Source organism: Notolabrus celidotus, chromosome 17 (assembly GCF_009762535.1).
Source record: "Notolabrus celidotus isolate fNotCel1 chromosome 17, fNotCel1.pri, whole genome shotgun sequence".
Classification (NCBI taxonomy): Eukaryota; Metazoa; Chordata; class Actinopteri; order Labriformes; family Labridae; genus Notolabrus; species Notolabrus celidotus.
The window spans coordinates 30883186-31004362 of record NC_048288.1 but is presented as its reverse complement, the minus strand read 5'-3'; the positions used below and the strand labels follow the sequence as shown (position 1 = coordinate 31004362).

Here is a 121177-nt window from a genome sequence, read left to right as displayed (position 1 = left end):
GTTTTCAGGTTCTGTTTAAAAGTCTTAATGTCTCCAGCTCCTCTCAGATTACTCTTTACCTTATGAATGAGGGGCCTACATTTTATTTATTTTTTAGTCATGGTATATTTATTGAATTTTCCATACAGACAAAGATCAAATTCAACAAAGACAATACAGAAATAACAAATAGAAAACCAGACAAAATTAGATACACTGGCTTCCAGTCACAGGGACAGCCAAGGGAAAAATAATATTGGAATACAGAAGCAAAATAATGACAATAACAATTAAGAGGAAATATATAAATTAATAACATAAAAATAAATTTAAAAAGTGCACCAGATCACAGAGTTGGTGTTTTTACAGAGCCATACCCCTTTTCATCCATCGAGCCGGCACAGTCAATCGCTCCACGTAGGAAATAAAGGATGCCATACTGTATCAACGTCCCAGTTGATCCTCGTAGTGTGAATCCTATCTTCTCTTTTTGAGAAAATACAAGACATCATAAATCCACCTGCCGAAAGTAGGAGGACGGTCACGTCTTTCCAATTCAAAAGAATGAGACGCCTCACGAGAAGGGCTGAGTAGGCTAAACGACTCAACTAGTCAGAGGGGAGTTCCCCCGACAGCACCCCAAAAAAGAACCCAGAAGAGGACACGGTGTGATAGTTTGACCTGTAAGCTATGAGTATACATCAAATTTGCAGACCAGAATGTTTTGAGGTTTGGACCAAAAGGTGTGAATAAGACTGGCTGGGGCTTGTTTGCATCTGTCACATGTAGGCTAACACCAGGAAGATTCTGGAAAACTTGACCTTTGACATATGGAGGCGGTGAACAATCTTAAACTGAATAAGGCCGTGCCTCGCACAAATGGATGTTGAGTGAATGAGGGCCTACACTTAATGTGACCTTCAATATCTGCACCACACTACTTCATATTTGCAGGTATATAATATGTGTGATAATTTATTTTCTTACCTATTAATCTGTTGAGATTAAAACTCCTTTTAAGCTGCTGTGAGGAACTTCTGGTTGTATCGATTCTGGCGCCCCCTTGTGGACAAAGTGATACCTCTTATCTCTTCTCCTGCAAATACAAAATTAATGTCTTCAGACAATAACCTCATCCTGTTGTCTTTTACCATTTATCTTCATCACACAATGTGATTATTTGCCATGAAAACAGCCAAAAAAAAGGGTGTCTCTAGAGCGAGATCTCAATCATCTGTTCTGACACCTACCCCTCAGAACAGTTTCAGGCATTAAAAATGACAACAGAGGTGGTATCGGTGTTGTTGTGGATGGTCTTGTTTGCTTTAGAGGGTCCATAAAGATGCATCAGTATCAGTTTCAGTCTGTTTCTCAGCCAGTTTAAAACTCCTCATAGTGCCTTTAAGACAGGCAGCAGCATGGCGTGCACTGAGCAGCCATTCATACAACTTAAAAAGCATCAAACAGACACATGAAATAGAGAATAATACACAGATATTTCTCAAAATTGTAAGTATTAGATCAGACTTGATCAGCAGGATGTCTCCAGATTATTTAACACCACTTTGAAATCATGCAGAGGCAAAACTGAGTTCAGGGCCTCCATGGTGCTCCGGTGTGGCAAACATGCAACATCATCATAGTCTAGCTCAGACAGAAAAGCAATAGATATTAACACACGATTTGGAGGATTAGAAATCCGCATAATTAAGCAACATGTTGAAACAAAACAAACTAGGGCTTTTATTTGAAGGATGTATCGCCTACTTCCGGGTGCACTCCCTTTCTGTCCTCTGCCTTGACTGATCTGATCACAATAGCAGCTTCCTCTGATAAACCACGCCTGGAAACCTCTGGTTCTTCACAGAGGAAGAACATCATTAACCTGCAGTCTGATTCATAGAGATGTGTTTTCATATTTATTAAAGAAATCATTAAAATTAAGAACTTAACATGACAGGAGAGGAGAGTAAACTCTGAACCTGCTCAGAAACTTTAAGCCCCTGCAGGAAAAGTTACATCCTGATAAATGGAATCCACACATGAAGAAGGAGAGCTGCATACATTTTTGTTTCTCTGCAGAGCTGCACCAGCTGCAGCATATAATCAATGTGTCAGGATGTAAGTGTTTATGTGGGAGAGAGAGAGAGAGAGAGAGAGAGAGAGAGAGAGAGAGAGAGAGAGAGAGAGAGGAGAGAGAGGAAGAGGAAGAGGAAGAGTGGGAGGAAGGAGGTGAGTGTGGAGGCAGTGCAGGGTTTCAGACCTGCTCCATCATCCTGAGCCTGATTCTGTTTCAGTTTACTAACCTGAGGACTGTGGGTGTCCATCAGCCTCCAACTCTTCAACCTACAATTGGAGTTTAGATGAGCTGCAGGGAGGAAAGCTACGGAGGCCCGGAGGAGCAAATGAGCAAAAAGAATCTGGTGGTCTGTTTATGACGCTGAATCTGAAGAGTCCTCTTTTCTTTGTGCATCATGTTACTACAAACCAGATACTTTGAAATGTAGAATCTGTGCTCAGGGATCTTGGTATGAAGTGTTCTGGTCTGAGTTGCATCGACTGGTTTCAGGTATCAGCAGGCTTTGGTGTCTACAGTCCCTACGGAGAGCAAAAGCAGGAGGAACACAATCCAGCATAAAGATTTAAGGATTTCTTTCTCTCTATAAACAGATATCTAACAATCTGTTCTACATCAAACATTTACATGAGACACAAACTACTTGATGCTGTGTCACTAAAGACAATCAGCGCTTAGATTTCCTGACTTCCCTGAACGCAGCATCAGAAATGATGGATCCCACCTCCATTCACCAAACAAACATTGTAGACGTAGTTTTTCTTCTCCTCTTGAGGACAGACCTGACAAAGCTTTTACTTTCAGCTACAACTAAAACCCTGTAATTACAGATCCTTGAATCAGAGACATGTTGGATCTGGATCTCAGGGTCTGGGTTTAGTCTGAGAAGGTTCTGGTCTCTGTCTGTAGTCTGAGTAGTATCCACCAATCAGGTGTCAGCAGGAGAAACAGTCTGTATGGAGAGCAACAGCAGGTGTTCTAGAATTCTGACATCAAAGACAGAATTCTGGAATTCTGTCTTTGATGATGTCAGAATTCTGTCTTTGATGATGTCAGAATTCTGTCTTTGATGATGTCAGAATTCTGTCTTTGATGATGTCAGAATTCTGAGAACAAATGGAACATTCCATGAAGAAGGTCAGAGCTAAAGAAACATCAGTGTCTCTAATCCTCTTTCATAGACCTCCATTCAACAAACAAACATTGTAGACGTAGTTTTCTTCTCCTCTTGAGGACAGACCTGACAAAGCTTGACTTTGGACTAATCTGCATCATGATGTTGTTATTTCAGGAAACTGAAGACCCGTTAATTACAAGAACATCAGTTTCTGTTTCAGGTTCATACTGCTGAAGGAAGCCAGAGGGAAGCCTCTGTGGAACTGTTTACAGTGAAACTGAGACTCCATACTTCTTCAACAGACCATGCACGCTTCTTGTTGGACCATATAAGCTTAATTCTAACCAGACTGAAACAGGCTTGATAAACTTCAGTGTGTGCGGGTAATGGTTCTGAAGACAGACAGAAACACACACACACACACACACACACACACACACACACACACACAAGCACGCACACACACTAAGATTATTTTATTTGAGCCACATCAGCAGCTTCCTCCCTGATATACAGCTGCCATTAAACCTCTCTGCTATCTTACATTTAAACACACACTGCTGCGCTCTCTGTCACAAACACACACACACACACACACACACACACACACACACACACACACACTACATCACACAACCACACACACGGAGACGATCAGCGAACCCTGGGAAGGCATATTCTGAGAGAAAGAGAAAAGAGAGAGAGAGAGAAGAGAGAGAGAGAGAGAGATAGAGCTAGAGAGAGAGAGGAGAGAGGCACCAGCCCAACGGAGAAACAACACTGGTATCATAGCGAGTTATGCAAACATTAACGGAGGCAGTACGTCTATTTACTCCTGCTCGAGCCGGTCAGCCTTTGCTTTAAAGAAGATGGGCGTGAAACTTTGAAGTCCTTTGAAAAATGAACATCCTGTGGCTCATTACATTTTCAGTCGTTGCTGTGACTGATAAGAACAGTGAAAATATGCAAACACTGGATTTACTACGACAGATAGGTCGTCTGTTTGCTAAACACTAGAAGAACGATGTATGCAACTTAAGTTCATATACATCAAGATCAGGTGAGAACATGAATACAAATATTGGATTGGCTTTTTATTTGACACCTGTTATCACTTTTATGATGTGTGTACACTTGAACTAGGATGTACATACAGGTGCCTGGTTGTTATATGGTATTCCCGCCAGATGGTGGCTACAGAGCGTCTTAAAGCTGTTCGCTAACCGCATTAATTAACAGAAGAAGAAGAATGATAACTTTATTAACCCTCAAAGAGACCGGCTGCTACTTGTTCTTAAATGTTTGATCACTTTTGAACCGCTTTATCCTATCAACAAGCTTTAAAAACTCAGTTGCAGCGGACATTCTCAGCTGTCCTTTGATACCACATTTGTCTCATTCAGCATATTCAAAATAAATTCATGAGAGTCTGGCACCCCCAAAGATGGTCTAGGTCTTTAAGGGTTAAATAGCAAAAGAAGAAGAAAACATGAACGACAGGAGCTGCAATTTTCTCACAGACTGTCTAAGATATGGACGTAGTATCCGTGACGTCACCCATCTGTTTCTGAAGCGCTGTTTTGAGGCCAATCGGCGGCGGCAGCCATATTGCTGCTGTCGATCGATTGTGCGTAAAGGGGCGGAGTTTGAGCCTCCTCGCCAACAGCTAGTGTTCCCGCCTGTCAATCAAGTCAGCTGTGCCTCTCATTGGAAGACTTGTGATCTCAATATCTTTGAAATTGCTGTGTTAGAAAAAAAAATCACCCTGGATGAGCTATCCAGACTACACTCGTCTTTTGAACCAGGCTGTAAACATGTTTATGTCTGCTGTAAAGATCGGCTTCTTTGAATTGGTGTGTATGTGGTTTCCTGTACTTCCAGAGCCAGCCTCAAGCGGATCCTTGATGAACTGCAGTTTATAACGCTTCCATATGGGCTTCATATTTTCAGACCGGAGGTTGCCGCTTGGATTTTCTCCATTTCTGAATCTCACACTACTACACACGTGTTTCCAGAGACTGAACATGGCTGTAAAATGTAAACACACACGCCATGCCGCTGTCAGTGCTCGCTACTAGCAGCACCTCGTCCTGCTGCTGGTTAACGCCAATAATCGTCGAATAGATGCCAATGATTATCCCTAATTCTCACTTCTCCTTCTTCCCCTGCAGCAGTAACGTTCAATGACATGTGTATTGTGGGATTATTTGACTTCAGTTGTATTCACACATGCACAAAGCTCCCCAAAATGTTCCTAAATTCTCCGGGTTAGCTGATGTGAGAACGCACTGAGAACTCTGTTTGTACCTTGTGACCGTGTAAATCCCAGAGGAGCGACATGCAACAGGAAGGAGACGAGAACAGCAAAGACGCCTGCACATTCAACCATGCAGAAATAAACATAATGACGTGATATAAATGCAAAAACTGTCATTGAAGTGTTCACATTTCAGGAGTGCATGTGTGAAAGAGTCTTCACTCTGAACCTGCACGTGTGTGTGTGAGGGAGAAGCTGAGAGGTCGGTCGTTTGTCTCTATGTGACAGCTCTGAGAGCGACTAGTGACCAGTGACCAGCATGTGCTCCACCTCTCCACCAATGGCAGCAACGCCTGCAACAACAGGCGGTATAGGTGGTGTAAATAATGCATGGAGGAGTGGTTCTTCGTTTGTACTCGAAGATATTGATTTTTCAGGAAATATCTGCAACAGAAATCTGCAATTTTTAAAAAATATAATAATTTGTGGATAAAAACGACGCTGCATTTAGAAAGAAAAAAGTCATTATAGATTGAAACTCTTTTTTAAAAATGATCTTTGTTGTTTTGTAAATTATGAATTGCATGTTATCCTTAAGTCCTTGCATTATGCATGTGGTGGACGTTTTGCAGGACAGATAGGGATTAATCATGTTGTTCCTTCAGCTCACTCTTAACATAAAAATTTCATCACTGTCAAGATGCAAACGGCTGCAGGATGCTGAGTGTTCCTGCTCGCTCTTGTTCCACAGTGATGTTAAGAAAGAAGATTTCCAGACTCTGTGATCTGAAACTGCGATTAATAAAACTAATAGTTATTCAAACTGACCGTAATCCTCCTCCAGGTGATTACAGCTGTTAACATAAGCAAGCATCCAGGCAACTGTGGAGAGAAGCTTGAGCAATACTCAGCTCATTTATCTCTTCATTAAACTCTTACTGCGGAGGATGAGTTTCCTGGGAAATTCTGAGAGGAGCATAAATCAGATTATCTGCATGATGGAAAATAAAAGATATCTGGAATACAGTATGTTTCAGTACCAGACTAAGATCACAACACCAGTGTGTGAAAATGCTCAAGTAATGAGTCCTGCATTTAAGATCTAACATCAGTAACCGATCAAAGAGGACCTAAAGTAAAAAAAAAAAAATGTTACTGTATTTATAATTTGGGTTTATACTATGAATATGCTGAATAACTTGTAACTCGTAAATTAAATATGGTGTACAGAAAATATTGAATTTTGGCTTTCAAAGTGGGATGGATAACAATAAGCATAAATTGTGAAATTATTTGAATATTATACAATAAAAATCCACTTGTATGAAAGATGATAAGGGCCACTGATAAAAAGGAAAAAATGGGACGGCAAGTGACTAAAAAAAAAAAATGCAGATGTTATTTTATTAATTTTTTTATCTCAAATTTAATCTCAAATTTCTGAAGAAAAAAAATCAAGATTAAACAGATATGTAGAGTTATGACAATTGTGTTTTTAGAGCTGTCCCCAACCCTCTTTGTAACAGGCTGATGCTTACATTTTGTTTTGTTTGTTTTGTTTTGTTTTGTTTTGTTTGTTCTCTTTTTGCATGACTGTATGACTTTGTGCTGTAAAATTTACCACTATTATCATTGTCAGCATTACAGCATCTTTCTTTTATTCATATGTACTTATTTATTTGTTTTACGTCCTTCATGTGTGTCTTGTTATTTATATATGTGTCTCTGGCTACAAACCAATGAAAACAAAGTGAAAAAATAACAATAAAAACAAAGTAATTTGCTGGCCTACTCCCAATAAAAATTGTCAGTGACCGTTATCATCCTCCGTACACTTTGCAACAAGACTGGTCATTTTTTAGCTAAGCTTATTCAGATGAACTGAGGAAAATCAGACTAACCATGGTAAAAAACAAACAAACAAACAAAAAATACAAAAACTTATTATTATTAAAAAATAAATAAGTAGCTAAGTGTTAGTTAAAGATTATATCATCAGACTATATTACAGACAAGTTCAATACCCCACTAAGCTGAATGCAGCTCTATAAAAGATAAGTCATACCCATATAAAACTAATACCATTGCTTAAAGTGAAGTTCTGATTTACTAACAATTATTATTATTAACTCTCACTTTTTAAGCAATAAATGGACTGGCCCCTGAGTACCTAAGTGAATGCCTTAAAATGTATGTCCCCAACTGCTGCCTGAGATCCTCCGGCAGGTCCCTCTTGGAACTCCCAAGGGCGAAGTTAAAAACCAGAGGTGACCGGGTCTTTGCGGTCAGGGCCCCGTCACTCTGGAATGACCTGCCGGAGGAGATCAGGCAAGCCACATTCGTGTCCTCTTTTAAATCTCTTTTAAAAAAACATTTTTTTAAACATGCTTTTATTTCTTAACTCATCACTGACTTTTTCATTTCTGCATGGTTTTTATTATTGTTTTTACTTAACTCATTCTAGCTCTCCTTACCTTTGTCATGTGCTTTAGTGTTTTCACTCGCTATGTCTTGCACTTTGTAAACATGTTTTTAAAAGGTGCTATATAAATACAATGTATTATTATTATTATAATTATTATGATTATTATTATGATTATTATTATTATTATTGTTGTTGGGTTGTTTTTCTGTTTACAGCTGCCAATGTGTTGTGGTTTGTTTGTTTGTTTGTTTGTTTGTCTGTAAAATCAGTAATGTTTGGATGTCCTGTATGCTTTTTCACAATAAAATGAGCAATTAAAAAAAAAAAAAAATCATCTGTGTATAAATATGATCAAATCTATGAGTCAAGATAACTATTTACTCTTTGATTTTTTGACTTATTCCAATCTGTAAGAACGCTTTGCCTTACTCTGATCAAAAACCACCTTTAAAATCCACATCAGTAAGCTGTTCATATAATTATGACATGAAAACAGAAAAAATGTTTAATAAATGTAAACAGATATCCATGTGTTGGAGCTCCTGCCCGCAGCCGTCGGTGGTCGTTGATGGGAGGTGCTCATCTTGACTAAGCAGAGGATCTTTGTTGGACATCAACCTCTCGCGAGATTCCCGTGCGTCACGGGATAATGGCTGGAGATCGCGGATATTAGAAGGTACTTTTCTGCTTTTATTTTCTTTCATGAGGATGAAAATATTCCTGTGGTCTCAGAGTGTAATTATGATGAAGGGAGCGTTTCCTCGGTCTCTCCTTCAGATCAGAGTTTCTAACCTTCAGTGTGAACTCACGCTCACGCGCCGGGACGAGACCTTCGAAATAAGAGCTCAGTGTTTACCGCGCCTTTTACCACCACGTAAACAGTTAGCTTCAGCTGCTCACAGTTAGCCCTCCTGAGAGGCTGTAAACCAACACAAAGCTGCTGCAGTGGCTTCAGGCTTTCACTATGGAGCCTTAAGTGGAAGTGCAGCAACAACAAACCCTCAGAGGTCATTTTAACTGATGTACGACACTGCTGTTAGCATTAGCATGACTACAAGGCCTACTGTGAGAGCAGGCGGGAGCTTTTATTTTCCAAAACTGTTTCTGCTTCTCACCTGTCAGGGCTGCTGATTCAGAGAATTTAATATGATGACTAATGTTTATTAATAATATACATGGTTTTATGAATTATATTTGTGTCCTATGTTTGTCTCAAATTCTCATTTTCATTCATATTTATGTTCAACAGACGAATCTAAAGAGTTAAAGAGGAGGTGAAGCAGACTCAGCTCTGAGGGTAAGTTTTTATTTAATTATTACCATCACTATTTTAAAAAATCTCACTTTAATGTTGTGTTTTTAATATAATATGAATTTAATTAAATTATTCTGTTTGTGATTTCCAGCTCTGATATTGGATTATCACCTGGTGAGTAAAACAGACACACATTTATTTATTTATTTATTTATTAATTAATTAGTTTATTTATTAGTTTATTTATTTCTTTATTAGTTTATTTATGCATTAGTTTATTAGTTTATTTGACAGGGGCCATGCAAAACAAAAACTGTCAAATTAGAGTTAACTATAAGCTACTTTTCATCTGTGGTCCCTGGACAGGAAGATGTAAACAAATGTACAATACACAGGGTTCCCACGCATCCTGGAAAAACTGGAAAACAGTTGACCAGTTTTCCAGTACTGGAAAACACCTGGAAAATTGGGAGAAAAAGTAAAATATCCTGGAAAATCACAGATTGTCCTGGAAAATTATTCCAACATGACTGTGTGTGATCTAACAAGGTTAAAAAAACACATCCCCATTCAACATTTGTGGCCATTTTTATCATTCAGATCTATTTAGGTCAATTTATGCTCTGATCCTCTGATTATTATTATTATTATTTATTTCAGTGAGGCAGCTTCCAGAGTCCTTTGCTGGCTCTTTTGTTTTTTACTGAGCTATTTTTATATTTTTTGAGAAAAGAGAAAGCTGAGATGAGAGTTGCCCATCATTGTTACTTGGTTGCACTAATAAAGTGAAGTGCTGTACATCTGCAGTTGCATTATTCTATAATCAATTTGCCATCATTTTTAAGCATGTAAGAGATGATTTAATGGATAGCCATAGACTGCACGTCTTTCAATGTAGACTTCCACTGAGAGGAACATATCAGACTATTTAGGAACTAAATTAGGAACTCAATTTAGACTGTCATACCAGTTTGGTCATCAATGAAAATGTCCTTGAAATGTCCTGGAAAATGATCTCTGGAAAAGAGTTGGGAACCCTGAATACAAATGATAAAAAAAAACATACTAGCATTTAAAACAATACATAGGCTACTCAACACAGTCCATCACTTATAACGACACATTTTAAATTACATTTCATTGACTCTAATTTGATGCATTCAGATGATCACATGATTGTTTTTCCTTGAGCCATAATTTCAGTTTACTTTTAAGAACACTGAGACTTGTACAGTCTATAATGTGGGTAGGAATTGAGTTCCATTTTCCTGCTGCTCTGACTGAAAATGCAGACTGTCCAAATGCAGTCTTCCTACGTTTAGCTGAACAGTCTCCTCTTGCTGATGCCCTGGTATCCCTCAGATTGCAGACATGCATCCTAATCATGCCTGTATGAGCTGTAAAGTGTTTAAATAAAGTCCTTTAGGAGACAGAAGAGAAGATCATTTAAATATATATATAAATAGAAAGATATTATCAAATCCCTGTATGCGTAGGACAGATAAAACACAGCAAGGCTGCCCGATTATATCCAAAATAATAATATTAACCCTCCTGTTATGTTCGTTTCTCAGGAAGAGCATTAATGTTCTTGGGTCAACTTGACCCGGGGCATATTTAATGATTCAAAAGTGTCAGAACTCAAAAAATCCCAATCATTTTGTAAAATCTCATCATTAACTCCATTACTAACCATTTAAATCAATATTTAGTGCAATTGCGTTCTTAATTCTCACAGATCATGGTTCAATGAGGATAACTCACTCGATTTTAATGTGTGTGTTTGTGATTGGGGTGAATTATGTCACACAGTTGCAAAGTAACAATTAGTATTTGACACTTCTGACTCCTTTTAGCCTCCACTTTGACTGCCAGGTCAAGTTGATGTTTAGAGCTTCTTCTTCTGTACTTTAGATTCTGTTGCTTCTTGAAGCAGCTGCCATCATTAAAGCTTGTTAAATTGCCCAAGTCAGACATTTCATCTTTAAGAATCAAACATTGTTGACTTAGGAGAAGAATAAAAAGGACGAAGTCACCCTCTTCACCATAGACTGTAAATAAAAATGGACAGCGTTGCTCCGCCTCTTCCTGTTGTACGGTTCTGAAGCCAAAAAATCCCTCTCCTGGGCGCCGCCATTGTGCAGCCAGAGCCTGTGAAGCCACTGTAATAAGCTCCGCCCTACAGCGTGATGTCACAAGACGCTGTGTGTCCTTTGAAGTTTCCCTCCACAGCGGCTGTGAATCAAAGGAAACAGGAAGTAAAACTCCGTTTTTTAAACTCTAATAATCAACGAAGAAGAAACTTTTCAGGAAAAAGAGGCCTTGGACACAAAACAGTCAAATACTAACTATATATCACCACAGCATACGGAGGAGAGAAACATTCGTACCACGTGTATTTATTTTTTAAAGTTTGATAAATAGATTTTTTGACCTATACTGCAGCCAGCCACCAGGGGGCAGACACACTGCTGAAAGCCTCACCACCAGGGGAGCATCTAGCTCCCTTGCTCTTGACATAGGCCATTGTCCTATAGGGCAGTGGTTCTCAAAGTGGGGTCCTAGGACCCCTGGGGGTCCGCGAACCATAGCTTGGGGGTCCGTGAAAAAATTATAATACATTTCTAATAAATCATTAAATTGTGCTGTGTCATTAAAAACAGCATATATACAGATGAGGACCATTTCGCCAATGAAACCAGCATATTGTGCCCATTACTCCCACCCTAGTTAGCTTTGGGCCAACAGAAACTGATGAATGTGACACTCACATCAATCTGTCACGTATCACTCATTCACACTTCACTCCGGTCACAACTGTTCCTGCTACTACTTAGCTTTGGGGCTAAGAGCATGGGGCCATGTCTAAATCAGCTAAGCCCAAGCTAGCTAAATTAAGACAACATGACGACAGGTATACAGAGTTTGATTTTATTGAGAACAGTGACGGGAGACCAAAATGCGTCGTGTCTTCAGGTGCTAGACCAAAGACTTTTTCCAGTGAAAGAGCGAGGAATACATCCTCCAGAAACACTAATGGTGAAGTGTTTTCTGTTTATCACTGTGGAACAGGTCTGAAGTATTTACACTGATGACTTTTACAATACAAACAGTTCCAAGGGCTTCTAAGAGTGCAAATGGTAGTAAGCATGTGCTTAATCTATGTTACAATTATGAGGGGGTCCATGGACATTTTCTCACCTGTAAGTGGTCCCTGACCCCAAAAGGTTTGAGAACTCCTGCTACAGGGCTTAAAGAGCAGAATCCTTTCAACGAAGGATTTAGGCGATTTCACCAGAGGAGGTCAGAATCATCAAGAGATGGTTTAGGACAAAAACTCATTTGCCATTATTTTAATAGGGTGACGATATGAGAAAGAGAATAAACTTTCAATCCTGTGGGAGTGATAAAACAGCGCCCCCCACAGGACGATTCCACACAGACATAAGTAACCTTGTGCATTCATCTCTTTGATTGAATCTGTCTCTCTCTCCTCGTTCAGCAGCTGCAGAGATGTCTCATGCCACCAGCCATGGGAAGCTGCTCCTGCAGCGTCTCCATCAGCAGCGAGAGATGGACTTCCTGTGCGATATCACCATCATGGTGCGAGACGTGGAGTTCAGAGCCCACCGGAACATCCTGGCTGCGTTCAGTAAATACTTCTCTGCCAGAGCGGAGAAAGGTCAGGAGGTCACGACTCTGGACCCGGAGAAGGTCAGCCGGTATGCTCTGGAGAAGCTTCTGGAGTTCGTCTACACTGGACACATGAACCTCAGCAGGTAAAGTGACCTCTGAAGGTTCCTGGCTTTAAAGACGCTTCTTTATTTCATCTTCACAAACACAATCTGTTTTTATGTTTCAGTACGAGACAGGCAGCTGTGCGTCGAGCCGCTGTGTTCCTGGGGATGTCTGAGGCCATCAAGTATCTGGAGGAAATCACCCACTGGTCTGAGCCCAGCGAGACCTCCCAGTCCGAGGCAGACAAAGAAGCCGGTCTCTCTCCTCCCAGTCCAGCCTCTCCGGGCAGCCCCAGTTCTCCTGTTCCTCTGTCTATCATCTCTGTAGCTGTGGGGGACTGGCACGAGGGGGAGGAGGAGAAAGACAAGGATGATGAAGGAGAGTTTTACGGGGAAGAGGGAGAGAGAAGTGATGAAGAGTTCAGTCCCACCACACTGAGGAGTGCAGGGAGAGGACAAGGAAGGAAGAGAGGCAGGAAGCCCAAGAGTTTCAGCGGAGAGCAGGCGGAGGCGAGCAGCTCAGCTGACGGCACACCCAAAACATCAGGCTACAGGGGGAGGGGGAGAGGAAGGGGCAGGGGCAGGGGGAGAGGGAGAGGAAGAGGAAGAGGAAGAGGGAGGGGAAGTCATAAAACAGAAGATCTGTCTTTAGAGGATTCTGACCCCAGTGTGAAGGATTTTGGGGACACGTCAGCGGACTGGAGCCCCTCACAGGAGGAGGATGAAGACAATCCAGCGAAGAAACCTCGACTGAGCAGCGGAGGGGGGCGGAGAGGCCGAGGGCGGGGCAGAGGGAGAGGCAGGGGGCGAGCCCGGAGGAGGGCGTACGAGGAGGACGAGGACAGCGGCGGGGCGGGGACCGATAACGACGAACTGGAGGAGGGCGAACTCGGGGATCGGTCAGAAATGGACGATCTGACGCTGTCGTGCACCGAGTGCAACAAACTGTTTAAAGACGCCAGCAGCCTGCGGCGACACGAGAAGATCCACAAGGGGCTGAAACCGTTCGTCTGCATCTTCTGCTCCAAAACGTTCAGACAGGCTACGCAGCTGAAGACGCACCTGCGCATACACACAGGTGAGCAGAACGGGAACATAACAGCATCTCTGCATCTTATCTCTCTGTGTGATAAATCTGTACGACCTCTTTCCTTCGCTCTGTGCATCACGCCCGTCTCTCTGTCTCTGGTGTTTGCTGCAGGAGAGAAGCCGTTCACCTGCACCGAGTGTGACAAGTGTTTCGCTCAGAAGTGTCAGCTGGTCGCTCATCGCAGGATGCACCACGGGGAGGAGAAGCCGTACACGTGTGAGCGCTGCGGCTTCAAGTTTGCTACCTCATCAAACTACAAAATACACATCAGGTACCTACTGCTGACACAACCTGAACTGAACTCACATGTACGACTTTAATGTGTGCGAGGAGTTCTCTTTGTTGTTTTTAGATGTTGTTTCATTTTATTTGAGCGTTGATTAAAAAAGTTCCCTCTCTAATAATATTTGAAGTTTGTCTCAGTAAACAGACCTTTAAAGCTTCTTCAGTTCTGTTAAATGTGTGTGTGTGTGTGTGTGTGTGTGTGTGTTTTCAGACTGCACAGCGGGGAGAAGCCGTACGTGTGTGACGTCTGTGGTCAAGCGTTCGCTCAGTCCAGCACGCTCACCTACCACAAGCGACGACACACAGGAGAGAAACCGTACCAGTGCGATCTGTGCGGCATGTCCTTCTCCGTGTCCTCGTCGCTCATCGCCCACGCACGGAAACACACAGGTGAGAGCGTTTCACTGCCTTCATTAAACCTGATCGTATCTCACAACAGAGTCCTCAGAGTTCTCTCACGTGTCGTTGTTGTTCCTGTTGGTTTGAACGTGTTTGTGTTTCAGGTGAGACTCCGTACAAATGTCCACAGTCGTCATGTGATGCCAGTTTTGTGACGTCTTCAGAGCTGAAGAAACACATGAGGAGACTTCATCCGGGTGAGTTTCTCCTCCCAGTCCTCCTAGCATCTGTTGATTCAAAATATTATGCCTCAGTCTTTTTATTTAATGAGGGCTTTGGCGCCCCCGTGTGGACAAAGTATGCAGCATGTAATACTCTTGTGAGAACTGATAATCTGGATTAGGTAATCAATGAAAGGTCTGCAGCTGAAACAGGCTGATTAAGTGATTTAGAATTCTCACATTAATCTCCACATTCTACAATTCTTACTGTAATCTCAACATTCTACAATTCAGACTTTAATCTCAACATTCTGCAATTCTGAGATTAAATCAGGTTGATTTAATTCACATTTAATTGAAAAACCAGAACAAAAGTAAGATGATTTCATGATCCTGGATAATAAATATCTTTGTTTAATCTTGATCTTTTCAGGGAGCCTTTTTAACATCTGGCAAGGGACTACAGATGTAAACTAGCCTTTTGGCTAACTCTGGCATATTTACAGAAGTGTTAATTAATATGCATGGTCCTTTTAGATAATAAATAATAATAATAAAAGTGGATTTCCACATCTGGATTATTCTTATCCAGATTAAACCTTCTAAACAGGCAGACTATGCACTTCATTTCTGTGTTTGCAGACTCTGAGTGCAAGCTCAGAAAAGTCAAGTGGAATAAAAACGAACACAGTATGATTTACATTTAGTGTAAAATGTTGCCTCAATAAGCATTTTTAATTTTTAGAACTATGGTTTTTAAATTATAGGAGTAGATTAAAGAAGAGAATACTATTCTCTATTTTTAAAACGGCTTGTTTTTAAATATTATGATGCTGGTAAAGAAATAAAAAAGATGTGACTTACTCAGAACGATTTGATTACCCCAAAACTAGAGACCTGAATGTTTCACCGCTCAGCTTGTCCTCGCTGATGAAATTAGCATTTAATCATGCTCACACTGTGCTGTCTCTTGTTTCTGTGTGTGTGTATGTGTGTGTGTGTGCAGAGGGGAACAACGGGGTGCAGTGTCTGCTGTGTGGAAACAGGTTCGCCAGCGTGAAGAACATGATCAAACATCAGGAGAAAGCTCACGCTGACGAGGTGCGGCAACACAAGGAGCGAGCCCGAGCAGGTGAGCCGGTCGTGGAGAGTTCAGTGACTCTTGTGTTAGCGTCTGTTACGTTTCCTCTCATCGTTCCTCCTCTACTCTGATAATCCGAAGCTGAAGGAGCCTCATTGGTCAACAGAGCTGTCAATCATGGTGTTGATGATGGAATATGATTCTGCCTGTGACATCAAAGGCAGAGCTCTAGAATTGTGTTGTGACATCAAAGGCAGAGCTCTAGAATTGTGTTGTGACATCAAAGCTAGAGTTCTAGAATTCTGTTGTGACATCAAAGGCAGAGCTCTAGAATTGTGTTGTGACATCAAAGGCAGAGCTCTAGAATTCTGCCGTGACATCAGAGGCAGAGCTCTAGAATTCTGCCGTGACATCAAAGGCAGAGCTCTAGAATTCTGTTGTGACATCAAAGGCAGAGCTCTAGAATTCTGCCGTGACATCAAAGGCAGAGTTCTAGAATTCTGCCTGTGACATCAAAGGCAGAGTGCTTTTGATCTCAGAATTCCAAGAGAAAAGTCAACATTCTGAAGAACTGGTCCTAAAAAATACTTTTAATTGGCCCCTCCCTTCTGTCCTGCTTTATATCTCTTTTTATATCATCAAATAACTCATTCATAGTAAACCAGTCAGAAACTTGTACACTGTGACATAAATCAGCATGATAAGAACTAATAACTATGACAGAAACCATGTTTCAGAAACATTTATGTGACCTGTATTTTGATTTTAAAGTTTGACCCATGTCCCATCTGTTAACATGGAGGAGGCAGGATTAATGACCTGTACTGCAGCCAGTCAGCAGAGGGAGCTCTAAATGTTTTGGCGGCCCTCTTGTGGAGCTCTCTGACATGAAGTGATGCACAGCACTTGTTACCTGGTTAACCTCTGCGTCTCTTCCTGTGTGTGAGCAGTGGTCCTCCTGGCCTCCAGTCATCCTGTGGCCTTCGTCCAGAGCAAACTCTCCCATGAAAACAAAGGTCTGGCGTCCATCCCTGAAGGCGAGCCCCCCAACCCCGACCCAGCAACCCCCAACCCCAAGGCCACGGCTCCATCTGCGGCCACCACCTCCGAAGACCCTGACGCCACCCAAACCATCATCCAGGACTTCAAGGCGGAGCCAGCTCACCCGCCAATCACCACCGCCGAGCAGGTGACCTTCGAACCGGACCAGGAGCAGACCATCAACTCGGACACGCTCCACGCTCTGGTGGAGCAGCTGCGGCCGCCGCCCTCCCCCGCACAGAGCCTGGAGCAGATCGTCATCATCAGGACGGTGGATAACGCTGAACACAACCCACCTCAACAGTGAGACGGACACTCAGTCATTTCTACAAAGAACATCTGGTATGTGACGGTCTGGGTCTTTTAACAGAACTTCAAATCATCAACTCGTTCCCTGATTTAAATCTGACCTGCTGTACTCTCACAGTGTGCCATCGACTGTATGAAATGGTGGATGACCTCTCAGTGTACTAAAGTGAAACCAAAACAACCCCATGATGGTGGTGCTAGCATATTGTTTATTTAGAGTCAGAGACCAAGAGCTTCCTGTAATGACAGAAACCATGTTTGAAAATGTTCCATCTGTTGACTTAAAGGAGGCGGGCTTTATGAGCTGTACTGCAGCCAGCCAGTAGTGGGAGCTGTAAATGTTTTGGCCTCACTTCTAGAGAGCTGTCACGTCGTCCATCGTTATACACAGTCTGGTGTGTGCTCAGTTTTCTAGTTTAACCCCAGATTATCACCAACATTTGAAGTGAACAAGTCTCAGTTTGACATCTGAACGGAGAGGATGAGATCATCAGATGTACAAAGAAAAATCTTACATGACCTTTTTACTGACTTCCTGTCTGCTGTTCTTTTGAGTGGGCGTTCAAATCGAAACAGAGTTCCAGAGACTGAAAGCAGAATGTAGAGAGTCATGTAAACTGGAAATCTGTGAATTTGAAAATAATTTCTAGAGAACTCGCACCATGTTTTTTTTAACTGCTGTAGCTGTAACAAACTGCAGCAATCACATTGAACACAAAATTCAGTGCAGCATCAGTTCAAACAGATCCTAATGGATTCCAGGATCAGTGTCGCCCGGGTCACTTCCCTTCCTGTTCGTCAGCAGGAGTCTTTTTTAGTTATTTATTTTTCTACATAATAAGGACATATTTTAATCAGTTTAGAGCCATGTACAGATTAACGGGGCATTTCTGATGACTCAGTGGAGTTAGTAAGTCAGGAAAGAAGGAGAAGAGCCTGATATGTGCAGTCCGAAAACTTATATTTTATTTTACAAGAGAACAAGAGAAGAAGAAACTCTGGATTTAGTTACAAAACTTTGGCTCCAGTTTCAGTAAAAATAATCATCAGTCCGTATTCAGAGCTATGTGTCTTTTAATTTCTCATTCTGTGCGACTGCAAAGTAAAAATGTGTGTTCCATCTTTTACAGCCATTATTAAACCCCCCCTTTATTCTATTCTATCTAAAGCTCACCAGATCAGACTTTACCCAAACACCTGAGACTAATGATGAGATACGAGTCCACATAGAGAAATGTTAAAGTGTTTAAAGATATTAAATTGACTCTTTCTTTTTTATAGATGATATATAGTTAATACCAGACTTACTAACGCTCTAGTGTTAAAATGTGATGTTGGCTTGATTCATGAAAACCCTGTTAATACAGACCCAGGTTCCTCCTTCAGTGTAAGATAGTTTTGTATTTTTCTTTAACGTGTTGCTGCAACAAGTTAGAAATCTGCGTTGTACACAAGTTGTGTTTGTCAACTTGAAAGTAGCTGTTTTTTTGTTAAGTTGTTGATTTATATTTTTTATTTTGGATAATGTCTCTGCATTACTTGTACAGAAATGTGAATTACACGTACAAGCTCACTACTGTATAAAAAACTGTACACCGAGATAATAAAAATGAAGACAAAAAGGGACGTCGGGTGTGTGGTGGTCTCAGTTTCTAAGTAATAGATTAATATGTCATAAAAGCTGTGTCCAGTTTATCCTGTATTTACATGTATTTACTTTAGTGATTTCTTAATCCTTTTTAGTATTTTAAATTATTATGGTTTAATATAATGTTTTGTTTAAGTTTTTATAAAGGTTAAAAACTGTAAAAATATCAATACATATATTTATTTGCAGCTTTAGTTCTTTTTAAAAAACATTCAAAATCTAAAAATCGAGAAATTACGTTGCTAGCTTGTGTTTCAGGCGGCAACCTCAGGTCTAGAAGTATGAGTCTAATGTGGAAGTGTTAAAAACTGCAGTTCATTGAGGATCTGCTCGAGGCAAGCTGCAGAAACACAGGAAACCACATACACACCCATTCAAAGAAGACGATCTTTACAGTAGAAATAAACATGTTTACAGCCTGCTTCAAAAAACAGCTTCGGTCTACGTAGCTAATTTCTGTATCGGCACACACTGTACGGGGGTGAATTTTTTTCCAATGCGACGGTTCAGAAGATATTAAGATAATGAGTTTTTGCCCAAATAAGGACATGACTGACTTGACTCCCGGTCGGGAACACATAGCTATTGGCTAAGAGGCTCAAACCCCGCCTCTTTACGTCACACTCTTTCAGCATTTCCAATATGGCTGCCGCCGTCGATTGGCTTCAAAACAGCGCTCAGGAACAGATGGGTGATGTCACGGATACTACGTCCATTATTTATACAGTCTGTGGTATTTACTCTCTGTCAAAGTGCTTTCTGAATCCTTTTTAGTATTTTAAATTATTATGGTTTAAATGTAAAAAATATTTTTCTTTATAAAGGTTAAAAAATACAAAATTATCAATACATATATTTATTTGCAGCTTTAGTTCTTTTAAAAAAAAATTAAAAATCTGAAAATCAAGAAATTACGTTGCTAGCTTGTGTTTCCGGGTTTCAGCCAAGAGGCAACATCCGGCCGCGAGGATTGAAGCTAATGCGGAAGTGTTAAAAACTGCAGTTTCTCCAGTTGAATTTATTCAAATAAAATAAGTTTCTTAATATAATTTTTTTAAATTAACACAGAATAATAATTAAATATGAATAAAATTAAAAACAAATGTCTCTTATTGAGTTATATTGTAAACTTACGTGTTCTGTGTCCTTCCTGTGACGTCATCTTTCCTTATCGCCATAGCAACTCAAACTCTCCTGCGCTGCTAAAGATGGCTAGTGACAACATGTCGGATCTTTACTCCTCCGCGTGCTCGGAACAACACGTAGAGATGAATCCTCGTGTTGTTCGGGTCCTGAGGAGGTCAACTGGGACGGGGTAGGTGGTTTGATGTGGACTCTGAGGTTTAAACTGAACCATTTAAGACTTTAAGAGACTCGAGATTAGCATTCAGGCTAACGGTGCCTTCAGGTGCCTCTAAGATTGTCGGTAAAAAAATCACTTCGATTAAACTTTTTTTCTTTAAATCAGCATCCGAAAATAACTGGCAGTAATTTAAGTTACAAAGAACTTTACTTTTACTTTTCTACACTTTATAATTTGTACAATTCAGAGATGATGTCACTTATTTGAAGCTAATCTTAAGAAGCAGTATTTTTTAACTTTTGCTCTGTTTATAATTTCACTTTCCAAATCAGGTTGAAAATAATTAATGATGTTGTATTTGTACAAATTAAGCTGCCTCAAATAAAAAAAGGTAGTGCACCATTTTTTTTTAACTTAGTTTTTATTCATTTTTCTCATCAACAGTACAATGTGAAATATATATATATATATATATTTTTTTTTTTTTTTTTTTTTTTCTTGTTCCAGCTGTATAGTTACATTCGGACATTATGACAGCAGAAATAGATAACAAAAATAAAATAAACCAAAATGTCCACTCCAGAGAATGTACATACAAACAATAATACACATAGACAAACAAGTATAAGAATAAATGTTCATAAAAGTAAAGGAGAAATGAACATCATAATTAAATATTGTAATCATAAAGAAATAAATTATAATCCACTCAGATATATCACGTGTCAAATACAGGTGCAAAGTCGAACCCAGGAAAAAAATAATGCATGATCTTGGTCTGCGCCTAAATTAAACATCACTCTCTGTTGCATTAGTAGAGCCAGTACAGGTCTCCATCTTGGTGTGAAAGTTTCTCTTTGGAGTCTTAATTGGTATGTAATTTGTTCCATTTGATAAATGTCCCAAACCTTCTTGATCCATATATTGTAAGTGGGAGGGTCTGGTTTCAACCAGCGTATGGTGATGCACTTCAAGGCCGCTGTGAATAAGATATTAAACAAGTGCTTTTTGGCCCTCCCGTTCAGGCCAACGAGCATCACTCCAAGTATTGCCACCAAGAGGTTTTGAGGAATGTCCTTTCAATTGCTCTCTTTTGATAAACTCAACAGATATATGTTCATTTTTCACTGTTGTTTCTCTTTGGGTGTGGGTCGGGACCCCCTGGGGGTCACAAGACACCAATGGGGGGGTCGCAATATGTCTTCCAGATTTTTTTTTTTTTTTTAGCTAATCTAAATTTGCTTATTTTACCCATAATTGTAACAAAAATGCTACTTACATTTGAAATAAAACCCTGCTAATAAGTACATTTAATTAGTTTTTTTCCTATCTTTGTTGCCAGATGACTCCTAAAGTTAGGGTCAGGGTTAGCTAACAGTTACTTAGCAAAAGGATCAGGAGCAGCAGGTTAATTCACAGCAGCACAGGAAACACGGACTCATTTTGAAGTATGAAGCAACATTTAATCACTTCGATGGACAGTGGGGGGGTCACATGTCTTTGGCACCTTTATTTTGGGGGTCCCAGGCTGAAAAGTTTGGGAACCCCTGTTCTAAAGTATTGTTTTTTACCAAGATAGATACATTTACTTTAAAAAAAGTACACAGAACATGGTGTTAAAAGTCTGTAGATATAATAAAGTCTACCAATTACCTACAGCAGTGCTCCTGAACGCAGCACGGGTCTTTAATAATGGAATAAACTGTTTTCTGCAGGAATGTCTCCTTAAAACTGTCAGCAAGGAACCGCCTCGAGTGTGTTCAAAGACTTGAGGACAAAGATGTTTCTCCTCTTCTGAAATGCCTGAGGAACAACGCGTGTGTGACGGGTAAGTATTACGCTCATGTGAACACCCCGAAGAAGAGAATTTGAAGAACACTGGTTCATCTTTTTTCAACAGGTGTTGACTTTAAGTACAACAACATAACGGATAAAGGGGTTGGTGACTTGGCAGACTTCTTACAGGTAAGAACAAAGCTTGAGGAAAAGTCTTATTATAATTATTATAAAATCATAATTATATTTAATTGAATATAATTAAAATAATACAAAATAAATACGATTTAACATAATACATATAATATATAAGTATTTGAATAATTGGATAATTGTAATAATAATAATAATAACTTTTTTTATAAATCACCTTTAAAAACAAATGTTTATAAAGTGCTTTGACAAACAAAGCATGGTTCAGATATCAAAGTTAACATTTAGACAGTGAGGAGGAATTTTAACGATGCAGAACAAAATGCAACACAAGAGGTTCAAAAAGAATACACATAAACTAAACAGAACGAAGTGGTGTGACAATAGAGCTGCAAATACTGCAGTAATACTGCCTCTAATTACTCCTATTTAATCCATTTGTAACATTTGTATTTATCTAAATTGTATTTCATCTTGATTTATCTATTTTTATTTTTGCTTATTTTATTTTACTAATTGGAACTTTTTCTTGACTGTAGTTATGTCTGGTTTGCTGCAACAACTGAATTTCCCCGGGGATCAATAAAGTAACATCTTATCTTAAATCATTGTTCAGAAGTTTTCCAAGGGTAAATAGATAAAATAAATAAATAAATAAATAAAAATAAATAAAAATAAGTAAATAAAAATAAATAAATAAGAATAAATAAATAAAAATAAGTAAATAAAAATAAATAAATAAAAATAAGTAAATAAAAATAAATAAATAAATAAAAATATGTAAATACAAATAAATAAATAAAAATAAGTAAATAAAAATAAATAAATAAAAATAAATAAATAAAAATAAGTAAATAAAAATAAATAAATAAAAATAAGTAAATAAAAATAAATAAATAAAAATAAGTAAATAAAAATAAATAAATAAAAATAAGTAAATAAAAATAAATAAATAAAAATAAATAAATAAAAATAAATAAAAATGAATAAATAAATAAAAATAAATAAATAAAAATAAATAAATAAAAATAAGTAAATAAAAGCATTAAAAGGACAATAAAAGAGGTTTTCAGAGTAAAAGGACGACATCACATCGGGAAAATTAGAAAAAGTGAAAAGGATAAATTAGGAACATTAAAATAATAAATGGAAAATAATAATAATAATAAATTAAACAATAAATAATCAAATAAAATTTCAGACAATTAATTAGTTGGATATAAAATAAAAATAAAAATAAAATAGAAGTAAAAGCGGTTAGAAAGATAAAGTCACATAAAAGCAAGTCTGTAAAAATGGGTTTTAAGAAGAATAACTGTTAAAATAATAATACATTTTATTTATATAGTGCTTTTCAGAGAACTCAAAGACACTTCACAAATAACATACAATGAAATACACAATTAAAGACACAATTAAAGACACAATAAAAGACAATTAAAGACACAATTAAAGACACAATTAAAGACACAATTAAAGACAATTAAAGACACAATTAAAGACACAATTAAAGACGCAATTAAAGACACAATAAAAGACACAAAGACACAATTAAAGACACAATTAAAGACACAATAAAAGACAATTAAAGACACAATTAAAGACACAATAAAAGACACAATAAAAGACAATTAAAGACACAATAAAAGACAATTAAAGACACAATTAAAGACACAATTAAAGGCACAATAAAAGACAATTAAAGACGCAATTAAAGACGCAATTAAAGACACAATAAAAGACAATTAAAGACGCAATAACAGACAATTAAAGACACAATTAAAGACACAATAAAAGACACAATTAAAGACACAATTAAAGACACAATTAAAGACACAATAAAAGACACAATAAAAGACAATTAAAGACGCAATAACAGACAATTAAAGACACAATTAAAGACACAATAAAAGACACAATTAAAGACACAATTAAAGACACAATTAAAGACAATTAAAGACGCAATAAAAGACACAATTAAAGACACAATTAAAGACAATTAAAGACGCAATAAAAGACACAATTAAAGACACAATAAAAGAAACCAAATAGAAACACAGTGACTATAAAAGCATTAACAGTTTAAAGCAGTTGTGAAGAGGTGGGTTTGGAGCCGGGATTTGAATGTTTGTAGGTCAGTGGAGTTGCGTATGTGTTTGGGGAGGGAGTTCCAGAGGGCGGGGGCAGTAATGGAGTAAGCCCTGTCGCCCCAGGTTCGGTGCTTGGTCCTGCAGGGTGGGGAGAGGAGGTTTTCATTGGAGGAGCGGAGAGCACGGGAGGGGTTGTGGGGGTGAGGCAGGTCAGTGAGATAGGAGGGGGCCAGGTGATGGAGGGCTTTGTAGGTCAGGAAGAGGAGTTTGAAGTGAATGTGTTGGGGGACAGGAAGCCAGTGGAGGTTTTGTAGGACAGGGGTGATGTGATCACAGGAACGGGAGTGAGTGAGTAGACGGGCATAAGTATAAAATGATTTCTGTTGAGCAGGACAACTCAAGTCTGAAATCTCTGGACCTCACGCTCAATGACGTCGGAACAGACGGAGCTGAAGTTCTCGCCATGAGTCTGAAGGTTTGTGTCTTTCTCTCTCTCTGACTCTAGAATTTACAGTCTTTGTTTTTCATCATACTTTAATGTGAGAGTAAATATATCCCCTCTTTCTCTCTCTCTGCAGAGTAACAGCTCCTTGCTCTCTCTCAGGCTGTCAGGTAATAAGATCGGGAACAGAGGAGCGATGCACCTGGCCGGCATGCTGCAGGTGAACGACACGCTGAAGGAGCTGGAGCTGGCTGACTGTGACCTGGTAAACACTCTGAAGACAGAGTTCAAAAAGTGCCATGAACATGCAGTTCTTAAATGTCCAGCAGGGGGCGACTCTGCTGGTTGCATTGAAGGACCTGTAGCTTAAAAAAACAACCTCTGAATTAAACTCTGGACCTGTTTGTTTAGTGAGGTCTGTAATGTCGGGTCAGGTTGTTTGTTATCAAAGTTAGCCGCTGTATAAAGAAGTTTCTCCGTCTAACCCTCGGTCCCTGAAGGCCACTCAGAGCGTCATAGCATTCGCCATCGTGATGCAAAGCAACAAGACTCTTCGCTCCCTGGATATCAGCCGACCGCTGCTCTTCAGCCTCCAGGTACACACACACACACACACACACACACACACACACACACACACACACACACACACACACACACACACACACACACACACACACAGCATCACACGGCTGTACTTCACTTCTACTTTAAGACTGTAAGTGAAGCTGTGTGCCGGCCTGTCAGGAGGAGTGGACCGTGCACTTCTCTGAGATGCTGGCGGTGAACAGCAGCCTGGTGGAGCTCCACCTGGGGAAGACAGGGATGACGGACACGGGGATGGAGAGGCTGACTGAAGGTCTGAGGCTCAACCACGGCCTGCGCTACCTGGACCTGCGCTGGTACGAACTGTCCCTCCTCATCCCGTCCCGAGGTCCCGTTTCCTCTAACTCTGCGCCTCCTCTGTGTCGTCCTTTCAGTAACCGTGTGACTCGGGACGGCGTGCGTCATCTAGCCGAGGTGCTGAAGCAGAACCCAACCCTCGAGGTCATCGATCTGTCGGCCAATAGGATCGAAGATGAAGGAGCTTCATACCTGAGTGAGGCCATCGCTCGCCCAGGCTGCTCTCTGAGAGAGTGAGTCCGACACACGCACACATACACACACACACACACACAGACACACACACACACACACACACACACACACACACACACACACACACACACGCGCTTCTACAACATTAGGGCACAGGTGGAGAGTTCATCCTCTGGCCGGGGTCAGGTGATCTCAGACTTGCTCCTCCTTTAAAGAGGTTCTGTACTCGAGGCGGACTTGGAGGCGACCAAACTTCAGATCTTCTCAAACTGAAGTCATGTTCACGTTTGTCCTCCAGCGTCTGACGTCGGTCTTGATTACAAACATCTTCCCTCTGATTTTATCTCATTTTAACGTCTTATGAAGGCAGAATTAAACATGTCCACTTAAAGGTATCAACTCAACTCAACTTGATTTATGTATCACCTTTCATACAGACGAGCACGCTGACCAAAGAGCTTCACAAAAGAACAGAGAGACAGGAAACAACAGAAATGGTAAAATAATAAAAAACAGAATCATAAATAAAGTATTAAAAATTGAATAAAATCAATACAGTAAAATTAATAAAATAAGTAAAAGTAGAAAGCAAAATTTAAAGTTAAAAAGATCAGATAGGGGCGCTGGTGGCCTAGCGGTCTAAGCGCCCCAATACAGAGGCTGCAGTCCTCGTCGCAGGGGTCGCCGGTTTGATTCCCGGCCGGTCGTCCATCTCCTGCATGTCTACTCCCACTCTCTACTCCCCACATTCCCTGTCTATCTTCAGCTGTCCTATCCAATAAAGGCAAAAAGGCCAAAAAAATGATCAGATAAATACAATAAATAAAGGAATTAATAAATAAATATATTAATAAATACAATATTAATAAATAAAAAGATGAATAAATGAATAAGAAGATAACTAAATGAATAAATAAAAAGTTAAATACTAAATGAATAAGCATAGGTAAATAAACAAATCAATAAAAAGATAAATAAGTAAATAAAAATGTAAATATTTAAATAGTTTAAAAAACAATAAATAAAAAAGTAGATAAATAATCAAATGAATAACTAAAGAAAGAGATAACTCAATAAATAAGATAAATAGATGTTATTAAAACAATAAATATAATAATGATAATGCCCATACCTTTGAGGACTTTAAAGGTCCTTAAGTACCCACCTCTTTACTTACTATGTTTTAAGATCCAGAGGTTAAAAAAAAGTAAAGTTTGTACTTATTCTAAGGAATTTAAGTTCTGAAGTGCATGAAAGTATATATTTCCTTTCTATGTTTATATTGTTAGGGTTTTAAAGAAAGGATGGAGGGGCGCTGGTCGCCTAGCGGTCTAAGCGCCCCACGTACAGAGGCTACAGTCCTCGTCGCAGGGGTCTCTGGTTCGATTCCCGGCCGGTCGTCCATTTCCTGCATGGTCTCTCTACTCCCCACATTACCTGTCTCTCTTCAGCTGTCCGAACAATAAAGGCAAAAAGGCCAAAAAATATAACTTTAAAAAAATATACATATAAATAGATGTTATTAAAACAATAAATATAACAATGGTAATTATAATGCTCATACTGTTGAGGGCTTTCGATGTCCTTAAGTACCCACCTCTTATGTTTTTATATCCAGAGGTTAAAAGAAGTCAAGTTTGTACTTATTTTAAGGAGTTTTAAGTTCTGAAGTGCCTGAAAGTATATATTTCCTTTCTTTGTTTATATTGTTTGGGTTTTTAAAAAAGGATGGTGTCATTTTTTGTCTCTTTTATTTTTAGAATTTGGGGATTTTAGAAATCTGAGGAGCCGAAAACAACTCAGCTTGTTCTTACAATAATCATTTTATAAATCAGGACCAGAAATAAATATTGATTTATGATTAATTTTATTTATTTTAAGAGATCAGGAGCAGAAGAAGAATCAGGTTTTTAATTCACATTTAAAAACACTCACACTCTGTGTGTGTGTGTGTGTGTGTGTGTGTGTGTGTGTGTGTGTGTGTGTGTGTGTGTGTGTGTGTGTGTCAGGCTGTCAGTTGTCTGTAACAACATCAGGACGGAGGGTCTGCTCTCTCTGGCTCAGGCTATGACAGCAAACTTAACTCTGAGTCACGTCTACATCTGGGGAAACAACCTGGAGGAGCCTGTGTGCCGGGTATCTCTCACACCCACACACACACACACACACACACACACACACACACACACACTCATACACATGTTAAACACACCAGAAACACTGAAGCCCTCGTGTCTCATGTTGATCCCTCCTCAGGCCTTCAGAGAGCTGACCTCCAGCGGCCGCCTGCCCTCGGATCAGACGGATGTGAGTGCGTACGAGGTGGACGGTCGGGTGTTTCTCGCTGAGGTCTGCCTCGGTTTGAGGAGACACTACGACAGGACCAACACAGACACATCCTTCACCTCCAACACTGCAGCAGACCTATTACCAGAACACCCCAATAACCCCGACTTCACCTTGACACCTCCCATCCAGGGTCTGTACTTTGTCACGCTGCAGCCCTGCTGAGCTTTCGTTGAATAAAAACCTCAGAAAGTCTTCAGTGCTGATAAAGTCTGTCTGAAATGAACTGAAAAAAGAGCTCTGAACAAAACATCTGCTTTCTCTGAGACTTTAATATAAAGTGGATACAATCGTCATCAGATCTCATTTACACTTTAAAATGTGGCAGCACGGAAACAACTCTCAGAAGGCCTGGGCAGAATCCACGATAGCCTCTGTACATGGGGCGCACTTAAATAACGGCCAACGGCGCCCCAAGAACTACATTTCTTAATGATATCTCCAACAAGACATGCACATTTAAAGAAACTGTAAACTGTATTGACCTTTTTACACACAGGATTCAAATAAGTCAAACTTTTGGAATGTGGAAGACTTTTTTCCATCACAGCATTTCTCATGTTTTATTATTTATTCTGTCAGTATTTTACTCCTTCATTCCTTCACTGTGAACCGGTGTTAATTTCATCAAAGAAAATGATGATGATAAATGTTTGTCAACGACCCGTATTATCACTGATAATACAAAGTCTGAGGGTTCCTGTGATGTGGAAGACGTGCCGCCTTGTTCCTGTCCCCAAAATACCGTGCCCTTACGACATGAAGGACTACAGACCGGGGTCTGACCAATGACTGAATGTTCCTCCGGGATAAATACAGTATTTCTGATTCTGATCTGAATGCTTCGAAAGCAAACAGCTTTCATTGTAAATGTTTTTCAAATTCTCAAACCTCAGTGTCTGCAAGCCTTCACGTTCAGTCAGCATCAGTCAGCATAAGAAAGGCTCCTGATTCATTCAGCTGCAGAACACTGAGCGCTCAGACTGAGGTCCTTTATGAACCAGAATCCTGCTGCGTTAGAACGGATCACACTCTGTGGTATCCAAGAAACTGTCTGCATTTTCTGGTCTGATCCATCCCAACCTGAGAAAAGAAAGAGATTTATTTTAAACTTTTTCTACATTAATGAAAATGTCCCGAGTTTATCTCAGTCAGTGAACACCTCACTGAAACACTCTGCTGTCTCAACTGGTCCTCTGCTCTGTCCTGACTCTCCTCTCCGGGTGGTCTGCCATTTAATCTCTCTCTTTCCTCTGGGAGATTTTCATCTCTCCCTGATGCTGTTCCTTCTTCACTCCCTCGTTCCTAAAAGGAACATTTTCTTCAGTGAGTATCATTTCATTATTGAACTGAGAGATCGATTCAAGTACAGAAAGTGAAACACGTACCCGGCCAGAACGATCGTCTTTATCTTTGGTTCCTGAAATGAAAGATAAACAATGAATGTGACAGAAACATGAACATCTATTCATAAAACATGACCATGTTTTATTGTCACAATGAAAAATCTTACCACTGTTTAGACTTCTTTTTATCTTCTCTCTGTAACGCAGCGCTACAAGTGCAGACAAAACGACAACGACAACGACAACGACAACGACACCGACAACGACAACGACAACGACAACGACAACAACGTTCCATCCAGTCTTCCCTGGTCCTGGTTCTCCACACTCAGCATCAGCTGATTTATTTCCTGGTTTATTCAGTGATTCACATCTGGAATGATAGAGGGACATTTATTACAGGTAGGATCTGATGAACTCTCTGCTGGAGGAAGAATTCAGGTGTGTGTCCATGTCTGATGTGAAGCTTCACTCACTGTGTGTGTGTCCGACAGGATGGAAATGTCCCGTCAGAAAATGTTCCATTAGTGCAATTAGAGCACACAGCGTCTGTCATAGAGGTTCCTACACACACACACACACACACACACACACACACACACACACACACACACACACACACGCACACGCGCACACAGAGACAGAGACATGTAAATGTTGAGCCTCTCTGAGGTATGAGGAGGAGCTGTGGAGCTCTCCTCTTAAAGAACAGGCTGAGATACTTGGTGCTAGTTCCCGTAGCTTCAAGTGTTCTTTTGCAGAAAAGGTGGGAAAGATGGGTTTTAGGTGTCTGTGGTTTAAAATGAGAATGGACGTATTCGGGTGTCTGCTTCCTTTTGTCTCCCTCTGCTGGGCGTGCTTCATCCAGTAGAACCACATTTCACACTGCATCTGCAGATTCCCACACAGCTACTTCAGCTTCAGCAGCTGCTGCCTCTCTACGGCTAACAAGAGCTTCCAGCTCAGCATCCCTTCTTGCTTTTTCAAACTGAGATTCCAAATCTTTAGCTACCCTCTCTTTCATGTATTCAGCTTCTCTATCTGCTTTTTCTTTCTGGTTCTCTGCCTCCTTTGCTGCTCGATCTATTTTAGCTTTAGCTTCTAGATCGTGCTTTAGCACGTGCTAAATGAGTAACTGATGATTCAGATGACCATTTAAACACTCTTTAAACACATCCAGAGACGTTTATTTGTGTGAAAGTTTTTGTCCTGAGACGTGTCCTGCTCCCCCATAATTCATATATATAATTCATATATATATGTATATGTATGTATACGTATGTATGTATATATGTATATATGTATATGTAACATACATATATACGTGTGTATATATATATATATAAATAAATATATATATATATACAGTGGGTAGCAAAAGTCTACACACCCCTGTTAAAATGCCAGGTTTTGTGATGTAAAATCCTGTCAGAACATTGTTTTATTTTGTATTCTTCCCCCTAAAAGATTTTTTTTTAAATTCAGTTGAATTGCTCATGTTATAAGTCACCTTTAAAGGTGGAAAAAGTTCTGACATGATTTATCTTGGTCTCATTTTTACATCACAAAACCTGACATTTTAACAGGAGTGTGTACACTTTTGATATCCACTGTATATTTATATATATTTATTTATATATATATATATATATATATACACACGTATATATTTATGTTACATATACATATATACATATATACATACATACATATATATAAATAAGCTCATGACACCAACCGTTCTGACTGATGTACTGTCCTGGTTTACAGATCCTGTGTCTCTGTGCAGTCAGACAGCTGTGCTCTGTAGACCGATTGCAGAAAAATCCCTCCAGTGGTTCACAGACGGTGTCTGATGTTCTGGTGCACGACGTATTCGTCCTCACTCCAGAACCTGTGGACACAGAGAGACCAGACACACAGACCTGCTCAGTTTTTATTGTTTAATGGACTAAACTGTGACCTCCTGAACTTCAACCAGACCATGTTTCATGTCTGAGCCGTGGAGCTAGTTTCTCTAATCCATGATTTCATTTACTGAAAGACTGAAGTCAATTTAGAAGGTCAGGGATTCAACATCCCGGCTCCTGATGAAAACAGCTGTCTCATTAAAAACAGAAGGCTGATGATGTTCTCTGCTCACAGGTATAAGACTAATGACTGACTTAAACAATAAAAAATAACTCTACCTTCATCACATTTAAAGCAGGGGTAACAGCTGTTGAGACTGTTCAGTTCATCCATGTAGGTTCCGTCAGCGCAGGGCTTACAGGACGTGTCTATGTCTCCTTTACACTCAGTCTTTAGATGCTCTCCTGTGAAAAAGAAAACAGCTTCATTTTATTCCCTGAGAGATGTGACAGTACAGATTTGTTTCTGGATCATGATATAAAAACACACAGAAGGTAAGTCCACAGACCTAACCCCATCCTAACTCTCTTTCTCCTGAGAGGAATCAGTTTAAACTCCGGATCACACGTTTCAGTGTCAGACTCACTCCGCTCCATGGAGTCTGAACTGATTGAACGTGTGGCTCTTTATTCTCAGAGAGAGGAGCAGAGGAAAACCACAGATCTGCTTTAAGTCTGTGGACTTATATCAGTCTGAGGTCTGTTCATTCAGCGTCCGATCTTACCTTTGCCACAAAGACTACAGCAATCATTTCCAACCTGGTACTTTGTCTCTGAACAGGCGAGGGTTTGACCTCTGGAGATTATTATTATCATAAAAACCTGTGAAGACAAAGAGAGAAACATCAGGATCCCTCTGTGATGAGTCTGAAAGGTGGAGTCTGAAGTCTTTAATGTCAAACTGCTCTGAAATGTGTGCGGGTGAAAGATGGTGAACTCCAACTCTGTTTTTATTCCTAGAACACATCTGACCAATCACTGAAGAGGAACTTCTAAACCAACGGTTGCATTAAAAAATCTACCTCTCTTTTTTCTAATCTCCTCCCCTCGTCTTCACAGAGCTTGTTTGCTTTACATGTGTAAATTACACCCCGCCTGTTAAGGAGCAGTTGGAACTAACAAGTGTAAATCCTAAACCTGGTCTTTGAACAGGAAGTGGTCTTCACTAATATATCGTCGTATGGGGACCATCAGTTTCAGTCCTGTTGTGTAACATGGTATATTCATTTTAATGCCAAAAGACGACGGTTCAGTTGGTCAGTCAGGCGGGTAGAGTATCAATCAGTCAGGGAGGGCAGTTTGTCTCCTTGGGGCCCCGTACTTGAGTCTAAAAAGATCTGGTGAGGTAGGATGTCAGGTATGGTGTGATTGTATTACTTTGACGATGTTGTGTCCCTGTTGATAATGTTAGTCACATTTGTGTGCCATATCAAACTACAAACCCCAATATGCATGAAGAAACAAGTTTCAAACATAAAACCTGAAGAGGTTTTGTACCCGGCCAAATGATCTGTCGGTCTGGATGTTTAACATTTGGTTGATTTGATCAGTGTAGTGTGATCCTGTGACCACAAGGTGGCAGACCAAGTGTAGGTCTGCATTAAGTACTATGCCTGAAGAGGTGCTAGGTCTGAATATGAGGACACAGGGTCTCGGGAGGCCAGAGCAGTGGATCATCAGCTGCTGGAGCCTCATGACCAGAGGACGTCTTTGTGTGGAGGAGGAATAATGAGACCTCTGAATTCATGGTGAGGAAATAAAAACATGCAGAATGAGAAATGACCGTACCACCAGCAGGGAGCAAAGCTTTGTTGGAAACATCCTGGTGTTCGAGGATCAGAGATGTTGTCCTCTCGCTGAGGTTTAGATGAAGACATTAAATCTAAAATGAGGACTCCCTCTGGAAACAGAGAAGAACAGAGATCAGATTCAGAAAAGTCTCCTTCAGTTTGTTCTGTATTTATCTTAATGTTGGTTATTTATGGTTTTTAAAGGCTGAACACATGAAACACACATGATTCTACACACATGGCATACACACAGAGACAGACTCCAGCATGTTAGCCCAGAGACCATAAACACACGAATCACCACATTCAGAAGGAGAAATAAAATACACATCAACACGTCTACAGAGAGAAAACAGGTTTCACTTTTGAGTCATGTTACAGGATCCATCACAGAGCAGACTGAGATCTGTTCAGACTTATCCTCTGTTTGGATTTCATCCTTCACAAACATCCTGAGACACCAGGAGAACTAAGGCTGGTCTGAGGAACTGGATTATAAAGTGTCCACGGAGACCTCTGCAGAGCTGGACTTTAAAGTTCAGGCCTTTGTTATTTTACTGCTTTTATTCAGACTCTAAATCAGGGATCCTTTTATAAAAACTACTGAATTAAAGTTTAGATAAAGTTAGTATGAACTGGATCAGCCTGAACTGAGCGTGACAATGATCAGCAGTCAGAGGAGGAGCAGTGAGAGCAGAGGCTCTCAGAGGACTCTGAAGGAAGAACCAAAATCAAAGATTTAAAGTTATTGGGAGTATTAATAGTGCGCATGCGCCAGCCGTGGTTCCTGTGAGTACCAGGAAACTGTTCTCGGTGAAGGTGTGGTGTGTAAAAGAAAAGCACAATAAGCAGATGTTCTGTGTATTCATTAAGTGCTGTTTAGAGTCACTGTGTTGTTGCATGTTAACGCTGCTAGATGGCGACGCTGAGCCAAGTTGATTTTCTCCTGTGAGAGTGAAAGAAGTGAAGAAGCCATGTGAGAGAACCCTATGGAGAGAACATGCTGCCCTTTTGTTTTTCAGCTGATGACTTAACTCCCACTTGTATCTGTTTCAGACACAACACAAGGCGTATAGCCCATTTGATGTATGCACAGAATGTGTGTGTAAAAAGACAAACCTTTTCTTTTGAAGAAAGCTGTTAATATTTAGTTTCCCTGCCTGCTTTTTCAATCCTCAGGATCAGACTCAGTATGGACTCAGACAGGTAAACACATGATTTAGGCGACCGAAGTAAACACATGTAAAGGTGACATTAAACCGACGACATGTAACAGTGATGAAATGAATCACACCCAGACTGCAAGAGTTCAGTATTAAGGGAGGGGAGGTCTGCGGGGGAACCATCGACAGAAAACGCATCTTTATTAACAGTTGGTCTAAAATCAGAACCGTATCTAGAGATTTACTGTAAATCTCAGAGGGTTTCTGTACCATCCAGAGGGTTTCTGTGACATCCAGAGGGTTTCTGTGTCATCCAGAGGGTTGCTGTGTCATCCAGAGGGTTTATGTGACATCCAGAGGGTTTCTGTGACATCCAGAGGGTTTCTGTGTCATCCAGAGGGTTTCTGTGTCATCCAGAGGGTTTATGTGACATCCAGAGGGTTTCTGTGTCATCCAGAGGGTTGCTGTGTCATCCAGAGGGTTGCTGTGTCATCCAGAGGGTTTCTGTGACATCCAGAGGGTTTCTGTGTCATCCAGAGGGTTTCTGTGTCATCCAGAGGGTTTCTGTGACATCCAGAGGGTTTCTGTGTCATCCAGAGGGTTTCTGTGTCATCCAGAGGGTTTCTATGTCATCCAGAGCGTCTTCAACGCGCCATACGGCGGAGGAGGCTTGTTTATTGTTTTTTGAATAAATAATCTGTAATTCGATTATTTTTTAGAGTGTATGTAGTTTATGTAGTTTTACATCTTATTAAAACATATTTCTCAAAATGTCAGCTTTCGCTTTTATGTGTTCAGTGTTTTTATGGTGTGAAGCCTTTTCAGGTCTTCATCTTACATTATTTGAGGATAGATATTCTGAATCCCAGGTTGTTCTGAATAAAAAGATGTACATAACATGGTGTGCTCTATTCCTATGAGAGTATATGCATGCCTTATAACACAATAAATCCAGACGTTCAAAAGTAGAACAAAATACCTTAGACCTTAATTAACACATCAATAACCGAGTTCAACATTCATTAAGTAACTGTTTTAAAGAAAGTGTGGAGAGAAAAATTATGTATTTTATTTCTCACGCACTTTACATTTGGAGCAAATCTTAAAGTACTAAAAAAAAACCTGCAGCTTACCTTAAAACTTCAGGACACGGTGAGACCGGGTGAGACACTGCGGGTGACTGTACTGCTTCTGTGCTGTAGTGATGTGTCGGTCGCGAACGATACGGCTCTAAGAGCCGGCTCTTTGAAGTGAACGACGGGAGCCGGCTCCTGACTGGGAGCCGTTTTTGTTTTTTTTTCTCGTCTTTTTCTGTGAAAGCCTCACGTGATTGGTCAAGACATGGTGGCGTCTTGACCAATCACGTGTCTACATTGAGCAGAACAGGGAGGGGACAGTCTATGGGAGGGAAGGGGTCAGTGACACAGACAGCACAGTGAGCAGCAACAGGAGGGAGACGAGAGGGAGAACGTGCGCGACAGAGAGAGAACGCGCTGGAAAGGTGAGAAAACGAGTGACTGCAGAAAACACAGAAAACTTTAGACACATTTAAAAGGCATAGACTGTTCAACGGCAGAGGGAAGACTGTGCAAGGTGAAAGTGTCATCAATCAGGGTCCACAAAAAAACTGCAAAGGCACATTAGAAGTGTCTGTGAAGGTTCTCAGTCATCCAGGTCATGGACGTTAGAACTGTTTATCCATCAGAGCAATAAGTGAAGAATAAAGACAGTGAAGGGAACCTGCTGTTAATGAAGGGGTTTAAAAGTTTAGAAATAATATACAGACATCAGAGATTGGACCTTTTTGTCTAACTGAGATGAGTCTTGTTTTTGTACTTTATAATTTAATTTCTGTAACACTCTGCTCCATGTTGAGAATATAAATAAAGCCTTTTAAATGATGCACATTTCATATAATGTATGTTTTTAAAATTAGTAATTCATTTTACATATAATTTTACATTATTTTAGGTAATACAGTCATTCAAACAAGAAAAAATCTGAGGAGCCACTTGGGAGCCGAAAGAGCTGACTCTTTGTAGTGAGCCGAGCCAAAAGAACCGGCTCTCTAAAAAGAGCCGGAATTCCCATCACTACTCGCGCGATAGTTTTGTCACTGTTATAACGCCATACTACACACCCAGCACAGACAGCGAGCACCAACAGAAGGGAGACCAGAGGGAGAACATGCGCGACAGACAGAATGCACTGGAAAGGTGAGAAAACGAGTGACTGCAGGAAACACAGTAAACTGTGGACACAGTTCAACGGCAGAGACAGTTTAAAGGCAGAGTGTAGACATTGCAAGGTGAAAATGTCATCAATCAGGGTCCACAAAAAACCTCAAAAGGCACATTAGATCTGTCTGTGAAGGATCTCAGTCATCCAGGTCATGGACATTAGAGCTGTTCATCCATCAGTGCAATCAGTAAAGAATAAAGACAGTGAAGGGAACCTGCTGTTAATGAAGGTGTTTCAAAGTTAATAAATAATATACATACAATCAGAGATTGGACCTTTTTGTCTAACTGAGATGAGTCTTGTTTTTGTACTTTACAATTATTTTTTTTAGAACACTGCTCCATGTTGAGTATATAAATAAAGCCTTATGAATAATAAACATTTAATATAATGTATGTTTTTTACATTAGTTACTCATTTTACATATCATTTTACATTATGTTAGGTCATACATTAATTTAAACAAGAAAAAATCTGCAGCCAATGGCAGCTCAACGTCTGCCATTGGCTGAATCCAACATTTGAAGGCAGAGCTCAACGTCTGCCATTGGCTGAATCCAACATTTGAAGGCGGAGCTCAACGTCTGCCATTGGCTGAATCCAACATTTGAAGGCAGAGCTCAACGTCTGCCATTGGCTGAATCCAACATTTGAAGGCGGAGCTCAACGTCTGCCATTGGCTGAATCCAACATTTGAAGACGGGGCTCAACGTCTGCCATTGGCTGAATCCAACATTTGAAGGCAGAGCTCAACGTCTGCCATTGGCTGAATCCAACATTTGAAGGCAGAGCTCAACGTCTGCCATTGGCTGAATCCAACATTTGAAGACGGGGCTCAACGTCTGCCATTGGCTGAATCCAACATTTGAAGGCAGAGCTCAACGTCTGCCATTGGCTGAATCCAACATTTGAAGGCGGAGCTCAACGTCTGCCATTGGCTGAATCCAACATTTGAAGACGGGGCTCAACGTCTGCCATTGGCTGAATCCAACATTTGAATGCGGGGCTCAACGTCTGCCATTGGCTGAATCCAACATTTGAATGCGGGGCTCAACGTCTGCCATTGGCTGAATCCAACATTTGACTCCACCCACGCAGAGCTCTTGCTGCCCACGCGGAGCTCTCTGCCTCACTGACATTAGACTGAGAAACAGATTCATAACAGGCTGTGATTTTATCTAGTTGTACTGTGATTCTTATACAAACAGTGAATAATATCAAGCTCAAAATGAAAAAATTCCAAGTATACTTCGTACAACATGAATAACTTTATATAGTCCCTAATTCCAAATGCATACTTATATGCGTACCATATACATATACCAATTATTGTTAAATTTGTCATTAATATTATTGTTGTTGTTGTGGTTTTTGTTGACAACCATTTAAAATAAGCTGTTTGTGTTTTACTGTTATGTACTCTCTGTTATTCCACTCTTATTTTATTGTTAAATTTAGCCTGTTGTATACTAGTTGTACATATTTTACTGCACTTTTCTTTCACTTACACTTGCTGTATTCCATTACTGTGATGCAGAATATACACCTATTTATTTCTTGCATTGTGAAAGTACAACAATGTTTAGAGTATTTTTGTAATTCTTTGAGTACTCCAGTACTTAACTAAATGATATTTGGCAGAGCAGCTTTCATGTGTATTGGGTAAAAATACAAATTCGCTCACACTGCAGAAACTATTATATTATATACTAATTAATTACAAGAGCATCCAGAGGGCACCTTTTTCATGAAGTTTAAGAAAAAAGCATTCACACATTTTAACATTTAATTCACTGGAAGAGCTTCCAGAGGGTTTGTTTTAGTCCAGGGGTTCCCAAATGGTGAGTGAGATGTTTTCCAGAATGTTTTTTTTAAGTTATTTTTTTTTGACTTTATTTTTAGTTTTTTGTAATTTAACAAGACAAGAAAACAGACAGACAAACCATAATAAAAAGGAAAGAAAGAAATAGGTACGCACATCATTGGAATGGAAAGTTATCAAAAGACAAAAAACAAAACAAAGAGAACAAAGAGAATATACATACATACATGCACACTCTGCCATTTAACAATAAGGTGAGATATTAAATCAGTGTCAGACCAAAATAAAGAAAGTAAATAATGGATGACACTCCACTGTCTAAAAGTCCAAGGGTAAATTAAAGATCCAGGTGCAGGGTCCATATGTTCAGTCTAAGGTGTAACAACCCACCATCAGTGCAGTCCAAACAATAACTAAATTAATCAGGTAGCAGGTTTTTTTACTTTTAATATATTCAATAAAGGGACCCCAAAAACCAAGCTTTAAAGCCTGTTGCAGGGCAGATGGAAGAGTGAGAGAGTAATCGGAGCAGCCTAGAATGACGGTGAGGGAAGTCGGGAGGAAGTGATTTGTTGTATATGCTACTGTATGGCTTGAAGATGCTTTCCCAAAAATTCTTGAGTGCTGGGCAGGACCAAAAAAGATGAGCCAAAGTCCCCACATCTGATTTGACAGTGGGGTGTTTTTTTTAAAGTTATATAAAAATACTTATTATGATTTATTTTTGTTTATTACCTTGCTTTCTTATGTTTTATCTTCCTTTATGTTTGTGCTGTTTATTATTATTATTTCTTTATAATTATTATTATTATATTGTATTTTTTCTCTTCTCTTTGTTGGTTTTGATTACTTATATATAATTTAACTTGTGGTGAACAAAGAAATACTGATAAAATGCAATAAAAAAAAGTTGAGTGACAAAAGTTATCTGAAAAAAGTACATTTTACACATTATAGTAAAAATTATCAACAGAAATAGAAGCTAAACTTGAAATAAAACCTTGAAAATACAAAATGTAATGAGTTTTCTGCCTTTCTTTTCTCCAGATGACTCCTAAGTTTAGAGTTAGTGAACAGTTAATTATCAGAAGCATCAGTAGCAGCAGGTTAATTCATAACGGCACAGGAAACACAGACACATGCTCATATAGGTAGGGTCATTTTCTGCAGACCAGCTAAATGAAGACACATTAAATCACTGTGAGGGACAGTGGGGGTCACGAGTCTTTGGAACCTATATTTTAGGGGTCACAGGCTGAAAAGTTTGGGAACCCCTGGTTTAGTCCAATGGAGAGGAACCCAGAAGGTGCTTTTTAACAATGTATTGATAGTAAAGGCATCCAGTGGGCACCTTTTTATAAGATTCATACATTGAAGGGGCTCCAGGGAAGGTCATTTATATTTATCTACTACAGAGGAATCCAAGAGGACACTTCAGCGCGGTTACTTTGGGACATGAGGGCACACGAGGGGGCGATCAGCTCCCCTGAGTGCACCACTGAACATGTGGACGGTGTAGATGTGGGTGTGAGGCATTAAACAATGACAGGACAACATATGACAAAACTGTTTGAATGATTTTAAGTGTCTGGTTAGCTTTTACATCAGTTCATCCGCTCCTGTTGTTTCCTCCTCTCTTCAATAAACAAAGTCAATCCAAAGAGAATCTACCTGAGTGTGAGTGTGAGAATGATTCATGTCATCTGATCAGGAATAAATCAGGTGTGCAGTCCTTTTAAACACTCACAGTCTGGTTCAGGTGTGAGGACTGGGTTTTATAAGTCCCATTAAAAGTTACTAACCATAGACCTTTCTGGAGTCTCTGAGCTCCCTTGTCTCGTAGGTTCCTCTGAGCTGCCGTAGACGTCCTCCTGCTGATACGGACGTGCTGGACTCCATCGGCAACAGCTACTACTACTCGTCTCATCACTATCACCGCTCCCTGTCTCTCTTATTCTCCTCTATCCCTCTTTCCAGAACCAACTCTGTCGAGGCAGATGGCTGTCTCTCATGAGTCTGGTCCTGCTCGAGGTTTCTGCCTGTTTTGTTTCGGCCCGCAATAACAACAACAACATCACTAGAGAGCAACCCAACAACATTTGATTAATTTAAAGGCAATCACAGAAGATAAAGTGCAGGATTATTTATATTAGCGCCACCGTGAGGAGGCAAGAAGTAGTGACGTGATTGATGATTGGATCTCACGAGTCAGGGTGATGATTATATTGCTGTATCAATATTTTGTCCCATCCCTAGATATTCAGGATGTAGCCTTTACTCCTCAGGCTGACTCCCCTCTGGACTCTCCTGATTGGTCCCTTTAAACGATGACATCACATCACCGCTTGCAGGGTCCCACTCCAGCAGGACGCTCCTCTTCCTCAGGCTGTGGCTCAGCTGCTGCCTCTCCTGAGAGCTCATCGTCCACCGCTGCAGCGCCAGGCGGGTCAGCGCAGGGAGGCGAGGCACGGCACAGAGCAGCGTTGGCAGCCAGGCCGAGCACGGAGCAGAGGTCAGAGGTCGCAGGCTGAGGTCCATTTCCTCCAGGGAGCCCAGGCCTCCTGCTGCGAACAGGGCGGACCAGCCTTCATCACCTGCTGAGCCATTATAGGACAGATCCAACACCCGCAGAGAGGACAGACAGCCGCGTCTGCACGCTGCAGCTGTTCAGGACGAAGATGGAGACAGGTCAGTGTGACTGATCCAAAACAGAGAGAGAGACATAATACAAAGGAATATTCCTTTTCCCCCTGAAGGTTTGAAGAGAACCATCTGAAGAGAAATGAGTACACACTCACCGAGGTGACAGAGGTCCTCTGAGGTGAGCTCACAGCTGCTGAGGCGAAGCTCCAGGATGACTGACGGCTGCAGAGCGTCCAGGAGGAGCGCCAAACGACCGCCGACGACTTTACTCCAGGAAACATCCACACTGTGCAGGTACGGCACGGCCACAGCTAACACACACACACACACACACACACACACACACACACACACACACACACACACACACACACACACACACACACACACACACACACACACACACACACACAGATAAACACTTGATAAACAGACTCAAGAGAAAAGTGTAATCCACCATGAGCAGAGCACTTTGCAGCATTTAGCAAGTTACAGTGGCAAGGACAAACTTCCTTTAACAGGCAGAAACCTCCAGCAGGACCAGACTCATGGTTGACAAACATCTGTATCACTAGCAGTAGTTGTAGTAACGTCTAATACTCACGTACCAAAGGCAGTGAAGGACTCCTCATTCAGGCTGCAGCCGTTGAGCGGCAGACGCCTCATCTTCGTAAGCGGGAGGGCGGAGACTAGCGAGTGGACCACGCCCCCTGCCTCCTTATTGGACGAGATATCAAGCTCGGTCAGAGCTGTCAGAGACGGGAGCACCTGAGCTGGAGACAAAAAAAGGGTCACATGACTGTTACAGGTTCCCTCCAAGCGGCAACCTCCAGTCTCAGAATATGAAGCCCATGCGGAAGTGTTATAAACTGCAGTTCACTGAGCGTCCACTAGAGGCTGGCTGCAGAAACACAGGAAACCACATACACACCCATTCAAAGAAGACGATCTTTGCAGCAGAAATAAACATGTTTACAGCCTGGTTCTAAAAACGGCTTCGGTCTACGTCGTTAATTTCTCTATCAGTGATTTTTTTTCTAACATGACGGTTCAGAAGATATTAGGATTACAAGTTTTTGCCCAAATAAGGACATGACTGACTTGACTCCCGGACGGGAACACATAGCTGTTGGCTAAGAGGGTCAAACCCCGCCTGGTTGAGTTCCGCATTTCCAATATGACTGCCACTGTCGATTGGCTTCAAAACAGCGCTTCACAAACGGGTGACGTCATGGATACTACACTTATTATTTATACAGTCTATGGTTCCCTCATAGCTCAGATGTTCTCACAGACTCACTCAGAGCTTCCAGGTCGGTGTGTGTGAGACAGCAGAGGTGCAGGTCGAGGCTCTCCAGGTGTGTGAGGTGAGCCAGGTGGAGGGTGAGGCGGTGCAGCGCTCCAGAAATACTTCTGTTGCAGGACAGGTCCAACTCTCGCAGAGAGGGGAGGCAGTGGAGCGAACCACCTGCAGGACAGAGGAGGGGGAGACTTAAATCTTAAATCTGTGTGGAGAGGGTGTGTGGAAGGAAGGAAAGAAAGAAAGAAAGAAAGAAAGAAAGAAAGATAGAATAACAGACCCCAAAAAAGGAGTCTACGGCAGAGATCCAGAGGAACCTACGAGACAAGGGAGCTCAGGGACTCCAGAAAGGTCTATGGTTAGTAACTTTAATGGGACAGGAAGAGTTAAAGTGAGAGACAGGCAGAGAGAGGAGAGAGAGGGAAAGACAGGATCCCAGTGTGTCAGTCTAAGCCTAGAGCAGCATAACTAAGACCTGGTCCAAGCCTGATCCAGCTCTAACTATAAGCTTTATCAAAAAGGAAAGTTTGAAGCCTACTCTTAAAAGTAGAGAGGGTGTCTGCCTCCCGGACCCTGACTGGTCCAGTAGAAGAAGAAGAAGCTGAAAGTTCCAGAGGGAAACACTGAAATGACTTCAACAATCCTCGTCCAACCACACCAGTGTCCAGACTCCTTCACCAGCCTCCCCCCAGCATCCTTTTAACGTCACGCACACTGACTGAAAACTGAAAGACTCCTACTGAGAGCATCCAGGCCGTCCTCCGTCAGACCACAGGCCTGCAGCCGCAGCGTCGTGAGGGAGTTAGCGTGAGATAATGAAGAAGCCAGCTCCACGAAGCCGCCGCCGCCGTCATCACCGTCCTGTGAGAGCTGAGGGTTACAGGAGACGTCCAACACGCCGAGGGAGGGGAGAGCAGACACCAGTCCTCCTGAGAGAGACACATAGGACACAAACATCAACACAGACTGGAGGACATGATGCAGCGTTCATGAATGCTTCAGTTACACACGCTCAGAAACTCATGGACTCATGAGGTAACTGATACCCAGAGCGGCAGCATCAGCTGCAGTGAGCTGGCAGGCCACCAGGTGAAGCTCCCTCACAGACGGTTGAAGGTTTCCCAACAGGCCTCGCAAAGCGCCGCCTCCGACCCCGCTGTTCCAGGACAAATCCAGGATCTCCAGGAGAGGCGTGGAGCCGAGAGCTTCACCTGCAGCAACACAGGAAGGTTCATACCCGGACGAGTTTCTCTGTGAATCTTTGAATATTTGAAATGTTTAATAAAGTATAACTAAATAAAAAGTGACTTCTTACTGGACACACATCTCAGAATAAAAGATGTTCATGAACGATCACAGAGGAGGAAGAAAAGGAATTTGTCCACACAGTTAAGAAGCTGCAAATTCATCTTGTGGTTTTTTAGATTGGCGTAATAGTTTCAAAAACATTTGCTGACATTTTGCAGAAGAAACTTCAGAAATCGAGCTGAAACACTCGAGATATTGACAGATATAAAAACTTGGCGCTGGTGGCCTAGCGGTCTAAGCGCCCCACATACAGAGGCTACAGTCCTCGTCAGCTGTCCTATCGAATGAAGGCAAAAAGCCCCAAAAATATAATTTGAGAAAAAAACCAACTTCTTTTACTTCAAAACAAAAACGAGAACGGTCATTACCCACCCAGAGCTGTGATGTCATCAGCTGTCAGCCTGCAGCTGCAGAGCCGCAGTGCTCTGACTCCGCCCACATGCTGGAGGTGAGAGGTCAGCGCTCTCAGACATCCACCCATCAGCTCGTTCCAGGAGACGTCCAGCTCCTCCAGCTGAGGGAGGAACTGCAGCAACGTCCCTGAGGAGAGGAAGAGGGAGAAGAGGAGGAGGAGGATGGATGGATGGATGGATGGCATGCTGCTTTGAAATCAACAGCTTGCCTTGCTTTTAATCTAAGCCTCATTTTCACACAAATATCAGCAAAACAATCTCAGATCAGCGTCAGAGTCAGAGTCAGAGTCAGAGTCAGATCAGAGTCAGAGTCAGAGTCAGATCAGAGTCAGAGTCAGCACCTAGCTCCAGCAGGTCTGTAGCGGTGAGGTCGCAGTGAGCCAGGCTGAGATTCCTGCTGTCCGCCTTCTTCCCCAACCTCTGCAGGAAGACACACACTCGCCCCCAGCCGACGTCCCGCCCGCTGTCCGTCCCCTCAGAGACACCTGAAACACACACACACACACACGCACACACACACACACATCATCTCTGCTCTACTTTTCCTTGGAGGTCTAACTTTGAAAATTCATATCCTAAAGAGCTCATAGTGACCTATTACCCCTCTAACATGCAGGCCTGCTCATGGTTCCTGAAGTCTCTGAAAGTAGTACGGGAGGTAGAACCTTCAGTTATCAGGCCCCTCTCCTTTGGAATCACCTACCAGTCAGGGTCCGGGAGGCAGACACCCTCTCTACTTTTAAGAGTAGGCTTCAAACTTTCCTTTTTGATAAAGCTTATAGTTAGAGCTGGATCAGGCTTGGACCAGCTCTTAGTTATGCTGCTATAGGCTTAGACTGACACACTGGGATCCTGTCTCTCTCCTCTCTCTTCTTGTCCCATTAAAGTTACTAACCATAGATCTTTCTTGAGTCCCTGAGCTCCCTTGTCTCGTAGGTTCCTCTGGATCTCTGCTGCTGTGGACGTGGTCCAGACTCCAGCTGCTACAACTACTACTATCCGTCCCCCCACTATCATCTCTCTCTCTCTCTTCATCTCCCTCTATCCCTCTCTCCAACACGGTCTCAGCAGATGTGTGTCTAACATGAGTCTGGTCCTGCTGGAGGTTTCTGCCTGTTAAAGGAAGTTTGTCCTTGCCACTGTAACTTGCTAAATGCTGCAAAGTGCTCTGCTCATGGTGGATTAAGATGAGATCAGACTGAGTCCTGTCTGTAAGATGGGACTGGATCTGATCCGGTCTTGATGTTGGGTCTTTTTTAATAAAAGAACATAGAGTACGGTCTAGACCTGCTCTGTTTGGAAAGAGTCTGGATCCCTAGAGTTTTGCATGTTAGCGTAAAGACACAGATCCCTCCTCCCTCTCACCTGAGCTCTGTCCTCTCTCTTCTCTTCCCTCCGTCTCTGCATCCTCAGAGATCCCGGTCCGGTCTGAGGACCAGGACAGGAAGCGTCCTAGAGGCTTTCTGTCGGCGGCCGAGCGTTTCCTCCGGATCTGACTCATGAGGACGTCGAGGGGGGAGCGCCTTAGGCTGCCGCCATCCCGCCCCCGCTGACCATCTGACCAATGAGAGTGACAACAAAATAAATCCCTGTGGATGTTTGAGGATGTTCTGAATGATCAGTTATCATATAAAGATCAGGAGTCTAATAAATGATGTCTGAAATATTCATTAGAAATGATTAGGTTCTTAATCATGTCCAAAGATACTAAATAAAGTATTTAAAATCAACAAACAATCACCAATCTTTACATGTGTGTCACTATTACACAAGCAATTATGTAAACATGACTTTTTCTGTTTGAGTTGAGCTCGTTTTAAATGTTTTGTAGCAGATTTTATTTGTTTTTCTTCCACTCTGATAGATTTATATATGTGCATTTATTAATCCAAAGGTTCAAACCTCAGAAAAGACTAAATTAAATAAAAAAAATCAGAGAAAAAGCTGCAAACTTTCACATTTAAGAAGCAAAAACTATGAAACATGATGAATCAGTGATTAAAATCATTACAGGTGTAGTTGGTAGTCATGTTTTATCACTCTTTACATGCTTTGGGTGCAAAAATCTGAAGTTATAAAGCTTTCAGATAACTGTAGTGAAGCCAGATAGATAGATAGATAGATAGATAGATAGATAGATAGATAGATAGATAGATAGATAGATAGATAGATAGACTTTATTTCAGACTCATAGGTCCATATCAGCACAAGAGTAATATAAAAGACTAAAAATAAGTAAAATACATGTACAGCAAGAAATAAAGAGATCATATGACCACAGTTTACACATTCATTTTGATTAAAACATAAAAAGGATTTTGTTTCAATGTTTCCAAAAGCAAGAAAAACACCTTGTGTCACTTAATGTGGGCTGAGTGAGCTCCCTTCAAATTTCATTTTCTGAATCAGCTAAGCGACACATAAATTTATACATCACATTTCTCAGTGCAGCATGAAACGTAGGGACATTGTTTGATACAAACATAAAACTTGCACTGGTCCATCTTGGTAGATTCTATATGCATCATTATCTGCTACCTGAAGCTTTTTTATTTCAGCTCTACTGTAACTGCACCACAGATGGGCAGTATAAAGAGGAGTACAGTAAGCTCTAAAGAGCTGTTTTAACATTATCTGTGCACATTGGAAACTTACATGCCAGCATATTAGCCTGTGCATAAAGTTTACAGCACTGTCGCTGCAGATCATCATCATCATCATCACATAAATCATTCCTGATAATGTGACCCAGATATTTGACTTTGTCCACTACACTGAGCACTTGATCAGAGACAGAAAGAAGGAACGCTCTGCTTCTGATCATCCTTGGCTTTAACAATCATTATAACACTCTTTGTGCTGTTGAACTTGATGTCATGCTGAACACCATAGCTACAGCATATTCTGAGCAGTTGCTGTAAGCCAGCACTGTAGGGGGTAAATAACCAAACCTCCCTGAAGTACACAGATTTAGGACAGATTTAGGACAGGATGCATCCTGATTATTGTCCCTACAGAGGCAGACATCAGTGTCTCTCTGCAGCCCTGCTCTCAAACCTCTGCTCCAAACTTTAAAACCTTCAACAGCAGAACTTCTCTTACCTGCAGACTCCATGATCAGGTCTGAAAATCTGATCCAGAAGAAGATCAGACTCTGATTCTGTGATTTAGAAGATTTAAAAAGGAAACCGACGCTGTGATGCGTTCAGGGTCCGTTTGTTTTTATCTGTCCGAACATTAATCCTCTAAATGAAATCAGATCTCCTGCAGCTTCAGAGATCTCTACTTCAGATCTAACTCAGGTAACTTCTCTCCTGTCCGAGTTACTGCACGTCAATGACGTCCTGTCTCGTGCTCGTCAGATGGATCATCCCGGAAGTGGAGCAGCAACACCTTAGGTAAACGTTAGCTTCACTCCACTCCTCAGAAACTACTTTGATAACAAGTTTATTAAATACAAGAGCAAAGTTTATAAACTGAAGAAACACTCAGTTCAAACCAGCATTTAAAGTGAAAGTAAGAATGGATGCACATAGCATTAAAGGATATCAGGAAGAGGATCAGGGCCACTGAAAATAAATAAAAATAAAATGAGGTCAAATGTTTTTAATTATTATTATGAGAAAGAAAGTCAGAATTATGAGATTAAAGTCAGAATTCTGTCTACTTTTAGTCTGAACTGAAATTAGTGGAAACAGGGTCCCAATCTCAATGTCCTCCCTGAGCCCTGAGCCCTAAACCCTGAGCCCTGAGCCCTAAACCCTGAGCCCTAAACCCTGAGCCCTGAGCCCTAAACCCTGAGCCCTGAGCCCTAAACCCTGATCCCTGAGATCTAAACCCTGAGCCCTGAGCCCTAAACCCTGAGCCCTGAGGCCTAAACCCTGAGCCCTAAACCCTGAGCCCTAAACCCTGAGCCCTAAACCCTGAGCCCTGAGTCCTAAACCCTGAGCCCTAAACCCTGAGCCCTAAACCCTGAGTCCTGAGTCCTAAACCCTGAGCCGTAAACCCTGAGCCCTAAACCCTGAGCCTTAAACCCTGAGCCCTAAACCCTGAGTCCTAAACCCTGAGCCCTAAACCCTGAGTCCTGAGTCATGAGTCCTAAACCCTGAGCCCTAAACCCTGAGCCCTAAACCCTGAGCTCTAAACCCTGAGCCCTAAACCCTGAGTCCTGAGTCCTAAACCCTGAGCCCTAAACCCTGAGCCCCGAGTCCTAAACCCTGAGCCCTAAACCCTGAGCCCTAAACCCTGAGTCCTAAACTCTGAGCCCTAAACCCTGAGCCCTAAACCCTGAGCCCTAAACCCTGAGCTCTAAACCCTGAACCCTAAACCCTGAGTCCTGAGTCCTAAACCCTGAGCCCTAAACCCTGAGTCCTGAGTCCTAAACTCTGAGCCCTAAACCCTGAGCCCTAAACCCTGAGCCCTAAACCCTGAGCCCTAAACCCTGAGCTCTAAACCCTGAGCCCTGAGCCCTAAACCCTGAGACCTAAACCCTGAGCCCTTCTTGACCTAATTGACGTCAGCTGGAAAGTGATTGAGGGCAGGAGTCTGTAAGGCAGGGGTGTACAAACTTTTTTCAAGGAGGGCAACATTTGATGTTGTCAGAATACCTCAGGGCCATTGGCTCCTACTGAGACTTAGGAATCATAAAAGTTATATATGAAATCTCTATTTAATAACAATTATTTAAAACATTTTCTCAATAAATCAGTAACAAGGAAGTCCTCAGTTCTCCACAAGCCACGTAAACATGATCAAACTTTATCTTCTTCTGGAGGAAAATGTTTTCTATGGCAGGATCACGATCTGGATTTCATCACACTTCTTTTCATGTTGTTTTTAAGACTTTCTGACCAGCAGACACATTTTATAACAAAATAATTCTTGTCCTGCGTTCTGAACAATTTTTATGCATCAAATTTAGCCTTTTCTGTACGATTTCATAATTTTGATCTTGAACTTTCAGTGTTCATCAAGAACATTTTCACATCATGATAAAAACAGTAATTTGAAAACCTGTCAGCTTTAAGAGTTCTTGTGTTTCTTCTTTATTGCCGTCTTGCAGAATTCCCAGAGCTTTGGCTTTAGACAGGGAGTCCATATGAAGCTTTTTGAGATGTTTCTGGATGGACTTTAGATTTGTTTGTGTGCTTGAAAGAAACTACAAATGCACAGATGATTCAGAATGTGATGAAAGTCTTTGCTATAAATAACACAATTTAAGATGGAAGCTTGGGGCCATAAATAAATGGACCTTGGGCCGCGATTGGCCCCCGGGCCTTACTTTGGACACGCCTGCTGTAAGGGCGCAAACTGTAGAACTGGAATGGGACAACACTTTGCGAGTTCTCACGTGACCTGCATGATGTCACACGTTCATCTTTGCGATATTAGGAATTGGAATTGCACAATTTTTACTTTCTACAAATTCAAGGTGCTTAAGGGACGACTGACTGACTGTGATCCAGACTCTGACCGTACAGACTGCTTAACCACACAATTTAAAATATATAAATAGGCTATACAACTATAAATATATAAATGATACTGTACACACATATGTGAAGATGAATAGATTAAGGCTGTTTCCTATATTTATACTTACAGGCAAACTTTTTTACCTGTAAATTTCATTCCCCTGGGAATCCCGTGTTTCACGTCACAATGCTATGAACTCTGGGTAATTCAGAAGGGTCTATGGTTAGTAACTTTAATGGGACAGGAAGAGTTAAAGTGAGAGACAGGCAGAGAGAGGAGAGAGAGGGAAAGACAGAATCCCAGTGTGTCAGTCTAAGCCTATAGCAGCATAACTAAGAGCTGGTAAGAGCTTTCCAGACCCAACTCGGTCTCAGCAGATGTGTGTCTAACATGAGTCTGGTCCTGCTGGAGGTTTCTGCCTGTTAAAAGGAAGTTTTTCCTCTCCACTGTAACTAGCTAAATACTGCGATGTGCAATGCTCATGATGGATTAAGGTGGGGTCAGACTGAGTCTTACCCTGTCTTGGTGTTGGGTCTCTGTTCATAATTTGACATAGAGTGGTCTAGACCTCCTATGTTTGTAAAAGCGTCTTGAGATAACGTTTGTTGTGATTTGGCGCTATACAAATAAAGATTGATTGATTGATTGGTCCAAGCCTGATCTAGCTCTAACTATAAGCTTTATCAAAAAGGAAAGTTTGAAGCCTACTCTTAAAAGTAGAGAGGGTGTCTGCCTCCCGGACCCTGACTGGTAGATGATTCCAAAGGAGAGGGGCCTGATAACTGAAGGCTCGACCTCCCATACTACTTTTAGAGAGTTTAGGTACAACTAGCAAGCCTGCATGTTGGGAGCGTAGAGTTCTAGAGGGGTAATCGGGCACTATGAGCTCTTATCCTGGGAACAGTCCGATACAGAGACATTGCTAATAAACGTAAGATGTGCAGATATTTCACTTCTTCATCATTCATCTTTGTCGTCTGTAGAACAAAGGTTTTTCCTGAAAGTACAACACCAGTCTCAGATAACATTAAAATAACTCTGTAATAAAAACATGTCAGCGCTTTTGTTCCAAATGTGTTTATTAGATTTTACAGAAATCTTGGACAGTACAGCTTCCTCTCTGCACTGACTGAACCTCTGCTGTGGTTCATGTGAACCTTCTCAGAGCCTCCTCCTCTGCTTTCCTTCACCTGCAGCACCGACAGGTTAACAGCTTCCTGCTGAGGAAGAGAAGCAGAGGGAGGAAGCATCTTTAAAACCATGAAGTGTCCTGTTCTCTTCTTTCCTCCTCCAGGAAAAACAAATCAAAAAGAAAAAGCCGAGAAGAAGAGTGTGAAGGTGTTGGTGTCCAGGTGATCGGGCGTTGTTGTTGTTGTAAATTCCGGTCATCTTCTCCTCTCTTCAGTCATCGTCCATTGTTGGTGTGATGGTCACGCCCCTCCTGATCTGTCCCCATCCGATCAGACTGAGTGGAAGAGAGCGAGGAGCAGGTTAGAGGAACGGTTCTCACAGGAACACTCAGAGAACAAAAAGGAACAGTCCTTACCGCCAATGTTTCTCCACACGTCGACTCAGAGCGATCTTCTCTCCGACCTCTGTGCACACCGGGTTGGTGAGGACGATCTTCGCCAAATCAGCCTTCACGGCGCTGACGCGGCCGCCTGTCGACAGCGAGCCGATGTTCACCATCAGGACCTCGTTCTTGGACAGCTTCTGGACCTGCAGAGACAAGAGGAGTAAAGGAGGCGGTCAGGAACCTGATCACGTGTGAGACCACCAGCGAGAGTTACAGACAAATTCACCCAGATCTGTCTCTGATCCGTCACAGTTCAGATCTGATCGGTTTCTATTCTAGTCAATGTGTTAACTTCCACTGGATCCACTCCGTTGGGCTCCGGCTGCGTCTCTGATCCAGCAGGTCAGAGCCCTCCAGATCAGATACACAAGACTTCTATTGTTGGTGGACGCCGGAGCACGACGCATCAATCTCAACAGAGCAGATGGAGCGGGACAGGAAGTCAGGTTTCACCAAAACATAATGAAAACATCCGGTTAATTTTCAGAATAAAACACTCGTAACCCTTTTCGACCGAGGCAGTTTCAGGGCCGGCTAGGAGCCGGTGCTCAATTGAGAACTGTTTTCTTTTGTGTTTCGACTGCGAGTGAACCAGTTCCAGAGCGGCTCCATCTCTTTGCTGGTCTAGAACCACTAACCGCTTACGGCAGGGGGCGAGGGGCGGGTTTGCCGTGATCAAAAACACAAACTAAGGTATATAGAAGCTACAGTCCTCGTCGCAGAGGTCGCCAGATCAACTCCTGGCCGGTGGTCCATTTCCTGCATGTCTTCCCTCACTCTCTACTCCCCACATTTTCTGTCTCTCTTCAGCTGTCCTGCCATTAAAGGCAAAAATTCCCCAAAAACATAACATAACTTTAAAAACAACAACACACAAACCAAACGTGTTTCTGTCCTGAAGACTAATGGATTTCCAAGTTCTCTTCGGGACCTCGTGTGATTATGAAAAGCCAGGAGCAACACCACCAAGCATGGTATGTTGTCCGCCATCGTTGTTGTTGAAAGTTCGAGCTAACGCTGATGGGAAAAGCGGTCACGTAAATCTGATGTCATGACGTGTCTCTTCCACGGGCTCGAGCGGGCGGAAAAACAAACGGGCGCCGTGTTGGTTCACGAGTTCAACCAGCTCCGAACCAGCCTGGAAATACAACCCGATTCACGCTGGTCGAAAAGAGGTATCAGAGGTTTTCAGAGGACCAGAAAGACAACATGGATGAGGAGAGGAGGAGGAGGAGAATCCTTGATTCAGTCACATGACTCTAGCTGTCTGGCAGTCCGGCTCCGTGCTGCGTTCTGAAACCGGTGGGTGTTGACGGACGAGAGAGCACAGAGCCGGACTGCAGCGGATCGGAGACGGACCGGACACGGATCTGGTGGAAGTCTGATGTCTAACATGAAGATTTGATCTCACCTTGGCGGCCTTCTTGTCCCCCTCTGTGCGGACTCCCAGCAGCCTCCTGAGCAGGAAGTAGGAGATTTCCAGCTCGGTGAAGATCTCTGGCAGCGCTCCGACGGCGCCCAGCACCTGACCCACCATACGATCCGCTCTGCACAGTGTCGGGTCGATCTTAGTGCCCACACCTGCAGAAACAAACGACGCAGTTCACCTTTCAGTTTAAGAAAGAGTGTGTTTGTCCAGGAGGTCCTAGTTAAAACGTGTGTGTGTGTGTGTGTGTGTGCACATGTGTGTGTGTGACTCACCGATAAGGCCTCCGGGGGCAGCGTACTGCAGGTCGTTGTGCTCGGCGAACAAGGAGACGATCTTGGAGAAGATTGGTTTGCACATGAGCTTTCCCTCGTGGTCTTTGGACACGATTCCAGGTCGCACCTCGATTTCTTGACCCACCTGGAGGAGAGACACATCTCAAGATAAGACACCTGAATATTTGGGAAGTCTAGAATCATCTGAATCATCTTCTGAAGAAGAAGACGTGAAAAAAGACTGATGTCTGACCTTGAGCACACCCTTCAGGATACTTCCTCCCGCCACTCCTCCCTTCAGATCATCCACCTCACAGCCGGGTTTGTTCACGTCAAAAGATCTGATGACTGAAACACAGAAGAAGAAGAAGAACAGAGTTTAAAGAACCTCCTCCAGGTGAGCAGGACGAAGAAGCGGCCCGGAGCGTGTTCTCTTACCGATGAGTCGGGGCTCAGAGATGAAGTCTCTCAAGGGCACGGGGATCTTTTTCACGATGTACTCGCAAACCACCTCGATGTTGTATTTGAGCTGCGCTGAGATAGGAATGATGGGAGCGCCTTCTGCCACCGTGCCTGCAGGAGAATCACGTAAAGACACATCAGAGAGCGACGAGTGTGAACCGAAGAGTCACGAGGATCTGGTCACTTTACAAACATCTGCATGTGAGGTTTCTGCAGAGAAGTGCGGCTGCCTCACCCTGCACGAAGGCGAGGATCTGCTCGTACTGCTCTTTGGCCTGGCTCTCCTTCACCAGGTCGATCTTGTTCTGCAGGATGAGGATGTGCTTCAGCTTCATGATCTCTATAGCTGCCAGATGCTCCGACGTCTGCGGCTGAGGACACGATTCGTTACCCGCTGGTGGAGAGAGAAGAGGACGAATCAGGCGACTTCTTTCCACCAAACTGGGAGTCAGGAACAAACACGTGAAGTCAAAGCGTCAGGGTCTTACCGATGAGCAGGAGGGCTGCGTCCATGACGGCAGCTCCGTTCAACATGGTTGCCATCAAGATGTCGTGACCGGGACAGTCGACGAACGACACGTGTCTGAGAGAAGAAACCAAAAACAGACGAGTGAAGAGAACATTTATTATCCATAAATAAAGTCTCATTCTGCGCTCACGCTCTCTCCACTCGTACCTGACCAGTTTGAAGTTGCCCTTGGTGCCGGAGATGTCTGTGGGGAACTCATCAGGAGTGCTGCTGCCACACGACCTGTAGCACTCGGGCCGGGGACAGTTAGGGTCCTCCAGCTTGTAGACCTGAAACCACAAAAACTCTTTAGAGTCATCTACCAGTCAGTGTCCGGGAGGCAGACACCCTCTCTACTTTTAAGAGTAGGCTTCAAACTTTCCTTTTTGATAAAGCTTATAGTTAGAGCTGGATCAGGCTTGGACCAGGTCTTAGTTCTGCTGCTATAGGCTTAGACTGGCACACTGGGATCCTGTCTTTCCCTCTCTCTCCTCTCTCTGCCTGTCTCTTACTTTAACCCTTCCTGTCCCATTAAAGTTACTAACCATAGACCTTTCTGGAGTTCCTGAGCTCCCTTGTCTCGTAGGTTCCTCTGGATCTCTGCTGTAGATTCCTTTTTTGGGGTCTGTTATTCATCCTTTCTTTCTTTCTTTACTTCTTTCATTCTTTCCTCTTTTCTTTCTTTTATCCCTTCTTTATTTCATTCCTCCCTCCTTTCTTTCCTTCATTCCTTCCTTCTTTCTCTTTCTTTATTTAATTCCTTCTTTCTTTATTTCATCCCTTCTTTCTTTTTCTTCTTAATTTCATTCCTTCTTTCTTCCTTCCTTCTTCCCTTTCTTTTATTTATTTTCCTTTAATTTCTTTCTCTTTGTTCTTTCCATGTTTCCTTATCCTTTATGTCTCCATTCCTTCACCATTTATTCTTAGACCTTTCTGGAGTCCCTGAGCTCCCTTGTCTCGTAGGTTCCTCTGGATCTCTGCTGCTGTGGACGTGCCAGACTCCAGCTGCTACAACTACTACTATCTGTCTCCCCACTATCATCATATCTCTCTCTCTCTCTCTCTCTCTCTCTCTCTCTCTCTCTCTCTCTCTCTCTCTCTCTCTCTCTCTCTCTCTCTCTCTCTCTCTCTCTCTCTCTCTCTCTCTCTCTCTCTCTCTCTCTCTCTCTCTCTCTCTCTCTCTCTCTCTCTCTCTCTCTCTCTCTCTCCTGCTGGAGGTTTCTGCCTGTTAAAGGAAGTTTGTCCTTGCCACTGTAACTTGCTAAATGCTGCAAAGTGCTCTGCTCATGGTGGATTAAGATGAGATCAGACTGAGTCCTGTCTGGAAGCTGGGACTGTATCTGATCCGGTCTTGATGATGGGTCTTTGTTAATGATAGAACATAGAGTACGGTCTAGACCTGCTCTGTTTGTTGTGATTTGGCGCTGTATGAATGAAGACCCTTACCTTGGCGTTGGCATATCCTAACTTGATGGTGATGTTCCTCTCCAGCTCGTTCTTGAATCGGACGGTGTGAACGCCAGAAATAGCCTTCACTACCGTGGACTTCCCGTGGGCTACATGGCCGATGGTGCCTACAAGAGAGGAAGACCAGAGTCAGAGGAGTAGTCCTCATGTTTTCACGAGAAACCTTCAAGGACGCCGGTTTGATTCCCGTACCGATATTGATGGTGGCCTGTCTGCTGATGATCTCCGGAGAGAGAGGCGTCAAGGTAGACACGTCCTGCGGAAACAACAACCAACATGAGTCGCATTAGACACTGGGACAACAAACAGGTTTTCAGGGTGACGTCCTGACCAATCCTGGAGGTGAATGGAAACAAAGAGAGCTGGCAGAGAGGCAGACATGCGAACACTGACTCTGCAAACCTGTTGTGTTTAAAGAGGGGAGGGTCTGCTCTCGTTCAGGCTTCATATCGTCCCTCTAATCCCTCTGTAGCAGCTTTACATCATTTACTGCTACTTTCACAGGCACTGTAGAAGCTTCCTCCACTGTTGCCATGCTACAAAATCATGTTTCTCTATTTGAAATGACAACTTAACATACGGCAAACGTTTTGGACCCTAAATCTGATCCAGAAAGTTTAGAAACCCCAGAAACAAGCAGGACGTTCAAGCAGATAGACCCAGACATCCCTCTCCTCAGCAACACTTTCCAGCTCCTCCTGGGGAAGGCGATCCCAGACCAGGTGGGATATATAATCCTCCCAACAAGTTCTGGGTCTACCCTGGGGTCTTCTCCCAGGTTAGGGGTGCCCGGAACACCTCTACAGGGAGGCGTCCAGGAGGCATCCTCATCAAATGCCTGAACCACCTCAGCTGACTCCTTTCAATATGAAGGAGAAGGATGTGTGAGCTCCTGACCCTCTCTCTAAAGCTGACACTCTCCAGAGGAAACTCATTTGAGCCGCTTGTATCCGAGATCTTATCCTTTCGTTCATGACCACGATGAGGGGTGGAACACTCAGCTCCCTCTTCACCAATCCACCTGTCAATCTTACGCTGCGTTTTACCCTCACTCAAAAACAAGACCCTGAGTTACTCAAACTCCCTCTCTTGGGGCAAAGTGGTTTTGTTTGGTGCGTCTCCCCCTCTGCCTAATCTTCCTTCAGCCAAGAAGGTCTTGGTGGCGTTTACAACTCTGCTGGCAATAACGTTGATACTGTAAAAGTGGAAACCTTCTTTCCCACATAGCTCCTCAAACTGGATTAAGGGGGCGCTTTCATTTCTTAAACTGGAATAAATGAGACTTAGTCTGGAATCCTTTTCTTTTTTTTTAAGTTATATATTGGACCTTTTTTTCCCCACCTTTAGTGACAGGGGAGAGGATAGTGGATAGTGCAGGAAAGCTGGAGAGAGTGGGGGAATGACATGCAGGAAGGGAGCTGCAGGCTGGATTCTAACCCGGGCTGCCCTCTACAGGGGCGCGCAACTTGACCAATAGGCTAAATCCTCGCCCCTGGAATCCATTTCTATCTTATTACGTTGACAGCTCAGCTTGTCATATAACTTCAGACTGAGCATCACCACGGTGTGTTTTATTTAGTCACTTCTTGTCTTATTTATTTATATTTTGCATTTTTGAAGTTCTACCAATTAAATCTGGAGGCGGTATGTGCTATTTGTTGTTTCATACATTGTCTGTGTATTTTTTTGTTCCTACATAATCAGAAAATGTTACAAATTTTGACCTCACAGATTATTGTTTTTATTTAACTAAAAATGAGTTTTTTCTATATTTTTTATTGCCTTTTTTTTCACTTTAGGCCTTTAAATAACAAAAAATGCCTGTAATAATATTCCAAATAACATAGGTGAACCACATTACAACCACAGGCTACTACAAAAAAACATTTAAAAAATATTTTTCAAGATTAATTAACAGTCACATGAAGTATTCGAATTTTTTTTAACCGATTAATCGAATATTCGAAAATCGAAACTCATCCCTGATTCATATTTAACGTCCATTGTTACTTCCCTTTAACCTGTATCTACATATTATAGGATTTGACATTTTAAATTAATGATGTTAAACACACAACAGCTTTATTAGCAACATTATAACATCTCCTTTAAGAGTCATTTATATATTTATATTTAATCTATTGTTAATTTAGCAACTGATGCTAACGCTTTAGCCTTCCCTCAGAACAAACACAGGGACCACTTCAACATTAAAGGATAAAATATTAAATATCAGCTTCATTATTATTAAGTGTATATAAAGTGAGAACACTCAGAGAACCGCCCGGTGTGAGACACAGGTGAGGCCGGGGTCTGAGCTCGGAGCCCCGCCGGGCCTGTCGTCATGTGCCGGGTGGTGGTGTCGCACCACCGGCGAGGCGACCGTTGCCGTTCACAGTGAGACCTACAGGAGACCGTTTGGACCACAGAGTACACCGACAGAGACCCAAACCCTCCAACAGGCTGAGGATAACTGAGGAAATGTCGCTTACCAAAGTAGAAAGGTCTTGTTTCGCCAAATGAGGCTGACCGAGCGTTGTGCCAGACTCGTCGCCCGCCATCTTGACTGAAAAGGGAATGAAGGAGGTGTCTCCGTGGAATGCCTGATCAATAGGGGAGAAATTAATCCTTTTCTTATTAAATTATCATTTATTTATTTTTAAATCTGGTAAAGTTTTAACATGAAAATACAAAAATAACATATGTAACATATAATAAAATATTTTTCTTCAGAGGATTGTAGAATTTAGCTTTCTCATGAATCATCGAGGCAAAGGGGTCCTTCCACAACGGCTGATGCAATTTATCTCTGACTGTTAAACACATTAAATGCTCCAACCTCAACTCAGAGAACCTTAAAGGCACTTAAACACTGTTAATTATGGAACAGGAAACACGTTCTGTCAATATTTCTTCCCCTTCTGATAAAAGTATAAAAAATGCTTATCCATGTGTCAGGTCCGTCGTTGGTAATTGACGTCATCAGGTTTGTAGTTCTTTCACAAACCCTGGAGTAGCAGGCTGTCTGGTCCCAAATGGTATCAATACATTTAAACTGAAAGTTAATGTACATTTGTTTTAAACACAAATTAATTGGAATGACATAGTAAAAATCTTATTCATTACATACCATATTAAAATCCCCAAATGATGCAATCCTCGCCCCCACGAATCTTTGGGAATTCTTTTTTTTTTTAAGTTCTGAGGTAAAAGTTATAAATTCGGAATTCTGAAAACAGAACTTTAAATCTAATCTCAGAATTAAAAAAACTACATTTTTTAAAATACTTTATTGTGTCAATACATTTTGTGTTACACATGAAATGCATTTCTTATTGGTTCAAACCAATTTACTTGTTTTATTTATCTTACTTTTGTCAACCTCCATTCATACGAGAACAGAAAACAAAGGTAAATAAATTATAGTAATAATCAATAATAATTTATGATGCTTTTATGGACATGTAAATAGTACATATTCATACACATTCACATATGTAACAATATTATTGTTATTATATATTTTTTAACTATGTGAGTACATTGTTGTATTCCCCTGTCCCATGCTGTAACAAAATAATTTCCCACTTATCTCCTGTTGCAGTCAGTAATCTCTCTTCTCACTTTTTGGGGCAGAAGTGATGCATCTCTCAAATGTTTACGATCTTTGCCTTATTTGAGTTAAACCCAAACCGTTATAAGAAATATATTGAATATTTTTATTCCCTTAGAGTTCTTTTGAAAGAATTTTGTGTATATTAATTTTTTTCATCTTGCCTTGAATTATGTTTGTTTTATTTTGCTGTTCACTTTGTAACTTGCTTTAAAAAAAAATGCTGTATAAATAAAATTATTATTATTAATAATATATATATACAGTAACATCCCACATAAGTTTGGGCCACCCGAGTAAAGTAAAGTCTGGACGCGCCCCTAAATGGGGGTGTCTGTTTTTGGGATGGGAGTGATGCATCTTTCATATGTTTACGATCTTTGCCTTATTTGAGTTAAACAGTTATTAGAAATATATTGAAGAAAACTTTTATTCCCTTAGAGTTCTTTTAAAGGAAGTTTATATCTTTTTTTTTTTTAAACAGAGTTTTATTGTTTTTTGTTTTTCCACAAACAGGGGAGAATTAAATCAGATCATACATCTTGTCTTCAAACAACATTACACATTTAAAGTAAAACATTGAGAGTGGATTATATAAAGACATTTACATTAGAAAGAGAAGAAAAGGAAGAAGAGAAAAAATAAATAAATAAAATAAATACATAAATAAAACAAATAACATAAAAAAGGCAAAGCCAGCTAAGCTACACAGACATTAGAGACTCAATAAAAAAAGAAAAAGAGAAAGCAGGACGCTTATTGATTAGCTCTCTGCAGGTATCTTTTAAAAATATATATAATTTTTGTATCTTGCCTTGTGTTATGTTTGTTTTATTTTGCTGTATAAATAAAATTATTATTATTAATAATATATATATACAGTAACAATCCACATAAGTTTGGGCCCCCCGAGTAAAGTAAAATCTGGACTTGAATGAGGGTGTCTGTTTTTGGGCCTGGAGTGATCCATCTCTCTCATACAGGATCTTTGCTGCGCCTCTCTCCGCCCTTCAGTTCCGCCCAGAAGGGAAATGACGCAGGCGCAGAAGATGGCGTCCTTAAAGCCTGAGCCCCGCTGTGGGGAGTTCGCCGTGTAACTGGCCGAGGAGTGGGGGGGTCTCTGCGTCCGGCAGGTGGACGGGAACATGGCAGAGCACCGCTGCCCTCCGCTTTCTTGATTCCGGACTCGAACCCGAGACTTGATGTCCTCCGGAGCCCGAGCTGCTGCCTGGTCGAAGAGGGGATCCGGGGATCAGCACCGCCGAGGTGAGACGGCTGATTTCAGCGGCCAAGCTAAAGCTGTGATCCCGGCGGAGAGCAGAGAGGGGTCCCCCGGACCTGCTGTCACTGCAGCTCTGGATCGTGACAGTTCCTCCTGCTAGCTAAGAAACAAACAGCAGAGTCAAACATCTCAACTTAGTCCACAGACCTGATCCCGGAGGGGAGAATCCATCTGCAGCTAGCATGACTCCATCCCCGGGCAGCAGAGTTAGCAGGACCGTTAGGAGCTGTCTTTGTTTTGGGCTCGGATCTGAGCACTGGAGATCTTTATAACTCACTCTATCATCTTATTCTTTATAAAAATAAAACAAAATAACAGTAATATCTGCCCTATCCCGCCCCCGTGCTCCTCATGTCAGTGTTATGAAAAATAATGTTACCTACTTTAACAGAGACTGCTTCTATGCTAATGTTAGCATGTGTAGCTCAGTTTACAAAGCTTCCCTCACTGTGTAGACATGAAAACAGAAGAGTTAACAACAATAAGAGACTAAAAGATAGAGAACAAGAGGAGAGAGGAACAAAGGATGAATTAAAGAGGTTTCATAGATAGTCATAGACCTCTCAGCTTTACTGTTTCTCCATCTTTATCTTCTTTTATTCCTGTTTATCATTAAGAAGGTCAATAAAGCTTCAATTCCTCCACATAATTTCCCCATGACAGTAACATAACTTCAACTTTATTAATATTACTGATACAGCAGATATCAGGACACAACAAACATTAATACACATGATAACACAGCTCAGGTGAAAGACTGAGACAGACACTGAAGCTGTTTGAGAGACAGATCAGGACAGTGTTCAGGAGAGTCACATGAGGTAAAGGGAAATACTTTTATGTCACTCTTTAAAAAAACCATTGACAATGTGACTTAAAAATATAAACACACGATATAATATTTAAGACAACAAAATAATAAATCATGTCAATTAAAGCAGATGATAAATCAGTGAGGTGTGATGTTTACAGAAGAGGATTAGAGCCACTGAAAAAAAAAAGATGTATGGAGGGCCAACAAGCAAATTAAATGTATAAGGGTTTATTTTCTTTTACTAGGAATAATAGAGTCAGGATTCAGATTTTGATGTTGTAAATCTGACCTTTAATCTCTGAATGCTAACTTTGAATCCAGAATACTGACTTTGATCCTGAATTGTAACTATGATCTCAGAATTCTGGCTTTAATCTCTGAATGCTGACTTTGTTCTCGGAATTCTAACTTTGATCTCAGAATACAAACTTTTATCCTGAATTCTGACTTTGATCTCAGAATACAGACTTTGATCCTGAATTCTGACTTTGATCTCAGAATACAGACTTTGATCTCAGAATACAGACTTTGATCCTGAATTCTGACTTGATCTCAGAACACAGACTTTGATCCTGAATTCTGACTTTGATCTCAGAATACAGACTTTGATCCTGAATTCTGACTTTGATCTCAGAATACTGACTTTGATCTCAGAATAATGACTATGACCTCGGAGTTCTGACTTTGATCCTGAATTCTGACCTTTAATCTCAGAGTTCTAACTTTGATCTCAGAATTCTAACTTTGATCCTGAATTCTAACTTTGATCTCAGAATACAAACTTTTATCCTGAATTCTGACTTTGATCTCAGAATACAGACTTTGATCCTGAATTCTGACTTTGATCTCAGAATACTGACTTTGATCTCAGAATACAGACTTTGATCCTGAATTCTGACTTTGATCTCAGAATACAGACTTTGATCCTGAATTCTGACTTTGATCTCAGAATACAGACTTTGATCCTAAATTCTGACTTTGATCTCAGAATACAGACTTTGATCCTGAATTCTAACTTTGATCTCAGAATACAGACTTTGATCCTGAATTCTGACTTTGATCTCAGAATACAGACTTTGATCCTGAATTCTGACTTTGATCTCAGAATACAGACTTTGATCCTGAATTCTGACTTTGATCTCAGAATACTGACTTTGATCCCGGAGTTCTGACTTTGATCTCAGAATAATGACTATGACCTCGGAGTTCTGACTTTGATCCTGAATTCTGACCTTTAATCTCAGAGTTCTAACTTTGATCTCAGAATTCTAACTTTGATCCTGAATTCTAACTTTGATCTCAGAATTGTGGCTTTAATCTCCGAATGCTGACTTTGTTCTCGGAATACTGACCTTTAATCTGAGAATTCTGGATTTGATCTCCAGATTCTGACCTTTAATCTCTGAATTCAAAAATTAAAGTTCTGGGAATTACATGAAAATTCAGACTTTTTTTTAAAGTTATATTTTTGTGCATTTTTGCCTTTATTGATGGGACAGCTGAAGAGACATGATACATTTGGAGTAGAGAGTGGGGGACGACATGCAGCAAATGGTCGAGGCTGGGAGTCGAACCAGCGACCTCTGTGACGAGGACTACAGCCTCTGTATGTGGGGCGCTTAGACCGCTCAGCCAGCGCACCCCAAAATTCTGATTTTAATCTCAGAATAAAACAAATAAATAACACCTTTTTTTTAAAGATTTTTTTTAATTCTCGCCCGCCCTCTACATCTTGATTTATTTTCAGTGGCTCTAATCCTCGTCTGTAGATGCTTTCATGACATAAGGTGAGACAGATTTCAAAGAGGACTCTGCTGGTTCGACGTCCTCAGCTGTGGAGCCTAAACTGCAAACGCTCGGTCCCCTCTTGTGACCAGTCCAGATTCAGGAGCCTTGATTAGGGCCCTTTGACAGGACCTCAGGCAGTGGATGTAGACTGGAGTGGGATCATTGAAGGCTTTAAGAACAAATCAGGTCTGAAACTCAGGACTGGAGGAAGGACCGGTTTCATGTGATCGCTTCTCTTCCATGTGTTAAAACCCAGCAGCAGCAGCAGCAGCAGCGTGTTGAGTTAGTTTTAGTCTTTGGATGTTGTGTCTGTTGATGTTAGAATAAAGTTCATTATGACATGAAGTCTGGAGGCAATATTAAATACTTTCACCAGGATCCTCTCTTTAAAGAATCCTCCTTTCAGTAGAGTAGGGGTCCAGACGTGAGGACACACACTCCTCTACCTCTCCTAACGAGTCAGCGGAGTGTGAAGTGATCTGATACGAGGGCCCTGTGTTAGTTAAACAATACGTTAGCTTAGCTGCCGGCTGTGAGGCGATTGTAAACCTCTGCGGGGGCTGAGCCGGTCGTCAGGTGAGCTCGGCCGCAGACTCAGAGCGGACTCACAACCTGTTGTTGTTTTTCTTTTTCACTACTGACCCGGGTCAGGTCAGGGCGAGGGCGAGAGGTCCTGAAACCAAACTACATGGAGACTTAGTCGGATTTACAGAGCGCGATTAATGGTCTTTACTCCAGGAAGTATTAGCTGTTTGAGATACTAAACACCACTTTCTGATTTAAGGCTTTCTACTGAGAAGAACATGAAGACGCCTGACTAATAATCTAACACAACTTTAATGATTCATTATAGTTGGTTAATAAAACACAAGGGGGGTCAAGAATGAGGACAAAGAGACAACTGTCTGGTCTAAGCTTGTTTTTAATTCCTCTCTTTGATCAGGTGAGCTTTATTTACATTAAAATAAACATTCATTTAGAGAGAAGTTCTATAAATTCACCATATTTGCTTATTTCACCACTCAAATGTGAAGATTCCCTAGTTTCTCTCCACCATACAGGATGATAAAGTAGAAATATTTAGATTTAAAGTTGCAGAAACAATCTTTAAAATGTCAACAAAGGCTCTTTTTCCTTATTATTTCAGCTTTATATTAAAATAATGAGCCAAAATGGTAATTCTGTACTTTGAGGGAATAATAAAGTAAAGTAAAGTGAACGAGTAATCTCCAGTTATTTATTATTTATTTATTTAAAGGGACAGTGCAAAGTAATGAACATTTCAGCAAAGCATCCGTGTAAGGGTTATGCCAAAGTCAACCATAAGGCTAATTTGTCAGTGTCTTGTTTCACTCTGAATCTGCTACTAATGTAAAATACAAACATGTTGTTAAGCGTAATGCTTAAAGATAATTTATTCAAGCTTCTTAATAAGACAAGATAAAATCATCCTTTATCAGTCCCACAACAGAAACATTTCTTATTCAAATACTGAATAACTCAAACATTTGATGACTGCAACTTTTTGTCCTTAAAGCAGCGAGAAAATCAAAGTCTTAAAAACTGAAGACCTTAAAGTAAAAGCTCCGTTCAAGCTAGGAAAAGAAAAGTCAAATATCTAACTGCTCTCTTCTTGTCTCCTCTGTTAGAACCAGGGAAACACAAACACAGGAAATGCGAGCGGCCCCTTAGCGCTCAGCTGTCAAAGCCTGTGATTGTTCGCCCGGGCTCCAAAAGGTAAAAGTTTTCACTCTGCAGCGCTGCATGCTTCACCTTCACTTTCACCTTCACCTGAGGAAACCCCGTCACTAATGACTCAGCGCTCATGTTACCCATCATCCATCAGGTTCCCTCTCCCCGCGACCGTTTCATACATCTTAAACCTCCGTCATTAGGCTGACAGCGTAGACGAGGGCGTTAAGGTTTTAGACTTCAGTAGTGATGAAGTCGCACTCCCACACTGTCGACATGAAGACAGCTCAGATTGTCTAACGGTTGTTGCAGCTAAATGCAGCATGAGTGATTTAATTCAACATCTTAAGACTGGTTCTGCGTTGAATTGATGCTGTAGGTTCACGTAGACCTGTTTCAACGCAGAGCGCAGTCGCATTGAAAACAAAGCAGAAGCCCTGTGATTGGTCTGCAAGTCAACAACGTATTTCCTGCATTTACAACATACCCAGAATTGCTGTACATCAGCCATAAATCTGCCGTAAATCTCCTGTAAATTGGCCCTAAACTGACTGTACATTAGCTATAAATCGGCAGTTAATTTGACCATAATTCTGCCATAAATTGACTGTAAATTAGCTGTACATCGACAAGTACATGTATTGTTATTATTTTGACCATAAATCTGCCGTTAATCTGCCATAAATTGACCGTAAATCGGCAGTAAATTGGCCCTAAACTGACGGTACATTAACTATAAATCGACCGTTAATTTGACTATAAATCTGTAATGAATTGACTGTACATTAGCTGTAGATCGACATGTGAATGGAATGTAAATCGGCTGTTAAACTGCCAGAAATTGACATGTAAATCAGCCGTAAATCGACCAAATTCAACCTTAAATCTGCCCTAAATTGACTGTAAATTAGCTGAAAATCAACTGTTAATTTGACCATAAATCGACTGTAAATTGTCCCTAAATTGACTGTACATTAGCTGTAAATTCACATGTTAATCGTTGGTTAATTTGACAGTAAATCTGCCATTAATCTGCCATAAATTGACATGCAAATCGACTGTACATCAGCCATAAATCTGTCGTGAATTAAATTATCACCGTACATCAGCATTACTCTCCATCTCCTCCGACGTCTCTTCTCTTTATTCTTCTTTGAAATCAAATTTGGGATCAATAGAAACATTCATCATCTCCAGATTAACACAGCAGCTCAGAGTTCCCTGTGGACGAGGAAGCAGAAAACATAACGGGAATAGAAACAGGTGATCTGACCGGCTTAGAAAGTCGATGCTAAAATATGAACCAGGTTTCAAACAGACTCAAAGACGTGACCAAAAACACGGTCTTTAAAGCGGCCAACATTAGAGGAAGCATTTCCAAAATCAGATCCGTTCTTCTGATGTAGAAGTTTGTTCCCCTCAGAGTCCGACTGTTTTCATGATGAACTCAGGTAATCCTAATCCTGACGTCATTAAACATCATCTCATATCATCCATGTTAATAATAATAATAGTTACATCTTCATGTGCTGAAGTTTTTAAATTAAAGAGACCTCACATTCCTTTAACACACATGAAGACCAGAACTATGTGGACCCCTCTGCCCCCCTCCTCCGCACCGAGGCGTTCAGGCGTCCACATACTTCAGTCGGCTGTTTGATGATCCTGCAGACGTTCATGCTTTAATGTGGCCGTTGTGTTGGCTTTGTCGTCCAGGTGATTGACGCTCAGAAAAGGGACATTGTTAGCATCTACAGGACACAAGGGGCACTGTCCTCTGATTGGCTCGGACAACCCCCTCTGACATGCCCGTGGCCAATCAGAGGTGAGTGTGCTGTGTGTGTGTTTGTTTCATTTGCATTGTTAATGAGTGTGTTTTTACTCTTCTTGTGTGTGTATGTGTGTTTGTGTGTTTTGTTTGTGTGCACATGGCTGAAGAAGTGACCAGTGAACATGCAGCAGGATGCTTTTTCCTTTCTGTGTTTTTTTGTGCGCCCCCCCCCCCTCTCTGTGTTGTTGCAGTGGAGCAGAATATTTCCCCAGTGGCTCTCCGTGCAGAAACACACACGTTTGTCTGAGAGAGAGTAACGGCCTGTTTGGATGCAGCAGAACTGAACTGCTGAGCTTTTAAAGCTGAGCGTCCTACTGAACGCCCTAAAGGCCCACTCTTACCTCCCTGCAGCACACACAGACCGGTCCCTGAACCTGAAGTTTTGTGTTTGCTGAAGTCATTTTTAAACAACTCCCCTCTTTATGGTTAGGTATCAAGAACACGGACCAATACCAAGGGTTAGGGTTAGGCATTAAACCTGAGTAGTTAGGGTTAGGGATTGAACCCACTGACTGTTAGGGTTAGGGATTGAACCCACTGACGGTTAGGGTTAGGGATTGAACCCACTGATGGTTAGTGTTACAGTTAGGGATTGAACCCACTGACGGTTAGGGTTACAGTTAGGGATTGAACCCACTGACGGTTAGGGTTAGGGATTGAACCCACTGAAGGTTAGGGTTACAGTTAGGGATTGAACCCACTGACGGTTAGGGATTGAACCCACTGACGGTTAGGGATTGAACCCACTGACGGTTAGTGTTAGCGTCAGGAATTGAACCCTTGGATGGTCAGGGTTCGGGTTAGGGATTGAACCCACGGGCGGTCAGGGTTTCGGGTTAGGGATTGAACCCACTGACGGTTAGGGTTACAGTTAGGGATTGAACCCACTGACGGTCAGGGTTAGGGATTGAACCCACTGACGGTTAGTGTTAGGGTCAGAGATTGAACCCTTGGATGGTCAGGGTTCGGGTTAGGGATTAAACTCACGGACGGTTAGGGTTAGGGATTGAGCCTAAGAACGATTATGGATTGAACCTGCGGACGGTTAGGGTAAGGGATTGAACCAACTGATGGTTAGGGTAAGGGGTCTGAACCCACTGAAGGGTTAGGGTTAGGGATTGATCCACAGACTTTTATTGTTAGGGATTGAACCCACTGAGGGTTACTGTTAGGGTTAGGGAGTGAACCCACAGACTTTTAGGGTTAGGGATCGAACCCATGGACTGTTAGGGTTAGGGATTGAACCCACTGAAGGTTAGAGTTAGGGATGGAACCCACTGACGGTTAGGATTAGGGATTGAACCCACGGACCGTTAGGGTTAGGCATGAAATCCAGTGACTGTTAAACAGCTGTAGCTAACTCTAACCATGTGACTCGTACTGCTCTCTGATTTTAACTCCACTCTCCGCTCCCTCGCTCCGCTCTCCTCCCCGCCTCTAGGTGTGTTATGTCGGGGGCAGATGTGGAGGTGTACCTGTCCCAGGTGCACGATGGGAGTGTGTCGTCGGGCTTCCGGGCGCTTTATGAGGAGCGTCTGCTGCTGGATGTCACACTGTTGATAGAGGAGCACCACTTCCAGGTACACAGATCCAACAGGAGACACACAGGCCCAATCTCAATGTCCCCCCTAAACCCTGAGCCCTTCTTGACTTAATTGACCTGGAGAGGGATTGAGGGCAGGAGGCTGTAAGGGTTCAAACTGTAGAACTGGGAATGGGACAGCACTTTCTGGGACCAACAGTGGGGTTTCTTTTGGAGATTACTGTTGCACGTTTACTTACAGTCAGAACACGAGACAAGAAAAGAGCAAATAGATGAACTGATTTTGATAGTCTGTCTAACTGATGTGTCCCTCCTCCTCCTCCTTCAGGCCCACAAGGCGCTTCTGGCCACCCAGAGCGATTACTTCCGGGTCATGTTCACAGCAGACATGAGGGAGCGGGACCAGGACAAGATCCACATGAAGGGGCTGACGGCTGCTGGGTTCGGCCACATCCTCCGGTTCATGTACTACGGCTCTCTGGAGCTCAGCATGCCCACGGTGCAAGAGATCCTCCAGGTGAGCACTCGCCGTCTGATGCCTGACCGATTCATCAGCAGTGTTTCCGTCCGCGCCTTCACCGTGTTTCTGTCCCCCCGCAGGCGGCCATGTACGTCCAGCTGACGGAGGCGGTGGAGTTCTGCTGCTCCTTCCTGCTGGCGAAGATCTGCTTGGAGAACTGTGCCGAGGTCATGCGCCTCCTGGAAGACTTCAGCGTGGGAGTGGAGGGCGTCCAGGAGCAGCTAGACAACTTCCTGCTCGACAACTTTGTCCCCCTCATGAGCCGACCCGACTTCCTGTCCTACCTCAGCCTGGAGAGACTTCAGGTTTGATCACTCTTTGCAGATTTAACAGATCAAAGTGTGTCTGATTAGATTACTTTGAAGATCCCTGCAGAGACGGAGCTTCATCTGACGGAGGGAAACCAAAAACAGGCGTTACAGAACTCCCTTCGTCCTCAGGTGTCTCAGTGACCTCGCTCTCTAACTCCTCTCTCTGCTCCCCCAGGCGTACCTGAACAGCGACGCTCTCAGTCGCTTCCCAGAAATCGAGCTGTACGAAGCGGTTCAGGGGTGGCTGAGACACGACCGGCGGCGATGGAGGCACACGGACACCATCGTGCAGTCCATCCGCTTCTGTCTCATGACTCCGGCCAACATCTTCGAGAAGGTTCGGCGCTGCTTTCACGCACACGCTGACGCTCCTGACGTCCAGCCGGGGACGCACTCATCACGTATCTCCTGTGTCTGTGTTTCACTCGCAGGTGAAGACGTCCGAGTTTTACAGGTACTCCAGGCAGCTGAGGCAGGAGGTCGACCAGGCGCTCAGTTACTTTCATGATGTCAACCAGCAGCCTCTGGTGGAGACGCGCTCCAACAGGATCCGCTCTGTCCGCCCGCAGACCGCCGTCTTCAGGGGGATGATCGGACACAGTATGGTCAACAGCAAGATCCTCCTGCTGCAGCGCCCCAAGGTGTCCGGTTAAACTTTTTGAATGCTTGAAGATTAAAACGTGTCAGGTCCAAATCCGAACAAACGTTCTCCTCAGACTCTTTCCAAACAGAGCCAGTCTAGACCGTCCTCTATGTTCTATTATCAACAAAGACCCAACATCAAGACCGGATCAGATCCAGTCCCATCTCACAGACAGGACTCAGTCTGATCTCATCTTAATCCACCATGAGCAGAGCACTTTGCAGCATTTAGCAAGTTACAGTGGCAAGGACAAACTTCCTTTAACAGGCAGAAACCTCCAGCAGGACCAGACTCATGTTAGACACACATCTGCTGAGACCGTGTTGGAGAGAGAGATAGAGGGAGATGAAGAGAGAGAGAGTGAGAGAGAGAAAGAGAGATGATAGTGGGGAGACGGATAGTAGTAGTTGTAGCAGCTGGAGTCTGGCACGTCCACAGCAGCAGAGATCCAGAGGAACCTACAAGACAAGGGAGCTCAGGGACTCCAGAAAGGTCTAAGAAAAGAGAGAAGAGAGGGAGACCAGAAGAAAGAAAAAGGAGAATAAATGGTATGACAGAAGGAAAGAACGTGACAAGAAAAGGAGACATAAAAGGATGAAGAAACATGGAAAGAACAAAGAGAGAAAGGAAGGAAGGAAGGAAGAAAGAAAGGAGGAAGGAATGAAAGGAAGGAAGGAAGAAATAAGGAAGGAAATAAAGAAGTAAATGAAAGAAGGGATGAAATAAAGAAAGGAGGAAGGAATGAAAGAAAGAAAGAAAGAAAGCAAGGAGGGAGGAATAAAAGAAGGAAGGAAGAAAGAAGGAATGAAAGAAAGAAGAATAGAAAGGATTTATGACAGACCCAAAAAAGGAATCTACATCAGAGATCAAGAGGAATCTAAGAGACCAGGGAGCTCAGGGACTGCAGAAAGGTCTTGGGTCAGTACCTGTAGTCTGAGCTCAGAGGGTCTCGGGGTCAGTGATCTGTGGTTTCTCCCCTCAGGTCTGGTGGGAGCTGGAGGGACCTCAGGTGCCGTTGAGACCGGACTGCCTGGCGATCGTCAACAACTTTGCCTTCCTGCTGGGTGGAGAGGAGCTCGGACCCGACGGGGAGTTTCACGCCTCCTCCAAAGTCTACCGCTACGACCCCCGGCAGAACTCGTGGCTCCGCATGGCCGACATGTCTGTGCCCAGGTGAGCGGGGACAGAACCCAGAGGGTCCTGGTCTCTTCAGTCTGGTTCTTTTTCACGTTGAGTTAAATTCACGGTGACGTTGGAGACGTTCAGTGTCACGCTGTTTGTTGTTTTCAGGTCGGAGTTTGCTGTTGGCGTCATCGGGAAGTTCATCTACGCCGTAGCGGGCCGCACGCGAGACGAGACCTTCTACTCCACAGAGCGCTACGACATCACAGAGGACCGCTGGGAGTTCGTGGACCCGTATCCAGTCAACAAGTACGGCCACGAGGGAACGGTCCTCAACGGTAAACTGTACATCACCGGCGGCATCACCTCCTCCTCCACCTCCAAACAGGTGTGCGTGTTCGACCCTGGGCGGGAGGCGGGGGGAGGAGGGGGAGGAGGCGGGGGAGGAGGAGGAGGAGGAGGAGGTGGAGGAGGAGGAGGAGGAGGAGGGGGGAGCTCAGGTGGGTCGGACGCACACAGGACACGCCCCGGCCGCGGGCCGCTGCTGCCCGGCACTCACACCAGCTGCTGGGAGAACAAATCCAAAATGAACTACGCCCGCTGCTTCCACAAGATGATCTCTCACAACGGGAAGCTGTACGTGTTCGGAGGCGTGTGCGTGATCCTGCGCGCCTCCTTCGAGTCGCAGGGCTGCCCGTCCACCGAGGTGTACGACCCCGACACCGACGAGTGGACCATCCTCGCCTCCATGCCCATCGGCCGCAGCGGCCACGGCGTGGCTGTGTTGGACAGGCAGATCATGGTGCTGGGCGGCCTCTGTTACAACGGCCACTACAGTGACTCCATCCTCACCTTCGACCCCGACGAGAACAAGTGGAAGGAGGACGAGTATCCCAGGATGCCTTGCAAACTGGACGGTCTGCAGGTGTGCAGTCTGCTCTTCCCGGAGTATGTGCTGGAGCACGTGAGACGCTGCAGCTGAGGTCTGCTTTTTATAGAAACAGGGACGCTCTGTAGGAGGACTGAGGTCTCCCGCTGGGGGGGATCAGGTGTTTACAGGCGGGAGACTCACTGACGCGCAGGCTTCGAAATCTAGAGACCAGCACTTACCTGAGGTGAGGGAGAGACGGCGGGCCGTAGATCCGCTGCTCTTCTCTGAAGGCAGGGGGAAGCCGGGCGCGGCGTGACGTCACATGTTAACGGTCAGCTTGAACACTTTCAGATTTAGCTTTCTCAGAAAAACAAGGAAAATATTAGAGAGGAGAAAAAAAGGTTTATGTTTGGACTGTGGTCAGTTTCCTATTCTACTACTCACCTGCTGTATTTAGGCAGCTGCTCAGTCCGGCGCACTGCAGAAACGCACTGGAAGCGACGCGCTCACGCATCTGCAGAGAGACTACACGACAAAAACAGACACTTCAGAGTCACTTTAATGAAGAGGAAACGCTTTAAAAGAATCAAGAGAAGCCCTTTAAGATATCTAACAGCAAACGATCCGGTCTATAAACACAGACACGTTAGAGATTAGATTATAGACCAGCTGATTTAATCCCCGGCTCCTCTGCTTCAGATGATCTCACCATCAGTTTGAGCTTCCAGTGCGTTCCAGCTTTTAGTCCTAAATCTGCTCTTTCCCCCCCAGACACCCGTCATACTGTCCTCATGTTCATTACATCATCTCTCCGTGCCACCGCTCCTTCCTCTGCGCTGAGTGTGTGTATACTAATGAACGAATGTGTGTGTGTGTGTGTGTGTGTGTGTGAGAGAGAGCTGAGTGGAAGTTCAAGAGGAAAAAAAACACTACATGGTACAAAACGCTTCATTGGTTATGATGTCATGTTCTGATAGTGACAGGGTCAAAGGTCAAAGGATGTCGTCCGCGTGCTTTACTGACTCCTCCACATTCCCTGCACTTTACCGCCTCGGAGTAGATCCACAGTCCCGACAGCTGCAGAGCGGCGACATGCCGTGCTGCCGGAGACGTTAAGAAGCGTCTGAAATCAACGAGGAGGCCGATTACTCCGCCGTGAGGAACCCCGAGCCTCGTGCAGGAGTCCTCCTCTTTATCTCGTACGGACATTTTCTAACCTGACGAACGTGAGGAGCGCCCTGGGGGATTGAATCACGAGTGCCATATGAGGCCGGTTGTTTTCCCCGCTTCTGGGGCAAGTGCCAATTAAAAAAAAAACAAAAGGTACCAAAGAGAGAGAATAATTAAATCCCACTGTGGAGCTTCAGGTCAGGACGTTTGAAACAGACCTCAGTCAGTGTCGGGGATAAAGAGGAACACCTTAAAGCTTTATTATTATTAAGAGTTAACAGTCACTTTATTATACAGTCCTGTTCATTCTAAGGCAGCTTCACATTCAGACTCTGTCCTGGAGATAATTAAAGGCTCATGTCCTAAAACTAAAAATACAAAAAATTAAGGTAAAGCCATTATTTACAAGCACAAATTAAAATGTAATAACAAAGGACTCTGGAAGCCATAAAATGTGCTCTAATAGAAATAAATTCATTTAAAATGACTCTGATAGTTATTCCATTCAATTAGAATTACCTTTAAAGGACTTACTGCTCATTTTAAAGACTTTAAAAAATATAAAATTCATTTAAAATGACTCTAAAAAGGCAAAAAAATATTGTGAAAGAAGAAAGGACATCAAATTAATTTCAACCTAATTAAAAAGGACTTAAAATGCCATAAAATCAAATTAAAAGACTTCTAAAAGTGATAAAACAAATTTGAAATAACTCAAAAGAGAAATAAAATATTCTAAAATCTAACAAGAACAGAAAACTCAGAGAATAACTCTAACTCTAATATGAGATTGATTGAAAAGACATTCAAACGACATATAACTTTTTATGAAATTACTATAAATGGCATAACATTCATTTAAAAGAACTTTAAAGGACAGACTACTTATTTTATAGAGACTTTAAAAGGTATAAGATTCATTTAAAATGACTAAAAAGGCAAAACATGATTGTAAAAGAAGAAAGGACATAAAATTAATTTGAACCTAATTGAAGAGGACTTTAAATGACATACAAATAATTAAAGATAACTATTAAGGACATAAAATCCCCTTTAGATACTCCCAGAAGACATAAAACAAGTTCAAAAGAACTTATAATAATCTTAAATTCCTTGAAATTCCAACAAGGGAAGATAACTCATTGAGAATAATTTTGAAAGTTATAAAACTCATCCATAAGACATTCAAAGGACATACACTTATTCTAAATAACTTTTGAGGACACAAAATCCCCATAGAAGAAATCTGAAAGTCATATTGTTCATTTAAAAGGACTCTTAGAGGCATAGAACAAGTTTAAAAGGACTTAAAATGACATGTGATCCCTTAAAAGGAACTCTAAAGGCCATACAATCAATTAAAAAAGAATATTGTCTAATTTTTTCGTAAAAGACATTCAAAGGAACTCATTGAAAATTCATTTTAATGACATGAAATCAGCCATAAAGAGCTTTGAAGGACATTAGATTGATTTATAAGGATCATGAAAGGAATAAAATCAAATGAACAGACCTTCAATGGACATAAAAGTCATTTAAAACCACTTTAAATTGTATTAAATTCATTAAAATGTCTTGAAATTCACTAAAAAGAGTTTACAGGACATCAAATGTATTCAGGGGGACCTTGAAAGACATCAAATTCATTTAGAGGACACTAGAAGTCGTACCTGGTCTGTAAAAGAACTCCAAAGGACATCAGATATATTTAAAAGGACTCTAAAAAGCGATGAAGGTTTTTGTTTCAGTGACTCCTGCACAAGGCTAAAACGGCGTCCTGTCTCTTTAAGCGTTGCCGTGTTGATTTCAGACGCTGAAACGCGTCCTTTAATTAAAAACAGAAGCAGATTTGGAGTCGTCAGATTCACTGTTCACGCCTCGACCCCGCTGACGTCCCGCTCCGTGTTTCTGACCCTGACGTTTGTTTTTTCTTTCCATGAGCCGACTGTGAAAAGGGCTAGAGCACACTCTGATGCAGTTCTGTACGTCTGCAGTTATTTAAGTTATTTATTTTGACGTTTCGCTTTCACCGAGCTATGCAGTAACCCATGTAGGATTATTTATTGTGACAGAAGACTTTGTGAATCGTGGCAGATTGTTCTTGGTCCTGTCCTGTCAGCAGCAGCAGCAGCACTGTGCGTGGCTAATGATCGGATGTTTTCTGCAGTCTTTCTTCCAGCGTGCACTGAAAAGACGGGTTAATAAATCAGAGAGAGCTGGGTCCTAACACGTTTTAAAAGAAGGGCACCAGTGTCATGAAATAACCGTCTCCAGCTTTACTTTCTCCTGTATGCAAACTGTCCTTCGGCCACGTTTGAGCTCATCTCGTCTTGAACACGTCTCGTCTTTTGAGAGGATCTGACTTGAATTTTCTTCCTGATATGAAACCTGTTGGTATTATCCTTTAACTCGTGGCTCTACCTGTCGTCACGCACAAACTGTGACGCCTCCGGTACAAAGCTTGTTTCTCGTGTCAGCGCCTCCTGAGCAGTGAGAGTTGGTGGGTTTCACTTTGGGCTTCTTAAAGGAACTTTTAACGACGTACAAGGGGAGGTGATTGGACGGAAAACATGTCGAGAAGTACAAAAAATGTCCAAGATATCAAAAACGTAAAGATGTAGAAAAAGAAAAACATTCTTGTTTAAAATGAGCGCCATTGGGGCGCTGGTGGCCTAGCGGTCTAAGCGCCCCACATACAGAGGCTACAGTCCTCGTCGCAGGGGTCGCCGGTTTGATTCCCGGCCGGTCGACCATTTCCTGCATGTCTACCCCCGCTCTCTACTCCCCACATTTCCTGTCTCTCTTCAGCTGTCCTATATAATAAAGGCAAAAAGGCCAAAAATATAACTTTAAAAAATTAGAATGGGCGCCATTCTACTTTAAAGAACATCACAGACTAAAATAAAAACATTTTCTTAAAAAAAAGTTCACATTCAAACATCTCCACTCCCAAATGTCAACACCTTCTTTGTTCGAATGAGTTCCCTCGCTCTGTTTTATATTTATGTTTTTTATTCCCCAAACTGTTTATTTTCCAGTTTTTAAGCTCAGATTTTTCTGTTTTTGCACTTTTTTAAACACTAACTTTAAACCCCCAGCCTCCAGAAGTGTTAAATGGCATAACATTAATTTAAAAGAACTTTAAAGGACATACTACTCATTTTATAGAGACTTTAAAAAGGTCATTTAAAATGACTAAAAAGGCAGAAAATGATTGTAAAAGAAAAAAGGACATAAAATGAATTTTAACCTAATTGAAGAAGACTCTTAATTCCATCAAATAATTAAAGAGAACTATGAAGGACATACAGTCCACTTGAAATACTTCTAGAAGGCATGAAAAAAGTTTAAAAGAGCTTAAAAGGATCTGAAATTATTCTAAAAAGTCTAACAAGAACATAAAACGCATTGAGAGGCATAAAATAGATTTTGAAGACCGTCAAGGGAAATAAAATTCATCTAAAATAACTTTTAAGGACACAACATCCACTTAAAAGACTTCTAGAAGACATAAACAAGATTAAAAGAGCTTATAATAATCTTCAATTCCTCGAAAAATCCAACAAGGAAAGAAAACTCATTGAGAATAATTTTGAAAGGGATAAAATTAATTCAAAGGATATAAACTTATTTGAAAAGACTTTAAATGGCAATGTTCACGTTCAAACATCTCCCCTCCCAAACGTCATCACCTTCTTTGTTCGAATGAGTTCCCTCGCTCTGTTTTCAGTTTCAAATCGTTTTATATTTATGTTTTTTTATTCACCAAACTGTTCATTTTCCAGTTTTTAAGCTCTGATTTTTCTGTTTTTGCACTTTTTTTAAACACTAACTTTGACGCCCGAGCCTCCAGAAGTGTCCCGAGTCGTAAACGCACCAATGATCACACCGTCAGAGGCCGAGAAACACGCCTCCATAACTCTCTTTATGTACCCCTGTACTCTGCAGCTGATATCATCATCATAACCATCATCTTCATCTTCCTCTCGCTGCTCCTCCTCCTCCTCCTCCTCTTCCTCTCATGTTGCTGTTAAAAGAAGAAACGTGTAACCGATAAAGTACTACTGTCCTGATTTGAGGCACATCCAGTCATAGCGCAGCATCCTTTAGTCCACCAGTCTTCAGTCTGTCGGTAGGAAAACAGAATAGAGGATTAAAAAAAAACATACCTTGCTACAACGACTGTATCCGAAAAAGAAAGTAAATTCAGATTAACATATCTTATAATCTGAGTAGAAACTCTTTGGAAACGATTTGTAACTTCTTTCCAGAAATAAATGTTCATATTGGTCGACTTTCAGCTGACTGCTCCGGTGTGTGTGTGTTGGACTCTTTATGATCTCTTCTCCTCTTCTGTTGTTAGTCGCCCAGATAAAGAAGTGAGAAGTATGTTAAAATGTTGTAAATATTTTAAAGCAGGGTTCAATTTTACTCTGAAGGTAAATGCAGTGAAATGGAGTAAGGGTTTTCTAGCATAGAAATGTACAGTGGCCCTGAAGGTCAAGAACTCAACTCTCAGCTCAACTTTATTTATAAAGCACTTTAAAAACGACCACAGCCGAAACAGAGTGCTGTACATAGAAAGACAAACAACGCAGGCATAAAACAATTAAAACACAGGATAATAAAACAATTAACACACAGGATAACAAAACAATTAAAACAGTATAAACAATAAATAAACAACGTCAAAAACAATTCACAAAATACAAAAATATTTCATGAAAGGAACATTACAAAAAGTGCAAAATTTCATGACACACTAAAATATTTTAAATAAACAAAATTTTAACTAAATTCATTTTGGAAAGTAATAATATTTCATGAAACAGAAAATAGTTCCACAAAAGAAAAAGTTCACGAAAAGGAAAAATAAGTCTGTGTTTCATGAAATATTTTTGCGTTTAGTTCAATGTTTTTGTAGTCATGAAATGTCTGAGTATATTTGACTTTCACAGCCACCGTAGAAATACTCCATAAATCACACCACACTTGCTCTTTACTTAAAGGTGCAGTGTGTAGAAGTTAGCAACATTTAGCAGAACAGATTTATAAGAATGTTAAGATGAGTGTTTAATCACCTATAAAATAAACTTTTAAATATTTTTTAAACTTTGAATAAGTATATATATTTACATAAGGAGCTGGTCTCATCACGGTGGCTGCCATCTTGAACCACCATCTTGTTTCTACAGCAGCTCAGAACGGACAAAACACCAGGAAATGAAGCAAATCCAAACAATGACAGAAACTCAGTAAAAGTTTGTGTTGCTTTTCTAAGGCAGAAGAAGGATGATGCAGGAGTTGCCTGTTGTCTGCTGGACAGGTAAAAGTACAACCTGCCGTAATCAAACGTTTTGTCTCAATGTTATTTGTTTTTATTTGTATTTCAGTTTGTGCCGCGCTCACAGATCAAACCGTTACACCAACTTCTTGAAACGTTAAATAACGTCTTTTATTCTTGTCTGGTGGTAACACGACACATCGTCAGATAACTAACTATAACGTTTTTTTGGGATAGCTTCTGGTTCATCACGGCCACCGTTGGGAACGAAGGGATTCATTCTAGAATGTCACCACTTGATGTCGCTAATATTTCCATTTCTGCGCACTGCTCCTTTTAAATATTTCCATTTTTACTTTAATGTATTTATCTCATTTTTTACGGTTTAATTTAATACTTCAGTTCAGTAGATTTTTCTTATTTTTATATAAAATAAATGTCGAAATATTAAATAAATATATTGTGACGGGACCCAGGATGATACAAGGACAAATACAATTTTGAACGGCTAAAAAAAAAAGGTCACAAAGCACAAATTATAATCCTGTGACGAAAAATGTCCCTAAAATTTCTATTCTTGTGATGTTTTTGATATAATTTTCACATAATATGACAGCTCCAGCACATTTAATAAATGTAAATAAAGACTAAATTAAATGTAATCTCATTAGATAGATTCATAATCTGATGTATATGTTTTTTTTAATATTTCATGTATCAGTAGAACTTAATATTCAGCCGTTAGTTTAAACTCTCAGAATGCCATCAAAGACCTTTGAACACATTCCATTCTAGAACGCTGGACTGAATTACGCATGCGCTGTTATGTTGTCAGTCCTCCGACTTGCCGTAGAAAGCGAACATCTTCAGGAGAAAGATGTCATATGTCAAAGTGGTGAGTATCCTCTACGAATATCACATTAACTGAGTAACTTTAAACAGAATCACTTCTTAAGCACCAGCTGTGTTATATGGAGGGCACGCGCATTGTTCTGTGTGTTTAAATCTAACAGGAAGAAGTAAAACGAAGCTGAGTGAGTCACAGCTAACCTTTAGCATGTTGTTAGCAGCTGCTCAGAGGTCTGTTAGTCCTCCATCTTTATTTACAGAGTCGAGTTTAATGAAAGTGTTGATGTCATTTAAAGGTTTATTATTCTGTATTTGTGTCTGTTGATGGTTAAAGTGACTCCAGCGTCATTGTCAGCCGTCAGAGTCAGTACCTGTGTTCTGCCGCCAGGTGTCGCTGTGTGCCGGAGCGTCAGGCCTGCTGTGCGGCTCTGTGCTGGCTGCAGGTGAGCCGAAGAAGAAGAGTCCAACACCTGTCCTGATCCTGGATGAGGTGAGCAGAGACCTCTTTATACAGTCTATGGAGGAGACTGAGAGCAGGGAGATACTGTTGAATATAAAATAACTGAATGTATGTGAGAGGATTAGAGCCACTGAAACATGTCATTTTGGAGGGCAGGAGAGCAAAAATAAAAAAGAAGGAAGGTTTAATATTTATTTTAAATTCTGTCAGGATTCTGTCGCTGACCCGTTTGCATTAAAAACTTCATTAAAGAAAGTGTAAGCGTCATCCCTCATGGTCCTGTTTGCATTTGTAGGTCATTAAAAGGCGGCTCTGTAACTTCCTGTTTCATAACAAGGCAAGTTTATTTATGGTAATGGTAAATGGACTTGTACTTATATAGCGCTTTTCTAGTCTGTCTGACCACCCAAAGCACTTTTACACTACTCGTCACATTCACCCATTCATACCCATTCACTCACTGATGGTAGAGGCTGCTATGTAGTGAGGGACCATCAGTGTAAGCTAATCTCATTTGTTCACGATCAAGAAAGAAAGAAAGAAAGAAAGTTAATTTAGTTACAAAATGTCACTAAAACTCAGTTTGTTAAAATAAACTAAAAGTTTGTATTTACAGAAATAAAAACTAAAGTTGAAAGATGAGTTTGCATCCATTGAAGGGGCGGAGCAAGTAGCTAAAAAGAGAAATGTTCAGTCAACAAACTCCTCACCGGAGCTTTGAGTCTGTTTGTTTTCAGTTTTATATCCATGAAATAACCTGATGTGTTATTTCTTATTTCAGCTGCCGTCGTTGTACACCACCCCTGAAGCAGCCGCTCAGTTGGTGGAGCCTGAGGCGGGGCAGCTGGAGCAGAGCGTGGCATCGCTGAGAAAATGGGCGGAGCCGTACACCAACCAGTGTCAGGTGTGTTTACGTCTGACGCTACCTCTGTGTCCTCACTTCAGGAGGAAAACTGTGAACTAAAGATATTAATATTAGAGAACAATCAGTACTAGGACTGTAAAACTCCACCTTCTGGAATTTTAGCCATGTTTCTAAAGACTGTGTGAATGAGCTCAGCTTTCTGTACAGAAATACAAAGAAAAGATGCAAAGGATGAAATGCTTTATAACTAAACAAACATTATTCTCTCTTTAATTTTTGTTTTGCAGCAAACGGGCGCAGCTGCAGCGGAAAAAGTTGAGGTTAGTGACGTTTCGTGGTCTCTCTGATGTCTCCGTCTCTCTCTTCCTGCAGCGGCGGCTGAGAATACTTGAAAGCTTTAATCAGTCAGATCTGAGTTACACCTCTCTCTGCCGTCCTGCAGCGAAGAGATCACGAACGTCTGTTCAGTTAAAACGTGTGAGAGTGTGTCATCTGTTTGTTTTGTCCCTGAAGATAAGGTGATCAGTGGCAGGTGAAAGAAAAAGATAGCCGCTGTTATCAGATGAAAGTAACCCTCTCTCTCTCTCTCTCTCTCTCTCTCTCTCTCTCTGTGTGTGTGGTTATGTTCGGCCCTCAGCAAGTGTACAGGACTGTCGAGCCCACAGTAACGACCTCCATAACCACAGTCACAGGTGAGACAGAGCAGTGTACCTGTCGCCCTCCATACTCTGATTTCACTCCAGTCAAGTTCTTCTTTGTTGTTAAAACATGGCGCCTACATTTCCCACAATGCAGTTTTATAGGAGCTTCCTGTGTTTTAATGCAAGACACAGCTGATCTCTTGGTGTAATTTTCCAGATGTGTACCAGTTCCTTAGTGACCCCCCTCCGGACCTGTACCCGTCTGTAGCCGTGGTGGGCTTCTCTGGCTTCCTGGGCCTCTATTTGGCCAAAGGTAACCTCCACAGGTCTGCACACAAACACAAACACACTGACCTGCATTCCTGCACAGAGAAAAACGAGGTCAAAGACTGCTGCTGCTGATAACGAGTGTGCAGGAAGAGATACGCTACGATCTAACAGAACAAAAGAAAACAAAGATGGACGACTGAAGTTTGAATATTGAACTTGAGTGTGAAGTCAAAGAAGTCTGAGTGATCTGTTAAACTCTCTGTTTCAGGCTCAAAGGTGAAGCGTCTGGTGTTCCCTGTGGGGCTGATGGCTCTGAGTGCCTCCATGTTTTACCCTCAACAGGCCGCCTCCCTCTTTAAGGTGTGTTACCATGTTTGGATTCTAATCTGCATCAACACCCGTTCACTTTACGTTATCCTGCTTATGACCCGGCGACTACACTTAAGACACAAGTTAACACCAGAGTCACGGCTGATAACTCTTCAATGATGAGGAGTCTGATCTGAACATTCCCTTTGAGGGTAACTTAGAGGAGGTGGACGTACGGTGGCCCTGAAGCTCAACTGCACAAACATTTCAAGACAATAGAAAAATATTTCAATAAAATTAAAAAAAAAGATTAAAACTTGATGCAAAAATATTAAAATAAAACAAAACAAAAAATTCACAAAGTTTAAAATAATGATCAAAATGTATTTTATTAGCAAACATTTTTTAAAATTATTTTATGAAAATATCAGAATGCAAATATTTAAAATTACAAAAAAATACAAATCAAAAAAAAAAAATTTGCATGAAAAGGAAAAAAAATTGTAGCAGTTTTTGTTCTTATAAAAAGGATTCAATAAAAAAAAAGAATGTATATATTCCAAGGAAAATCTCACCTATTTCAGTAAAAGTGTTTCAATAAAAGTTAAAAAAAAGAGTTAAACTTCATGCAGAAATATTCAAATAAAACAAAAACAAAAATTCACAAAGTGCAAAATAATTATTGAAATTAATTTCATTAGCAAACATTTTTTTAAATTATTTTATGAAATGCTAAAAAAAATGTCGGAATGCAAATATTTAAAAATACAAAAAATACAAATCAAAAAACAAAAATATTGCATGAAATGCTAAAAAAATCTTAGCAATTTTTGTTCTTACAAAAAGGATTTGATTAAAAAAAAAAAGAACGTATATATTCCATGTAAAACTGCACCTCTGTCTCTTACCTGTAATCAGAGTTGTGAAGAAGTCAGCAGGAGGTTTAAAGCTCCTGTGAGGAGTTTTTATCTGTTCCTGAATAAGACTCTAATTAAAAGTGACACCTTGAAGTGACAGGGTCCCAAAGTGTGGGTCAGGACCCCCTGAGGTGTTGTGAGACACCAGTGGGGGGATTGCAAGATGTCTTCCACATTTTTTTTTCAAGTTTTTTAAATTAGCTTATTTTACCCATTATTTAAAAAATATAGACAAAAATAGTTACATTTGAAATAAAACCTGCAAATAAGTACATTTCATTAGCCTTTCTTTGTTGCCAGATGACTCCTAAAGTTAGGGTTAGCTAAAGGTTAATGTTTGGAGTCACATGTGCATGAAGGTAAATTAATTTTGAAGTATGAAGCAACATTTAATCACTTCGAGGGACAGGGGGGTCACAAGTCTTTGGCACTTTTATTTTGGGGGTCGCAGGCTGAGAAGTTTGGGAACCCCTGACCGACACAAGCAAACAAGATCATCAACAACAAGATTTACAGTTTCTTTAAAGTCAGTTTTAATGTCTGTAACAGAGGAGAGGGGGGGTGGGTGTCAGACTGGATGATTGATCATTGTTTTTGTTAATTAAAAGGTGACAGAGTTTGGTTAAAAAACGCTCATCAACGCTATCACTTTGTCCACAGGGGGCGCCAGAATCCACACAGACATAAAATCCCTTACAGGAGCTTTAATGGGACGCTTTAATCTGTTTCTTTGTTTCACGTTTGGTTGAAGTACCAGAATATCCTCAGGAAGCTGCTGTCAAAGCAGGAACTCTAAAGAGCGCCTGCTGTCACAGAGGTTTTATTTTAGGAGTGGATGGTTAGTCGGTGGGTATTTTATATTCCCACAGAGTCAGAGAGTTTGAGAGATTTATCAGGATGGAGGGAAATCGCTCCCTGACTGACATCACGTAGAGTCAAACTTTCCAGCCGTGTTAGTGGGAATCATCGTGTGTTTGTTTGACTTGTGACTCCCTTCCTCTCAGGAAGGGTCGAGCTGTTCCTGCAGGAAGTCCTGGCTGTGAATTGTGTTTCTAATTTCCACTGATCTCTGAGTCGTTTTTCTATAATCGTTATCACACCCAGAGCACCCGAGCACACAGAGGTCACAGAGACACACCCGGAACGATCACAGCTCGTTCAGAGGGACCAGACGAGCGGGGCCGGGCGGGGCGCTGATATGAACACACACCAGTTCAGGAGATTAAAAGAGACACTGAGCGGCTGATTTGCAATTTAAAGCACTTCATCTATGAGCCGTTAGCCGGTGTGGGATCGATGTGCGTGCTCAGCTGATGATGTCACTCTGGTTTCAGGTGAGTCGGGACTCCGTGAACACCTGGGCTCAGCAGGGCCGGGCGCAGGTGGAGAATCTGTGGAAGGATCCACCGTTTGGAAAAAAGAAGGTGAGACCTGCAGCTCAGAGTTCTCTCTGTTAAAGTTCTAACATTATGATGGATTTTAAAATTGACGTTAATATTTCCTTTTGTCGTCAGAAGAAGGAGCGAACAGACGGCGACGACTCGAGCAGCTGATTCACGAAGAAGACGGTCGCCTCCCAGTAACACACTCACACTTACAGTCACACACACATCAGGACCTTTATAGATTACTGAAGTCATATCCCGGTGACTTGAAGAAGAAGGTGTGTTGAATGTTTCCGAGTCGTTCCTGAACGCCTCACCTGTTCAGATCAACACCTGTAGTGTTTAATTTAAATCATAATCAAGTGTTCCAGTCAACAAACCTCTCTCTCCACTGTCACCCCTCCTACTCTCTCCTTTGATCACCTCAGCTTTCTGTTTTCTGCAAGAAAGCATGGGCATGGTGTCGAGTTTCTGCAGCATCATAACTGCCAAATGCTAATTCTTGTTGTTGTAATTGTCCAAAACGCCACATTGGACTCCAACCTTTTTACGGACCAAACAGAGAAATAATCTGCTCTCCAAACAGTTTTACTTTACAGCCTGAAGTGAAATGTGACCAACAGTTTATGAAACATATTTAAAGAATCTTTATTTTAATGTATTTTTATTGTTTGTTGGTTTATAACAGATGTATAAGATTGTGCAGCTGTGGGCTTCTGGAGTGTTTAAAGACGATCTCTCCCGTTCCATTCCATAAACCCTCGTCAGGTTCCGTGACGTAGTCTGACCGTACGCCAAAACGGAAAACTTAAAGAGGTGTTATTTCATATTTTACAAACAAATATGAAGTTAAAATGTTGGATGTCAATACTAAACGTGATGTAAGTTTTAGTTTTGTGTTTTAGACCGCTTTTACATCCACTACCAGTCAAAAGTTTGGAAACACCTTCTAATTCAACATCTTTGTATTTATTTTAATTATTGTAAACACTGTAGATTAATACTGAAGACATCAAAACTATAAAAGAACATTTATGGAATTATTTAATTTTTTAAAAAGTGTTAAACAAAGCAGAATATGTTTAATATTTTAGATTCTGTAAAGTAGCCCCCTTTTTCCTTCATGACAGCTTTGCACACTCTTGGTATTCTCTCAGTCTGCTTCATGAAGTGGTCTCCTGGAATGGTTTCTCTCAGTCTGCTTCATGAAGTGGTCTCCTGGAATGGTTTCTCTCAGTCTGCTTCATGAAGTGGTCTCCTGGAATGGTTTCTCTCAGTCTGCTTCATGAAGTGGTCTCCTGGAATGGTTTCTCTCAGTCTGCTTCATGAAATGGTCTCCTGGAATGGTTTCTCTCAGTCTGCTTCATGAAGTGGTCTCCTGGAATGGTTTCTTTCAGTCTGCTTCATGAAGTGGTCTCCTGGAATGTTTCTCTCAGTCTGCTTCATGAAGTGGTCTCCTGGAATGGTTTCTCTCAGTCTGCTTCATGAAGTGGTCTCCTGGAATGGTTTCTCTCAGTCTGCTTCATGAAGTGGTCTCCTGGAATGGTTTCTCTCAGTATGCTTCATGAAGTGGTCCCCTGGAATGGTTTCTCTCAGTCTGCTTCATGAAGTGGTCTCCTGGAATGGTTTCTCTCAGTCTGCTTCATGAAGTGGTCTCCTGGAATGGTTTCTCTCAGTCTGCTTCATGAAGTGGTCTCCTGGAATGGTTTCTCTCAGTCTGCTTCATGAAGTGGTCTCCTGGAATGGTTTCTCTCAGTCTGCTTCATGAAGTGGTCTCCTGGAATGGTTTCTCTCAGTCTGCTTCATGAAGTGGTCTCCTGGAATGGTTTCTCTCAGTATGCTTCATGAAGTGGTCTCCTGGACTGGTTTCTAATGAACATGAGCCTTGTCAAGAGTTCATTAGTAGAATGACTTGCCTTCTTAATGTGTTTGAGACCATCAGTTGTTCAGAGGTAGGGTTAGCACACAATGGATAGCTCTATTGTTGTAATCCAGATTATGGCAAAACCAGATGATTTCATAGTTTTGATGTCTTCAGTATTAATCTACAATGTTGTAAATAATTAAAATAAATACAAACCATTGAATGAGAAGGTGTGTCAAAAACTTTAGACTGGTAGTGTAGCTTGTTCAGAAAGTCACAGGAATCCCACAAGATCGGCTCAATGTGTGACATCACAGATTGGGGAGTCTCTTTAAAAGAGACTCACTTCCTGGGTCAGATTTGGGGTCCAAGACATTTGGCTATATTTCATAAATTCTCTTTTTCTCTCTTTTAAAATATTTTTACAGAGATGGAAAATTTCTTAATACAATAATACGACATTGCCTTACTTCTTTTAGTCCATAACTTTCAGATTAACTTTGACAAAATTGGGGAAAAAAATATTAAAAATATAATAAATTCTGAATTCAGCAGATTATGAATAAATTGAGCTAATACAAAATCCCACCTCATATTCTTAATAAATTGAAAATCCTAGAACATCCACTTCAACACTATTAACCCCCCAAAATTTCAAACCCCTGACCCGCTCCCCATCCCCCCAAAACCCCTCCTCCTCCCACTTGAACCAGAGTAGATCTGTGTTTTTAAAAAGAGAAACACACGTTAGCTTAATGATGACTTTGTAACAGGCAACACTGGAGGAGGCTTCTGAAGAAGGTGTGCTCTTGTTCTTAAAGGGACAGTAGCTGATATTAAATGGGGCTCATAATTCAGGTGAAGATGGCTCACACACTCTGTGTTCAGTGTTGGTTTTGAATGGATCTTGTTGTTTTCATGCTGCTAATCACACAACTGTGCTCCAGTGAAGGGCCGAGTGTGTGCTCCAGGTCGATGTCCTTATTGATGAAGTGAATGAGAATGTGTCTACTGTCTGCTTCTACTGATGCACTAATATGTTTCTGTGTAATGTAATAAAACCTGACATCTGACTGAGGAGACGTCTCTGTGCGTCGCTTCTTTAAATCAACACTTTGAGTTTGTTGAGTCTCACTGACGTTCAGACTGCTCTCATGCAGAGTTCATCGACCTGTTGTCGTTGTTTATTCTCTGCAGCACTTCCTCATGAAACCACAGGAGCGCCCTCAGAGATGAACTCTTGTTTCTCTAAGAGTCGGATCTCAAACAGATATTCCACTTTAATCTGGTTTCTTGTTTTTTTCCCTCCGTCTGATTTTGATTTATTCACTGATGTAACGAGTCTGCAGACGAGTAGACGACGTGATGTAACTCTGACCCCGTGTTCGGACTGACAGGAGCGCCATAAAGAAATAAATCTGCTCAAGAGTTTGGAGATAAAGATGGAGATCGATCCAAGAGAGGTTGATTCAGAGTAAAGGGGGATAAAACTTTAAAGAACATGGACATAAAAGATTCCTCACTTTACGATCAATGTAAACAACACACTGGAACAAAACTAAATGAGCCTCCTTCTGGAGCTTTGTGTTTGATTACATATCAAGAGCATTCAACACAAACATTACTCCAGACACACTTCCTACTGTATTTGTTTTAGGAGACACAAACCCATGCATTGATACATATTTGGTGAATATTTTACACTTGACTAACAGAGAAAATACTTTCATGAAATATAGAAGTCCTCTTGGATAGATGGATGAAAACCTCATACTGCTCTTGAACTTTCCTGAACCCTCTTTAACGCACTGATGCTAACATTATGTTTGTTTGTGTTTTATTTTGTTGTGCTTATTTTTAATTTTTTTGTTTCTGTTGTTTATTATTGCATGACTTGTATTGGTGCTGTACATTTCATCAATCACCGGCAGCATTATATCCTCTTTCTGTGATTCTTCTCTCCTTATTCATTTTCTTTACATCCTTCATGTTTGTCTTTATTTATGTTTTCTATCTGCCTAAAAATCAATGAGAAGAAAGTGAAAAAATAAAAGATTCAACAATGTAAATATTTGAATACAAATGTGTAAAAATAAATGAATAAATTAATTTTGTAACTTAAAAACATGGATCATTAGCAAGTAAGTGCAAGCATTTTAATTGTGACCTTCCAAGGGACTGCAGATGTAAAATTAGCTTTAAGCTAACTCTGGTATAATGCATCAGATGGTGACATTAATGTGAAATATTGTACCTGGTCCCTTTACAAATAAATCAAATATAATTTTTTTTTTTTTAAAGCATTCAATTTGTTTTGGAACATTTATTTGTGTTTTTCTTAGAGGACGTATATATTGAAAAATAAAGCAATATCATGAATAATTTAAAGGGGACATATCACGCTTTTGTCATCAACATATATTGGTCTAAGAGGTCCCCAAAACATGTCTTTAAAGTTTATGCTCAAAAAAACACTTTGAAATCAGATTCTGGTCTGCCTGAAAAACCCTCTTCTTCAGCCCTCATCAGAACACTCTGTTTTCCCTCTGACCACGCCCCCTCAGGAAGTGGATATGGTCTCGGCTCTCCAGCACGTTGATCTAATGTTTACATGTTGGCTGAATATACAAGGCTGCTCAGAGATCGCGTTACTTCAATCCTCTGAATCTGATCCAGAATCTGATCCTGACGGAGAGGCGCCTGTAGCAGGACCTTTCTGAAGGATTGGTCACAGATTTAGTGTTTCTTGTTGTTTTTTTTGTCAGTATGTAGACGTGTGTCTTGGTACACAGCTACGAACATGTAGCTATGTGGCTATGCTAACTAGCGCTAGCACTTATCCATGATAAATAAAAATCATCCACTAGATCTTCAAATCTGCAGACGTGGGGAGTAAAACCGACCTTTGTGTTTATTAAGACAGCCTACAACTAGCATGCCTCCCTCCTAAGCTCCTTGTTAGCACACATTTGTGCAGGTAATGAAAAATGGAGGAGGGATTGAGTTGTATTTTATACAGTCTATGGGCTGAACAAGCTCCGAGCTCTGACTTCCTGTTACAGACCGGATATTGTTGTTACGTAACAAAAACACGGAAGTCTGAAACGGCTGGTTTCAGCACACATTTACAGAAAGGTGGAGAAATCAGAACAGGGGCAGAATGGAGTCTTTGACTTTTCAGGGGGTTTGTAGACAGGGACACAGATTTCAGGTAGAGAACCATTAAAAAGTCAATTTTGCATGATATGTCACCTTTAAAAATCAATAAATTATTTTTTTTTTACATTTTTATCACTTACATAAATGAACACAGAAAAAATGCATTAATGCTTTAACTTTAATATTTTTACTGAAGATTGTTATTTATCTAAACACAGGAAATTGTATAAATCTGTCTTTATATTTATATTTTGTTCATGCATACATTTAAAAATATATATAATTATAATTTCTTTGTATTTATGACTTCATAAGTTTCACTAAGTCAGAGAATAATCCTGCTCCAGTCTTGAACATGTTCAAACATCATTTCTACATCAGCATGAGGAAGTTTAAAGTCCTGTGAGAACTTGGATCAGCTGTTTCTTAGTTTAATGAACTTTAATATTTTAGTGAGAAGTGGAAACGTCCCTGACACCAGACGCCCTGTGGGTGCTCCTGTTCCTCTCCTGTTCCTCTTCAGTCGTGTTAAAGCGGTTTAAGTTCCTTTTTTTGTTTCTGGTAACGAGGCGCTGTCGAGGTGTCTGAACGTTTTCTCACAAACACTTCTGTTTCTGTTTCAGACGCTGTAAACTCTGACTGATGTTTCAGTCTGAACTTAGTTTCCTCCATGTGTTTTAAAACATTGATGTGAGGTTGTTTCATAATCGGGATTAATCAGAGAAATCTTGACCTCTGAAGTCGTCGTTCTCGTGTCGTGGAAAATCACTGCAGCAATGTTTTCCATAACACCCCCCGGTGAATGTTTCACAGGACAAAGAGTGCAACAATCAAACGTAAACAACCGTTACTGGTGTCAAAGGTCAGGGATGTATTATGTCTGGAGTGAATAGCGTCTCATGTCTCTTATCTGTGAGCACAAACAGTCTCAAAGTTAAACTCTGACCCACACATCGTGGTGAACTTCTTCCTCACACTGAGAAGGTGTTTGAGTTTCTCCTGGAGTCACCTCGCTTCATGATAAGAGTTTCTGCTGCGGCTGCTCGTTACGTAAAAAACAAGACGTGAGTTTAATCTGTGTCGGCCGTCTGGAGTCATAACAAGTTCTGATAAACTTCTCACCTGGAGAACTTTGGAGGAACTCCATGAACCAATCCCAAAACATTTAAACAGAGTCATAAAGAGAACGGAGGAGCAGAAGTGTTCATAACTTAGAAGAGGAAGGATTTCAAGTCAATAAGCTGCTGATGCTCTGAAACCAGCCTTTGGTTTCCTTCACAGAAACTTCTTAAAGCATATTTGCCCTCTTCTGGATTCTGTTTTTGGGGTTTCTTGCATTTTGTGATATTTCTGAGTGCACATAAACTTTCTGCAGTGGGATGGTTGAATATGTTGACACACTGCATGATGTTTTGGTTCTAAGGGGTAAAAAAAGGTCATCATTTATGCTAAACCTCATCTGACATATAAAAGTAACGTGAAAGGATGAATATTTCCAGAGCAGCTCCTCAGTTTAAAGCTGCACTTGGTGAAATTGGGGTAAAAGAAAAGTGTTTGGCAAAAAGTCAGAACACTCATCAACAGCCATCAATAAATCCAACAATCTATAAATTCCAATCGCTCCCATCAGCTCTGACCAATCAGAGCCACTCTCCTGGTTGGTCCTCCTACATCGTCCTGATTGAGCATGCACTACGATCTGTTTGTGGGCGGGGCTTACAGGAGCAGAGAGGAGCAGAGTTGACATTCAAAATCTCTCCCTGAACTGAAGTTTATTCCAGGACTACCAACAGCAGCTTTAAGCAGAGGTGAGGATGTTTTATCAACTTCTTTTTTTAAAGTTATATTTTTTGGCCTTTTTGCCTTTATTTGATAGGACAGCTGAAGAGAGACAGGAAATGTGGGGAGTAGAGAGCGGACGAGGACATGCAGGAAATGGTCGACCAGCCGGGAATCGAGCCGGCGGCCGCTACGACGAGGACTGTAGCCTCTGTATGTGGGGCACTTAGACCGCTAGGCCACCAGTGCCCCTTTCTATCGACTTCTGATGCTCGCTCTGAAGCTGCAAACCATTCCAGATGTTGAATGGATGAATCATATCTCACACGTTTGAACGAACTCTGCTTAACTTTGCTGAAACTACGTGTTGAAAACATGAATTTTAACTAAGCAGCAACCTCCAGTCGTCTGTAGAATGAATCATTGTTCTACTTGGTTTTGATCAACCAGAGCATTCTACTCTACTTTGATGAGTTCCATTCAACCTGCAACCCACAGTGTTAAAATATGAGGCTAAGGCGGAAGTGTTATAAACTGCAGAAAAACAGGAAACCACATACACACCCATTCAAAGAAGACGCTCTTTACATGTTACATAAACATGTTTACAGCCTGGTTAAAAAAACACAGTTTAGGTCTGAAGAGCTCGTTCCTCTCTCAGCACACACTGTACAGGGTGAATTGTTATAACAAGTTACGCCCAAATAAGGGCGTGGCTAACTTGATTGAGAGGCGGGAACACTAGCGTCAGGATCTTGTCTCACCCTGTCAGGATTCTGATTTCAGTAACAACCTGCACAACCCTCCATGAAATGATGACATCACTGCGGTGTGTGATTACATGTTTATTTCAAATATAAGTGACTAAAACTTCTAAAAGCGCAACAATAACAAGGAGTCGTTAAATTTTAAACAATAAGTGATTCAGAGCAACAAACACAAACAGGCGTTCTAAAGTGAACTACAAACTGATCAAACCAAAACTGCCCTTTTTAAAAAGCTGAACTCCCGTCTGAGACTCGGAGGTTAACCTCTCCCGCTCTGCTCAGACCCTCGCGTTCTGCTGCCTCGGAGCGCCGTCACTCCTCGGCCGGAGTCGCCATCTTGACGAGGCTGTCCTTGTCGAACCTGAAGAGCCTCCAGCCCTCTTCCTGCGACAGATCCTCGGCGCCGCGTCGCTTGTAGTACTGAACGGACGACTCGTTGTTCTCCGCGACCACGAACATCATGCCGGTGCAGCGCGTCTTCATCGCCAGCTGAGGGGGGGGAACAAGAGCGAGGGCATTACTGACTGAGCTTTAAATGCATGTTATGATTCTGTTCAGGCGTTCAGTACGAACACTTACGTTACTGAGGTGCCGCAGGAGCTCCGAGCCGATGCCGAGCCCTGAGAGAGGGAGCAGAGAGAGGACGAAGGTCAAAGGTCATACATTAAAAAAGAGAAGCAGCGTTAAATCTTTAAATGTAATCAGTTAAATCTGGTCTCACCTCTGTACTGCTCCATCACGTAGAATTCCTCCAGGTAGAGCTGTTTGCCGACCCAGGGGTCATACGTGAAGTAGTACATGGCGAATCCCACCACCTTCAGGTCTGAGGAGACACAAGGGGGAGGAGGATCAGTCTACATCCGGAGCTATCAGTGCTCGTTATAGCATGTTTTTATAACAGGAAACCAGAACTGCCTTCAGGTGGATGACCTCACTGTTTCATGTTCTCACTTGAAAACATTCATTAAGTCTTGAAGACGGCGTCTCTAAGTGTACAGGATGACAGACCGGTCTGAAACCTTTTCACTGCATGTCTCAGATACTTGTTCAAGTTAGACATTAACTCACGGAGGAACAAAACCACTAAGACCCACTTCTGTTAGCAAGTAAACAACATTTAGTCTCATTCTAAAACGTGAAAAGCTATTATTAGAAGATGATTGAAGTCTTACGTTGTGTGATTAAAAGAAGTTAAATATATATTTATCACATTCTTAAAAGCAAACTCACAACAACTGCCTTGTCTTCATTTATTTATGATCTAGTTTAAATTTAAGTCACTTTTTTGAATAAATACTGTTTAAAAAAAATCATTATAGACATTTATATTATTTAAACAATTCATTTTTATTTTTTATTTTATTTTGGATTATTTCATATTTTATTTAGGTATTAATTTGATTAAAAAAAATTACCTCTCCAGCTTTTTAATATTTTCTTTTGTTTCATTTAGCTGTATTTACTTTTAGTGTAGCATCTTTATTTCTTCTACTGGTTTAATCTTAGTGTTTTATTATCTCATGAATTTTTTTTATTTTAATTTTCTTTAGAATTATTATTATTTTTTATATACATCATGTTCTTAACATTATATTTTTTAAATATTCATTTTATTTTTAGCATTTTTATTATTTTATGCATCACGTTCTTAACCTCATTTTATTTCTCATTTTTTTATTTATTTTATTTTTAGCATTATTATTTTGCATACATTGTATTTGTATTTTTAATGTATTCTATTTTTATGTAGAGCTCTTTGTGTTGTTATTATATCACTGCATCATATTTCCATGTAACGTCTGATTGATAATGTATACTCTGAGTGTGACTCACAGCCTTCTCATAAACAGGCTTAACACCTGCAGTGCAGCAGCTGCAGCAGAGCGTGACACACAACCAGGAAGCTGGATCCTTACATGCACTCTAAGGTAAACAACGCCGGTCTGAGCAGATGGTGGAAGCGACGCCGTCATCAGCTTAACCTAGGGTTTCTTAATCTGGGAGTGTAGTTCATAAAACTTTAAACACTGAAGGTTTTAAACTCAGCAGAAAGAAAACACCAAACTATGAGCTACGCGTCTGCGTGCGTCTGAACTCATCTGAACCGTTTCTCTGTGCAGGAACACAGAAGTGAAACTCGAGCGCTCTGAGGAAGTGAAACGCTTCGTACCGTCACTGCTGTCCTCTCCTTGGATTTCAGTGATGATGCAGTGGTAAAACGGGGTTTCACCAAACCCATCCTCAAGGAGGTCTGCAAGGAAATAGAGAACAGTTGAGTACAAGGACAGAATGAAGAGTTGTTCACTTAAGATTCAAGTAGAGTAGAGCTCACCTTTTTCAGTCAGTGTCACCTGGTGCTCCATCTCTTCGTATTTAGCAAGTTCCTGAAACAAACAGAGGGAGACATGTTAGCTGTGGAGCTGATTAGACGGGTTCAACAAAATCACCCTCTAAAGAGACGTATGATTAAAAGAAACCAGTCAATAAGAGTAAATTCATTCATTTATCTAGGTCAAATTTTATTTTATTCTATTCTATTTATATTTTAAGTAAAGCATCTTATTTTCTTTTAATGGTTTAATATTTTAGTGTTTTATTATCTTAAAAATGTATTTATTTTGGTGAGTTTAATTTCCTGTCTGAGTTTTAACACCGTATTTTACCTCCAGTGTTTCCTTATTAAGATATCATGAGAGCGTTTCCTCTGTTTGTTCAGCAACTTCTTATCTTTCATTTTATTGTTTTTACTATAGTTGCAAATATTGTGTTCTTAACCTGAGGATTGTGCGGTGGGTTTGGGATCTTATTCTTAATTTATATTCTATTTTAGGTTGTTTTTATGTACAGCACTGTGTTCTAATGTCATCGTGTGAAAAGTGATTTATAAATAAAGTCTGATTGATTTATAAATGTCTATTGATGCTGGATGATTCATGAAAATTAACCCTAGACTTTGAAAAACTGGGTGACTCCCTTTGACTCTTTACATTTATTGGAAAACTACAGTCCGTGTTGACATAGACCGTATGAGAGTGCAAATAAGAGCGTGTTTCCGGTGTTATAAAATGTATAGTTATTAAATCAATCGACTCCAACAAACCTTCAGTAGATCTAAATACTTTTCTGTTCTTTTAAGAGTCTACAATGTGCTAGCTCAAGCTCTCACAATATATTAGCCTACTTTTCTCTACTTTAGATCATGATATATTGCACAGATGGTAGGTTGGATTTACAGCATCTGTGCATTCCATCAATCCAACTTGGAACCAGGAGGAAAACAGGGATCCCCTTGAGTTCTAACCCCACGAATACAATCCTTCCCCCAGCTGCAACCAAATCCCTGAAACAGGTCACTCTGTGGAGCTTAGCTTGCTTTTCTTCCACTTTAAGTATCTAATGTGAGTTTTATGGTAGGATTAAGACAAAATGAAGGAAGACAAACACAAAATAACTGCTACAGAAGCGTGCCAGAGATTATCTCATTTTTTTATGAGATACAGAACATCTCTCATCAATGCAGTGGTTACACCAGTTGAAAACACTGATATTTCCCTGTATTGAACTGCAGTCAGAGAGGCATTATTTACATTTTAGGGCTGTTGATGGCCAAAATAAAGGATTTAAAGAAGTCCATTTGGGGTTTGGAGAGTAGTTTTAACTCTTCTTGAGTTTTACTTTCATGTGTGAGTCAAACCACTGCTGTGACTAACCATTAAACAGAGTTATTAGTGTTGTTTCTGTGGGTTTCTGTGGGTTTGGTGGTTCTAAAGGCTGAGCTCTCTTCATCAGGGTCAGCCTCGGTGAGAACACGAGCTTAACGGTAAGAGTGTCCATATAAGGACATCCGGATATGAGTCGCCTGCCCGTAAACAAAGGCCGGCGGCCTTAATCTCACACTCGGATATCCCTCAGACATTTCCCCCTGAGGCTGCTCCATCACTCTATCATTAATACACGATGAGATATGTGATATATGGAGGATTGGGACTTTACATGGGGGGGAGTCAGGAGGAGGTGTAAAATAATAGAGTTCATGGAGAGTTCAGGACTCAACGGTTAGCTAGCCGGTTAGCACGTAGCAGCCAGGTGACCGTTATGTTGACTCATTTAATATATATAATGATATTTAAACGTTATTTAAAGAGTTTTTTTTAGATTAGCTAGCTTACCTTCACGAGTCGTAATATATCAGGCACGTCTTTGGGTTCAGCTTTCCGTAATTTATACTCCATTTTCTTCTTTTACTCTTTTTTCCTCTCGTTAGAAGTCCTCTGTATGTGAAGTGAAAGATTAATTGTTTCTTCATTCGCTTCAGAGTGGCGTCTTCCCCACAGTGAGCCTCGGATCCGGACGCGTTCGTCGAGTCAGGGACATTCAGTAGAAATCACCCTCGGCTGGGTCGCTGCCGTTCAACTGAGCTACCCTTTGTTTACATCGGGGGTTATATACCCGGTTCGTGCTCGAACGCCATAGGCCTGACGTCACAGTGCTCAGATTTCTGACGAATCAGCGACAGCCTCGGGGTATTCTGTCAGCCAATGAGGGGAGAGGTATGCTCGCATCAGGGTCTGTTTTCACTTTGTCACAGGATCTTTGTTTTTGATGATGAAGACAGAAACTTAATGAAGTAGTTTCTGCTTAAAGTTAAAGTAGAAATGTAACATTGTGTAATCATTTAATTTAAAGGTACATTCAGTATATTAAACCACTAAAATAATCAATTAAAAGTGAGCAAAATACACTAAAGTACAAAGTGTAAAAACTCCTCCTTTAAACTGTTACAAACAATCATTATGTAAAGACATACTGTTTGTGAAGCAGAAATGTAACATTATGTATTTAATTTAAAGGTACATTCAGTATTTACAGCATCTGTGCATTCCATCAATCCCACTTGGAGGAACCAGGAAAACATTGATCCCCTTGAGCTCTAACTCCCACAAATGCAATCCAGTGTTCCTAAAGCAGTGGTGAGTATTTATGCGGTAGCTTCCCCCAGCTGTAACCAAATCCCCTGAAACAGGTCACTTTGTGGAGCTTAGCTTGCTTTTCTTCCACTGTAAGTATCTAATGCAAGTTTTATGGTAGGATTAAGACAAAATGAAGAAAGACAAACAATGAGGGGAGAGGTATGCTCTGTTTTCACTTTGTCACAGGATCTTTGTTTTTGATGATGAAGACAGAAACTTAATGAAGTAGTTTCTGCTTAAAGTTTAAGTTGAGTTGTGTAATCATTTAATTTAAAGGTACATTCAGTATATTAAATCACTAAAATAATCAATGAAAGTGAGTAAAACATACAGAAGTACAAAGTGTAAAAACTCCTCCTTTAAACTGTTACACACAATCATTATGTAAAGACATACTGTTTGTGTTGCAAGCCTCACACATATATTACTCAATTTTTCAAGGTGTGTCAAATCCTCCAAAAACAGTAGTGTTGAAACACACCCAAGACCAGAAACACAAGTGGAATTTTCCACCCCTCACAGGCACCAAGGTTAGGCAAGGCTGCAACATATCACTCCAACATCCTGAGGCAAAGGAGGTGAACGCATTCAGTCCTTGAGTTAGTGCTGCACTTCCATACAGTGCGAGGACAAGTGTGTGAATGTGTGTGAACATGGCGCTTTGACTGGTCCAAAGAATAGAGCAGTGCAGTGCAAGTTTACCATCTGTTAAAATGCATGGCATAGCTGTTAAATCCCAAGCCCAGTGTACAGAGGCTGTAGTCCTCAGAGTGGGCGGCCTGTGTTCGATTTCAGTCCTTTGTTGCATGTAACCCCCCCACTCTCTCCCCCCCAGTGTCCTGCTCTATCCACTGTCCTATCCTCTCAATGAAAGCATAAAAAACTCCAAATAAAACTTTTAAAATGAACTTTTGGTTTGTGTTGATTTTGTGGACAAAGCAGGGGCTCTTATCCTTAAATACATCTGTTTTAAAGACTACCAGTTGATTAATCTGGTTTGCAGCAGGTCTGCAGATATCAGGCCTGATGTAAGAACAGAAAGAGTAAATGTGGTGCTGAAGTGGTTTTTAAACGCTGGTTACCAAGAATAGGTTTCCTATTAATGACTGATACAGACCTACAGCAGCTAGATTAAATCAAGCTACTGGTTTCACATCAGTCACTTCACAGTGTTCTCATAACTTCCCTTATTACCCTCTTTTGTTTGAGCATACATCAAACATATACACTGATATTTAAAGTGTTTATCTTCACTTCAAACCCACTGTTGGGCTGCAAAACTTCATAAAAGAGAGACTAATGCATGCTTTTATAACTAGCAGGTTAGACTACTGTAATGCTCTCCTTACTGGTCTTCCAAAGAATACAACAAACAAACTGTAATTATACAAAATGCAGCAGCATGAGTTTTAACCAAGACCAGAAGGAAAGCTCACATTACGCTGTTTCAAAGTCTTCACATTAGCTACCCGTTTCTTTTCGTGTTGATTTGAAATGATTTTACTAGTCTCTAAGGCGCTGCATGGCCTCACATCACACTACATCTCAGAGATGCTTTTAGTGTCTGAAGCAGGAAGGCCTCTCAGATCCTCCAGCTCCTCTCTTTTAGCTGTAATGGTGGAACAGCCTGAGGAGACTTTTAAACTTAAACTTAAAACTAGCCAGTCTGGCTTTTAAGTAGGGTTTTTACTATCTGATTTTTTCTTTTTGTTCTTATTTATCTACTCAATTGTACTGATATTTTCAGCCATTATTTGATCTTCTTTATCTATCTATCCCTACCCTTTTTATTTATTAATTTTAACTATCTGTTTTTTGTTATTTATCTGCTCAATTTTATTGATATTTTTAGCCTGTATTTTGTTATTTATTTATTCTTAATTTTTTGGGGGGGTCTTACGCCTTTTATTTATAGAGGAGAGGACAGTGGATAGGGTAAGGAAGTGGGAGAGAGTGGGGGAATGACATTTGGGAAAGAGGCTGCAGGATGGGCCACCCACTATGGGTGCACAACTTAACCCTTAGGTAAAGTCTGCCCCCTTTAGCCTCTATTTATCTGCAACACTTCAACTTATTTTAATTACACGTATTTTATTGGGGGTTTTTTTGTTTGTTTTTTAAGTTATATTTTTTGCCTTTTTGCCTTTATTTGATAGGACAGCTGAAGAGAGACAGGAAATGTGGGGAGTAGAGAGCGGGGGAAGACATGCAGGAAACGGTCGACTGGCTGGGAATTGAACCAGCGACTTCTGCGACGAGGACTGTAGCCTCTGTATGTGGTGCGCTTAGACCGCTAGGCCACCAGCGCCCCAATGTTTTATTATTGTTGATGTGCATGTCTATTTTAAAATTAGTTTTATACAAATATTTTTTGCCATTATTTTATTTCTTCTTCTTTCTTGTTAATCTCTGTAAAGCACTTTGAACTGCATTTGATTTGTATAAAATGTGCTCTTTAAATAAAGATTGATTGATATAAATATGGAATAAACATATTATTGATTAATCATGTGTCAGTCCTTACATGATAAAAACATGAGTTACCTTTAGAGAGATTTAAAGGATTAAGGTTCCCTCTATGAGTCACTGATATGTCCTAATCTGGTCCTAAGGTTTGTTTTGATGCGGGGGCGCCTGACGGACTGAACTCAGGGTGACAGAGCTCTGTGGAATGTACGTCCTGCGTCACCGCGCAGTGGGCGGGGCCGAAAACCAACACGGAAGTCGCCCTGAGGTCCTGACTGCTTGGCACCTTGGCACAGCCCTGAAGAGGAAATCTGAGGTTTTACTCTGTTTCTGGACTCAACTCCCCGGCTTTGTTTGAGTCCCTTGAACTCTTCGGACTCCATCATGCTCTCACCGAGGTCAGTGACGTTTAGACCCGCTTTAAAGATCTGATTTAAAGATCTGATTCCAGCTAAACCTGCTAATCACAGCAGCCACGCTGACCGTCAGCATGTAAACACACCTTAACATGAACACCAGGGATGATTGGAGTGCTTGAACACCTCTTATGTCTGAGGGTTTGGTATGTGAGAGACTTTAAATATCTATTGCCATGTTAATGAAGACATCAGCTCCACCTGGGGAGAGTTCTGAGGCCCACACAGGGAGGGGAGGGTTGTGTACATTAAGGGTGTGTCGAGCTGTCAGAGGAAGAATTCACATGCTGGAAAGAGCAGAACAAATCATCTGACTCTGTGGTTTAGTGCTTTTAGACTGCTATATAGGTAGATCAGAAGGCCAAGTCACATTATGAAGCTATAGTATATAGTCCATGTGACTCCCTCCAGACATAAGACACTAACTTCCCTGGTATCAATTTATTTTAAATGCATTCAATTGACAAACCTGACTGTTTAAAACTTTAACACCTTATATTTATAGTTATTCATTAAGAAGATCAGATATCTTCTTTTGTCTCATTTGCATCCAATCAAGTTAGTAAAAAAACTTTTATTTATTTAAAAAATATTTGTTTTCTTATCTAAAAACAAACTGTTTATGTTTCCAGTAAATCCTTCACTGTTCCTTTATTCCCTTTATTTATTCTAAGAGGAAACATTCCTCCTTTATTGTATTCTCTCTCATTTATTGTACCTAATCTAAGGTTGTATCTTCCCCTTGTTGTTGTTGTTGTTGTCTGTAGTTGTCTAAATTTTGAGTGTTTTGTTGTGTATTTTGTCTTGTATTGTTTTGCATTTGTGATTATCTGTTTTTAGGACCCCCTCAAAACCACATGATACACCTCTAAGGCTTTATCCTGATAAATACATGAAATTCTAAAAATATTAACCAGGTGATTCAACACCGTGTAAATGAAAAGTTAGCTTAGATAACATGTCAAGAATATTTCTTTAACATTCAACCGAGCAAAAGTCTTCTTCTCCCTGTAACATGAAGGAGCAGATGATTTCTAAACTGAGCTGCTGACTGAACTGAGGTATCTGGTAACATCACACATGATGCAGCAGTCACTGTGTGTGTGTGTGTGTGTGTGTGTGTGTGTGTGTGTGTGTGTGTGTGTGTGTGTGTGTGTGTGTGAGATCAGCTGTTCAGTGTGAGCAGACAGGCGTTAACCCAGATGTCTGTGGATGTTATAAATAGAAGAGGAGGATGAGGTGTAACTGTATTCCTCGTCCTTGAGGTCGTCTCAGGGTTTGTTTATGTTTGTTTTTTTATGTCATGTCCTCGTGTTGCCTTCAGGTTCCTGTTGCTGCGGTCGGCTGCGTCCTTGACGACCAGGACGCTCTGCACGGGGGGCGTGAACCACAAGGGCAGGGCGCCGGACATGGCTGAGGGTAAGACAGGAGCCATGTTTGACCCGACTGACAATCACCTGCTTTTATTACACATCAGTCATCAGCCCGACACTTAGCTCAACAAAGAGCAGACGTAGGCGTTAAGTTTATATTTAGAAAATATGAACAGCATTTTCTAAATATCCATCCATCCATCCATCCATTTTCTTCCACTTATCCGGGGTCGGGTCGCGGGGGTAGCAGTCCAAGCAAATTGACCCAGACATCCCTCTCCCCGGCGACACTTTCCAGCTCCTCCTGGGGAATCCCGAGGCGTTCTCAGACCAGGCGGGAGATATAATCCCTCCACCGCGTTCTGGGTCTACCCCGGGGCCTTCTCCCAGTTGGACGTGCCCGGAACACCTCTAAAGGGAGGCGTCCGGGAGGCATCCTTACCAGATGCCCGAACCACCTCAGCTGGCTCCTTTCGACGCGGAGGAGCAGCGGCTCTACTCCGAGCTCCCTCCGGATGTCTGAGCTCCTGACCCTATCTCTAAGGCCGAGCCCAGACACCCTTCGCAGGAAACTCATTTCAGCTGCTTGTATCCGCGATCTTATCCTTTCGGTCATGACCCACAGCTCATGACCATAGGTGAGGGTTGGAACGTAGACCGACTGGTAAATCGAAAGCTTTACCTTCCGGCTCAGCTCCCTCTTTACCACAATGGTCCGATACAACGTCCGCATCACTGCCGACGCCGCACCAATCCGCCTGTGGATCTCACGCTCCATTTTACCCTCACTCGCGAACAAGACCCCGAGATACTTAAACTCCCCCACTTGGAGCAAAGTCTCACTCCCATCCGAGAGAGAGCAATCCACCGTTTTCCGGCAGAGAACCACGGCCTCAGACTTGGAGGTGCTAACTCTCATCCCGGCCGCTTCGCACTCAGCTGCAAACCGCCCCAATGCCCGCTGGAGGTCCCCGCTCGAGGAAGCCAACAGAACCACATCGTCTGCAAAAAGCAGAGATGAGATTCCAAGCTCCCCGAACTGGAGACCCTCCTCCCCCCGGCTGCGCCTTGAGATCCTGTCCATAAAGATTACAAACAGGACCGGTGACAAAGGGCAACCCTGGCGGAGTCCAACACGCACCGAGAACGCGTCCGACTTTGTGCCAAGTATGCGGACACAACTCTCACTTTGGTCGTACAGGGATCGGATAGCTCGCAGTAGCGGCCCCCGAACCCCATACTCCCGCAGTACCCCCCACAAGAGCCCCCGTGGTACACGTATCGTAGGCTTTCTCCAAGTCAAATATAAACTATATAAATATATCTGATTGGTCAAAACACACTGAAAGAACTTTAGATTGGAACACAATGGACTTTAACGGAATGGAACACATCAAAGCAGAATAGAATGTTCTGATTGATCAAAGCCAAATAGAACACTGATTCATTCTATACAGAAAAAGGGACGACCTGATCACACGTCGTATCAAATCAATCCACAGAAAGTAGTCTGTCTCATTCCCCCTCTGCCTGTTGACCTTGTGGAAAAAACGTTAGTGTGGTCTCAGGCTGGTCTTGGTCGTGGGGAAATAATGTCAGTTAGTGGGCACAGATATGAGAGCAGCCTGAGGAGCTACTGGACCCCAACCATCAACCATCTCTGAGAGGGAGAAGAGGAGCAACATCCTGTCACTTTGGGGTCCTGCTCACCCTGTCAGGATTCTTATTTTCAAAGTGATACCTGTGTCATCTGTTGATTGTGATGAGCTTTGAGAAAGACTTGATGATGAGTGGTGATTTATAAAGATTGAGACCTGGAAATGTTGAAATGTTGTGTTGTTTTGGTGTCACTAAAGTTCAGGAGTTGTTTACACAGTAAGTCGAAGCTTCAGCCCACACCTTTCGTTCAGTTTGATCCCTGAATGTTCACATTTTTAATTTAAACCTTACTTCTGTTTAATTTTTGAAAGGACAAATTGTTCATGCTGACCTGAAATGAACTTAATTCATTCACTTAACGGAATGAGATTTCACATATTTATCATCAGTTTGTATCAAATCTAATTTAGATGCTCTTCTCCTTTTGTTAATCATCTGTGTCTCTCCACAGGAAATCCTCTTTTACACGTGTCCAATGGTAAACTTAGACAATCCTAACCTCCATCATCACTCCTGTCTCCTGCAGTATTCTGCTCTGATTTCCTGAAACTGCACGTTACTTCCTCCTGCATGTTTCCGCACTGAGAGACCGAACGTTTCTTTTCTCTGAAGCAGTCCTTGTGTCGTGTTCAGCAGCTTTAATGTTGTGTCCGGTCTGGATTTAGAGCTCACCTCGGCTGGATTTGTCTTCCTGCTCTTCCACAGTAGAGCTAAACCCTCCCTGCAGCATCCGTCGGTGGCCTGTTAACCTTCATCTTCTTCTTCCCTCTGAGCTTCAGTGTTTCGTCACGGCTGGTTTCCAGAGTCTGTCTTCTCTTTTCTCTGTGCTGTTCCATGTTGTCTCAGAGCGCTGCAGCCTGCAGGAAACACAGACATGATCACAGATCTGAACCCGCCCTGTAGTGGCTTCACATTAACAGCATGAGAACTACAAGGTCTCCTGAAGGCTGTAGCTGTAGTGACACTCTGACAGAGACAGTATGAAACATAAAGCTGTCCTCACACACACACACACACACACACACACACACACACACACACACACACACACACACACACACACACACACACACACACACACACACACACACACACACACACATACACACACACACACTGATGGTGTTTCTTTGTTTTCAGTGCGAAACAGGCTGAGAGAAATCGTGGGAGCGTCCACCAACTGGAGGTAAACAACGTCCCGAGTCTAAAGTCAGAGCAGGTCTAGACCGTCCCCTATGTTCTATTATTAACAAAGACCCAACATCAAGACCGGATCAGATCCAGTCCCATCTTACAGACAGGACTCAGTCTGATCTCATCTTAATCCACCATGAGCAGAGCACTTTGCAGCATTTAGCAAGTTACAGTGGCAAGGACAAACTTCCTTTAACAGGCAGAAACCTCCAGCAGGACCAGACTCATGTTAGACACACATCTGCTGAGACCGTGTTGGAGAGAGGGATAGAGGGAGATGAAGAGAGAGAGAGAGAGATGATAGTGGGGAGACGGATAGTAGTAGTTGTAGCAGCTGGAGTCTGGCACGTCCACAGCAGCAGAGATCCAGAGGAACCTACGAGACAAGGGAGCTCAGGGACTCCAGAAAGGTCTAAGAAAAGAGAAAAGAGAGGGAGACCAGAAGAAAGAAAAAGAGGAGAATAAATGGTGAAGGAAAGGAAAGAAGGAAAGGACGGGATAAGGAAAGGAGACATAAAGGATGAAGAAACATGGAAAGAACAAAGAGAGAAAGAAAGAAAGAAATTAAAGGAAAATAAATAAAAGAAAGAAAGGGAAGAAGAAAGGAAGAAAGAAGGAATGAAATTAAGAAGAAAAAGAAGGAAGGAATGAAGGAAAGAAAGGAGGGATAAAAGAAAGAAAAGGAAGGAATGAAAGAGGGAATTAAAGAAAGAAAGAAAGGATGAATAACAGACCCAAAAAAGGAATCTACAGCAGAGATCCAGAGGAACCTACGAGACGAGGGAGCTCAGGGACTCCAGAAAGGTCTATGGTTAGTAACTTTAATGGGACAGGAAGAGTTAAAGTGAGAGACAGGCAGAGAGAGGAGAGAGAGGGAAAGACAGGATCCCAGTGTGTCAGTCTAAGCCTAGCAAGTTACAGTGGCAAGGACAAACTTCCTTTAACAGGCAGAAACCTCCAGCAGGACCAGACTCATGTTAGACACAAAATTCCGGAGAGAGAGATGATAGTGGTGAGACACAGAGACTCGTCTTACGGTGACACACTCAATGTTTTCCTTCGCAGTGATCACCAGCAGGCGATGGCCGAGCGCGTGTCGCTGTCCTCCATGTTGGCGAAGTCTCAAAACGACCTCCCAGTGAAGTCGATGAAGGACAGCTACCTGGAGGTCCACCTGCCTCTGGGCTCTGAACCACAGCTCCGAGAGAAATACCTGACCTTTCACAACACTGTCAGGTACACACGCACGCACGCACACACACACACACACACATCAGTATTAATGTAGACTAACACACAGAGGACTGAAACTCTTGGTCTCCTCACAGGTTTGGGAGAATCCTGGAGGACTTGGACAGTTTAGCAGGTATCACTGTGACACAGAGATCCTCCCTGGTGTCGGTTCATCCATCAGATCTTAATGTTCTCCCTCGTCTCTCTCCTCAGTCCTCATCTCGTACTCTCACACGTACAACACCGCCCTGAAGAGGTCTCCTCTGTCCATCGTCACAGCGCTGGTGGATAAGATCGGTAAGCGTCTCTTCAGGTTACTCTCACGTCTCGTTTTGTTTCACTCCCTGAGACGTTTTCATGTTGTTGTGTTTTTGTTGTGCAGACATGAGGCAGCACATCATCTATCCTGACTGCGACATCAAGTTCACCGGTCATGTGACGTGGGTGGGGAGGACCTCCATTGAAGCCAAGATGCACATGTCACAGGTAGAAGACTTTCCTCTAAATCTGACACTGAGAGAGTCAAATTGTTATAACAGCAATGTCCATATCAGCTGCAGAGACAAAGACACTAAAGTGAAGTCAAGTCTGTGCCTAAGATGAAGGTGAAACTGATGTTTGGTTAGCACGTGATTGATAATCTGTGCAGAGCTGGAAAAGTTCAGAGAGAAGAGTTTAACTACAAGAAAAAACATTAACAGGACTTTTCTTTCAGTACCGGGACGGAGCTTACGGCCCCGTGCTGGATGCTACGTTCGTCATGGTGGCTCGAGATCCAGAGAACAAGAGGTGAGACGCTCAGAGAGGAGTAACAAACTATTGATGATAAAGAATATCTCGCCCTCAAACTCAAAGGTGCAGAGAGAAGACTTTGGTTGCTTGAAGTCAAAGGTCACTTTGTAACTCATGAGAGGGAAGCTGTGAGAACTTTGTTTTAACACATCTTGAATTCTTCTTGATTTCAGGGCAGCTTTTGTAAATCCACTGAAGCCAGAGGGTCCAGAGGAGGAGAAGATCTTCCAGCAAGGAGAAGGTACAGAACTCTGACACAGATCAGATTTAGATTCCACTTTTATGAGAAACCTTTCCCTCCTCTCCGTTCTTTTAATCATTGTTTGTTTGTTTGTTTGTTATGTAGCTAATAAATCCCGCCGTCAGGAGCTGAGCACGGCCTCTCTGCTGAAGGTGGCTCCGACAGACGAGGAGAGGAAGGTCGTACACAGCCTGTTCCTCAACACCCTGGACACAAAGTAAGATTAGATACTGTTTGAGATTAAATCTGCCGCCTGCAAGATTCCTCCTCAAAAATCCTCCTCCTCAAAACACGATGAAAAACAGATCTCAGCACTTCACCTTATTCACCACAGCTCATGCTTCCTTGATCTTTAGTCATTGAACAGATGTCAGATGTGCTACAGCTGCTATCAGGTGTTTGCATTACAACCAGGTGCAGTACAAACAAAGACTGTGGCGCTGGTACGACACGACAATACAAGACATGATACATCACAAAACCATACGATGCTTGACTCCAGATTGTTGCATGATCTGTAGTATACGGCCGTGTGTGTTTATTAAAGAGCGTCTTTCTTCTTCTCCTGCAGGACGGTCAGTTTCCGCAGCAGACTGCTGCCTTCAAACTCTGTGTGGATGGAAGACGCCAAACTGAAGGGCCTGGAGATCTGCCATCCTCAGGTTGATACTCATAAACCTTTATACTCATTTCTACCTCACATCATTTATCCTCTGCTGCAGAAACATCACAGTATGCTCTGTTTTTATGAAACAAAACGAGACTAGGAGCTCTGATTGTGACTGTAAGCCTTCTGTCTGTGTGTGTGTGTCAGGAGAGGAACATCTTCAACAGGATATTTGGAGGTTTTCTGATGAGGAAAGCTTACGAGCTGGGCTGGGCCAACGCCTGCTCCTACGGGTCAGAGCTTTAAGAAGCAGGTGATGTTTAAAAGAGAGAGTATTTTGTCACCTCAGCATGTTGAAGTGTTTGTTTCTCCCTCTCCTGGTGTGCTGCAGAGGATGCCGCCCGAGTCTCATGGCTGTGGATGACATCCTCTTCCAGAAGCCGGTGGATATCGGCTCCCTGCTGCTGCTCTCATCTCAGGTCAGAGAGGACAGATTGACGTCCCGGCTGTTTGTTTGTTCCAGCAGAAGCTTGTTCTTTATTTGTGTGTGTTTCTGTTGCAGGTGTGTTACACTCAGGAGAACTACATCCAGGTGAGAGTTCACAGCGAGGTGTTTGACCCCCTGACCCGCCAGCACAACACCACCAACGTCTTCCACTTCACCTTCGTCTCCGACCGCGAAGTCCCCAACATCATCCCGATGACGTATGGAGGTGAGTCACGGCTGCTCTGTGAAGATGCAGGAAGTAGAAGATGTTATCTGACGTGTCTGACGCTGTTGTTCTTCATGTGACAGAGTCCATGCTGTATCTGGACGGGAAGAGACACTTTAATCAGACTGTGGAGAACTGAAGGAGCCCGCCTCCTGCCTGACGAAGCCTTACAGAGTCTGACCTGCCTGTGTGTGTGTGTGTGTGTTTGAGTGTGTGTGTGTGTGTGTGTGTGTGTGTGTGAGAGAGAGAGAGAGGTCAGTTAAGAAGAATGAAAGCAGCTTTTTTTTAATATCACACCTTGTAAACGTCACACAGCTCACATGTTCGATCGTGTCACTTTAAATGTTGTTGTTTACATTTGAGTGTGGAGAGAACGACGACAGAGCAACGGAACTTTATATTCTTTGGAACGTACTGACACTTCTCTTCATGGTTACTTTCAGGAGTCAGCGTTTACAGCGTCACGTCTTACTGATGAGAGTGGAGCGAACGTTCATTCCCTCGCCTCATGCTTACCTCATACTCTTTAGTCCTTCTTCAAAGATCGCATGGCTTTACAGATGTTACATTTTTATATTCCACCGCCGCTTTTACGCACAATACTCTTTGACTTTTTATTTTGAAGCTTTATTCTGAATGTGTCAGACAGCTGTGGGAGGGAGGAGGTGTACTTTATGTGTATTTACTCAAATGCAATAAATGGATTCTTATTTATCTTCTCTGTTCTGTTTTTTCTTCTGATTCTGAAACGTTTGACATCTGAGAGAATAACACCTGATGATGTTTGAGTGAAGTCAGGAGGGATCTTATTCCTATATCTGACTTTTGATTTACAACAGACACAAAATGATGTGCTTAAACAAAATGATTTGACTCAGTAACAAATCAAGACTGACCTGCTGTAAGAGCGAAGAGAGAACATGATAATGGAGTCAAATCTTCTTTTATTATCTGAGAGATGTGAAGATTTATATTTAAAGACAGATCAATGAAAAAATATGGATTGAAATATATCAAGTGTTTGCAAAGTTTTCTTAGTCAATGATTCAATCTCATGGACACCGCAGAGCTAATATAAATGCATATATCAGTTATTTTTTGGAGGTTACACTAGGAAAAAAATATGTTTTTAATTTTTATTATTATTATTATATGTTTTATTTAAGATTGTGACTTTTTTTCTCAGAGTTCTGACTTTAATCTGAGAATTCTGATTTAAATCTAAGATTTCTGACCTTTAATCCCATAATTCGGACTTTGATCTAATAATTCTGACCTTTAATCTCAGAATAATGAAATCGTATCTCATAATTCTGTCTTTAACCTTAGAATTCTGACCTTAAATCTCATAATTCTGACCTTAAATCTCATAAATCTGACCTTAAATCTCATGATTCTGACCTTAAATCTCATAATTCTGTCTTTAATCTCAGAATTCTGTCTTTAATCTTATAATTCTGACCTTTAATCTCAGAATTTTGAAATTGTATCTCATATTTCTGTCTTTAACCTCAGAATTCTGACCTTAAATCTCATAAACCTGACTTTAATCTCAGAATTCTGACTTTAATCTCAGAATTCTGACTTCAATCTAATAATTCTGACTTTAATCTGAGAATTCTGACTTTAAGCTCAGCTTTCTTACTTTTATTTCAGAATTTTAGAATTAAAATCAGAATTTGTATTTTTAGTCAGAAAAAATTGCCCAACCCCCAAAACAACATCTTCAGTAGTCCTTACGCTCGTCTTTATTGTTTCATTTATTTTCATGAGTGAAAGGAAATAATAACCTTATAATTACTATTTAAATGTTAAATAATATAGTGGCACTATTTTTATACATGTGCTTTCTTTAGATTATTCTTATCTCTAAAGAAGTCGTTTTCTATCCATCTAGTTAATGTTAAGGAACATATTTCCGGTCATCAATAAACAAAACATCATTTTTTCTTTCACTAATTGTTTCCTTTAATTCCTTTAATTAATAATCAGTTAAATCTGAGTCGCTCCGTCAGGCTGCTATAAAACCCGTGAGGAACCTTTCTCCGTTGCAGCCTGTGTTCGTCGGACTCCATTCTCAGACGGACACCAACACGGAAGTAGCTGCCCTCTCCCGTGATCATCAGCCTGTAATCCCTTCAGAGCCGGTCTTCGTCCAGTAGCATGCAAAATATGTTAACCATTATATCTAACGCGCTGTGTCGGATCACTGGCAGGAACGTGGTGAGTGGTCTGCGGGGTGACCTCGAGCTGTGGGCCGTGTCTGGGCTGAGCTGGTTCATGCTAACTGTTAGCTGGTTTGTTTGGCACGAGGCTGACCTTGTAAAGAACTGAACTTTAGCTCAGAGGCTAGCTGGACTCTGTGGTCTGCATGTGGCGGTCAGATATCAGGGGCTTTGTGCTTGTGTGTGTGTGAGTCTGTATGTGACTGAGTGGATGTGAGGGGATTGATTAATGGCACGGTGTGAAGCTGAATACCTGAGCGCGCGCTCCGTGTCGTCATGAATGTTTGTTTCCTCCTTTTCTATCATCAGATTGATTTTCTTTAATTTATCTATTTCTCTGTGAATGTGGTTTCTTCCTTTCCCCGAGCTGCTCTCATTCACGTGGATGCACTGATGTGATCAAACAGACTCATTTTTATTTTAATGGAATTTTAAATTTCAACAAGATCCTAGAAAATAAAAATCGATATGTCGATACGTGCTCCGTATCGTCGTATCGAAAATGTTGGCGACCTTTCTCCAGGTTATAATGCGACTCCATTATCAGACCAGCAGTTTTTAATGAGCTACATAAAGGTGTAGCTCTTATATATAAATGTGAGTTCATCCCTCTTATGTATATTTACTATTGAGCTCCTAAAAACAAGTGATGACGATGCAGAGTTAAAATAAGGAATACAATTAGATTAAAACATTGAAATCTTCATAGAATTAATTAAAGAAATATTGAATCTTGAAACAGTTACCTTTTTTAAGTTAAAAGCTCCTACAAGAGGTTTTGAGACCATCAGGATTCAGACCGGTTATTTATTTATAGTTCATTTGATGTCTGGAGCCACTGCTGCAGAGTAGATCTCAGACTAAGTGACTTAATTTACATTTTCTTTGGCAAAGATTCTCAAATACAGTTTAAAATTTTACCTCGTCACAGTTTTTGGTCAAATCTTGTAAAGGAAAGCATGATATCATGATCGTTGCAATGCAAGACCGAGGATAGTAAAATGAAATATTTAAAATAAATAAATAAAATAAGAGGAAACAAATCATTAAATTAAAAAAAAAAGAGCAGATTAATACCAGAAGAATAATATAAAATGATGTTGAAACGATACAAAATAAAGTAACAGCAGATTAAAAAAAACAAACAATGAAATTATAGCAAAAAACAATAATGTACATAAATACCAGAAGAATGAAATAAAGCAAAATAAAATGATGTAGATAAAATAAGAGCAGATAAATGCCAGAAAAATAATATAAAATAAAATTAAGCTAAAAAATAATGGCAAAAAATGCCAGAAAAATAAATTGAAATAAAATAAAAACAAAATTAAAATGATGTTTAAACAATGGCAGTTACAGGTATATGGGTAGTAATGCAGTCCAGGGCTTAAAAGAAACTAGTCTATTAATTAAGCCAGATTAAAAAGGTAAGTCTTTAGTTTACTGCCAGCAGTAATCTAATATTCAGATTTAAGAGGCATGATGTGATCATAACATCTCACTATGACTCTATAAAATGCAATAAAGAATAATACAACATGCTCGCAGCCTGTAACTGAAAAGATATTAGCTTGAATGCTACATTTGGTTGAAGTTGAAACACATCAGTGCAGCCACTCTGCTTATTTCCCTTCCAGTCAGAACACAGAGCTCTGACAGCAGCATGTGTGTCTGTGTCGGTGTTTCAGCTGCAGCACGGTTCCTACAGTCCTTCAGATTAATCATGTAAATATCAGCTGTGATCGGGTTTCAGAAGAAACCGTTACAGGCTCTCATAACAATCAGAACAGAAGAAGGTAAAAGAACCGAGCGTGTGACTGTAGGAACCCTGCTGCTTAAACTCTTTCTCTCTCTCTCTCCTTCGAACACACACAATCACAGAAACACAACAATCCCCATTTATTTCTTGCTTTTCTGCCTCCTCTCCCCCTCTCCCCCTCTCCCCCTCTCCCCCTCTCCCTGGCCTGAACCGTAGGGAGCCCAAACAGTGTCTGAGGTAAGCAACTCCATGCTCGGCTCATATTTAAGGTCTGCTCCTGCAGACGTGTTTTCCAGAGGAGCTCTTCCTCTGTGCTTCTTTTAGTTTAGAAAGTTTAAGTTACAGATCATCTAATAGATCACTAATTTAACTGGTTTCTGGTTAAATTATCAAACCTATTTTAAAGTTTTCATAGTGTAATGTTGTTTCTAATGTTATTAACTGAACTGTGATATCACCGGTACATTTAGAGATTTGGTTCAGAGGGATATTTCACATTGGCACATCATTTATCGTCTGTTTGAGCTTCTCAGTGTCATGACAGGAATAATCAGAGGAAAACTAATTTTAAAAATAACAGTTTTAATGAATTCTAATATAAATCAACCTTGAACGGTCTAGGAGTCAGGATTAATGTGATTGTCTGCTTTTTAATGAAGCTTTGAACATTTAACTTGTTCTTTAGAAGCTCGGTTTTTATATTTGGAATGAAACCCTTGACTTATGGATTTAAACTTTTAGTATAAAGAACTTTAATTAAATTAGGATTTCAATTTATAAAGAGTGTTTGTTTGTTTTTGTTTTTTTTTCAGACTTTATTTATAATTTTTTCTAAATGTTTGAACAAGTAACCCTACAAACACATACATGTAGATCCCCAACTTCCCCCCCAACCACCCGACAATCAGACAGGTTTAAAACATGACAGGAACATGACAGATAAAGATCAAGAAAACTACATAAAATAAATTAATACATAAATAGAATTAATAATAATAATAATAATGAAAGTAGAAATTAAATATAATAACATATTATTATAATAATAAAATAAAAATAGAAATTAAATGATTATAATAAATACATAAAAACATTAATAAAATAATAAATATGGTAAGGAAATATAATAATAAATACAAAAATATAACTGATAAAAATAATACAAAAATAGAAATGAAATATAATAATAAATAAATACATAATAATAAAAATAAATGAGAAATTTGTAAATAATAAATAAAATACAAATAAAATCTAAAGAATCTTTTAAAGGTTGTTAATTTATAACAGCTAATACAGCAGAAGTTTATTATTTGACAACTTTTAGGAAATATTTTGATTAACAGTAGAAGACATTTTGGGATAAATATTATTAAAAAGTTTAATTGTACCTGAATGAAATCTTCTTATTTAAAGGTTAAATAAACATTTTATTGAATTCAGTGTTAATCCTAAAACAGAAGAATTCATAAACCCAATAAAACTCTCAATCTTCAGTCAGTCTGACGGTGTTTAAATGCTGTGCCACTTGTGCCAAATATCAGGTGAGACGTAGACACTGTTGGGCTGAATCCAGTTCCCTGAGTGTGTTCCTCCTGATGTTTGCCTTTAGAGATCATCGTGTGTGTGTTCGTGTGTGTGTGTTCATCCTCCATGTAGCTGCTGCTGTTCTCACCTGTCTCCTCACCTGTAGACTCTGTAGAGCTCCTCTGGCTGTGCTGTGCTCTGATTGGTTGGCTCCTGTGCTCCCCAGTTGCTGGTTGACCTGTCAGAGTACGTCAATGTAACGTCACCGGCAGCGGCGGCGCCCGCCTTGGCACAGGCCCAGCGACAACCACCCAAACCACCACCAGTCAGTGCTAGAGCGCCTGCTGCAGAGTTAGTTAGCACCCAGAGCGACCAGCTAGACAGACCAGTAAGAACCCGAGGAGCACCCTTCATGTCTGCCTGATCACTAACGGGGGCGGGGACCAGACCTGAGAGTCTGAGAGCGTCTGTGGCTCGTCTGAAATCACTACTAGAGAGAATGAAAAGGGGCTCGGTGATGTTTCATGACCTTTTTAACTTTATGAGCTTTTCTCTGGTTTCCTGGGAAATGTTTGAAATCACTAACGACCTTCTCTCTTCTCTTAAGAATGATCAAATAATATCTAATATTATGGATAAGCATGTAAAAACAACGGCTATGACTCGTGATCTTTCTCTTTTCAAAGTCAGACATCTGTCACATCTTTACTGACATTTAAACTCTTTCACTTTCATTTATTAATTTATTTCACTGACTTTTACTGGGTCTACTTTTTCATTATTTATTGGATCATGTTACATTAAATTAGTTAATTTTTTTACCTTAATTTTTTGTTTTTGTTAGGTTTTTTTTAGCTGATGAGGAGAAAAAATTGATCTCCACACTGATCTAGAACTAAATTATTATGGGATGTCCCGATCCCCATCTCAGCTGTTTGATCGGAGCAGATCTGGGCGTTGTATAACTGACCCATAGACTGTATAAAATATGGACTTAGTACCAACGGCTACCTTCTAAAAAAATGAGTCCAAACGAGTGTAGTCTGGAGAGCTCATTTCTTGATCGGCACACACTGTGAGGGGGTGAATTATTTTCATAACGCTGCAGTTTCAAAGATATTTAGATTACGAGTCGTCCAATGAGAGGCACAGCTGACCTGATTGACAGGCGGGAACACTGTAGCTGTTGGCTAGGAGGCTCAAACTCCGCCTCTTTACGTCACAATCGCTCGACAGAAGCAATATGGCCGCCGCCACTGATTGGCCTCCAAAACAGCGCTTCAGAAACAGACGGGTGACGTCACGGATACTACGTCCATATTTTATACAATCTATACGTAGAATCCGTGACGTCACCCATCTGTTCCTGTGAGTCATGTCCTTATTTGGGTAAAAACCAAGCGCCAACCTCCGGTCTAAAAATGAGTCCATTGCGGAAGTGTTAGAAGCAGCAGTTCATCGAGGATCCTCTTGAGGCTGGCTCCGGAAGTACTGGAAGTCACATACACATGAATGGGAAAAAGACGATCTTTACAGCAGAAATAAACATGTTTACAGCCTGGTACAAAAGATGAGTGTAGTCTGGATAGCTCATTTCTGGATGTCCTCTCACTGTGAGGGGGGGGAATTTTTTTCTAATTCGGTAATTTTGAAGATATTGAGATTACTAGTCTTCCAATGAGAGGCACAGCTGCCTGTGGGAACACTGTAGCTGTTGGCTAGGAGGCTCAAAGCCCGCCTCTTTACGTCACACTGGCTCGACAGAAGCAATATGGCTGCTGCAGCCGATTGGTCTCAAAACAGCTCTTCAGAAACAGATGGGTGACGTCACGGATACTACGTCCATATTTTTTACAGTCTATGGTAAAAACTCATATATTAATATCTTCTGAACCGTCACGTTGAAAACCCCCGTACAGTGTGTGCTGATAGAGAGATTAGCTACGTAGAGCCAAGCCGCTTTTTGAACCAGGCTGTAAACATGTTTATTTCTGCTGTAAAGATCGTCTTCTTTGAATGGGTGTGTATGTGGTTTCCTGTGTTTCTGCAGCCAGCCTCTAGTGGACGCTCAATGAACTGCAGTTTATAACACTTCCACATGGGCTTCATATTTTGAGACCGGAGGTTGCTAAGCTAAACTCAGCTCTGACATCATCTCAGTATAATCTTTATTTTAAATGCGGCTTTTACAACGATTCGAGCTGGTTGAAGTTAAATTGAATAAGTTGAAGACATCTTTAGTGAATTTGTTTAGCTTCGTTGTATCTGCAGATAATATACAAAAATCTAATCGGGACATCCCTAATATTTAGAAGTTTAAACATCTTTAATTTATCATCAACATTAATTTAATCCTGTATTGATAGTTTTAATGAAAACTTATGACGACATTGATTTTTAAAGTTGCTGTCATGATAAGGATCATATCAGGATCATGTGTATGTGACCTCCACCCTGTTACTGACCTCCACTCCTCTCACAGCTGTAGTCCTCAGTCCAGGATGAATCCACAGAGCCTTGTGTCCTCTCCCCTCACCTGTAGCTCACCTTACCTTCCACCTGCTGTGAGGAGGAGGGCAGAACACGCCTTCAGTGTGTGTGTTTCTGTGTGTTAGCGACCTTTAGCCATGTGTCTGTGTTTTAATCCACCTTCATTGATGTGTGTTTCTGATCACAGGGGGCCAGAGTTGTGGTTTCCCGCTCCTTCGCTGACTTCACCCCTCAGGCGACCTTTGACATCAAGGTGGGGAACAGAACGTGACTGCATTGTTCAAACTAAGAGCCCTCCTCTAAACTGTTGAATAACGCCGTCCTCTCTTCGCCGCCCTCTTTGGTAGAAATGCGACGTGCACCGCCTGGAGGAGGGCCCCCCGGTGAAGGCGGACCTGACCCGGGAGCAGGGCCTGGACTATTACCGCACCATGCAGACTGTGCGGCGCATGGAGCTCAAAGCTGATCAGCTGTACAAGCAGAAGATCATCAGAGGGTTCTGTCACCTGTATGATGGACAGGTGAGGACCTGCACGTCCTCTCAGTCCTGGTTTTTAAATGTGTCTTTAAACCAGTGCACACTGAAACGTGTCGTCCCTGCAGGAAGCGTGTGCAGCGGGCATCGAGGCCGCCATCAACCCCTCTGATCACCTCATCACGGCGTACCGCGCCCATGGCTACACGTACACCCGCGGGGTGGCCGTCAAAGAGATCTTAGCCGAGCTCACAGGTGAGAGAGAGGGGTCACCTGTAAACCTGTGTGCATGAACTTAAAGTTTATATCGTCTTCATGTGACGCGTGTCGCTCTGCAGGTCGTAAAGGAGGCGTGGCCAAAGGGAAAGGAGGCTCGATGCACATGTACGCGCCACATTTTTACGGGGGGAACGGCATCGTGGGCGCGCAGGTAAGAAAAGAAACGCCAACGTGAGAAAGTAACAGGTCAAAGGTTAAATCAAAACACTGTTCTTATTCCTTATCTCCTTCCTTCCTCTTTTCTCCTCTCACGTTGTCTCCTTTCTATTTTCTCCTCCTTCCATCCTATTTTTTCCTCTACTTCTTTCTGTTTTCTCCTCCTTGTCTCCTTCCTTTCTCTTTCCTCCACTCTCCTTAACTCTTTCCTTTGTCCATCCTCTTTGCTCCTCTCCTTGCTTCCTATTTTCTCCTCTTGTCTCCTTTCTTTCCCTGTCCTCCTCTCCTTGTCTCCTTCCTTGGTCAATCCTTTTTCCTTCCTAATATCCTCTCTCCTTGTCTCCTTCCTATTTTTCCTCTCTCCTTTCTTCCTATTTTCTTTTTTTTTTTAATCTTCTCTCCTTGTTTCCTTCCTTTCTCTTTCCTCCATTCTCCTTGTTTCCTTCCTTCGACCATCCTCTTTCCTTGTCTCCTTCCTCCTCTTTAATTTCCTATTTTCTCCTCTCTCCTTATCTCCATCTCTTTGTCTCCTTCCTTCCTCTCAATATCCTATCTCCCTGTCTCTATCCCATTTTCTCCTCTCCTTGTCTCCTTCCTTTCTCTTTAATGTCCTCTCTCCGTTCCTCCTCATATCTCTCTTGTCTTATCCATCCTCTCTCGTCTCCTTCCATCCTCATATCTCTTTTGTCTTATCCATCCTCTCTCCTTGTCTCCTTCCCCCCTCATGACTCCTTTGTCTCATCCCTCCTCTGTCCTTGTCTCTGTTCAGGTTCCTCTGGGCGCTGGGATTGCTCTGGCGTGTCAGTACCAAGGGAACAACCAGCTGTGTGTCACGCTGTACGGAGACGGAGCAGCCAATCAGGTGAACTTTCAGCCCGTCTTCATGCTGCTCTGTCAAACTGACTTCATGACTCATACAAAAACTCTTCCTCACGCCCATTTCTGTCCGCCCTCTCTGAACCAATCAGGGCCAGATCTTTGAGTCGTTCAACATGGCCGCCCTGTGGAAGCTGCCGTGCATCTTCATCTGTGAGAACAACAAGTACGGCATGGGGACGTCTGTGGAGAGAGCGTCTGCCAGCACCGACTACTACAAGAGAGGAGACTTCATACCCGGCATCAGAGTGAGACAGACCGACCCTGCAGGACCAGACTTGTTGAATCCTGTTTAAGTGTTTTTAGACTCAGACCTCATTCTTTACAGATCTTAAGTCTTTGATAAATAATGTGTTCAGAAACATGTGTGGCTGCTGAACCGGCTTTAACATGGCGTCAGAACAGTGTTCAGGTAAACGCCTCTAAAGGTCCTCCTGTAAAGCTCGTCTTGGGGGTCTTGGGGCCGGGGCTGCAGTGTGTCTGCTGACTGTACGCTGCAGCTGGCCCGTATGGACCCAGACTATAACAGGAGGCTCATGTTGCGTCCTGGCAGTTGCAGGTGTGAGCATTCATACAGCTGTCTGATGCTCATGTATGATACTGCAAACAAACGAACCAATCAGAGGAAGTGTTCGGACCTCCGGGGTCGGTTCGGACCTCTGTGGTCTGTGTTTGGACCTCTGTGGTCTGTGTTTGGACCTCTGTGGTCTCTGTTTGGACCTCTGGTCTGTGTTTGGACCTCTGTGGTCCATGTTCTGACCCGGTTCTCCTCTCTCAGGTGGACGGGATGGACGTTCTGTGCGTCAGAGAGGCGACCAAGTTTGCAGCGGACCACTGCCGAGCTGGAAAGGTGAACTTAGTCTCCACATTAGTCTCTCCTCTCCTCCTTTCCTATTTTCATTCTCTTCCACTCTTGTTTCCTTCCCTTTGCACTAATGTCCTCTCCTCTTAACCACTTCTTCTACTTATTTCCTTTCCTCTTTCCTATCCTCTCTTCTTTCTTTCCTCTTCTCCCTCCCTGTTTTCTCGCTTGTCTCTCCCTCAATCCTCCTCCCTTTCTGCTTTAATCTCCTCTATCCTTCCCTCCTTTTTTCTTGTCTCCTAACCTCCTTTTCACCTGTATCCTTCATCTTTTTATTTTTGCCTCTCTCCTTGTCTCCTTCCTTTCTCCTCTCTTCTTACCTCCTTTCTCTTATCCTCTGTCTCCTTCCTCTTTTCTCATATCTCCTTCCTCTTTTACCATGTCTCCTTATCTCCTTCCTTTTTTTCCTCTCTCCTTTCTTCATATTGTTTCCATCTTTTCTCCTCTCTCCTAGTCTCCTTCAGATTCTCTCCTTATCTCCTTCCTATTGTCTCCTTCCTTCCTCTGTTCTCATCTCTCCTTACCTCCTTTCATACTAACTTCTCTCCTTGTCTCCTTCCATCCTCCTGTGTAATAAACTGATTTTGAAGATGAAGTTTCCACATGTTAAAGTTTATTTTCCACAACCAGAAACTTTAATATTTACTTTAATCAAACACATAAAGATTGTCCACAGCGGTGAGAGTTTCAAAGACGTGTTTATGTTTCAGGGTCCGATAGTGATGGAGCTGCAGACCTACCGTTACCACGGACACAGCATGAGCGATCCCGGCGTCAGGTGAGTGATGAAGTGTAGAGATGATCCAAACATCCTCCTGTTAAAGTTTAAACCAAGAAGGTTCCAGCTCCTAAAGCTGAACTCAAACATTCAGAACCAGAACATGTGGGCGTACACGCAGCCTCTGACCTCACTGTGATGTCACTTCCTGCAGCTACCGCACTCGTGAGGAGATCCAGGAAGTCCGCAGTAAGAGCGACCCCATCACCATGCTGAAGGAGCGCATGCTCAGCAACAACATGGCGTCTGTGGAGGAGTTCAAGGTGAGACACTCGCACTCTTACTCGTGCCTCTCAGGAAGTTTGAGCTGTTTGTTTGATGTGAAAGCGAGGAGCCGTCCTGATCAGCGTGATCCCTCTCGTCCTCTCAGGAGATCGACATAGCGATCCGTAAGGAGGTGGAGGACGCCACTCAGTTCGCCACGTCCGACCCGGAGCCGCCGCTGGAGGAGCTCTGCAACCACATATTCAGTGACGAGCCGCCGCTGGAGGTCCGCGGGACTCACCGCTGGGCCAATCTCAAGTCCATCAGCTAGACTCAGATACACACCCGCCCCCCTCTGAGTCCTGCAGCTGCACCACACCCTGACTTTACCAACAACCCTCCGCAGCTCCTTCCTCCACTCTAGATCATTCCGCACCTTAAGGGGACTTCACCTGAAACCCGTCAGTGTTATTTATTTATAGTTTTATAGAGATATTTAAGATTTATTCTGTGTCCGGTCTGTCGATGTCCATCTATCATGAAGCCGCTGAGCTGCTGCCGGAGGTCGCTGTGAGAACCTCACAGGTCAGAAAAAACTTCAGGGCTGCAAATTATACGCACAAAAACTCAGCTGTCCTGTCTCACTTTTTCTCCTCCACTTTCCAAAGTTAACCGTCTCCCTGATTTTTAAATCTTACAACACGTGTAGGTTTTATTTTTAAAGGAGCAATGCAAAGAACTAAGCAGCCTCTCTTGAGCCAGTCAGAGGTTTGTCTGCAGAGAAGAGGATCTGTAATCTGTGTGAGTGTAGAACTTATTCTAAAACTCAGTCTAAAATAATGAAAACATAACTATCTTTATTTTAGACACAGCTTTAACTTCCCTCTTTAAATCTTACACATTCATATCCTTTAAATACGTCTGAAACACTCCTCCAGGAAACCAGCTGCTTCATTTCAAAAAAGGAGTCACAAATATTCAGATTAATGTCAGAATTATATTTTAAAACATTCATTTCTTTATTTTATCTCCTGACTTTTTAAACCAAATCATCAGACAGAGCTGATGAAAGGATTCAGTATGTTTGTGTTAGAGAGCAGGAAATGCACGACCGAGCAACGTGATCAAAGTGTGTGTGCAGCAGTGGTGGAAGGAACTTTAATATATATCATGTACACTTAAATATATTAACATTACAGGTTATTTCACAGATTAAGCTTTGCAACAAAAAACTGTCTCCATTTATACCAGCGACGACGTAAAAGTTTAAAGCTCATGTTTACGTCTTTTAAAGGGTCCATACTTTGAATTTAGCACTTTTAAATACCTCCTGATGCTCGTTTTAAAGCTCCTGTGAGGAGTTTTTATCCGGTTATGAAACCGCCTGAAATGAACACTGAAGCCTCTTTGTGACCTAGAAACACAAACAAGTCCATCAACGTCATGACTGGCTGCTTCTACATCATCATCTTCACTTCCTGTATGCTCTGTGAGGGGGTAGGTGTCAGACGATCCCCGTTTTTCCACAGCATGTATTTGCAGCGAGTGCCGCCGACTACAACTTGCGTGTTTACATTGACTTTAAATGTAATTCACGTGCATAATTTATTTTATTTGCGTTTTGTGTGAACGCAACTTATGTCCACAGGGGGCGCCAAAACCCACACCAACAAAGTTACTCACAGGAGCTTTAAAGTAGCTGGTGAAATCTTGACTGTAGGATTTTATTTGCAGCAAAGCACAGACACCTTTTGGTTTTACTGTTTTTATTTAAAGCTCCTGTGAGCGACTTCCTGTTTGTGTTGGTTTTGGCGCCCCTTGTGGCCAAAGAAGAACTTACTTGTGTAGATAGTGTCTAATTTGATGAGACAAACTCTCATCTTGTCTTAAACAGTGAAATGTATCTCTCATTGTGAATATCTGCTGTGGTTTAAGTAATCAAAGCTCTCTTAGGTTGTCTCCTGTGACACCTACCCCCTTACAGAGCAAACAGGAAGTGGAAATGACGACGTAGAAATCTTCAATCTTGTCCGTAATAGTCTTGTTTGTGTTTTTAGGTCACAGAGAGGCATCACTGTTCATTTCAGTCTGTTTCATAACCGGCTAAAAACCTCTCACAGGAGCTTTAAGTAGGACCATCTCAGTACTTCTTCCACTGCTGCTTTAAAGGATGAGTACGTGTATTTATTCAGAGTTATATACCATGTGAGGATTCATGGATAATAAGATCTGTGGTATCAGATGATATTTAAGGGTTTTAGTATGATGCACTATGATATTTAATATTTTACAGCTATAATAGTTTTGAGACTTAAAGATGCACTAAAATGTGGAACTCCTTTACGTTAAATCCTTTTAAGGTAGATTTCGAGGGGAAACCAGCAGCACTGAAGGGACCCTGTGTTTCATGTACCTCTCTGTTCTTTGCACTGAAGTTTACTGTAACTGAACCTGAGCTTGTACAGAAATAAAGCTTTACGTGAGTGTTGGTGTGTCTGCTGAACGGAGAAGCTGTAAAATAAACGCTTAAGATCACTGCTGTGTGTTCGTGTTTGGGTTTGTGTTTCTGGACGAAGTATCTGTAACGTTGTGTTCTTGAAGCCGATCATCGCAGTGGCGGTTCTGGGGAGGGGCCAACAGGGGCCAGTGCCCCTGTGAAACTGAACCTGGACCCCCCCTGTGGCCCCCCCTCCACACCAAGCAAATATTTTACAATAATAAAAGCTTAGAGTGCTAACGGACTCATGTTGAGTGTAAACAGCCAATCAGCTGCTGTCAGTCTGCATGTTGATATAGTCCACAGTAGTATATATGTCTAGTATAAAGGGATGCACTGATGTTTTGCCAGTTTGTTCTCAGCCGGTCCTCACACTTCTCAGTCTCTTTTGTCAGGGTTTAATGTGTCCCTCTGACAACACCCTTGGCCCCAGCCTGGC

At 41.6% G+C, this 121177-nt stretch overlaps 10 protein-coding genes and 1 long non-coding RNA gene across 26 annotated transcripts; 7 read left to right on the top strand and 4 right to left on the bottom strand.

Annotated features, from left to right (window-relative positions):
• The first annotated feature begins 8426 nt into the window (after window positions 1-8426).
• Window positions 8427-18839, top strand: mynn (myoneurin). Of its 6 annotated transcripts, none has more exons than XM_034706449.1 (10): window positions 8427-8531; window positions 9105-9152; window positions 9262-9284; window positions 12616-12889; window positions 12973-13925; window positions 14049-14208; window positions 14434-14612; window positions 14726-14818; window positions 15789-15914; window positions 16814-18839. In XM_034706449.1, exons 4-10 carry the CDS (start codon window positions 12624-12626, stop codon window positions 17209-17211), a joined length of 2175 nt encoding a protein of 724 aa, XP_034562340.1. In that variant the 5' UTR covers window positions 8427-8531; window positions 9105-9152; window positions 9262-9284; window positions 12616-12623; the 3' UTR covers window positions 17212-18839. The 6 variants fall into 6 exon arrangements, with proteins under 6 accessions (XP_034562340.1, XP_034562334.1, XP_034562338.1 ...); XM_034706443.1 differs by having other exon boundaries at window positions 12613-12889; XM_034706447.1 differs by lacking the exon at window positions 8427-8531 and adding an exon at window positions 8572-8862.
• Window positions 18840-20011: 1172 nt separating this feature from the next.
• On the top strand, window positions 20012-28266 carry lrrc34 (leucine rich repeat containing 34). 2 transcript variants are annotated; one of them, XM_034707031.1, is made up of 10 exons: window positions 20012-20176; window positions 21880-21992; window positions 22065-22129; window positions 24575-24658; window positions 24762-24890; window positions 25126-25221; window positions 25376-25527; window positions 25606-25761; window positions 27733-27859; window positions 27980-28266. In XM_034707031.1, exons 1-10 carry the CDS (start codon window positions 20070-20072, stop codon window positions 28232-28234), a joined length of 1284 nt encoding a protein of 427 aa, XP_034562922.1. In that variant the 5' UTR covers window positions 20012-20069; the 3' UTR covers window positions 28235-28266. The 2 variants fall into 2 exon arrangements, with proteins under 2 accessions (XP_034562922.1, XP_034562921.1); XM_034707030.1 differs by having other exon boundaries at window positions 25373-25527.
• Window positions 28267-28321: 55 nt separating this feature from the next.
• LOC117829381 (tumor necrosis factor receptor superfamily member 14-like) lies at window positions 28322-35588 on the bottom strand. Of its 3 annotated transcripts, none has more exons than XM_034707033.1 (10): window positions 35412-35588; window positions 33114-33225; window positions 32051-32147; window positions 31605-31730; window positions 31154-31309; window positions 29892-29979; window positions 29583-29788; window positions 29458-29489; window positions 29237-29374; window positions 28322-29152 (listed from the first exon to the last, which is right to left on the bottom strand). In XM_034707033.1, exons 2-10 carry the CDS (start codon window positions 33144-33146, stop codon window positions 29096-29098), a joined length of 933 nt encoding a protein of 310 aa, XP_034562924.1. In that variant the 5' UTR covers window positions 33147-33225; window positions 35412-35588; the 3' UTR covers window positions 28322-29095. The 3 variants fall into 3 exon arrangements, with proteins under 3 accessions (XP_034562924.1, XP_034562923.1, XP_034562925.1); XM_034707032.1 differs by having other exon boundaries at window positions 29232-29374; window positions 35412-35549; XM_034707034.1 differs by having other exon boundaries at window positions 29258-29374; window positions 35412-35549.
• A 93-nt stretch (window positions 35589-35681) lies between these two features.
• Window positions 35682-45707, top strand: LOC117828614. The gene is made up of 3 exons (XR_004634462.1): window positions 35682-35779; window positions 40627-41278; window positions 45419-45707. It is a non-coding gene; the product is annotated as an uncharacterized LOC117828614 (long non-coding RNA).
• Window positions 40320-47438, bottom strand: lrrc31 (leucine rich repeat containing 31). Of its 2 annotated transcripts, none has more exons than XM_034705793.1 (10): window positions 47108-47438; window positions 45371-45562; window positions 44347-44490; window positions 43965-44132; window positions 43331-43495; window positions 42998-43213; window positions 42285-42452; window positions 41593-41757; window positions 41140-41295; window positions 40320-41004 (listed from the first exon to the last, which is right to left on the bottom strand). In XM_034705793.1, exons 1-10 carry the CDS (start codon window positions 47118-47120, stop codon window positions 40616-40618), a joined length of 1776 nt encoding a protein of 591 aa, XP_034561684.1. In that variant the 5' UTR covers window positions 47121-47438; the 3' UTR covers window positions 40320-40615. The 2 variants fall into 2 exon arrangements, with proteins under 2 accessions (XP_034561684.1, XP_034561685.1); XM_034705794.1 differs by having other exon boundaries at window positions 43025-43213; window positions 47108-47436.
• Window positions 47439-50541: 3103 nt separating this feature from the next.
• Window positions 50542-57797, bottom strand: eif2s3 (eukaryotic translation initiation factor 2, subunit 3 gamma). Its single transcript, XM_034706069.1, has 12 exons — window positions 57687-57797; window positions 55387-55450; window positions 55174-55301; window positions 53896-54017; window positions 53708-53802; window positions 53455-53613; window positions 53196-53330; window positions 53011-53105; window positions 52758-52902; window positions 52468-52637; window positions 51027-51199; window positions 50542-50945 (listed from the first exon to the last, which is right to left on the bottom strand). The coding sequence occupies exons 1-12, from the start codon at window positions 57753-57755 to the stop codon at window positions 50882-50884; spliced, it is 1419 nt and encodes a 472-aa protein (XP_034561960.1). The 5' UTR covers window positions 57756-57797; the 3' UTR covers window positions 50542-50881.
• A 267-nt stretch (window positions 57798-58064) lies between these two features.
• On the top strand, window positions 58065-75111 carry klhl15 (kelch-like family member 15). The gene is made up of 10 exons (XM_034706068.1): window positions 58065-58180; window positions 59791-60073; window positions 64341-64428; window positions 67656-67794; window positions 68086-68274; window positions 68358-68582; window positions 68764-68925; window positions 69020-69229; window positions 70214-70404; window positions 70522-75111. The coding sequence occupies exons 2-10, from the start codon at window positions 60010-60012 to the stop codon at window positions 71333-71335; spliced, it is 2082 nt and encodes a 693-aa protein (XP_034561959.1). The 5' UTR covers window positions 58065-58180; window positions 59791-60009; the 3' UTR covers window positions 71336-75111.
• A 3366-nt stretch (window positions 75112-78477) lies between these two features.
• On the top strand, window positions 78478-84368 carry LOC117829350 (MICOS complex subunit MIC26-like). Of its 2 annotated transcripts, none has more exons than XM_034706980.1 (9): window positions 78478-78573; window positions 78916-79017; window positions 79769-79891; window positions 80140-80172; window positions 80490-80544; window positions 80711-80806; window positions 81032-81123; window positions 83324-83413; window positions 83504-84368. In XM_034706980.1, exons 1-9 carry the CDS (start codon window positions 78556-78558, stop codon window positions 83540-83542), a joined length of 648 nt encoding a protein of 215 aa, XP_034562871.1. In that variant the 5' UTR covers window positions 78478-78555; the 3' UTR covers window positions 83543-84368. The 2 variants fall into 2 exon arrangements, with proteins under 2 accessions (XP_034562871.1, XP_034562872.1); XM_034706981.1 differs by having other exon boundaries at window positions 83507-84362.
• A 6640-nt stretch (window positions 84369-91008) lies between these two features.
• LOC117828909 (diamine acetyltransferase 1-like) lies at window positions 91009-95373 on the bottom strand. The gene is made up of 6 exons (XM_034706311.1): window positions 95113-95373; window positions 93276-93327; window positions 93114-93194; window positions 91665-91766; window positions 91523-91563; window positions 91009-91432 (listed from the first exon to the last, which is right to left on the bottom strand). The coding sequence occupies exons 1-6, from the start codon at window positions 95173-95175 to the stop codon at window positions 91256-91258; spliced, it is 516 nt and encodes a 171-aa protein (XP_034562202.1). The 5' UTR covers window positions 95176-95373; the 3' UTR covers window positions 91009-91255.
• Window positions 95374-98592: 3219 nt separating this feature from the next.
• Window positions 98593-107321, top strand: acot9.1 (acyl-CoA thioesterase 9, tandem duplicate 1). 3 transcript variants are annotated; one of them, XM_034706308.1, is made up of 16 exons: window positions 98593-98777; window positions 100120-100214; window positions 102279-102305; window positions 102968-103013; window positions 104087-104257; window positions 104350-104387; window positions 104468-104551; window positions 104637-104740; window positions 104970-105043; window positions 105220-105287; window positions 105393-105504; window positions 105859-105949; window positions 106102-106187; window positions 106286-106373; window positions 106457-106607; window positions 106691-107321. In XM_034706308.1, the coding sequence occupies exons 1-16, from the start codon at window positions 98764-98766 to the stop codon at window positions 106744-106746; spliced, it is 1305 nt and encodes a 434-aa protein (XP_034562199.1). In that variant the 5' UTR covers window positions 98593-98763; the 3' UTR covers window positions 106747-107321. The 3 variants fall into 3 exon arrangements, with proteins under 3 accessions (XP_034562199.1, XP_034562200.1, XP_034562201.1); XM_034706309.1 differs by lacking the exon at window positions 102279-102305; XM_034706310.1 differs by having other exon boundaries at window positions 98594-98777; window positions 100120-103013.
• A 1325-nt stretch (window positions 107322-108646) lies between these two features.
• pdha1b (pyruvate dehydrogenase E1 subunit alpha 1b) lies at window positions 108647-120776 on the top strand. Of its 4 annotated transcripts, XM_034706373.1 has the most exons (13): window positions 108647-108830; window positions 110811-110831; window positions 112348-112509; window positions 114799-114864; window positions 114959-115132; window positions 115215-115341; window positions 115425-115516; window positions 116291-116383; window positions 116490-116645; window positions 117176-117247; window positions 117970-118037; window positions 118192-118300; window positions 118408-120776. In XM_034706373.1, the coding sequence occupies exons 1-13, from the start codon at window positions 108771-108773 to the stop codon at window positions 118570-118572; spliced, it is 1365 nt and encodes a 454-aa protein (XP_034562264.1). In that variant the 5' UTR covers window positions 108647-108770; the 3' UTR covers window positions 118573-120776. The 4 variants fall into 4 exon arrangements, with proteins under 4 accessions (XP_034562264.1, XP_034562265.1, XP_034562266.1 ...); XM_034706374.1 differs by lacking the exon at window positions 110811-110831; XM_034706375.1 differs by lacking the exon at window positions 112348-112509.
• The last annotated feature ends 401 nt before the right edge of the window (window positions 120777-121177 follow it).

Excerpts from the sequence above, each read along its gene's own strand:
- pdha1b (XM_034706373.1), top strand. The coding sequence starts at position 108,771 with ATGCAAAATATGTTAACCATTATATCTAACGCGCTGTGTCGGATCACT. Across the intron at positions 115,133-115,214 it reads GTCACCTGTATGATGGACAG|GAAGCGTGTGCAGCGGGCAT; the intron begins GTGAGGACCTGC and ends TCGTCCCTGCAG. Across the intron at positions 118,301-118,407 it reads CGTCTGTGGAGGAGTTCAAG|GAGATCGACATAGCGATCCG; the intron begins GTGAGACACTCG and ends TCGTCCTCTCAG.
- LOC117828909 (XM_034706311.1), bottom strand. The coding sequence starts at position 95,175 with ATGGAGTATAAATTACGGAAAGCTGAACCCAAAGACGTGCCTGATATA. Across the intron at positions 93,195-93,275 it reads GGTGACACTGACTGAAAAAG|ACCTCCTTGAGGATGGGTTT; the intron begins GTGAGCTCTACT and ends ATTTCCTTGCAG. Across the intron at positions 91,564-91,664 it reads CGTGATGGAGCAGTACAGAG|GGCTCGGCATCGGCTCGGAG; the intron begins GTGAGACCAGAT and ends TCCCTCTCTCAG.
- acot9.1 (XM_034706310.1), top strand. The coding sequence starts at position 102,808 with ATGAAACATAAAGCTGTCCTCACACACACACACACACACACACACACA. Across the intron at positions 103,014-104,086 it reads GGAGCGTCCACCAACTGGAG|TGATCACCAGCAGGCGATGG; the intron begins GTAAACAACGTC and ends TTTCCTTCGCAG. Across the intron at positions 105,044-105,219 it reads CGAGATCCAGAGAACAAGAG|GGCAGCTTTTGTAAATCCAC; the intron begins GTGAGACGCTCA and ends TCTTGATTTCAG.
- mynn (XM_034706449.1), top strand. The coding sequence starts at position 12,624 with ATGTCTCATGCCACCAGCCATGGGAAGCTGCTCCTGCAGCGTCTCCAT. Across the intron at positions 12,890-12,972 it reads GGACACATGAACCTCAGCAG|TACGAGACAGGCAGCTGTGC; the intron begins GTAAAGTGACCT and ends TTTATGTTTCAG. Across the intron at positions 14,209-14,433 it reads AACTACAAAATACACATCAG|ACTGCACAGCGGGGAGAAGC; the intron begins GTACCTACTGCT and ends GTGTGTTTTCAG.
- klhl15 (XM_034706068.1), top strand. The coding sequence starts at position 60,010 with ATGTCCTCCGGAGCCCGAGCTGCTGCCTGGTCGAAGAGGGGATCCGGG. Across the intron at positions 64,429-67,655 it reads GTTCGCCCGGGCTCCAAAAG|GTGTGTTATGTCGGGGGCAG; the intron begins GTAAAAGTTTTC and ends CCCCGCCTCTAG. Across the intron at positions 68,583-68,763 it reads TCAGCCTGGAGAGACTTCAG|GCGTACCTGAACAGCGACGC; the intron begins GTTTGATCACTC and ends CTGCTCCCCCAG.
- LOC117829350 (XM_034706980.1), top strand. Across the intron at positions 79,018-79,768 it reads CTGTCCTGATCCTGGATGAG|CTGCCGTCGTTGTACACCAC; the intron begins GTGAGCAGAGAC and ends TTCTTATTTCAG. Across the intron at positions 80,807-81,031 it reads GGGCCTCTATTTGGCCAAAG|GCTCAAAGGTGAAGCGTCTG; the intron begins GTAACCTCCACA and ends TCTCTGTTTCAG.
- eif2s3 (XM_034706069.1), bottom strand. The coding sequence starts at position 57,755 with ATGGCGGGCGACGAGTCTGGCACAACGCTCGGTCAGCCTCATTTGGCG. Across the intron at positions 53,803-53,895 it reads GGCAACTTCAAACTGGTCAG|ACACGTGTCGTTCGTCGACT; the intron begins GTACGAGTGGAG and ends TTCTTCTCTCAG. Across the intron at positions 53,331-53,454 it reads GATCCTCGCCTTCGTGCAGG|GCACGGTGGCAGAAGGCGCT; the intron begins GTGAGGCAGCCG and ends ATTCTCCTGCAG.
- lrrc31 (XM_034705793.1), bottom strand. Across the intron at positions 42,453-42,997 it reads TCTTTCAGTTTTCAGTCAGT|GTGGTTCGCTCCACTGCCTC; the intron begins GTGCGTGACGTT and ends TCTGTCCTGCAG. Across the intron at positions 41,296-41,592 it reads GGAGTCCTTCACTGCCTTTG|CTGTGGCCGTGCCGTACCTG; the intron begins GTACGTGAGTAT and ends TGTGTGTGTTAG.
- LOC117829381 (XM_034707032.1), bottom strand. The coding sequence starts at position 33,146 with ATGTTTCCAACAAAGCTTTGCTCCCTGCTGGTG. Across the intron at positions 31,310-31,604 it reads CTGCTTTAAATGTGATGAAG|GTTCTGGAGTGAGGACGAAT; the intron begins GTAGAGTTATTT and ends CTGTGTCCACAG. Across the intron at positions 29,789-29,891 it reads TCCTGTCGGACACACACACA|ATGTGAATCACTGAATAAAC; the intron begins GTGAGTGAAGCT and ends CTATCATTCCAG.
- lrrc34 (XM_034707030.1), top strand. The coding sequence starts at position 20,070 with ATGGCTAGTGACAACATGTCGGATCTTTACTCCTCCGCGTGCTCGGAA. Across the intron at positions 24,659-24,761 it reads TTCTCGCCATGAGTCTGAAG|AGTAACAGCTCCTTGCTCTC; the intron begins GTTTGTGTCTTT and ends CTCTCTCTGCAG. Across the intron at positions 24,891-25,125 it reads AGCTGGCTGACTGTGACCTG|GCCACTCAGAGCGTCATAGC; the intron begins GTAAACACTCTG and ends CGGTCCCTGAAG.